The sequence below is a fragment of the Scyliorhinus torazame genome, unplaced genomic scaffold (assembly GCF_047496885.1).
Source record: "Scyliorhinus torazame isolate Kashiwa2021f unplaced genomic scaffold, sScyTor2.1 scaffold_154, whole genome shotgun sequence".
Classification (NCBI taxonomy): Eukaryota; Metazoa; Chordata; class Chondrichthyes; order Carcharhiniformes; family Scyliorhinidae; genus Scyliorhinus; species Scyliorhinus torazame.
The window spans coordinates 207,029-351,207 of record NW_027307881.1 but is presented as its reverse complement, the minus strand read 5'-3'; the positions used below and the strand labels follow the sequence as shown (position 1 = coordinate 351,207).

Genomic DNA, 144,179 nt, shown 5'->3' with positions numbered 1-144,179 from the left:
GCAGACCGGGGCGCTGGAGTCTGCGCTGTCCGGGGCGCAGGAGCCTGCGCAGACCGGGGCTGGAGCCTGCGCAGACCGGGGCGCTGGATCCTGCGCAGACCGGGGCGCTGGATCCTGCGCAGAGCGGGGCTGGAGCCTGCGCAGACCGGGGCTGGAGACTGCGCAGTCCGGGGCGCTGGAGTCTGCGCTGTCCGGGGCGCTGGAGCCTGCGCAGACCGGGGCTGGAGCCTGCGCAGACCGGGGCTGGAGCCTGCGCAGACCGGGGCGCTGGAGTCTGAGCAGACCGGGACGCTGGATCCTGCGCAGACCGGGGCGCTGGAGCCTGCGCAGACCGGGACGCTGGAGCCTGCGCAGACCGGGGCTGGAGCCTGCGCAGACCGGGACGCTGGAGTCTGCGCAGTCCGGGGGCTGGAGCCTGCCAGACCGGGGCGCTGGAGACTGCGCAGACCGGGTCTGGAGACTGCGCAGACCGGGGCGCTGGAGTCTGCGCTGTCCGGGGCGCAGGAGCCTGCGCAGACCGGGGCTGGAGCCTGCGCAGACCGGGGCGCTGGATCCTGCGCAGACCGGGGCGCTGGATCCTGCGCAGAGCGGGGCTGGAGCCTGCGCAGACCGGGGCTGGAGACTGCGCAGTCCGGGGCGCTGGAGTCTGCGCTGTCCGGGGCGCTGGAGCCCGCGCAGACCGGGGCTGGAGCCTGCGCAGACCGGGGCTGGAGCCTGCGCAGACCGGGGCGCTGGAGTCTGAGCAGACCGGGACGCTGGATCCTGCGCAGACCGGGGCGCTGGAGCCTGCGCAGACCGGGACGCTGGAGCCTGCGCAGACCGGGGCTGGAGCCTGCGCAGACCGGGACGCTGGAGTCTGCGCAGTCCGGGGCGCTGGTGCCTGCGCAGATCGGGGCTGGAGCCTGCGCAGACCGGGGCGCTGGAGCCTGCGCATACCGGGGCGCTGGAGCCTGCGCAGACCGGGGCAGGAGCCTGCGCAGACCGGGGCGCTGGAGCCTGCGCAGACCGGGGCGCTGGAGCCTGCGCATACCGGGGCGCTGGAGCCTGCGCAGACCGGGGCTGGAGCCTGCGCAGACCGGGGCAGGAGCCTGCGCAGACCAGGGCGCTGGAGCCTGCGCAGTCCGGGGCGCTGGAGCCTGCGCAGATCGGGGCTGGAGCCTGCGCAGACCGGGGCTGGAGCCTGCGCAGACCGGGGCGCTGGAGCCTGCGCAGACCGGGGCTGGAGCCTGCGCAGACCGGGATGCTGGAGCCTGCGCAGACCGGGGCTGGAGCCTGCGCAGACCGGGATGCTGGAGCCTGCGCAGTCCGGGGCGCTTGAGCCTACGCAGACCGGGGCAGGAGCCTGCGCAGACCAGGGCGCTGGAGCCTGCGCAGTCCGGGGCGCTGGATCCTGCGCAGATCGGGGCTGGAGCCTGCGCAGACCGGGGCTGGAGCCTGCGCAGACCGGGGCAGGAGCCTGCGCAGACCGGGGCGCTGGAGCCTGCGCAGACCGGGGCGCTGGAGCCTGCGCATACCGGGGCGCTGGAGCCTGCGCAGACCGGGGCTGGAGCCTGCGCAGACCGGGGCAGGAGCCTGCGCAGACCGGGGCGCTGGAGCCTGCGCAGAACGGGGCGCTGGAGCCTGCGCAGATCGGGGCGCTGGAGACTGCGCAGACCGGGGCTGGAGCCTGCGCAGACCTTGGCGCTGGAGCCTGCGCAGACCGGGGCGCTGGAGCCTGCGCAGTCCGGGGTGCTGGAGCCTGCGCAGACCGGAGCACTGGAGCCTGCGCAGACCGGGGCTGGAGCCTGCGCAGACCGGGGCGCTGGAGCCTGCGCAGTCCGGGGTGCTGGAGCCTGCGCAGACCGGGGCAGGAGCCTGCGCAGACCGGGGCTGGAGACTGTGCAGACCGGGGTGCTGGAGCCTGCGCAGACCGGGGCTGGAGCCTGCGCAGACCGGGGCGCTGGAGCCTGCGCAGACCGGGGCTGGAGACTGCGTAGACCTGGGGCTGGAGCCTGCGCAGACCGGGGCGCTGGAGACTGTGCAGACCGGGGACGCTGGAGCCTGCGCAGACCGGGGCTGGAGCCTGCGTAGACCGGGGGCTGGAGCCTGCGCATACCGGGGCGCTGGAGACTGCGCAGACCGGGGCTGGAGACTGCGCAGACCGGGGTGCTGGAGCCCGCGCAGACCGGGGCTGGAGCCTGCGCAGACCGGGGCGCTGGAGCCTGCACAGACCGGAGCTGGAGCCTGTGCAGACCGGGGCGCTGGAGACTGCGCAGACCCCGCGGGGCTGGATACTGCGCAGACCGTGGCGCTGGAGCCTGTGCAGACCGGGGCGCTGGAGCCTGCGCAGACCGGGGCTGGAGCCTGCGCAGACCGGGGCTGGAGACTGCGCAGTCCGGGGCGCTGGAGTCTGCGCTGTCCGGGGCGCTGGAGCCTGCGCAGACCGGGGCTGGAGCCTGCGCAGACCGGGGCTGGAGCCTGCGCAGACCGGGGCTGGAGCCTGCGCAGACCGGGGCGCTGGAGTCTGCGCAGACCGGGACGCTGGAGCCTGCGCAGACCGGGGCGCTGGAGCCTGCGCAGACCGGGACGCTGGAGCCTGCGCAGACCGGGGCTGGAGCCTGCGCAGACCGGGACGCTGGAGTCTGCGCAGACCGAGGCTGGAGCCTGCGCAGACCGGGGCGCTGGAGCCTGCGCAGACCGGGGCGCTGGAGCCTGCGCAGACCGGGGCGCTGGAGCCTGCGCAGACCGGGGCGCTGGAGCCTGCGCAGACCGGGGCGCTGGAGCCTGCGCAGACCGGGGCTGGAGCCTGCGCATACCGGGGCAGGAGCCTGCGCAGACCGGGGCGCTGGAGCCTGCGCAGACCGGGGCGCTGGAGCCTGCGCAGACCGGGGCGCTGGAGACTGCGCAGACCGGGGCTGGAGCCTGCGCTGACCGGGGCGCTGGAGCCTGCGCAGACCGGGGCGCTGGAGCCTGCGCAGTCCGGGGTGCTGGAGCCTGCGCAGACCGGAGCACTGGAGCCTGCGCAGACCGGGGCTGGAGCCTGCGCAGACCGGGGCGCTGGAGCCTGCGCAGTCCGGGGTGCTGGAGCCTGCGCAGACCGGGGCAGGAGACTGCGCAGACCGGGGCTGGAGACTGCGCAGACCGGGGTGCTGGAGCCTGCGCAGACCGGGGCTGGAGCCTGCGCAGACCGGGGCGCTGGAGCCTGCGCAGACCGGGGCTGGAGACTGCGTAGACCGGGGGCTGGAGCCTGCGCAGACCGGGGCGCTGGAGACTGTGCAGACCGGGGACGCTGGAGCCTGCGCAGACCAGGGCTGGAGCCTGCGTAGACCGGGGGCTGGAGCCTGCCAGACCGGGGCGCTGGAGACTGCGCAGACCGGGTCTGGAGACTGCGCAGACCGGGGTGCTGGAGCCTGCGCAGACCGGGGCTGGAGCCTGCGCAGACCGGGGCGCTGGAGCCTGCACAGACCGGAGCTGGACCCTGTGCAGACCGGGGCGCTGGAGACTGCGCAGACCCCGCGGGGCTGGAGACTGCGCAGACCGGGGCGCTGGAGCCTGTGCAGACCGAGGCGCTGGAGCCTGCGCACCCGGGGCTGGAGCCTGCGCAGACCGGGGCTGGAGACTGCGCAGTCCGGGGCGCTGGAGTCTGCGCTGTCCGGGGCGCTGGAGCCTGCGCAGACCGGGGCTGGAGCCTGCGCAGACCGGGGCTGGAGCCTGCGCAGACCGGGGCTGGAGCCTGCGCAGACCGGGGCGCTGGAGTCTGCGCAGACCGGGACGCTGGAGCCTGCGCAGACCGGGGCTGGAGCCTGCGCAGACTGGGGCTGGAGTCTGCGCAGACCGGGGCTGGAGCCTGCGCAGACCGGGGCGCTGGAGCCTGAGCAGACCGGGGCGCTGGAGCCTGCGCAGACCGGGGCGCTGGAGCCTGAGCAGACCGGGACGCTGGAGCCTGCGCAGACCGGGGCGCTGGAGCCTGCGCAGACCGAGGCGCTGGAAACTGCGCAGACCGGGGCGCTGGAGCCTGCGCAGACCGGGACGCTGGAGCCTGCGCAGACCGGGACGCTGGAGCCTGTGCAGACCGGTGCTGGAGCCTGCGCAGACCGGGACGCTGGAGCCTGCGCAGACCGTGACGCTGGAACCTGAGCAGACCGGGGCGCTGGAGCCTGCGCAGACCGGGGCTGGAGCCTGCGCAGACCGGGGCTGGAGACTGCGCAGTCCGGGGCGCTGGAGTCTGCGCTGTCCGGGGCGCTGGAGCCTGCGCAGACCGGGGCTGGAGCCTGCGCAGACCGGGGCTGGAGCCTGCGCAGACCGGGGCTGGAGCCTGCGCAGACCGGGGCGCTGGAGTCTGCGCAGACCGGGACGCTGGAGCCTGCGCAGACCGGGGCGCTGGAGCCTGCGCAGACCGGGACGCTGGAGCCTGCGCAGACCGGGGCTGGAGCCTGCGCAGACCGGGACGCTGGAGTCTGCGCAGACCGGGGCTGGAGCCTGCGCAGACTGGGGCTGGAGTCTGCGCAGACCGGGGCTGGAGCCTGCGCAGACCGGGGCGCTGGAGCCTGCGCAGACCGGGGCGCTGGAGCCTGCGCAGACCGGGGCGCTGGAGCCTGCGCAGACCGGGGCGCTGGAGCCTGCGCAGACCGGGGCGCTGGAGCCTGCGCAGACCGGGGCTGGAGCCTGCGCATACCGGGGCAGGAGCCTGCGCAGACCGGGGCGCTGGAGCCTGCGCAGACCGGGGCGCTGGAGCCTGCGCAGACCGGGGCGCTGGAGACTGCGCAGACCGGGGCTGGAGCCTGCGCTGACCGGGGCGCTGGAGCCTGCGCAGACCGGGGCGCTGGAGCCTGCGCAGTCCGGGGTGCTGGAGCCTGCGCAGACCGGAGCACTGGAGCCTGCGTAGACCGGGGGCTGGAGCCTGCCAGACCGGGGCGCTGGAGACTGCGCAGACCGGGGTGCTGGAGCCTGCGCAGACCGGGGCGCTGGAGCCTGCGCGGCATTTCGGCGGCAGCGGTGCGCAGGGGCCTTCTGGGAGGTGAGTAGTTAGTTTAAAAGCACTTACCTTTACAGGAGCAGCCCTTTGGATTTCGGCGGCAGCGGTGCGCAGGGGCCTTCTGGGAGGTGAGTAGTTAGTTTAAAAGCACTTACCTTTACAGGAGCAGCCCTTTGGATTTCGGCGGCAGCGGTGCGCAGGGGCCTTCTTGGAGGTGAGTAGTTAGTTTAAAAGCACTTACCTTTACAGGAGCAGCCCTTTGGATTTCGGCGGCAGCGGTGCGCAGGGGCCTTCTGGGAGGTGAGTAGTTAGTTTAAAAGCACTTACCTTTACAGGAGCAGCCCTTTGGATTTCGGCGGCAGCGGTGCGCAGGGGCCTTCTGGGAGGTGAGTAGTTAGTTTAAAAGCACTTACCTTTACAGGAGCAGCCCTTTGGATTTCGGCGGCAGCGGTGCGCAGGGGCCTTCTGGGAGGTGAGTAGTTAGTTTAAAAGCACTTACCTTTACAGGAGCAGCCCTTTGGATTTCGGCGGGAACCGGAAGTTCGACCTCTGGCAAGCCCCCCCCCCCCCCCAACCAATAAATTCTGGTGGAGAGGAAACCCGAGACACTACACGTGTAGTGTCTCCCACCCACCCTCCTCCTCTAACCTAATAATAAGACCCATTGGTGTAAGGTAAGTGCCATATTTTATTATTATATTATTAGCATTGTGCAGGTCAAGGATTGGAGGTGGAGGAGCAGTCTCTGTCAGCGAGAGAACCTGAGAACATCTCAGAAGGTAAGCAAGTGATTTTTACTTTTATACCTGTTTTTCAAATTGTGTGTGTCGGGGGGAAACTGAAGTGACATCACAGAAAAGCTGTGACCTGAGTGGCTGGTTGGGATTCTAACCTAAATTTTTTTGAGTATTTGGGAACTAATTAAACATAATAACTTAATTATAATTTAGAGGATATCTAAGCCAGAGATCGGAGAATATTATAGTTAGCTATCGCATTTCTATTAGAAATCTAGTGCTAGGAAACAGATAGTTGACAGTAACTTTGAAATTTAAAAAAAGTATTTATAAAAAAAAAAAGACAAATTTTAATTTTAATTAATTGACGCAATGTCAGTTAGAGGGGTGCTGTGCTCTGACTGTGAGATGTGGCAGGTCCGGGAGGCTTCCAGCGTCCCGGATGGCTTCATCTGCAGAAAGTGCACCCAACTGCAGCTCCTCACAGACCGCATGGTTCGGTTGGAGCAGCAATTGGATGCACTTAGGAGCATGCAGGTGGCGGAAAGCGTCATAGATCGCAGTTATGTAAGTGTGGTCACACCCAAGGTGCAGGCAGAGAAATGGGTGACCACCAGAAAGGGCAGGCAGTCAGTGCAGGAATCCCCTGTGGTTGTCCCCCTCTCGAACAGATATACCCCTTTGGATACTGTCGGGGGGGATAGCCTATCAGGGGAAAACAGCAGCAGCCAGAGCAGTGGCACCACGGCTGGCTCTGATGTTCAGAAGGGAGGGTCAAAGCGCAGAAGAGTAATAGTTATAGGGGACTCTATAGTCAGGGGCACAGATAGGCGCTTCTGTGGACGTGAAAGAGACTCCAGGATGGTATGTTGCCTCCCTGGTGCCAGGGTCCAGGATGTCTCCGAACGGGTAGAGGGAATCCTGAAGGGGGAGGGCAAACAGGCAGAGGTCGTTGTACATATTGGTACTAACGACATAGGCAGGAAGGGGCATGAGGTCCTGCAGCAGGAGTTCAGGGAGCTAGGCAGAAAGTTAAAAGACAGGACCTCGAGGGTTGTAATCTCGGGATTACTCCCTGTGCCACGTGCCAGTGAGGCTAGAAATAGGAAGATAGAGCAGACAAACACGTGGCTAAACAGCTGGTGTAGGAGGGAGGGTTTCTGTTATCTGGACCACTGAAAAAGAAAAAGGAGGCATTTGTCAGGGCTAAAAGGCTGGGAACAGACGAAGCCTGTGTGGCATATAAGGAAAGTAGGAAGGAACTTAAGCAAGGAGTCAGGAGGGCTAGAAGGGGTCATGAAAAGTCATTGGCAAATAGGGTTAAGGAAAATCCCAAGGCTTTTTACACTTACATAAAAAGCAAGAGGGTAGCCAGGGAAAGGGTTGGCCCACTGAAGGATAGGCAAGGGAATCTATGTGTGGAGCCAGAGGAAATGGGCGAGGTACTAAATGAATACTTTGCATCAGTATTCACCAAAGAGAAGGAATTGGTAGATGTTGAGTCTGGAGAAGGGGGTGTAGATAGCCTGGGTCACATTGTGATCCAAAAAGACGAGGTGTTGGGTGTCTTAAAAAATATTAAGGTAGATAAGTCCCCAGGGCCGGATGGGATCTACCCCAGAATACTGAAGGAGGCTGGAGAGGAAATTGCTGAGGCCTTGACAGAAATCTTTGGATCCTCGCTGTCTTCAGGGGATGTCCCGGAGGACTGGAGAATAGCCAATGTTGTTCCTCTGTTTAAGAAGGGTGGCAGGGATAATCCCGGGAACTACAGGCCGGTGAGCCTTACTTCAGTGGTAGGGAAATTACTGGAGAGAATTCTTCGAGACAGGATCTACTCCCATTTGGAAGCAAATGGACGTATTAGTGAGAGGCAGCACGGTTTTGTGAAGGGGAGGTCGTGTCTCACTAACTTGATAGAGTTTTTCGAGGAGGTCACTAAGATGATTGATGCAGGTAGGGCAGTAGATGTTGTCTATATGGACTTCAGTAAGGCCTTTGACAAGGTCCCTCATGGTAGACTAGTACAAAAGGTGAAGTCACACGGGATCAGGGGTGAACTGGCAAGGTGGATACAGAACTGGCTAGGCCATAGAAGGCAGAGGGTAGCAATGGAGGGATGCTTTTCTAATTGGAGGGCTGTGACCAGTGGTGTTCCACAGGGATCAGTGCTAGGACCTTTGCTCTTTGTAGTATATATAAATGATTTGGAGGAAAATGTAACTGGTCTGATTAGTAAGTTTGCAGACGACACAAAGGTTGGTGAAATTGCGGATAGCGATGAGGACTGTCTGAGGATACAGCAGGATTTAGATTGTCTGGAGACTGGAGCCTGCGCAGACCGGGGCTGGAGCCTGCGCAGACCGGGGCTGGAGCCTGCGCAGACCGGGGCGCTGGAGTCTGCGCAGACCGGGACGCTGGATCCTGCGCAGACCGGGGCGCTGGAGCCTGCGCAGACCGGGACGCTGGAGCCTGCGCAGACCGGGGCTGGAGCCTGCGCAGACCGGGACGCTGGAGTCTGCGCAGTCCGGGGCGCTGGAGCCTGCGCAGATCGGGGCTGGAGCCTGCGCAGACCGGGGCTGGAGCCTGCGCAGACCGGGGCTGGAGCCTGCGCAGACCGGGGCAGGAGCCTGCGCAGACCGGGGCGCTGGAGCCTGCGCAGACCGGGGCGCTGGAGCCTGCGCATACCGGGGCGCTGGAGCCTGCGCAGACCGGGGCTGGAGCCTGCGCAGACCGGGGCAGGAGCCTGCGCAGACCGGGGCAGGAGCCTGCGCAGACCAGGGCGCTGGAGCCTGCGCAGTCCGGGGCGCTGGAGCCTGCGCAGATCGGGGCTGGAGCCTGCGCAGACCGGGGCTGGAGCCTGCGCAGACCGGGGCAGGAGCCTGCGCAGACCGGGGCGCTTGAGCCTGCGCAGACCGGGGCGCTGGAGCCTGCGCAGACCGGGGCGCTGGAGCCTGCGCAGACCGGGGCTGGAGCCTGCGCAGACCGGGGCAGGAGCCTGCGCAGACCGGGGCTGGAGCCTGCGCAGACCGGGGCGCTGGAGCCTGCGCAGACCGGGGCGCTGGAGCCTGTGCAGACCGGGGCTGGAGCCTGCGCAGACCGGGATGCTGGAGCCTGCGCAGACCGGGGCTGGAGCCTGCGCAGACCGGGATGCTGGAGCCTGCGCAGTCCGGGGCGCTGGAGCCTACGCAGACCGGGGCAGGAGCCTGCGCAGACCAGGGCGCTGGAGCCTGCGCAGTCCGGGGCGCTGGAGCCTGCGCAGATCGGGGCTGGAGCCTGCGCAGACCGGGGCTGGAGCCTGCGCAGACCGGGGCAGGAGCCTGCGCAGACCGGGGCGCTGGAGCCTGCGCAGACCGGGGCGCTGGAGCCTGCGCAGTCCGGGGTGCTGGAGCCTGCGCAGACCGGAGCACTGGAGCCTGCGCAGACCGGGGCTGGAGCCTGCGCAGACCGGGGCTGGAGCCTTCGCAGACCGGGGCGCTGGAGTCTGCGCAGACCGGGGCTGGAACCTGCGCAGACCGGGGCGCAGGAGCCTGCGCAGACCGGAGCTGGAGCCTGCGCAGACCGGGGCGCTGGAGTCTGCGCAGACCGGGGCTGGAGCCTGCGCAGACCGGGACCCTGGAGACTGCGCAGACCGGGGCTGGAGCCTGCGCAGACCGGGACGCTGGAGCCTGCGCAGAGCGTGGCTGGAGCCTGCGCAGAGCGTGGCTGGAGCCTGCGCAGACCGGGGCTGGAGCCTGCGCAGACCGGGGCGCTGGAGACTGCGCAGACCGGGGCGCTGGAGCCTGCGCAGACCGGGGCGCTGGAGACTGCGCAGACCGGGGCAGGAGCCTGCGCAGACCGGGGCGCTGGAGCCTGCACAGACCGGGGCTGGAGCCTGCGCAGACCGGGGCTGGAGCCTGCGCAGACCGGGGCTGGAGTCTGCGCAGACCGGGGCGCTGGAGCCTGCGCAGACCGGGGCTGGAGCCTGCGCAGACCGGGGCTGGAGCCTGCGCAGACCGGGGCTGGAGCCTGCGCAGACCGGGGCTGGAGCCTGCGCAGACCGGGAGGCTGGAGACTGCGCAGACCGGGGCGCTGGAGCCTGCACAGACCGGGGCTGGAGCCTGCGCAGACCGGGGCACTGGAGCCTGCGCAGACCGGGGCGCTGGAGCCTGCGCAGACCGGGGCTGGAGTCTGCGCAGACCGGGGCTGGAGTCTGCGCAGACCGGGGCGCTGGAGTCTGCGCAGACCGGGGCACTGGAGCCTGCGCAGACCGGGGCGCTGGAGCCTGCGCAGACCGGGGCTGGAGCCTGCGCAGACCGGGGCACTGGAGTCTGCGCAGACCGGGGCTGGAGCCTGCGCAGACCGGGGCTGGAGACTGCGCAGACCGGGGCTGGAGACTGCGCAGACCGGGGCGCTGGAGCCTGTGCAGACCGGGGCGCTGGATCCTGCGCAGACCGGGGCTGGAGCCTGCGCAGACCGGGGCTGGAGACTGCGCAGTCCGGGGCGCTGGAGTCTGCGCTGTCCGGGGCGCTGGAGCCTGCGCAGACCGGGGCGCTGGAGCCTGCGCAGACCGGGGCTGGAGCCTGCGCAGACCGGGGCTGGAGCCTGCGCAGACCGGGGCTGGAGCCTGCGCAGACCGGGGCGCTGGACTCTGCGCAGACCGGGACGCTGGATCCTGCGCAGACCGGGGCGCTGGAGCCTGCGCAGACCGGGACGCTGGAGCCTGCGCAGACCGGGGCTGGAGCCTGCGCAGACCGGGACGCTGGAGTCTGCGCAGTCCGGGGCGCTGGAGCCTGCGCAGATCGGGGCTGGAGCCTGCGCAGACCGGGGCTGGAGCCTGCGCAGACCGGGGCAGGAGCCTGCGCAGACCGGGGCGCTGGAGCCTGCGCAGACCGGGGCGCTGGAGCCTGCGCATACCGGGGCGCTGGAGCCTGCGCAGACCGGGGCTGGAGCCTGCGCAGACCGGGGCAGGAGCCTGCGCAGACCGGGGCAGGAGCCTGCGCAGACCAGGGCGCTGGAGCCTGCGCAGTCCGGGGCGCTGGAGCCTGCGCAGATCGGGGCTGGAGCCTGCGCAGACCGGGGCTGGAGCCTGCGCAGACCGGGGCAGGAGCCTGCGCAGACCGGGGCGCTTGAGCCTGCGCAGACCGGGGCGCTGGAGCCTGCGCAGACCGGGGCGCTGGAGCCTGCGCAGACCGGGGCTGGAGCCTGCGCAGACCGGGGCAGGAGCCTGCGCAGACCGGGGCTGGAGCCTGCGCAGACCGGGGCGCTGGAGCCTGCGCAGACCGGGGCGCTGGAGCCTGCGCAGACCGGGGCTGGAGCCTGCGCAGACCGGGGCGCTGGAGCCTGCGCAGACCGGGGCTGGAGCCTGCGCAGACCGGGGCAGGAGCCTGCGCAGACCGGGGCGCTGGAGCCTGCGCAGAACGGGGCGCTGGAGCCTGCGCAGATCGGGGCGCAGGAGACTGCGCAGACCGGGGCTGGAGCCTGCGCAGACCGTGGCGCTGGAGCCTGCGCAGACCGGGGCGCTGGAGCCTGCGCAGTCCGGGGCGCTGGAGCCTGCGCAGACCGGGGCGCTGGAGCCTGAGCAGACCGGGACGCTGGAGCCTGCGCAGACCGGGGCGCTGGAGCCTGCGCAGACCGGGGCGCTGGAGACTGCGCAGACCGGGGCGCTGGAGCCTGCGCAGACCGGGACGCTGGAGCCTGCGCAGACCGGGACGCTGGAGCCTGTGCAGACCGGTGCTGGAGCCTGCGCAGACCGGGACGCTGGAGCCTGCGCAGACCATGACGCTGGAACCTGTGCAGACCGGGACGCTGGCGCCTGTGCAGACCGGGACTGGAGCCTGTGCAGACCGGGACTGGAGCCTGTGCAGACCGGGGCTGGAGCCTGCGCAGACCGGGGCTGGAGCCTGCGCAGACCGGGGCTGGAGCCTGCGCAGACCGGGACGCTGGAGACTGCGCAGACCGGGGCTGGAGCCTGCGCAGACCGGGACGCTGGAGACTGCGCAGACCGGGACGCTGGAGTCTGCGCAGACCGGGGCTGGAGCCTGCGCAGACCGGGGCGCTGGAGCCTGCGCAGACCGGGGCGCTGGAGCCTGCGCAGACCGGGGCGCTGGAGCCTGCGCAGACCGGGGCGCTGGAGCCTGCGCAGACCGGGGCGCTGGAGCCTGCGCAGACCGGGGCTGGAGCCTGCGCAGACCGGGGCAGGAGCCTGCGCAGACCGGGGCGCTGGAGCCTGCGCAGACCGGGGCGCTGGAGCCTGCGCAGACCGGGGCGCTGGAGACTGCGCAGACCGGGGCTGGAGCCTGCGCTGACTGGGGCGCTGGAGCCTGCGCAGACCGGGGCGCTGGAGCCTGCGCAGTCCGGGGTGCTGGAGCCTGCGCAGACCGGAGCACTGGAGCCTGCGCAGAGCGGGGCTGGAGCCTGCACAGACCGGGGCGCTGGAGCCTGCGCAGTCCGGGGTGCTGGAGACTGCGCAGACCGGGGCAGGAGCCTGCGCAGACCGGGGCTGGAGACTGCGCAGACCGGGGTCCTGGAGCCTGCGCAGACCGGGGCTGGAGCCTGCGCAGACCGGGGCGCTGGAGCCTGCGCAGACCGGGGCTGGAGACTGCGTAGACCGGGGGCTGGAGCCTGCGCAGACCGGGGCGCTGGAGACTGTGCAGACCGGGGACGCTGGAGCCTGCGCAGACCAGGGCTGGAGCCTGCGTAGACCGGGGGCTGGAGCCTGCCAGACCGGGGCGCTGGAGACTGCGCAGACCGGGGCTGGAGACTGCGCAGACCGGGGTGCTGGAGCCTGCGCAGACCAGGGCTGGAGCCTGCGCAGACCGGGGCGCTGGAGACTGCGCAGACCCCGCGGGGCTGGAGACTGCGCAGACCGGGGCGCTGGAGCCTGTGCAGACCGGGGCGCTGGAGCCTGCGCACCCGGGGCTGGAGCCTGCGCACCCGGGGCTGGAGCCTGCGCAGACCGGGGCTGGAGACTGCGCAGTCCGGGGCGCTGGAGTCTGCGCTGTCCGGTGCGCTGGAGCCTGCGCAGACCGGGGCTGGAGCCTGCGCAGACCGGGGCTGGAGCCTGCACAGACCGGGGCTGGAGCCTGCGCAGACCGGGGCGCTGGAGTCTGCGCAGACCGGGACGCTGGAGCCTGCGCAGACCGGGGCTGGAGCCTGCGCAGACTGGGGCTGGAGCCTGCGCAGACCGGGACGCTGGAGCCTGCGCAGACCGGGGCGCTGGAGCCTGCGCAGACCGGGACGCTGGAGCCTGTGCAGACCGGGGCGCTGGAGCCTGAGCAGACCGGGACGCTGGAGCCTGCGCAGACCGGGGCGCTGGAGCCTGCGCAGACCGGGGCGCTGGAGACTGCGCAGACCGGGACGCTGGAGCCTGTGCAGACCGGTGCTGGAGCCTGCGCAGACCGGGACGCTGGAGCCTGCGCAGACCGGGACGCTGGAACCTGTGCAGACCGGGACGCTGGCGCCTGTGCAGACCGGGACTGGAGCCTGAGCAGACCGGGGCTGGAGCCTGCGCAGACCGGGGCTGGAGCCTGCGCAGACCGGGGCTGGAGCCTGCGCAGACCGGGACGCTGGAGCCTGCGCAGACCGGGACGCTGGAGCCTGCGCAGACCGGGACGCTGGAGCCTGCGCAGACCGGGGCTGGAGCCTGTGCAGACCGGGGCTGGAGCCTGCGCAGACCGGGGCTGGAGCCTGCGCAGACCGGGACGCTGGAGACTGCGCAGACCGGGGCTGGAGCCTGCGCAGACCGGGACGCTGGAGCCTGCGCAGACCGGGACGCTGGAACCTGCGCAGACCGGGACGCTGGAACCATTTTCCCACTGACGCTGGCTTGAAATCCTGGAACTGAGAACTTAACGATGTTGGTGTATCTGCACCACATGGAACGCAGCGTTTACAAACAGGGCTCATCGCCATCTTCGAACACCAAGGAAAGGGTCATAAAAACCAACCTTGTCGACAACTCCCACATCCCAAGAAGCAATAATAAATACCATGTGACCACAATCTGCAATGACTCAACCAAATATGTTCCTGTTTAAAGTTTTTTTACAGCTTCATTTTCCTGCAGGATTGAGGAGCAATGGAACAATTTCAAATATAAAAATCAGCTCCACCTATTGCTCTGAAATGTGGGCCCTGTAAATGTCCCGATGGACAATTGAAATGAGGTTTCAGATCTGCCTTTGGGTCAGTTTTACTTCAGTGGTCAGTGGGTGCCCCAGATCTCCCGGACATTTCCAATGACCTTGTTATTGAGTGAGGCACTCAGCTGATGTGATGACTTTGCATTGACAGAGCCACACACCATCGCCTGGCCTCTCTTCACAGTAACATTTACATGGTGCTTTGCAACATCTGATGTTGAACTCATGGGAGACGAAGAAAAACATTGTCACAAGCTCAAAGTGACTTCACCTGCACCTGGACAAAGTAAATTGCTGAATTTTCTACCCTGATATTCAAAATGGAGCTGTAATTCTCTCTGACTCTCCCACCGATCTTGGTGCGATCAGCAAATTGAGCTGCCTGACATTTAGTCCCTTCACCCAAATCATTGATCGAGATTGTAAATAGTTGTGTCTCTGACAGTGATTCCATTTCCCGGTCCAAAACAGACCCATTTATCCCTCCTGTTGTCTGAAATGTTCGTCTCTTTGACCAGTTTCTATTGAAACCCGTTTCCCCGGTGACGCTACTCACGAGATGAACAAAGGACAAGAGTGGATTTGTTGTTCAACCCAATGTTATTCCAGAATCTTATTGTCCAAACTCGATTCACAAAAACAACTGGAGTCAAATGTTTCCACAAGGCCCAAAATCAAACCTGATCATCAAACAAACATCGACTAAATGTCTTTCTGTCTCTCAGTGTCCAGAGTAAAATGAGCTGGCACAAACATCGCAGCAAATGCTCTGCCTTTATCTGTCTCTCACTAACTTAACTGCGACAATTGTTCTGCTATCTCTGTAAGGTGGGGAATAAAATATCCCTGTGATCACAGAGCTGTCTTTAAAACTGATGGGGGAAATCTCGGAATAATGTTCCCCCTGTGCTGATCGGGGCTGTGTCCATTCCCTGAAATGTGAATGTTTAAGAAGGTGATTTCTGATTCCAGTATCTGAGTATCCAATAGCAGGGCCGGCCCTCTCACTGACCCTGTATTGTTATAGAGAGAATGTCCCAGGTGTCAGCGTGAAGACCAATCCTTTTCCCGCTGATTGACACAATCGGGTGGGTGTAAAAGGAGCCGCGATTCCCTATATCTCAGATTGTATTACTGCCCAAGGGGAGATTCCAGCCTCTCCTGTGATCTCTGTGAGGGGAAGTTGTCCTGGGATGTGGAACTGAAACATATCTGAACAGGAATGTCCCACCTTTAACCTGCGTCTGTGAGGACGTCTCTAATCTCAACCTGCTGCCAGTTGTGTCAACGATTTATTCCTTGTCTGGGAAAGGGAAAAATTAAAGCAGCAGTGTTCCTGTTCCTGCTGGAATCCACTGACCTCTGCTCTACAAACTCCACACGGGGATTTAATGAGGACAGGATTGGGATCAGCTGTGTCGGTATCTCAGACAACACCCCGACTTTTATCACCTCCTCCAGAACCCTACACCTCCCAACCCACAACGTAGTTACCGGGGGGGGGGGGGGGGGGGGGGGGGGGGGGAATAAGGCCGAAAGAAAAATTTGCTAATGCTCTTCGGGAGGGTTTAAACTAGTTCAGCAGGGGCTTGGGAACCTGAATTGTAGCTCCAGTATACAGGAGGTTGAGAGTAGTGAGGTCATGAGTAAGGTTTCAAAGTTGCAGGAGTGTACGGGCAGGCAGGAAGGTGGTTTAAAGTGCGTCTACGTCAATGCCAGGAGCATCCGGAATAAGGTGGGTGAACTTGCGGCATGGGTTGGTACCTGGGACTTCGATGTTGTGGCCATTTCAGAGACGTGGATAGAGCAGGGACAGGAATGGTTGTTGCAGGTGCCGGGGTTTAGATATTTCAGTAAGCTCAGGGAAGGTGGTAAAAGAGGGGGAGGAGTGGCATTGTTAGTCAAGGACAGTATTACGGTGGCAGAATGGACGTTTGATAAGGACTCATCTACTGAGGTAGTATGGGCTGCGGTTAGAAACAGGAAAGGAGAGGTCACCCTGTTAGGAGTTTCTACAGGCCTCTGAAAAGTTCCAGAGATGTAGAGGAAAGGATTGCAAAGATGATTCTGGATAGGAGCGAAAGTAACAGGGTAGTTGTTATGGGGGACTTTAACTTTCCAAATATTGACTGGAAACGCTATAGTTCGAGTACTTTAGATGGGTCCGTTTTTGTCCAATGTGTGCAGGAGGGTTTCCTGACACAGTATGTAGATAGGCCAATGAGAGGCGAGGCCATATTGGATTTGGTACTGGGTAATGAACCAGACAGGTGTTAGATTTGGAGGTAGGTGAGCACTTTGGTGATAGTGACCACAATTCGATTACGTTTACTTTAGCGATGGAAAGGGATAGGTATATACTGCAGGGCAAGAGTTATAAGTGGGGGAAAGGCAATTATGATGCGATGAGACAAGACTTAGGATGTATCGGATGGGGAGAGAAATTGCAGGGGATGTGCACAATTGAAATCATAGATCATAGAATTTACAGTACAAAAGGAGGCCATTCGGCCCATCGGGTCTGCACCGGCTCATGGAAGGAGCACCCTACCCAAGGTCAACACCTCCACCCTATCCCCATAACCCAACCCAACACTAAGGGCAATTTTGGACACCAAGGCCAATTTATCATGGCCAATCCACCTAACCTGCACATCTTTGGACTGTGGGAGGAAACTGGAGCACCCGGAGGAAACCCACGCACACACGGGGAGGATGTGCAGACTCCGCACAGACAGAGACCCAAGCCGGAATCGAACCTCGGACCCTGGAGCTGTGAAGAAATTATGCTCTCCGCAATGCTACCGTGCTGCCCACAAATGTGGAGCTTGTTCAAGCAACAGCCACTGCGTGTCCTTGATAAGTATGTACCTGTCAGGCAGGGAGGAAGTGGTTGAGAGAGGTAACCGTGGTTCACTAAAGCAGTCGAAACACTTGTCAAGAGGAAGAAGGAGGCTTATGTAAAGATGAGACGTGAAGGTTCCGTTAGGGCGCTCAAGAACATAGAACGATACAGCGCAGTACAGGCCCCTCGGCCCACGATGTTGTACCGAAATTCGATTTCGGTGGCGTGAGAGCAGCTGGTTAGTCAGTTTCAGCGGGAGCATTGCGGAAGGAGGGTGCTGGGAGGTAAGTCAACCTTTAAAAGCACTTCTCTTTGCAGGGGCAGGCCAGTCGATTTCGGTGGCGTGAGAGCAGCTGGTTAGTCAGTTTCAGCGGGAGCATTTCGGAAGGAGGGTGCTGGGAGGTAAGTCAACCTTTAAAAGCACTTCTCTTTGCAGGGGCAGGCCAGTCGATTTCGGCGGCGTGAGAGCAGCTGGTGAGTCAGTTTCAGCGGGAGCTGAGACTTTTTCTCTTTTCTTTAAATTAGTGTTTTAGGCGGGAACAGGAAGTCGACCCGCGGACGTCTGGGAAGACCCTCCCCAATAAATTCTGGTGGAGAGGAAACCCGAGACACTACACGTGTAGTGTCTCCCACCCGCCCTCCTCCTCTAACCTAATAATAAAACCCATTGGTCTGAGGTAAGTACCATATTTTATTATATTATTATTATTTTTTATAAAAATTTAATTTAGTTGTTAGCCAGATCTTGGTAGAAAGTTAGAGGAATGGCAGGGAAGGGAGTGCAATGTTCCTCCTGCAGGATGTTTGAGGTGAGGGATGCAGTTAGTGTCCCTGCTGATTTTACCTGCAGGAAGTGCTGCCATCTCCAGCTCCTCCAAGACCGAGTTAGGGAACTGGAGCTGGAGTTGGAAGAACTTCGGATCATTCGGGAGGCAGAAGGGGTCATAGATAGCAGCTTCAGGGAATTAGTTACACCAAAGATTGGAGATAGGTGGGTAACTGTAAGAGGGACTGGGAAAAAGCAGTCAGTGCAGGGATCCCCTGCGGTCGTTCCCCTGAGAAACAAGTATACCGCTTTGGATACTTGTGGGGGGGACGACTTACCAGGGGTAAGCCATGGGGTACGGGCCTCTGGCACGGAGTCTGTCCCTGTTGCTCAGAAGGGAAGGGGGGAGAGGAGCAGAGCATTAGTAATTGGGGACTCTATAGTCAGGGGCACAGATAGGAGATTTTGTGGGAGCGTGAGAGACTCACGTTTGGTATGTTGCCTCCCAGGTGCAAGGGTACGTGATGTCTCGGATCGTGTTTTCCGGGTCCTTAGGGGGGAGGGGGAGCAGCCCCAAGTCGTGGTCCACATTGGCACCAACGACATAGGTAGGAAAGGGGACAAGGATGTCAGGCAGGCTTTCAGGGAGCTAGGATGGAAGCTCAGAACTAGAACAAACAGAGTTGTTATCTCTGGGTTGTTGCCCGTGCCACGTGATAGTGAGATGAGGAATAGGGAGAGAGAGCATTTAAACACGTGGCTACAGGGATGGTGCAGGCGGGAGGGTTTCAGATTTTTGGATAACTGGGGCTCTTTCTGGGGAAGGTGGGACCTCTACAGACAGGATGGTCTACATCTGAACCTGAGGGGCACAAATATCCTGGGGGGGAGATTTGTTAGTGCTCTTTGGGGGGGTTTAAACTAATGCAGCAGGGGCATGGGAACCTGGATTGTAGTTTTAGGGTAAGGGAGAATGAGAGTATAGAGGTCAGGAGCACAGATTTGACATCGCAGGAGGGGGCCAGCGTTCAGGTAGGTGGTTTGAAGTGTGTCTACTTCAATGCCAGGAGTATACGAAACAAGGTAGGGGAACTGGCAGCATGGGTTGGTACCTGGGACTTCGATGTTGTGGCCATTTCGGAGACATGGATAGAGCAGGGACAGGAATGGATGTTGCAGGTTCCGGGGTTTAGGTGTTTTAGTAAGCTCAGAGAAGGAGGCAAAAGAGGGGGAGGTGTGGCGCTGCTAGTCAAGAGCAGTATTACGGTGGCGGAGAGGATGCTAGATGGGGACTCTTCTTCCGAGGTAGTATTGGCTGAAGTTAGAAACAGGAAAGGAGAGGTCACCCTGTTGGGAGTTTTTTATCGGCCTCCTAATAGTTCTAGGGATGTAGAGGAAAGGATGGCGAAGATGATTCTGGATATGAGCGAAAGTAACAGGGTAGTTATTATGGGAGACTTTAACTTTCCAAATATTGACTGGAAAAGATATAGTTCGAGTACAATAGATGGGTCGTTTTTTGTACAGTGTGTGCAGGAGGGTTTCCTGAAACAATATGTTGACAGGCCAACAAGAGGCGAGGCCACGTTGGATTTGGTTTTGGGTAATGAACCAGGCCAGGTGTTGGATTTGGAGGTAGGAGAGCACTTTGGGGACAGTGACCACAATTCGGTGACGTTTACGTTAATGATGGAAAGGGATAAGTATACACCACAGGGCAAGAGTTATAGCTGGGGCAAGGGCAATTATGATGCCATTAGACGTGACTTGGGGGGGATAAGGTGGAGAAGTAGGCTGCAAGTGTTGGGCACACTGGATAAGTGGGGCTTGTTCAAGGATCAGCTACTGCGTGTTCTTGATAAGTATGTACCGGTCAGACAGGGAGGAAGGCGTCGAGCGAGGGAACCGTGGTTTACCAGGGAAGTGGAATCTCTTGTTAAGAGGAAGAAGGAGGCCTATGTGAAGATGAAGTGTGAAGTTTCGGTTGGGGCGATGGATAGTTACAAGGTAGCGAGGAAGGATCTAAAGAGAGAGCTAAGACGAGCAAGGAGGGGACATGAGAAGTATTTGGCAGGAAGGATCAAGGAAAACCCAAAAGCTTTCTATAGGTATGTCAGGAATAAGCGAATGACTAGGGAAAGAGTAGGACCAGTCAAGGACAGGGATGGGAAATTGTGTGTGGAGTCTGAAGAGATAGGCGAGATACTAAATGAATATTTTTCGTCAGTATTCACTCAGGAAAAAGATAATGTTGTGGAGGAGAATGCTGAGTCCCAGGCTAATAGAATAGATGGCATTGAGGTACGTAGGGAAGAGGTGTTGGCAATTCTGGACAGGCTGAAAATAGATAAGTCCCCGGGACCTGATGGGATTTATCCTAGGATTCTATGGGAGGCCAGGGAAGAGATTGCTGGACCTTTGGCTTTGATTTTTATGTCATCATTGGCTACAGGAATAGTGCCAGAGGACTGGAGGACAGCAAATGTGGTCCCTTTGTTCAAAAAGGGGAGCAGAGACAACCCCGGCAACTATAGACCGGTGAGCCTCACGTCTGTAGTGGGTAAAGTCTTGGAGGGGATTATAAGGGACAAGATTTATAATCATCTAGATAGGAATGTTATGATCAGGGATAGTCAGCATGGCTTTGTGAAGGGTAGGTCATGCCTCACAAACCTTATTGAGTTCTTTGAGAAGGTGACTGAACAGGTAGACGAGGGTAGAGCAGTTGATGTGGTGTATATGGATTTCAGCAAAGCGTTTGATAAGGTTCCCCACGGTAGGCTATTGCAAAAAATACGGAGGCTGGGGATTGAGGGTGATTTAGAGATGTGGATCAGAAATTGGCTAGCTGAAAGAAGACAGAGGGTGGTGGTTGATGGGAAATGTTCAGAATGGAGTACAGTCACAAGTGGAGTACCACAAGGATCTGTTCTGGGGCCGTTGCTGTTTGTCATTTTTATCAATGACCTAGAGGAAGGCACAGAAGGGTGGGTGAGTAAATTTGCAGATGATACTAAAGTCGGTGGTGTTGTCGATAGTGTGGAAGGATGTAGCAGGTTACAGAGGGATATAGATAAGCTGCAGAGCTGGGCTGAGAGGTGGCAAATGGAGTTTAATGTAGAGAAGTGTGAGGTGATTCACTTTGGAAGGAATAACAGGAATGCGGAATATTTGGCTAATGGTAAAGTTCTTGAAAGTGTGGCTGAGCAGAGGGATCTAGGTGTCCATGTACATAGATCCCTGAAAGTTGCCACCCAGGTTGATAGGGTTGTGACGAAGGCCTATGGAGTGTTGGCCTTTATTGGTAGAGGGATTGAGTTCCGGAGTCGGGAGGTCATGTTGCAGCTGTACAGAACTCTGGTACGGCCGCATTTGGAGTATTGCGTACAGTTCTGGTCACCGCATTATAGGAAGGACGTGGAGGCTTTGGAGCGGGTGCAGAGGAGATTTACCAGGATGTTGCCTGGTATGGAGGGAAAATCTTATGAGGAAAGGCTGACGGACTTGAGGTTGTTTTCGTTGGAGAGAAGAAGGTTAAGAGGTGACTTAATAGAGGCATACAAAATGATCAGGGGGTTGGATAGGGTGGACAGTGAGAGCCTTCTCCCGCGGATGGATATGGCTGGCACGAGGGGACATAACTTTAAACTGAGGGGTAATAGATATAGGACAGAGGTCAGAGGTAGGTTCTTTACGCAAAGAGTAGTGAGGCCGTGGAATGCCCTACCTGCTACAGTAGTGAACTCGCCAACATTGAGGGCATTTAAAAGTTTATTGGATAAACATATGGATGATAATGGCATAGTGTAGGTTAGATGGCTTTTGTTTCGGTGCAACATCGTGGGCCGAAGGGCCTGTACTGCGCTGTATTGTTCTATGTTCTATGTTCTATGAAACAAAAGCCATCTAACCTACAGTATGCCATTATCATCCATATGTTTATCCAATAAACTTTTAAATGCCCTCAATGTTGGCGAATTCACTACTGTTGCAGGTAGGGCATTCCACGGCCTCACTACTCTTTGCGTAAAGAACCTACCTCTGACCTCTGTCCTATATCTATTACCCCTCAGAGTCACAAGTTAGCTAGGAAGGACCTAAAGAGAGAGCTAAGAAGAGCCAGGAGGGGACATGAGAAGTCTTTGGCAGGTAGGATCAAGGATAACCCTAAAGCTTTCTATAGATTTGTCAGGAATAAAAGAATGACTAGGGTAAGAGTAGGGCCAGTCAAGGACAGCATTGGGAAGTTGTGCATGGAGTCCGAGGAGATAGGACAGGTGCTAAATGAATATTTATCGTCAGCATTCACACAGGAAAAAGACAATGTTGTTGAGGAGAATACTGAGATTCAGGCTACTAGACAAGAAGGGCTTGAGGTTCATAAAGAGGAGGTGTTAACAATTCTGGAAAGGGTGAAAATAGATAAGTCCCCTGGGCCAGATGGGATTTATCCTAGGATTCTCTGGGAAGCTAGGGAGGAGATTGCTGAGTCTATGGCTTTGATCTTTAAGTCATCTTTGTCTACAGGAATAGTGCCAGAAGACTGGAGGTAAACAAATGTTGTCCCCTTGTTCAAGAAGGGGAGTAGAGACTATCCCGGTAACTATAGACCAGTGAGCCTTACTTCTGTTGTGGGCAAAGTCTTGGAAAGGTTTCTAAGAGATAGGGTGTATAATCATCTGGAAGGGAATAATTTGATTAGAGATAGTCAACACGGTTTTGTGAAGGGTAGGTCGTGCCTCACAAACCTTATTGAGTTCTTTGAGAAGGTGACCAAACAGGTGGACGAGGGTAAAGCAGTTGATGTGGTGTATATGGATTTCAGTAAAGCGTTTGATAAAGTTCCCCACGGTAGGCTATTGCAGAAAATAGGGAGGCATGGGATTCAGGATGATTTAGCAGTTTGGATCAGAAATTGGCTAGCTGTAAGAAGACAAAGGGTGGTGGTTGATGGGAAATGTTCAACCTGGAGTCTAGTTACTAGTGGTGTACCACAAGGATCTGTTTTGGGGCCACTGCTGTTTGTCATTTTTATAAATAACCTGGAGGAGGGCGTAGAACGATGGGTGAGTAAATTTGCAGATGACACTAAAGTCGGTGGAGTTGTGGACAGTGCGGAAGGATGTTACAAGTTACAGAGGGACATAGATAAGCTGCAGCGCTGGGCTGAGAGGTGGCAAATGGAGTTTAATGCAGAAAAGTGTGAGGTGATTCATTTTGGAAGGAATAACAGGAAGACAGAGTACTGGGCTAATGGTAAGATTCTTGGCAGTGTGGATGAGCAGAGAGATCTCGGTGTCCATGTACATAGATCCCTGAAATTTGCCACCCAGGTTGAGTGTTGTTAAGAAGGCGTACGGTGTGTTAGCTTTTATTGGTAGAGGGATTGAGTTTCGGAGCCATGAGGTCATGTTGCAGCTGTACAAAACTCTGGTGCGGCCGCATTTGGAGTATTGCGTGCAATTCTGGTCGCCGCATTATAGGAAGGATGTGGAAGCATTGGAAAGGGTGCAGAGAGATTTACCAGAATGTTGCCTGGTATGGAGGGAAGATCTTATGAGGAAAGGCTGAGGGACTTGAGGCTGTTTTCATTAGAGAGAAGAAGGTTAAGAGGTGACTTAATTGAGGCATACAAGATGATCAGAGGATTGGATAGGGTGGACAGTGAGAGCCTTTTTCCTCGGATGGTGATGTCTAGCACGAGGGGACATAGTTTAAATTGAGGGGAGATAGATATAGGACAGATGTCAGAGGTAGGTTCTTTACTCAGAGAGTAGTAAGGGTGTGGAATGCTCTGCCTGCAACAGTAGTGGACTCGCCAACACTAAGGGCATTTAAATGGTCATTGGATAGACATATGGACGATAAGGGAATAGTGTAGATGGGCTTTAGAGTGGTTTCACAGGTCGGCGCAACATCGAGGGCTGAAGGGCCTGTACTGCGCTGTAATGTTCGATGTGCTGTGTTCTATGAAAGAGAAACTTATTGACTTGCTGTCGATCTATTCCAGGCCAAACTCCACGTTCGCTTCACCAACGATCCGCTGGAGACAGGCAGGGTCCTCTTGAACATTTCAATGCTGGGGTGCAGAGACATCTCTGCTGCTGGTTTAACTGCCGACAGTCACAATGAGGCATTGACACCATTTGTGAGATCAAGAGGCACAAACCCCCTCGAAGTGCCATGGTGGCTGCGAGAAGGACAGGTGTTACATCTTTTTAATGTTGTGAAGGGCTCCTATTGGACAGGGGGGCAGGAACAGATAGTTCAATCCCCGCCGACTGTCTGTCCAATCAGAGTCCCTGGTCTATTTGAGTCACTCCAGGGCACAATCGAAACTCTTGGCCATTCTTTGGTGCAGAATTCTCTTCACCTTTCCCAGCTGCAATAACCCAGATATTTTCCCTGCCCCCTTTCCGGATGCCAGGGATCATTCCCTCCAGTCTCTGCTGTGAGGAATCACACTCACACCCGCCACCCACCTCCTCATTCCTGTCAGCTTCTGGCTTGTGACAATCTGTGTAACTAATCCCGGGAATAAAGAGTCAGAGAGAATTACAGCTCCATTTTGAATATCAGGGTAGAAAATTCAGCAATTTACTTTGTCCAGGTGCAGGTGAAGTCACTTTGAGCTTGTGACAATGTTTTTCTTCGTCTCCCATGAGTTCAACATCAGAAGTTGCAAAGCACCATGTAAATGTTACTGTGAAGAGAGGCCAGGCGATGGTGTGTGGCTCTGTCAATGCAAAGTCATCACATCAGCTGAGTGCCTCACTCAATAACAAGGTCATTGGAAATGTCCGGGAGATCTGGGGCACCCACTGACCACTGAAGTAAAACTGCCCCAAAGGCAGATCTGAAACCTCATTTCAATTGTCCATCGGGACATTTACAGGGCCCACATTTCAGAGCAATAGGTGGAGCTGATTTTTATATTTGAAATTGTTCCATTGCTCCTCAATCCTGCAGGAAAATGAAGCTGTAAAAAAACTTTAACCAGGAACATATTTGGTTGGGCCATTGCAGATTGTGGTCACATGGTATTTATTATTGCTTCTTGGGGTGTGGGAGTTGTCGACAAGGTTGGGCTGCAAGGTAGCACACTGGTTAGCACTGTGGCTTCACAGCGCCAGGGTCCCAGGTTCGATTCCCGACTTGTGTTACTGTCTGTGCGGAGTCTGCACGTTCTCACCGTGTCTGCGTGGGTTTCCTCCGGGTGCTCCGGTTTCCTCCCACAAGTCCCGAAAGACGTGCTGTTGGTGAATTGGACATTCTGAATTCTCCCTCTGTGTACCCGAACAGGTGCCGGAATGTGGTGACTAGGGGCAGGCCAGCTTGGGACCGCCCATTAAGGGCAGGCATTTGAACAGTAGATTTATTCATTTATTTTTTAATTTAGAGTACCCAATTCATTTTTCCCAATTAAGGGGCAATTCAGCGCGTTCAATCCACCTACCCTGCACATCTTTGGGTTGTGGGGGTGAGACCCACGCAGACACTGGGAGAACGTGCAAACTCCACACGGACAGTGACCCAGAGCCGGGATCGAACCCGGGACCTCAGCGCCGTGATGCAGCAGTGCTAACCACTGTGCCACCGTGCTGCCCTAAACAGTAGATTCATATTGAAAAATTCAGGAAACTATTTTAACAAGAGTTTTCAAGGTATGTAGAAATTTTCTTCACAGTTTTTAAAAATCTTTCTTTGAAACAGGCATCACTGTTTCTGTTGATTCTTTTAAAATAATTTTAATTTTTTTATGTTTTAAAGGTGATTATTTATAAGTGAACATAGGTTTTATTATTTGTTTTAAGTCTGTGAAACTATTTAAATCTGGGCTATATTATTATATCACTTTCCGTGCAGTATGCTGAAAAATGTTTGTGTGTTTTAATTTAGATTATTGTCAGAAGATTTTAAAAGCACCGCAGGGCTTTTTGCCGTCACTTTCCTTGTAACATTTGGTTTTTGGGGGGATTTGTGTTTGTAGAATCAGTGCAGAAGGAGGCCATTCGGCCCATCGAGTCTGCACTGACACTGGGAAAGAGCACCTTACCCAGGCCCAAGCTCCCGCCCTGTACCCATAACCCACCTAACCTCTGGACACTAAGGGGCAATTTGTCAAGGCTATTCCACCGAACCTGCTCATCCTTGGATGTGGGAGGAAACCGGAGCACCCGGAGTGTTCGGGGGAGATTGACAAAGATGTCCTGGAGAAATAGACGGAGGGATTGGAAATGGTGGTGACTGATGTGTTGGGTAGGCTGGGTCGATGTGGACGGCACTTGATGCAATGTAGCGAGAGACAGACCTCCAACACTTGATAAGATGCAACACGATTTTATTTAACATCTAAACTATTATATATGTTCAACTGTGGGTTGACACTATCCTGACTTGACTGGAGACCTGATACTAGCCTAACCAGACTAACTAGCTACCACATGGTGTTTGCACTGGCCAGCTCACGGACTCTGAATGTCTCCGAGGCTGGGTCCCGAGAGTGCGGGAAAACTGGTGCCCTCTGGCTTTATAGTGGTTGTGTCCTGTCTGGTGATTGGCTGCTCTGTTCTGTGTGCTTACTGGTCATCCTGTGTGTCAATCACTGCCTGTCTGCACTCCATTATATACATAGATGTGTATTATGACATCTCCCCCCCTTTTTTTAATTGTTTGTGTTTAGATAATAAATATTAAGGTGCTTGTGCGTGTGGCTGTGTATATGTGCGTGACTATATACAGAATGTGCTAAAATGAACTTATGTACATAGGAAGGTGTCGCTAGTGCAGATATAGGGCAGATGAAACGGTAACACGATATTTACAGAGGTCAAAACGATAAGGTAACAAAATTGTGCAAAAGTTCAGTCTATAAGTTTAGTCTTTGCGGCGGGCGATGAATTCTGGGTGACTGAACGAGTACTTGGCTCTGTTGAGTCGGAGGCCATGCTCATGGATTCTGTGGAATACCTGCTTGAGGCGATCGATGTGTTCTTGAGGAGGTGTGGACCAAATTATGACATTGTCAGCGTGTATGTAGGCTGGGTCGATGTGGACGGCACTTGATGCAGTGTAGCGAGAGACAGACCTCCAACACTTCATAAGATGCAACACAATTTTATTTAACATCCAAACTATTATACATGTTCAACTGTGGGTTGACACTATCCTGACTTGACTGGAGACCTGATACTAGCCTAACCAGACTTACTAGCTACCACATGGTGTTTGCACTGGCCAGCTCACAAACTCTGAATGTCTCCGAGGCTGGGTCCCGAGAGTGCAGGAAAACTGGTGCCCTCTGGCTTTATAGTGGTCGTGTCCTGTCTGGTGATTGGCTGCTCTGCTCTGTGTGCTTACTGGTCATCCTGTGTGTCAGTCACTGCCTGTCTGCACTCAATTACATACATAGATGTATATTATGACTGTGACAATGACTCAGAAGGGAGCTGATAGCAGCACATTCAGAGATCAGACTGTGTTTATGGCAGAACAGAGGGAAACAGTGTGTCAACGATGGCCTTAGAGGACCAAATGGTGAGGGAGAAATGGATTGATGGAGGAAATGAAAATAAATTGATAGAAATGAATATGGGGTAAAGGTGCATGAAAGAGTTCACAGTCTGAGTTGTTGAACTCAATGTTACAGCAGGTCAAGGACGGACATGGGGACGTGAGGTCAGGACGGTGAGTTAAAATGGCAGCAACAGGAAGGCCTGGGCCCTGCTTGTGGGCGGACTGGAGGTGTTCTGCAAAGTGGTCACCCAGTCTGGGTGGAGTCTCTCCAATGTAGATTAGGAGGGTGAACAGCCAGTTGTCGTGGTGCATATAGGCACCAATGATATAGGTAAAAAACGGGATGAGGTCCTACAAGCAGAATTTAGGGAGTTAGGAGCCAAGTTAAAAAGTCGGACCTCAGAGGTAGTAATCTCAGGATTGCTACCTGTGCCACGTGGTAGTCAGAGTAGAAATGAAAGAATAGGCAGGATGAATGCGTGGCTTGAGACATGGTGCAGGAGGGAGGGGTCCAGATTTTTGGGACATTGGGACCGGTTCTGGGGGAGGTGGGACTACTACAAATTGGACGGTCTACACCTGGGCCGGGCTGGAACCAATGTCCTTGGGGGTGCTTTTGCTGACGCTGTTGGGGAGGGTTTAAACTAATGTGGCAGGGGGATGGGAACCAAATGAGGAGGTTAGTGGACAGTAAGGAGGTAGTAACTAAAGCCTGTAAGGAACTAGATCATGAAGTCAGCGTGACTAAGGGGAAGAGTAGGCAGGGAGCAGATGATGAACGCAAAGGGACTGGTGGTCTGAAGTGCATTTGTTTTAATGCAAGAAGTGTAGTAGGTAAGGCAGATGAACTTAGGGCTTGGATTAGTACCTGGGAGTATGATGTTATTGCTATTACTGAGACTTGGTTGAGGGAAGGGCATGATTGGCCACTAAATATCCCAGGATATCGATGCTTCAGGCGGGATAGAGAGGGAGGCAAAAGGGGTGGAGGAGATGCATTACTGGTCAGAGAAGATATCACAGCTGTGCTGAAGGAGGGCACTATGGAGGACTCGAGCAGTGAGGCGATATGGGCAGAGCTCAGAAATAGTACGGGTGCGGTAACAATGTTGGGGCTGTACTACAGACCTCCCAACAGCGAGCGTGAGATAGAGGTACAAATATGTAAACAGATTATGGAAAGATGTAGGAGCAACAGGGTGGTGGTGATCGGAGATTTAATTTTCCCAACATTGACTGGGATACACTTAGTGTCAGAGGTCTAGATGGAGCAGAATTTGTAAGGAGCATCCAGGAGGGTTTTGTCGAGCAGTATGTAAATAGTCCAACTCGGGAAGGGGCCATACTGGACCTGGTGTTGAGGAATGAGCCCAGCCAGGTGGTTGAAGTTTCAGTCGGGGATTACTTTGGGAATAGTGATCACAATTCGGAAAGTTTTAGAATACTCATGAACAAAGATGAGAGTGGTCCTAAAGGAAGAGTGCAAAATTGGGGGAAGGCCAACTATGCCAAAATTCGGCGGGAGCTAGGGAATGTGGATTGGGAGCAGCTCTTTGAAGGTAAATCCACATTTGATATGTGGGAGGCTTTTAAAGAGAGGTTAATTAGAGTGCAGGGCAGACATGTCCCTGTGAAAATGAGGGATAGAAATGGCAAGACTAGGGAACCATGGATGACAGGTGAAATTGTGAGACTAGCTAAGAGGAAAAAGGAAGCATACATAAGGTCTAAGCGACTGGAGACAGACGAAGCTTTGGAAGAATATCGGGAATGTAGGACCAATCTGAAACGAGGAATCAAGAGGGCTAACAGGGGTCATGAAATATCTTTAGCAAAAAGGGTTAAGGAAAATCCCAAAGCCTTTTATTCATAGATAAGGAGCAAGAGGGTAACTAGAGAAAGGATTGGCCCACTCAAGGACAAAGGAGGAAAGTTATGCATGGAATCAGAGAAAATGGGTGAGATTTTGAACGAGTACTTTGCATCGGTATTCACCGAGGAGAGGGACATGACAGATGTTGAGGTTAGGGATGGATGTTTGATTACTCTAGGTCAAGTCAGCATAAGGAGGGAGGATGTGTTGGGTATTCTGAAAGGCATTAAGGTGGACAAGTCCCCAGGTCCGGATGGGATCTATCCCAGGTTACTGAGGGAAGTCAGAGAGGAAATAGCTGGGACCTTAACAGATATCTTTGCAGTATCCTTGAACACAGGTGAGGTACCAGAGGACTGGAGAATTGCTAATGGTGTCCCCTTGTTTAAGAAGGGTAGCAGGGATAATCTAGGTAATGATAGACCGGTGAGCCTGACGTCAGTGGTAGGGAAGCTGCTGGAGAAGATACTGAGGGATAGGATCTATTCACATTTGGAAGAAAATGGGCTTATCAGTGATAGGCAACATGGTTTTGTGCAGGGAAGGTCATGTCTTACCAACTTAGTAGAATTCTTTGAGGAAGTGACAAAGTTGATTGATGAGGGAAGGGCTGTAGATGTCATTTACATGGACTTCAGTAAGGCGTTTGATAAGGTTCCCCACGGCAGGCTGATGGAGAAAGTGAAGTCTCATGGGGTCTAGGGTGTACTAGCGAGATGGATAAAGAACTGGTTGGGCAACAGGAGACAGAGAATCGTTGTGGAAGTGAGCTTCTCAAAATGGAGAACTGTGACCAGTGGTGTTCCACAGGGATCCGTGCTGGGACCACTGTTGTTTGTGATATACATAAATGATCTGGAGGAAGGTATAGGTGGTCTGATTAGCAAGTTTGCAGATGACACTAAGATTGGTGGAGTAGCAGATAGTGAAGGGGACTGTCAGAGAATACAGCAGAATATAGATAGATTGGAGAGTTGGGCGGAGAAATGGCAGATGGATTTCAATCCGGGCAAATACGAGGTGATGCATTTTGGAAGATTCAATTCAAGAGCGAACTATATGGTAAATGAAAAAGCCCTGGGGAAAATTGATGTACAGAGAGATCTGGGTGTTCAGGTCCATTGTACCCTGAAGGTGGCTGCGCAGGTCGATAGAGTGGTCAAGAAGGCATACGGCATGCTTTCCTTCATCGGAAGGGGTATTGAGTACAAGAGTTGGCAGGTCATGTTACAGTTGTATAGGACTTTGGTTCGGCCACATTTGGAATACTGCGTGCAGTTCTGGTCGCCACATTACCAGAAGGGTGTGGATGCTTTGGAGAGGGTGCAGAGGAGGTTCACCAGGATGGTGCCTGGTATGGAGGGTGCTAGTTATGAAGAGAGGTTGAGTAGATTAGGAATATTTTCATTAGAAAGACGGAGGTTAAGGGGGGACCTCATTGAGGTCTACAAACTCATGAGAGGTATTGACAGGGTGGATAGCAAGAACAAAGAACAAAGAAATGTACAGCACAGGAACAGGCCCTTCGGCCCTCCAAGCCCGTGCCGACCATGCTGCCCGACTAAACTACAATCTTCTACACTTCCTGGGTCCGTATCCCTCTATTCCCATCCTATTCATGTATTTGTCAAGATGCCCCTTAAATGTCCCTATCGTCCCTGCTTCCACCACCTCCTCCGGTAGTGAGTTCCAGCCACCCACTACCCTCTGCGTAAAAAACTTGCCTCGTACATCTACTCTAAACCTTGCCCCTCTCACCTTAAACCTATGCCCCCTAGTAATTGACCCCTCTACCCTGGGGAAAAGCCTCTGACTATCCACTCTGTCTATGCCCCTCATAATTTTGTATACCTCTATCAGGTCTCCCCTCAACCTCCTTCGTTCCAGTTAGAACAAACCGAGTTTATTCAACCGCTCCTCATAGCCAATGCCCTCCATACCAGGCAACATTCTGGTAAATCTCTTCTGCCCACTCTCTAAAGCCTCCACATCCTTCTGGTAGTGTGGCGACCAGAATTGAACACTATACTCCAAGTGTGGCCTAACTAAGGTTCTATACAGCTGCAACATGACTTGCCAATTCTTATACTCAATGCCCCGGCCAATGAAGGCAAGCATGCCGTATGCCTTCTTGACTACCTTCTCCACCTGTGTTGCCCCTTTCAATGACCTGTGGACCTGTACTCCTAGATCTCTTTGACTTTCAATACTCTTGAGGGTTCTACCATTCACTGTATACACCCTACCTGCATTAGACCTTCCAAAATGCATTACCTCACATTTGTCCGGATTAAACTCCATCTGCCATCTCTCCGCCCAAGTCTCCAGACAATCTAAATCCTGCTGTATCCTCCGACAGTCCTCATCGCTATCCGCAATTCCACCAACCTTTGTGTCGTCTGCAAACTTACTAATCAGACCAGTTACATTTTCCTCCAAATCATTTATATATACCACAAAGAGCAAAGGTCCCAGCACTGATCCCTGTGGAACACCACTGGTCACAGCCCTCCAATGAGAAAAGCAACCCTCCATTGCTACTCTCTGCCTTCTATGGCCTAGCCAGTTCTGTATCCACCTTGCCAGCTCACCCCTGATCCCGTGTGACTTCACCTTTTGTACTAGTCTACCATGAGGGACCTTGTCAAAGGCCTTACTGAAGTCCATATAGATAACATCCACTGCCCTACCTGCATCAATCATCTTAGTGACCTCCTCGAAAAACTCTATCAAGTTAGTGAGACACGACCTCCCCTTCACAAAACCGTGCTGCCTCTCACTAATACGTCCATTTGCTTCCAAATGGGGGTAGATCCTGTCTCGAAGAATTCTCTCCAGTAATTTCCCTACCACTGAAGTAAGGTTCACCGGCCTGTAGTTCCTGGGATTATCCTTGCTACCCTTCTTAAACAGAGGAACAACATTGGCTATTCTCCAGTCCTCCGGGACACCCCCTGAAGACAGCGAGGATCCAAAGATTTCTGTCAAGGCCTCAGCAATTTCCTCTCCAGCCTCCTTCAGTATTCTGGGGTAGATCCCATCAGGCCCTGGGGACTTATCTACCTTAATATTTTTTAAGACACCCAACACCTCGTCTTTTTGGATCACAATGTGACCCAGGCTATCTACACCCCCTTCTCCAGACTCAACATCTACCAATTCCTTCTCTTTGGTGAATACTGATGCAAAGTATTCATTTAGTACCTCGCCCATTTCCTCTGGCTCCACACATAGATTCCCTTGCCTATCCTTCAGTGGGCCAACCCTTTCCCTGGCTACCCTCTTGCTTTTTATGTACGTGTAAAAAGCCTTGGGATTTTCCTTAACCCTATTTGCCAATGACTTTTCGTGACCCCTTCTAGCCCTCCTGACTCCTTGCTTAAGTTCCTTCCTACTTTCCTTATATTCCACGCAGGCTTCGTCTGTTCCCAGCCTTTTAGCCCTGACAAATGCCTCCTTTTTCTTTTTGATGAGGCCTACTCGTCATCCAAGGTTCCCGAAAATTGCCGTATTTATCCTTCTTCCTCACAGGAACATGCCGGTCCTGTATTCCTTTCAACTGCCACTTGAAAGCCTCCCACATGTCAGATGTTGATTTGCCCTCAAACATCCGCCCTCAATCTATGTTCTTCAGTTCCCGCCTAATATTGTTATAATTAGCCTTCCCCCAATTTAGCACATTCATCCTCGGACCACTCTTATTCTTGTCCACCAGTACTTTAAAACTTACTGAATTGTGGTCACTGTTACCGAAATGCTCCCCTACTGAAACACCTACCACCTGGCCGGGCTCATTCCCCAATACCAGGTCCAGTACCGCCCCTTCCCTAGTTGGACTGTCTACATATTGTTTTAAGAAGCCCTCCTGGATGCTCCTTACAAACTCTGCCCCGTCTAAGCCCCTGGCACTAAGTGAGTCCCAGTCAATATTGGGAAGTTGAAGTCTCCCATCACCACAACCCTGTTGTTTTTACTCTTTTCCAAAATCCGTCTACCTATCTGCTCCTCTATCTCCCGCTGGCTGTTGGGAGGCCTGTAGTATACCCCCAACATTGTGACTGCACCCTTCTTATTCCTGATCTCTACCCATATAGCCTCACTGCCCTCTGAGGTGTCCTCTCGCAGTACAGCTGTGATATTCTCCCGTACAAGTGGCGCAACTCCACCTCCCCTTTTACATCCCCCTCTATCCCGCCTGAAACATCTAAATCCGGGAACGTTTAGCTGCCAATCCTGCCCTTCCCTCAACCAGGTCTCTGTAATGGCAACAACATCATAGTTCCAAGTACTAATCCAAGCTCTAAGTTCATCTGCCTTACCCGTAATGCTCCTTGCATTAAAACATATGCACTTCAGGCCACCAGACCCGCTGTGTTCAGCAACTTCTCCCTGTCTGCTCTGCCTCAGAGCCACACTGTCCCTATTCCCTAGTTCTCCCTCAATGCTCTCACCTTCTGACCTATTGCTCCCGTGCTTCTTCCCAGAGTGGGGGACTCAATTACCAGGGGTCACGAGTTCAAGGTGAGAGGGGGAAAGTTTAAGGGAGATATGCGTGGAAAGTTCTTTACGCAGAGGGTGGTGGGTGCCTGGAACGCATTGCCGGCGAAGGTGGTAGAGGCGGGCACGATAGCGTCATTTAAGATGTACCGAGACAGATACATGAAATGAAATGAAAATCGCTTCGCACAAGTAGGCTTCAAATGAAAAGCCCCTAGTCGCCACATTCCGGCGCCTGTTCAGGGAGGCTGGTACGGAAATTGAACCATGCTGCTGGCCTGCCTTGGTCTGCTAAAGCCAGCGATTTAGCCCTGTGCTAAACCAGCCCCGAGAATGGGAAGGGTGCAGAGGGATACAGATCCTTAGAAAATAGGCGACAGTTTTAGGTAGAGGATCTGCATCGGCGAAGGCTTGGAGGGCCGAAGGGCCTGTTCCTGTGCTGTAATTTTTCTTTGTTCTTTGTCCTTTGAACCCATTTCAGCATCTGGAGCATCCTTTAGTTAAGACTGCACCAATTAGCAGCCGGTGTTATCCGAAGCAGCATAACACAACAGAGAGAGAGAGAGAGAAGCTTCTACATTCTGCCAACTTTGCAAGAACCGAACAGGTTTGTGCACAACCCGGGAAGTATTACTGGGAAGGTCCCGGGAAGTATTACTGGGAAGGTCCCGGGAAGTATTACTGGGAAGGTCTCGGGAAGTATTACAGGGAAGGTCCTGGGAAGTATTACTGGGAAGGTCCCGGGAAGTATTACTGGGAAGGTCTTGTGAAGCATTACTGGGAAGGTCCCGGGAAGTATTACTGGGAAGGTCCCGGGAAGTATTACTGGGAAGGTCTGGGTAAGTATTACTGGGAAGGTCCCGGAAAGTATTACTGGGCAGGTCTCGGGAAGCATTACTGGGAAGGTCCCGGGAAGTATTACTGGGAAGGTCCCGGGAAGTATTACAGGGAAGGTCTCGGGAAGTATTACCGGGAAGGTCTCGGGAAGTATTACTGGGAGGTTCCCGGGAAGTATTACAGGGAAGGTCCTGGGAAGTATTACTGGGAAGGTCTCAGGAAGTGTTACTGGGAAGGTCCCGGGAAGTATTACTGGGAAGGTCTCAGGAAGTATTACTGGGAAGGTCCCGGGAAGTATTACTGGGAAGGCCTGGGGAAGTATTTCGGGGAAGGTCTGGGGAAGTATTACTGGGAAGGTCCCGGGAAGTATTACTGGGAAGGTCCCGGGAAGTATTACTGGGGAGGTCCCGGGAAGTATTACTGGGAAGGTCTGGGGAAGTATTACTGGGAAGGTCCCGGGAAGTATTACTGGGAAGGTCCCGGGAAGTATTACTGGGAAGGTCTGGGGAAGTATTACTGGGAAGGTCTCGGGAAGTATTACTGGGAAGGTCCCGGGAAGTACTACTGGGAAGGTCCCGGGAAGTATTACTGGGAAGGTCTCGGGAAGTATTACTGGGAAGGTCCAGGGAAGTATTACGGGGGAGGTCCCTGGAAGTATTACTGGGGAGGTCCTGGGAAGTATTACCGGGAAGGTCTCGGGAAGTATTACTGGGAAGGTCCCCGGAAGTATGACTGGGAAGGTCTGGGGACGTATGACTGGGAAGGTCTGGGGAAGTATTACTGGGAAGGTCTGTGGAAGTATTACTGGGAAGGTCACGAGAAGTATGAGTGGGAAGGCCCCAGGAAGTAGTACTGGGAAGGTCTCGGGAAGTATTACTGGGAAGGTCTGGGGAAGTATTACTGGGAAGGTCCCAGCAAGTATTACTGGGAAGGTCTGGGCAAGTATTACTGGGAAGGTCCTGAGAAGTATTACTGGGAAGGTCTGGGCAAGTATTACTGGTACGGTCTGGGAAAGTATTACTGGGAAGGTCTGCAGAAGTATTACTGGGAAGGTCCCGAGAAGTATTACTGGGAAAGTCCCAGGAAGTATTACTGGGAAGGTTTCGGGAAGTATTACTGGGAAGGTCTGGGGAAGTATTACTGGGAAGGTCTGGGGAAGTATTAGTTGGAAGGTCCTGGGAAGGATTACTGGGAAGGTCCCGGGAAGTATTACTGGGAAGGTCTGGGGAAGTATTGCTGGGAAGGTCTGGGGAAGTATTCGTTGGAAGGTCCCGGGAAGGATTACTGGGAAGGTCCTGGGAAGGATTACTGGGAAGGTCTGGGGAAGTATGACTGGGAAGGTCTGGGGAAGTATTACTGGGAAGGTCTGTGGAAGTATTACTGGGAAGGTCCCGAGAAGTATTAGTGGGAAGGCCCCAGGAAGTATTACTGGGAAGGTCCCGAGAAGTATTACTGGGAAAGTCCCAGGAAGTATTACTGGGAAGGTCTCGGGAAGTATTCCTGGGAAGGTCTGGGGAAGTATTACTCGGAAGGTCTGGGGAAGTATTTGATGGAAGGTCTTGGGAAGCATTACTGGGAAGTTCCCGGGAAGTATTACTGGGAAGGTCCCGGGAAGTATTACTGGGAAGGTCTGGGTAAGTATTACTGGGAAGGTCCCGGAAAGTATTACTGGGCAGGTCTCGGGAAGCATTACTGGGAAGGTCCCGGGAAGAGTTACTGGGAAGGTCCCGGGAAGTATTACAGGGAAGGTCTCGGGAAGAATTACTGGGAAGGTCTCGGGAAGTATTACTGGGAGGTTCCCGGGAAGTATTACAGGGAAGGTCCTGGGAAGTATTACTGGGAAGGTCTCAGGAAGTGTTACTGGGAAGGTCCCGGGAAGTATTACTGGGAAGGTCTCGGGAAGTATTACTGGGAATGTCCCGGGAAGTATTACTGGGAAGGCCTGGGGAAGTATTACTGGGAAGGTCTCGGTTAGTATTACTGGGAAGGTCCCGGGAAGTATTACGGGGGAGGTCCTTGGAAGCATTACTGGGGAGGTCCCGGGAAGTATTACTGGGAAGGTCTGGGGAAGTATTACTCGGAAGGTCTGGGGAAGTATTACTGGGAAGGTCCCGGGAAGTATTACTGGGAAGGTCTGGGGAAGTATTACTGGGAAGGTCTCGGGAAGTATTACTGGGAAGGTCCCGGGAAGTATTACGGGGGAGGTCCTGGGAAGTATTACCGGGAAGGTCTCGGGAAGTATTACTGGGAAGGTCCCGGGAAGTATGACTGGGAAGGTCTGGGGAAGTATTACTGGGAAGGTCTGTGGAAGTATTACTGGGAAGGTCACGAGAAGTATGAGTGGGAAGGCACCAGGAAGTAGTACTGGGAAGGTCTCGGGAAGTATTACTGGGAAGGTCTGGGGAAGTATTACTGGGAAGTTCCCAAGGAATATTACTGGGAAGGTCTGGGGAAGTATTGCTGGGAAGGTCCCAGAAAGTATTACTGGGAAGGTCTGGGCAAGTATTACTGGGAAGGTCCCGAGAAGTATTACTGGGAAAGTCCCAGGAAGTATTACTGGGAAAGTTTCGAGAAGTATTACTGGGAAGGTCTGGGGAAGTATTACTGGGAAGGTCTGGGGAAGTATTAGTTGGATGGTCCTGGGAAGGATTACTGGGAAGGTCCTGGGAAGTATTACTGGGAAGGTCTGGGGAAGTATTGCTGGGAAGGTCTGGGGAAGTATTCGTTGGAAGGTCCCGGGAAGGATTACTGGGACGGTCTGGGGAAGTATTACTGGGAATGTCCCGGGAAGGATTACTGGGAAGGTCCTGGGAAGGATTACTGGGAAGGTCCTGGGAAGGATTACTAGGAAGGTCTCGGGAAGGATTACTGGGAAGGTCTGGGGAAGTATGACTGGGAAGGTCTGTGGAAGTATTACTGGGAAGGTCCCGAGAAGTATTAGTGAGAAGGCCCCAGGAAGTATTACTGGGAAGGTCTGGGGAAGTATTACTGGGAAGGTCTGGGGAAGTATTAGTTGGAAGGTCCAGGGAAGGAATACTGGGAAGGTCCCGGGAAGAATTACTGGGACGGTCTGGGCAAGTATTACTGGGAAGGTCTGGGGAAGTATTCATTGGAAGGTCCCGGGAAGGATTACTGGGACGGTCTGGGGAAGTATTACTGGGAATGTCCCGGGAAGGATTACTGGGAAGGTCCTGGGAAGTATTACTGGGAATGTCTGGGGAAGTATTACTGGGAAGATCTGGGGAGGTATTACTGGTAAGGTCTGAAGAAGTATTAATGGGAACGTCTGGGGAAGTATTACTGGGAAGGTCCCGGGAAGTATTACTGGGAAGGTCTGGGCAAGTATTACTGGGAAGGTCCCGGGAAGTATTACTGAAACGGTCTGGGGAAGTATTACTGGGAAGGTCTCGGGAAGTATAACTGGGAGGTTCCCGGGAAGTATTACAGGGAAGGTCCTGGGAAGTATTACTCGGAAGGTCTCAGGAAGTGTTACTGGGAAGGTCTGGGGAAGTATTACTGGGAAGGTCTCGGGAAGTATTACTGGGAAGGTCTCGGGAAGTATTACTGGGAAGGTCCCGGGAAGTATTACGGGGGAGGTCCCTGGAAGTATTACTGGGGAGGTCCCGGGAAGAATTACTGGGAAGGTCTGGGGAAGTATTACTGGGAAGGTCTCGGGAAGTATGACTGGGAAAGTCTGGGGAAGTATTACTGGAAAAGTCTGTGAAAGTATTACTGGGAAGGTCACGACAAGTATTAGTGGGAAGGCCCCAGGAAGTAGTACTGGGAAGGTCTCGGGAAGTATTACTGGGAAGGTCTCGGGAAGTATTACTGGGAAGGTCTCGGGAAGTATTACTGGGAAGGTCTGGGGAAGTATTACTGGGAAGGTCGCAAGGAGTATTACTGGGAAGGTCTGGGGAAGTATTACTGGGAATGTCTGCAGAAGTATTACTGGGAAGGTCTGGGGAAGTATTACTGGGGAGGTCTCGGGAAGTATTACTGGGAAGGTCTCGGGATGTATTACTGGGAAGGTCTGGGGAAGTATTACTGGGAAGGTCTGGGGAAGTATTTGTTGGAAGGTCCTGGGAAGGATTACTGGGAAGGTCCCGGGAAGTATTACTGGGAAGATCTGGGGAAGTATTACTGGGAAGGTCTGGGGAAGTATTCGTTGGAAGGTCCCGGGAAGGATTACTGGGACGGTCTGGGGATGTATTACTGGGAATGTCCCGGGAAGGATTACTGGGAAGGACCTGGGAAGTATTACTGAGAAGGTCTCGGCGAGTATTACTAGGAAGGTCTGGGGAAGTATGACTGGGAAGGTCTGGGGAAGTATTACTGGGAAGGTCTGTGGAAGTATTACTGGGAAGGTCCCGAGAAGTATTAGTGGGAAGGCCCCAGGAAGTATTACTGGGAAGGTCCCGAGAAGTATTACTGGGAAAGTCCCAGCAAGTATTACTGGGAAGGTCTCGGGAAGTATTACTGGGAAGGTCTGGGGAAGTATTACTGGGAAGGTCTGGGGAAGTATTAGTTGGAAGCTCCTGGGAAGGATTACTGGGAAGGTCTCGGGAAGGATTACTGGGAATGTCCCGGGAAGTATTACTGGGAAGGTCTGGGGAAGTATTCCTGGGAAGGTCTGGGGAAGTATTCGTTGGAAGGTCTCGGGAAGGATTACTGGGATGGTCTGGGGAAGTATTACTGGGAGTGTCCTGGGAAGGATTACTGGGAAGGTCCTGGGAAGTATTACTGAGAGGGTCCCAGGAGGTATTACTGGGAAGATCCCTGGAACAATTACTGGGAAGTTCTGGGGAAGTATTACTGGGAACGTCTGGGGAAGTATTACTGGGAAGGTCTGGGGAGGTATTACTGGGAAGGTCCCAGGAAGTATTACTGGGAAGGTCTGGGCAAGTATTACTGGGAAAGTCTGGGGAAGTATTACTGGGAAGGTCTCGGGAAGTATTACTGGGAGGTTCCCGGGAAGTATTACAGGGAAGGTCCTGGGAAGTATTACTTGGAAGGTCTCAGGAAGTGTTACTGGGAAGGTCTCGGGAAGTATTACTGGGAAGGTCTCGGGAAGTATTACTGGGAAGGTCCCGGGAAGTATTACGGGGGAGGTCCATGGTAGCATTACTGGGGAGTTCCCGGGAAGTATTACTGGGAAGGTCTGGGGAAGTATTACTGGGAAGGTTTGGGGAAGTATTTCTGGGAAGGTCTGGGGAAGTATTACTGGGAAGGTCCCGGGAAGTATAACTGGGAAGGTCTGGGGAAGTATTACTGGGAAGGACTCGGGAAGTATTACTGGGAAGGTCCCGGGAAGTATAACTGGGAAGGTATGGGGACGTATTACTGGGAAGGTCTCGGGAAGTATTACTGGGAAGGTCTGGGGAAGTATTACTGGGAAGGTCTGGGGAAGTATTACTGGGGAGGTCCCGGGAAGTATTATTGGGAAGGTCTGGGGAAGTATTACTGGGAAGGTCCCGGGAAGTATTCTGGGAAGGTCTGGGGAAGTATTATTGGGAAGGTCTCGGGAAGTATTACTGGGAAGGTCCCGGGAAGTATTACGGGGGAGGTCCCTGGAAGTATTACTGGGGAGGTCCTGGGAAGTATTACCGGGTTGGTCTCGTGAAGTATTACTGGGAAGGTCCCGGGAAGTATGACTGGGAAAGTCTGGGGAAGTATTACTGGGAAGGTCTGTGAAAGTATTACTGGGAAGGTCACGAGAAGTATTAGTGGGAAGGCCCCAGGAAGTAGTACTGGGAAGGTCTCGGGAAGTATTACTGGGAAGGTCTGGGGAAGTATTACTGGGAAGGTCGCAAGGAGTATTACTGGGAAGGTCTGGGGAAGTATTACTGGGAATGTCTGCAGAAGTATAACTGGGAAGGTCTGGGGAAGTATTACTGGGAAGGTCTCGGGAAGTATTTCTGGGAAGGTCTCGGGATGTATTACTGGGAAGGTCTGGGGAAGTATTACTGGGAAGTTCTGGGGAAGTATTTGTTGGAAGGTCCTGGGAAGGATTACTGGGAAGGTCCCGGGAAGTATTACTGGGAAGATCTGGGGAAGTATTACTGGGGAGGTCTGGGGAAGTATTCGTTGGAAGGTCCCGGGAAGGATTACTGGGACGGTCTGGGGATGTATTACTGGGAATGTCCCGGGAAGGATTACTGGGAAGGACCTGGGAAGTATTACTGAGAAGGTCTCGGCGAGTATTACGAGGAAGGTCTGGGGAAGTATGACTGGGAAGGTCTGGGGAAGTATTACTGGGAAGGTCTGCGAAGTATTACTGGAAAGGTCCCGAGAAGTATTAGTGGGAAGGCCCCAGGAAGTATTACTGGGAAGGTCCCGAGAAGTATTACTGGGAAAGTCCCAGGAAGTATTACTGGGAAGGTCTCGGGAAGTATTACTGGGAAGGTCTGGGGAAGTATTACTGGGAAGGTCTGGGGAAGTATTAGTTGGAAGCTCCTGGGAAGGATTACTGGGAAGGTCTCGGGAAGGATTACTGGGAATGTCCCGGGAAGTATTACTGGGAAGGTCTGGGGAAGTATTCCTGGGATGGTCTGGGGAGGTATTACTGGGAAGGTCCCAGGAAGTATTACTGGGAAGGTCTGGGCAAATATTACTGGGAAAGTCTGGGGAAGTATTACTGGGAATGTCCCGAGAAGTATTAATGGGAAAGTCTTAGGAATTATTACTGGGAAGGTCTCGGGAAATATTACTGGGATGGTCCCGGGAAGTATTACTGGGAAGGACTGGGGAAGTATTACTGGGCATGTCTGGGGAAGTATTGCTGGGAAGGTCTGGGGAATTATTAGTTGGAAGGTCCCGGGAAGGATTATGGGAAGGTCTGGGGAAGTATTACTGGGAAGGTCCCGGGAAGGATTACTGGGAAGGTCCCGGGAAGTTTTACTGAGAAGGGCCCAGGAGGTATTACTGGGAATGTCCCGGGAACGATTACTGGGATGGTCTGGGGAAGTATTACATGAAAGGTCTCGGCGAGTATTACTGGGAACGTCTGGGGCAGTCTTACTGGGATGGTCTGGGGAAGTATGACTGGGAAGGTCTGGGGAAGTATTACTGGGAATGTCCCGAGAAGTATTAATGGGAAAGTCCTAGGAATTATTACTGGGAAGGTCTCGGGAAATATTACTGGGATGGTCCCGGGAAGTATTACTGGGAAGGTCAGGGGTAGTATTACTGGGAATGTCTGAGCAAGTATTACTGGGAAGGACTGGGGAAGTATTACTGGGCATGTCTGGGGAAGTATTGCTGGGAAGGTCTGGGGAATTATTAGTTGGAAGGTCCCGGGAAGGATTACGGGAAGGTCTGGGCAAATATTACTGGGAAGGTCCCGGGAAGGATTACTGGGAAGGTCCCGGGAAGTTTTACTGAGATGGGCCCAGGAGGTATTATTGGGAATGTCCCGGGAACGATTACTGGGAAGGTCTGGGGAAGTATTACATGAAAGGTCTCGGCGAGCATTACTGGGAACGTCTGGGGAAGTCTTACTGGGAAGGTCTGGGGAAGTTTGACTGGGAAGGTCTGGGTAAGTATTACTGGAAAGGTCTCGGCGAGTATTACTGGGAAGGTCTGGGGAAGTATGACTGGGAAGGTCTGGGGAAGTATTACTGGGAAGGTCCCGAGAAGTATTAGTGGGAAGGACCCAGGAGGTATTACTGGGCAGGGCTGGGGAAGTATTACTGGGAAGGTCTGCGGAAGTATTACTGAGAATGTCTGGGGAAGTATTACTGGGAAGATCTCGGCGAGTATTACTGGGAAGGTCTGGGGGTGTATGACTGGGAAGGTCTGGGGAAGTATTACTGGGAAGGTCTGTGGAAGTATTACTGGGAAGGTCCCGAGAAGTATTAGTGGGAAGGCCCCAGGAAGTAATAATGGGACGGTCTCGGGAAGTATTACTGGGAAGGTATGGGGAAGTATTACTGGGAAGGTCTGGGGAAGTATTACTGGGAAGGTCCCAAGAAGTATTACTGGGAAGGTCTGGGGAAGTATTACTGGGAAGCTCCCGGCAAGTATTACTGGGAAGGTCTGGGCAAGTATTACTGCGAAGGTCTGAGGAAATATTACTGGGAAAGTCCCAAGAAGTATTACTGGGACAGTCTGGGGAAGTATTACTTGGATGTTCTCGGGAAGTATGACTGGGAAGGTCTGGGGAAGTATTACTGGGAAGGTCTGTGGAAGTATTACTGGGAAGGTCCCGAGAAGTATTAGTGGGAAGGCCCCAGGAAGTATTACTGGGAAGGTCTGTGGAAGTATTACTGGGAAAGTCCCAGGAAGTATTACTGGGAAGGTCTCGAGAAGTATTACTGGGAAGGTCTGGGGAAGTATTACTGGGAAGGTCTGGGGAAGTATTAGTTGGAAGGTCCTGGGAAGGATTACTGGGAAGGTCTCGGGAAGGATTACTGGGAATGTCCCGGGAAGTATTACTGGGAAGGTCTCGGGAAGGATTACTGGGAATGTCCCGGGAAGTATTACTGGGAAGGTCTGGGGAAGTATTCCTGGGAATGTCTGGGGAAGTATTCGTTGGAAGGTCTCGGGAAGGATTACTGGGATGGTCTGGGGAAGTATTACTGGGAGTGTCCTGGGAAGGATTACTGGGAAGGTCCTGGGAAGTATTACTGAGAAGTTCCCAGGAGGTATTACTGGGAAGGTCCCGGGAACAATTACTGGGAAGGTCTGGGGAGGTATTACTGGGAAGGTCTGGGGAAGTATTACTGGGAACGTCTGGGGAAGTATTACTGGGAAGGTCTGGGGAGGTATTACTGGGAAGGTCTGGGGAAGTATTACTGTGAATGTCCCGAGAAGTATTAATGGGAAAGTCCTAGGAATTATTACTGGGAAGGTCTCGGGAAATATTACTGGGATGGTCCCGGGAAGTATTACTGGGAAGGTCAGGGGTAGTATTACTGGGAATGTCTGAGCAAGTCTACTGGGAAGGACTGGGGAAGTATTACTGGGCATGTCTGGGGAAGTATTGCTGGGAAGGTCTGGGGAATTATTAGTTGGAAAGTCCCGGGAAGGATTACGGGAAGGTCTGGGGAAGTATTACTGGGAAGGTCCCGGGAAGAATTACTGGGAAGGTCCCGGAAAGTTTTACTGAGAAGGGCCCAGGAGGTATTACTGGGAATGTCCCGGGAACGATTACTGGGAAGGTCTGGGGAAGTTTGACTGGGAAGGTCTGTGGAATTATTACTGGAAAGGTCTCGGCGAGTATTACTGGGAAGGTCTGGGGAAGTATTACTGGGAAGGTCTCGGGAAGTATTACTGGGAAGGTCTCGGGATGTATTACTGGGAAGGTCTGGGGAAGTATTACTGGGAAGGTCTGGGGAAGTATTTGTTGGAAGGTCCTGGGAAGGATTACTGCGAAGGTCCCGGGAAGTATTACTGGGAAGATCTGGGGAAGTATTACTGGGAAGGTCTGGGGAAGTATTCGTTGGAAGGTCCCGGGAAGGATTACTGGGACGGTCTGGGGATGTATTACTGGGAATGTCCCGGGAAGGATTACTGGGAAGGACCTGGGAAGTATTACTGAGAAGGTCTCGGCGAGTATTACTAGGAAGGTCTGGGGAAGTATGACTGGGAAGGTCTGGGGAAGTATTACTGGGAAGGTCTGTGGAAGTATTACTGGGAAGGTCCCGAGAAGTATTAGTGGGAAGGCCCCAGGAAGTATTACTGGGAAGGTCCCGAGAAGTATTACTGGGAAAGTCCCAGGAAGTATTACTGGGAAGGTCTCGGGAAGTATTACTGGGAAGGTCTGGGGAAGTATTACTGGGAAGGTCTGGGGAAGTATTAGTTGGAAGCTCCTGGGAAGGATTACTGGGAAGGTCTCGGGAAGGATTACTGGGAATGTCCCGGGAAGTATTACTGGGAAGGTCTGGGGAAGTATTCCTGGGAAGGTCTGGGGAAGTATTCGTTGGAAGGTCTCGGGAAGGATTACTGGGATGGTCTGGGGAAGTATTACTGGGAGTGTCCTGGGAAGGATTACTGGGAAGGTCCTGGGAAGTATTACTGAGAAGGTCCCAGGAGGTATTACTGGGAAGATCCCGGGAACAATTACTGGGAAGGTCTGGGGAAGTATTACTGGGAACGTCTGGGGAAGTATTACTGGGAAGGTCTGGGGAGGTATTACTGGGAAGGTCCCAGGAAGTATTACTGGGAAGGTCTGGGCAAGTATTACTGGGAAAGTCTGGGGAAGTATTACTAGGAAGGTCTCGGGAAGTATTACTGGGAGGTTCCCGGGAATTTTTACAGGGAAGGTCCTGGGAAGTATTACTCGGAAGGTCTCAGGAAGTGTTACTGGGAAGGTCTCGGGAAGTATTACTGGGAAGGTCTCGGGAAGTATTACTGGGAATGTCCCGGGAAGTATTACGGGGGAGGTCCATGGAAGCATTACTGGGGAGTTCCCGGGAAGTATTACTGGGAAGGTCTGGGGAAGTATTACTGGGAAGGTTTGGGGAAGTATTTCTGGGAAGGTCTGGGGAAGTATTACTGGGAAGGTCCCGGGAAGTATAACTGGGAAGGTCTGGGGAAGTATTACTGAGAAGGTCTCGGGAAGTATTACTGGGAAGGTCCCGGGAAGTATAACTGGGAAGGTATGGGGAAGTATTACTGGGAAGGTCTCGGGAAGTATTACTGGGAAGGTCCCGGGAAGTATTACTGGGAAGGTCCATGGAAGCATTACTGGGGAGGTCCCGGGAAGGATTACTGGGGCGGTCTGGGGAAGTATTACTGGGAAGCTCCCGGGAAGTATTCTGGGAAGGTCTGGGGAAGTATTATTGGGAAGGTCTCGGGAAGTATTACTGGGAAGGTCCCGGGAAGTATTACGGGGGAGGTCCCTGGAAGTATTACTGGGGAGGTCCTGGGAAGTATTACCGGGTTGGTCTCGTGAAGTATTACTGGGAAGGTCCTGGGAAGTATTACGGGGGAGGTCCCTGGAAGTATGACTGGGAAAGTCTGGGGAAGTATTACTGGGAAGGTCTGTGAAAGTATTACTGGGAAGGTCACGAGAAGTATTAGTGGGAAGGCCCCAGGAAGTAGTACTGGGAAGGTCTCGGGAAGTATTACTGGGAAGGTCTGGGGAAGTATTACTGGGAAGGTCGCAAGGAGTATTACTGGGAAGGTCTGGGGAAGTATTACTGGGAATGTCTGCAGAAGTATTACTGGGAAGGTCTGGGAAAGTATTACTGTGAAGGTCTCGGGAAGTATTACTGGGAAGGTCTCGGGATGTATTACTGGGAAGGTCTGGGGAAGTATTACTGGGAAGGTCTGGGGAAGTATTTGTTGGAAGGTCCTGGGAAGGATTACTGGGAAGGTCCCGGGAAGTATTACTGGGAAGATCTGGGGAAGTATTACTGGGAAGGTCTGGGGAAGTATTCGGTGGAAGGTCCCGGGAAGGATTACTGGGACGGTCTGGGGATGTATTACTGGGAATGTCCCGGGAAGGATTACTGGGAAGGACCTGGGAAGTATTACTGAGAAGGTCTCGGCGAGTATTACTAGGAAGGTCTGGGGAAGTATGACTGGGAAGGCCTGGGGAAGTATTACTGGGAAGGTCTGCAAATATTACTGGGAAGGTCCCGAGAAGTATTAGTGGGAAGGCCCCAGGAAGTATTACTGGGAAGGTCCCGAGAAGTATTACTGGGAAAGTCCCAGGAAGTATTACTGGGAAGGTCTCGGGAAGTATTACTGGGAAGGTCTGGGGAAGTATTACTGGGAAGGTCAGGGAAGTATTAGTTGGAAGCTCCTGGGAAGGATTACTGGGAAGGTCTCGGGAAGGATTACTGGGAACGTCCCGGGAAGTTTTACTGGGAAGGTCTGGGGAAGTATTCCTGGGAAGGTCTGGGGAAGTATTCGTTGGAAGGTCTCGGGAAGGATTACTGGGATGGTCTGGGGAAGTATTACTGGGAGTGTCCTGGGAAGGATTACTGGGTAGGTCCTGGGAAGTATTACTGAGAAGGTCCCAGGAGGTATTACTGGGAAGATCCCGGGAACAATTACTGGGAAGGTCTGGGGAAGTATTACTGGGAACGTCTGGGGAAGTATTACTGGGAAGGTCTGGGGAGGTATTACTGGGAAGGTCCCAGGAAGTATTACTGGGAAGGTCTGGGCAAGTATTACTGGGAAAGTCTGGGGAAGTATTACTGGGAATGTCCCGAGAAGTATTAATGGGAAAGTCCTAGGAATTATTACTGGGAAGGTCTCGGGAAATATTACTGGGATGGTCCCGGGAAGTATTACTGGGAAGGACTGGGGAAGTATTACTGGGAATGTCTGGGGAAGTATTGCTGGGAAGGTCTGGGGAATTATTAGTTGGAAGGTCCTGGGAAGGATTACTGGGAAGGTCCCGGGAAGTATTACTGGGAAGATCTGGGGAAGTATTACTGGGAAGGTCTGGGGAAGTATTCGTTGGAAGGTCCCGGGAAGGATTACTGGGACGGTCTGGGGATGTATTACTGGGAATGTCCCGGGAAGGATTACTGGGAAGGACCTGGGAAGTATTACTGAGAAGGTCTCGGCGAGTATTACTAGGAAGGTCTGGGGAAGTATGACTGGGAAGGTCTGGGGAAGTATTACTGGGAAGGTCTGCAAATATTACTGGGAAGGTCCCGAGAAGTATTAGTGGGAAGGCCCCAGGAAGTATTACTGGGAAGGTCCCGAGAAGTATTACTGGGAAAGTCCCAGGAAGTATTACTGGGAAGGTCTCGGGAAGTATTACTGGGAAGGTCTGGGGAAGTATTACTGGGAAGGTCTGGGGAAGTATTATTTGGAAGCTCCTGGGAAGGATTACTGGGAAGGTCTCGGGAAGGATTACTGGGAATGTCCCGGGAAGTATTACTGGGAAGGTCTGGGGAAGTATTCCTGGGAAGGTCTGGGGAAGTATTCGTTGGAAGGTCTCGGGAAGGATTACTGGGATGGTCTGGGGAAGTATTACTGGGAGTGTCCTGGGAAGGAGTACTGGGAAGGTCCTGGGAAGTATTACTGAGAAGGTCCCAGGAGGTATTACTGGGAAGATCCCGGGAACAATTACTGGGAAGGTCTGGGGAAGTATTACTGGGAACGTCTGGGGAAGTATTACTGGGAAGGTCTGGGGAGGTATTACTGGGAAGGTCCCAGGAAGTATTACTGGGAAGGTCTGGGCAAGTATTACTGGGAAAGTCTGGGGAAGTATTACTGGGAATGTCCCGAGAAGTATTAATGGGAAAGTCCTTGGAATTATTACTGGGAAGGCCTCGGGAAATATTACTGGGATGGTCCCGGGAAGTATTACTGGGAAGGACTGGGGAAGTATTACTGGGCATGTCTGGGGAAGTATTGCTGGGAAGGTCTGGGGAATTATTAGTTGGAAGGTCCCGGGAAGGATTACGGGAAGGTCTGGGGAAGTATTACTGGGAAGGTCCCGGGAAGGATTACTGGGAAGGCCCCGGGAAGTTTTACTGAGAAGGGCCCAGGAGGTATTACTGGGAATGTCCCGGGAACGATTACTGGGAAGGTCTGGGGAAGTATTACATGAAAGGTCTCGGCGAGTATTACTGGGAACGTCTGGGGAAGTCTTACTGGGAAGGTCTGGTCAAGTATTACTGGGAAGGTCTGGGGAAGTATTACTGGGAATGTCCCGAGAAGTATTAATGGGAAAGTCCTAGGAATTATTACTGGGAAGGTCTCGGGAAATATTACTGGGATGGTCCCGGGAAGTATTACTGGGAAGGACTGGGGAAGTATTACTGGGCATGTCTGGGGAAGTATTGCTGGGAAGGTCTGGGGAATTATTAGTTGGAAGGTCCCGGGAAGGATTACGGGAAGGTCTGGGGAAGTATTACTGGGAAGGTCCCGGGAAGGATTACTGGGAAGGCCCCGGGAAGTTTTACTGAGAAGGGCCCAGGAGGTATTACTGGGAATGTCCCGGGAACGATTACTGGGAAGGTCTGGGGAAGTATTACATGAAAGGTCTCGGCGAGTATTACTGGGAACGTCTGGGGAAGTCTTACTGGGAAGGTCTGGGGAAGTATGACTGGGAAGGTCTGGTCAAGTATTACTGGGAAGGTCTGGGGAAGTATTACTGGGAATGTCCCGAGAAGTATTAATGGGAAAGTCCTAGGAATTATTACTGGGAAGGTCTCGGGAAATATTACTGGGATGGTCCCGGGAAGTATTACTGGGAAGGTCAGGGGTAGTATTACTGGGAATGTCTGAGCAAGTATTACTGGGAAGGACTGGGGAAGTATTACTGGGCATGTCTGGGGAAGTATTGCTGGGAAGGTCTGGGGAATTATTAGTTGGAAGGTCCCGGGAAGGATTACGGGAAGGTCTGGTGAAGTATTACTGGGAAGGTCCCGGGAAGGATTACTGGGAAGGTCCCGGGAAGTTTTACTGAGAAGGGCCCAGGAGGTATTACTGGGAATGTCCCGGGAACGATTACTGGGAAGGTCTGGGGAAGTATTACATGAAAGGTCTCGGCGAGTATTACTGGGAATGTCTGGGGAAGTCTTACTGGAAAGGTCTCGGCGAGTATTACTGGGAAGGTCTGGGGAAGTATGACTGGGAAGGTCTGGGGAAGTATTACTGGGAAGGTCCCGAGAAGTATTAGTGGGAAGGACCCAGGAGGTATTACTGGGCAGGGCTGGGGAAGTATTACTGGGAAGGTCTGGGGAAGTTTGACTGGGAAGGTCTGGGGAAGTATTACTGGAAAGGTCTCGGCGAGTATTACTGGGAAGGTCTGGGGAAGTATTACTGGGAAGATCTCGGCGAGTATTACTGGGAAGGTCTGGGGGTGTATGACTGGGAAGGTCCCAGGAAGTATTACTGGGAAGGTCCCGAGAAGTATTAGTGGGAAGGCCCCAGGAAGTATTACTGGGAAGGTCTCGGGAGGTATTACTGGGAAGGTGTGGGGAAGTATTACTGGGAAGGCCTGGGGAAGGATGACTGGGAAAGTCTGGGGAAGTATTACTGGGAAGGTCTGTGGAAGTATTACTGGGAATGTCCCTAGAAGTATTAGTGGGAAGGCCCCAGGAAGTAATAATGGGACGGTCTCGGGAAGTATTACTGGGAAGGTCTGGGGAAGTATTACTGGGAAGGTCTGGGGAAGTATTACTGGGAAGGTCCCAAGAAGTATTACTGGGAAGGTCTGGGGAAGTATTACTGGGAAGCTCCCGGCAAGTATTACTGGGAAGGTCTGGGCAAGTATTACTGCGAAGGTCTGAGGAAATATTACTGGGAAAGTCCCAAGAAGTATTACTGGGACAGTCTGGGGAAGTATTACTGGGATGTTCTCGGGAAGTATGACTGGGAAGGTCTGGGGAAGTATTACTGGGAAGGTCTGTGGAAGTATTACTGGGAAAGTCCCAGGAAGTATTACTGGGAAGGTCACGGGAAGTATTACTGGGAAGGTCTGGGGAAGTATTACTGGGAAGGTCTGGGGAAGTATTAGTTGGAAGGTCCTGGGAAGGATTACTGGGAAGGTCTCGGGAAGGATTACTGGGAATGTCCCGGGAAGTATTACTGGGAAGGTCTGGGGAAGTATTCCTGGGAATGTCTGGGGAAGTATTCGTTGGAAGGTCTCGGGAAGGATTACTGGGATGGTCTGGGGAAGTTTTACTGGGAGTGTCCTGGGAAGGATTACTGGGAAGGTCCTGGGAAGTATTACTGAGAAGGTCCCAGGAGGTATTACTGGGAAGGTCCCGGGAACAATTACTGGGAAGGTCTGGGGAGGTATTACTGGGAAGGTCTGGGGAAGTATTACTGGGAACGTCTGGGGAAGTATTACTGGGAAGGTCTGGGGAGGTATTACTGGGAAGGTCCCAAGAAGTATTACTGGGAAGGTCTGGGGAAGTATTACTGGGAATGTCCCGAGAAGTATTAATGGGAAAGTCCTAGGAATTATTACTGGGAAGGTCTCGGGAAATATTACTGGGATGGTCCCGGGAAGTATTACTGGGAAGGTCAGGGGTAGTATTACTGGGAATGTCTGAGCAAGTATTACTGGGAAGGACTGGGGAAGTATTACTGGGCATGTCTGGGGAAGTATTGCTGGGAAGTTCTGGGGAATTATTAGTTGGAAGGTCCCGGGAAGGATTACAGGAAGGTCTGGGGAAGTATTACTGGGAAGGTCCCGGGAAGGATTACTGGGAAGGTCCCGGGAAGTTTTACTGAGAAGGGCCCAGGAGGTATTACTGGGAATGTCCCGGGAACGATTACTGGGAAGGTCTGGGGAAGTTTGACTGGGAAGGTCTGGGGAAGTATTACTGGAAAGGTCTCGGCGAGTATTACTGGGAAGGTCTGGGGAAGTATGACTGAGAAGGTCTGGGGAAGTATTACTGGGAAGGTCCCGAGAAGTATTAGTGGGAAGGACCCAGGAGGTATTACTGGGAAGGGCTGGGGAAGTATTACTGGGAAGGTCTGGGGAAGTATTACTGGGAAGATCTCGGCGAGTATTACTGGGAAGGTCTGGGGGTGTGTGACTGGGAAGGTCTGGGGAAGTATTACTGGGAAGGTCTGTGGAAGTATTACTGGGAAGGTCCCGAGAAGTATTAGTGGGAAGGCCCCAGGAAGTATTACTGGGAAGGTCTCGGGAGGTATTACTGGGAAGGTGTGGGGAAGTATTACTGGGAAGGTCTGGGGAAGGATGACTGGGAAAGTCTGGGGAAGTATTACTGGGAAGGTCTGTGGAAGTATTACTGGGAAGGTCTGGGGAAGTATTACTGGGAAGGTCTGGGGAAATATTACTGGGAAGGTCCCAAGAAGTATTACTGGGAAGGTCTGGGGAAGTATTACTGGGAAGCTCCCGGCAAGTATTACTGGGAAGGTCTGGGCAAGTATTACTGCGAAGGTCTGAGGAAATATTACTGGGAAAGTCCCAAGACGTATTACTGGGGCTGTCTGGGGAAGTATTACTGGGATGTTCTCGGGAAGTATTACTGGGAAGGTCTGGTGAAGTATTACTGGGAAGTATTACTGGGATGTATTAGTGGGAAGGCCCCAGGAAGTATTACTGGGAAGGTCTCGGGAGGTATTACTGGGAAGGTGTGGGGAAGTATTACTGGGAAGGTCTGGGGAAGGATGACTGGGAAAGTCTGAGGAAGTATTACTGGGAAGGACCCGGGAAGTATTACTGGGAATGTCTCGGGAAGTATTACTGGGAAGGTCTGTGGAAGTATTACTGGGAAGGTCTGGGGAAGTATTACTGGGAAGGTCTGGGGAAATATTACTGGGAAGGTCCCAAGAAGTATTACAGGGAAGGTCTGGGGAAGTATTACTGGGAAGCTCCCGGCAAGTATTACTGGGAAGGTCTGGGCAAGTATTACTGCGAAGGTCTGAGGAAATATTACTGGGAAAGTCCCAAGAAGTATTACTGGGGCTGTCTGGGGAAGTATTACTGGGATGTTCTCGGGAAGTATTACTGGGAAGGTCTGGGGAAGTATTACTGGGAAGGTCTGGGGAAGTATTAGTTGGAAGGTCCTGGGAAGGATTAGTGGGAAGGTCTGTGGAAGTATTACTGTTAAGCTCTCGGGAAGTATTACTGGGAAGGTCCCGGGAAGTATTACTGAGAAGGTCCCAGGAGGTATTACTGGGAAGGTCCCGGGAACGATTACTGGGAAGGTCTGGGGAAGTATGACTGGAAGGTCTGGGGAAGTATTACTGGGAAGGCCCCAAGAAGTATTACTGAGAACGTCTGGGGAAGTATTACTGGGAAGGTTGCGGGTAGTATTACTGGGAAGGTCTGGGGAAGTATTATTGGGAAGGTCCCAGGAACTATTACTGGGAAGGTCCTGGGAAGTATTACTGGGAAGGTCTCAGGAAGTATTACAGGGAAGATCTTGGGAAATATTACTGGGAAGGCCTGGGGACCTATTACTGTGAATGTCTCAGGAAGTATTTCTGGGAAGGTCCTGGGAAGTATTACTGCGAAGGTCCCAGGAAGTATTACAGGGAAGATCTTGGGAAGTATTACTGGGAAGGCCTGGGGACCTATTACTGGGAAGGTCTGGGGAAGTATTACTAGGAAGGTCTGGGGAAGCATTACTAAGAAGGTCTGGGGAAGTATGACTTGGAAGGTCTGGGGAAGTATTACTGTGAAGCTCTCAGGAAGTATTACTGGGAATGTCCCGGGAAGTATTACTGAGAAGGTCCCAGGAGGAATTACTGGGAAGGTCCCGGGAATGATTACTGGGAAGGTCTGGGGAAGTATTACTCGGAACGTCTGGGGAAGTATGACAGGGAGGTCTGGGGAAGTATTACTGGGAAGGTCTGGGGAAGTATTACTGGGAAGGTCCCAAGAAGTATTACTGGGAACGTCTGGGGAAGTATTACTGGGAACGTCACGGGAAGTATTACTGGGAAGGTCTGGGCAAGTATTACTGGGAAGGTCGGGGGAAGTATTACTGGGAAGGTCTCGGGAAGTATTACTGGGATGGTCCCGGGAAGTATTACTGGGAATGTCTGGGGAAGTATTACTGGGAAGGACTGTGGAAGTATTACTGGTATGGTCTGGGGAAGTATTAGTTGGAAGGTCTCGGGAAGGATTACGGGGAAGGTCTGGGGAAGTATTACTGGGAAGGTCCCGGGAAGGATTACTGGGAAGGTCCCGGGAAGTATTACTGAGAAGGTCCCTGGCGGTGTTACTGGGAAGGTCCCGGGAACGATTACTGGGAAGGTCTGGGGAAGTATTACTGGAAAGGTCTCGGCGAGTATTACTGGGAAGGTCTGGGGAAGTATGACTGGGAAGGTCTGGGGAAGAATTACTGGGAAGGTCTGGGGAAGTATTACTGGGAAGGTCCCGAGAAGTATTACTGGGAAGGTCCCAGGAAGTATTACTGGGAAGGTCTGGGGAAGTATTACTGGGAAGGTCCCAGGAAGTATTACAGTGAAGATCTTGGGAAGTACTACTGGGAAGGCCCCGGGAAGTATTATTGGGAATGTCTGGGGAAGTATGACTGGGAAGGCCTGGGGAAGTATTACTGGGGAGTTCTGGGGAAGTATTACTAGGAAAGTCTGGGGAAGTATTACTGGGAAGGTCTGGGCAAGTATTACTGGGAAGGTGTGGGTAAGTATTACTGGGAAGGTCTTGGGTAGTATTACTGGAAAGGTCCCAGGAAGTAATACTGGGAAGGTCCTGGGAAGTATTACTGGGAAGGTCCCAGGAAGTATTACTGGGAAAGTCTGGGCAAGTATTTCTGGGAAGGTCTCAGGAAGTATTTCTGGGATGGTCCCGGGAAGTATTACTGGGAAGGTCTGGGGAAGTATTACTGGGAAGGTCTCAGGAAGCATTACTGAGAAGGCCCCAGGAGGAATTACTGGGAAGGTCCCGGAAATGATTACTGGGAAGGTCTGGAGACGTATTACTGGGAAGGTCTTTGCGAGTATTACTGGGATGGGCTGGGGAAGTATTACTGGGAAGGTCTTTGCGAGTATTACTCGGATGGGCTGGGTAAGTGTTACTGGGAAGGTCTTTGCGAGTATTACTGGGATGGGCTGGGTAAGTATGACTGGGAAGGTCTGGGGAAGTATTATTGGGAAAGTCTGGGGAAGTATGACTGGGAAGATCCTGAGAAGTATTACTGGGAAGGTCCCAGGAAGCATTACTGGGAAGGTCTCTGGAAGTATTACTGGGAAGGTCCCGGGAAGTATTACTGGGAAGGTCTGGGGAAGTATTACTGGGATGGCCTGGGGAAGCAATACTGGGAAGGACTGGGGAAGTATTATTGGGATGGTCCCAGGAAGTATTACTGGGAAGGTCCTAGGTAGTATTACTGGGAAGGTCCCAGGAAGTATTACTGGGAAGGTCTGGGGATGTATTAATGTGATGGTCTGGGGAGGTATTACTGTGAATGTCTCAGGAAGTATTTCTGGGAAGGTCCTGGGAAGTATTACTGCTAAGGTCCCAGGAAGTATTACAGGGAAGATCTTGGGAAGTATTACTGGGAAGGCCTGGAGACGTATTACTGGGAAAGTCTGGGGAAGTATTACAAAGAAGGTCTGAGGAAGTATGACTTGGAAGGTCTGGGGAATTATTACTGGGAATGTCTGGGGAAGTATAACTGGGAAGGTCTCGGGAAGTATTACTGGGAAGGTCTGCGAATGTATTACTAGGAAGTCATAGAACATAGAACAATACAGCGCAGTACAGGCCCTTCGGCCCACGATGTTGCACCGAAACAAAAGCCATCTAACCTACACTTTGCCATTATCATCCATATGTTTATCCAATAAACTTTTAAATGTCCTCAATGTTGGCGAGTTCACCACTGTAGCAGGTAGGGCATTCCACGGCCTCACTACTCTTTGCGTAAAGAACCTACCTCTGACCTCTGTCCTATATCTATTACCCCTCAGTTTAAAGCTATGTCCCCTCGTGCTAGCCATTTCCATCCGCGGGAGAAGGCTCTCACTGTCCACCCTATCCAACCCCCTGATCATTTTGTATGCCTCTATTAAGTCTGCTCTTAACCTTCTTCTCTCCAACGAAAACAACCTCAAGTCCATCAGCCTTTCCTCATAAGATTTTCCCTCCATACCAGGCAACATCCTGGTAAATCTCCTCTGCACCCGCTCCAAAGCCTCCACGTCCTTCCTATAATGCGGTGACCAGAACTGTACGCAATACTCCAAATGCGGCCGTACCAGAGTTCTGTACAGCTGCAACATGACCTCCCGACTCCGGAACTCAATCCCTCTACCAATAAAGGCCAACACTCCATAGGCCTTCTTCACAACCCTATCAACCTGGGTGGCAACTTTCAGGGATCTATGTACATGGACACCTAGATCCCTCTGCTCATCCACACTTTCAAGAACTTTACCATTCGCCAAATATTCCGCATTCCTGTTATCCCTTCCAAAGTGAATCACCTCACACTTCTCTACATTAAACTCCATTTGCCACCTCTCAGCCCAGCTCTGCAGCTTACCTATATCCCTCTGTAACCTGCTACATCCTTCCACACTATCGACAACACCACCGACTTTAGTATCGTCTGCAAATTTACTCACCCACCCTTCTGCGCCTTCCTCTAGGTCATTGATAAAAATGACAAACAGCAACGGCCCCAGAACAGATCCTTGTGGTACTCCACTTGTGACTGTACTCCATTCTGAACATATCCCATCAACCACCACCCTCTGTCTTCTTTCAGCGAGCCAATCTCTGATCCACATCTCTAAATCACCCTCAATCCCCAGCCTCCGTATTTTTTGCAATAGCCTACCGTGGGGAACCTTATCAAACGCTTTGCTGAAATCCATATACACCACATCAACTGCTCTACCCTCGTCTACCTGTTCAGTCACCTTCTCAAAGAACTCGATAAGGTTTGTGAGGCATGACCTACCCTTCACAAAGCCATGCTGACTATCCCTGATCATATTATTCCTATCTAGATGATTATAAATCTTGTCTCTTATAATCCCCTCCAAGACTTTACCCACTACAGACGTGAGGCTCACCGGTCTATAGTTGCCGGGGTTGTCTCTGCTCCCCTTTTTGAACAAAGGGACCACATTTGCTGTCCTCCAGTCCTCTGGCACTATTCCTGTAGCCAATGATGACATAAAAATCAAAGCCAAAGGTCCAGCAATCTCTTCCCTGGCCTCCCAGAGAATCCTAGGATAAATCCCATCAGGTCCCGGGGTCTTATCTATTTTCAGCCTGTCCAGAATTGCCAACACCTCTTCCCTACGTACCTCAATGCCATCTATTCTATTAGCCTGGGGCTCAGCATTCTCCTCCACAACATTATCTTTCTCCTGAGTGAATACTGACAAAAAATATTCATTTAGTATCTCGCCTATCTCTTCAGACTCCACACACAATTTCCCATCCCTGTCCTTGACTGGTCCTACTCTTTCCCTAGTCATTCGCTTATTCCTGACATACCTATAGAAAGCTTTTGGGTTTTCCTTGATCCTTCCTGCCAAATACTTCTCATGTCCCCTCCTTGCTCGTCTTAGCTCTCTCTTTAGATCCTTCCTCGCTACCTTGTAACTATCCATCGCCCCAACCGAAACTTCACACTTCATCTTCACATAGGCCTCCTTCTTCCTCTTAACAAGAGATTCCACTTCCTTGGTAAACCACGGTTCCCTCGCTCGACGCCTTCCTCCCTGTCTGACCGGTACATACTTATCAAGAACACGCAGTAGCTGATCCTTGAACAAGCCCCACTTATCCAGTGTGCCCAACACTTGCAGCCTACTTCTCCACCTTATCCCCCCCAAGTCACGTCTAATGGCATCATAATTGCCCTTCCCCCAGCTATAACTCTTGCCCTGCGGTGTATACTTATCCCTTTCCATCATTAACGTAAACGTCACCGAATTGTGGTCACTGTCCCCAAAGTGCTCTCCTACCTCCAAATCCAACACCTGGCCTGGTTCATTACCCAAAACCAAATCCAACGTGGCCTCGCCTCTTGTTGGCCTGTCAACATATTGTTTCAGGAAACCCTCCTGCACACACTGTACAAAAAACGACCCATCTATTGTACTCGAACTATATCTTTTCCAGTCAATATTTGGAAAGTTAAAGTCTCCCATAATAACTACCCTGTTACTTTCACTCATATCCAGAATCATCTTCGCCATCCTTTCCTCTACATCCCTAGAACTATTAGGAGGCCTATAAAAAACTCCCAACAGGGTGACCTCTCCTTTCCTGTTTCTAACTTCAGCCCATACTACCTCGGAAGAAGAGTCCCCATCTAGCATCCTCTCCGCCACCGTAATACTGCTCTTGACTAGCAGCGCCACACCTCCCCCTCTTTTGCCTCCTTCTCTGAGCTTACTAAAACACCTAAACCCCGGAACCTGCAACATCCATTCCTGTCCCTGCTTTTTCCATGTCTCCGAAATGGCCACAACATCGAAGTCCCAGGTACCAACCCATGCTGCCAGTTCCCCTAGCTTGTTTCGTATACTCCTGGCATTGAAGTAGACACACTTCAAACCACCTACCTGAACACTGGCCCCCTCCTGCGACGTCAAATCTGTGCTCCTGACCTCTATACTCTCATTCTCCCTTACCCTAAAACTACAATCCAGGTTCCCATGCCCCTGCTGCATTAGTTTAAACCCCCCCAAAGAGCACTAACAAATCTCCCCCCCAGGATATTTGTGCCCCTCAGGTTCAGATGTAGACCATCCTGTCTGTAGAGGTCCCACCTTCCCCAGAAAGAGCCCGGGCGGTTCTCATTTCCTGTGTAACTCAGGCAGGGGGGTCAATGCAGAGTGTGTGAACTGGAATCAATAGTGAAATATCTGCCCCGGGCGGTTCACATTTCCTGTCTAACTCAGGCAGCGGGGGTCAATGCTGAGTGTGTGATCTGCAATCAATAGTGAAATATCTGCCCCGGGCAATTCACATTTCCAGTCTAACTCAGGCAAGGGGATCAATGCTGAGTGTGTGAACTGGAATCAATAGTGAAATATCTGCCCCGGGCGGTTCACATTTCCTGTCTAACTCAGGCAGGGGGATCAATGCTGAGTGTGTGAACTGGAATCAATAGTGAAATATCTGCCCCGGGCGGTTCACATTTCCTGTCTAACTCAGGCAGGGGGGTCAATGCTGAGTGTGTGAACTGGAATCAATAGTGAAATATCTGCCCCGGGCGCTTCACATTTCCTGTCTAACTCAGGCAGGACGATCAATGCTGAGTGTGTGAACTGGAATCAATAGTGAAATATCTGCCCCGGGCGGTTCACATTTCCTGTCTAACTCAGGCAGGGGGATCAATGCTGAGTGTGTGAACTGGAATCAATAGTGAAATATCTGCCCCGGGCGCTTCACATTTCCAGTCTAACTCAGGCAGGACGATCAATGCTGAGTGTGTGAACTGGAATCAATAGTGAAATATCTACCCCGGGCGGTTCACATTTCCTGTCTAACTCAGGCAGGGGGGTCAATGCTGAGTGTGTGAACTGGAATCAATAGTGAAATATCTGCCCCGGGCGGTTCACATTTCCTGTCTAACTCAGGCAGGGGGACAATGCTGAGTGTGTGAACTGGAATCAATAGTGAAATATCTGCCCCGGGCGGTTCACATTTCGTGTCTAACTCAGGCATGTGGGTCAATTCTGAGTGTGTGAACTGGAATCAATAGTGAAATATCTGCCCCTGGCGGTTCACATTTCCTGTCTAACTCAGGCAGGGGGATCAATGCTGAGTGTGTGAACTGGAATCAATAGTGAAATATCTGCCCCGGGCGGTTCACATTTCCTGTCTAACTCAGGCAGGGGGATCAATGCTGAGTGTGTGAACTGGAATCAATAGTGAAATACCTGCCCCGGGCGGTTCACATTTCCTGTCTAACTCAGGCAGGGGGATCAATGCTGAGTGTGTGAACTGGAATCAATAGTGAAATATCTGCCCCGTGCGGTTCACATTTCCTGTCTAACTCAGGCAGGGGGGTCAATGCTGAGTGTGTGAACTGGAATCAATAGTGAAATATCTGCCCCGGGCGGTTCACATTTCCTGTCTAACTCAGGCAGGGGGGTCAATGCTGAGTGTGTGAACTGGAATCAATAGTGAAATATCTACCCCGGGCGGTTCACATTTCCTGTCTAACTCAGGCAGGGGGATCAATGCTGAGTGTGTGAACTGGAATCAATAGTGAAATATCTGCCCCGGGCGGTTCACATTTCCTGTCTAACTCAGGCAGGGGGATCAATGCTGAGTGTGTGAACTGGAATCAATAGTGAAATACCTGCCCCGGGCGGTTCACATTTCCTGTCTAACTCAGGCAGGGGGGTCAATGCTGAGTGTGTGAACTGGAATCAATAGTGAAATATTGGATCCTCGCTGTCTTCAGGGGATGTCCCGGAGGACTGGAGAATAGCCAATGTTGTTCCTCTGTTTAAGAAGGGTGGCAGGGATAATCCCGGGAACTACAGGCCGGTGAGCCTTACTTCAGTGGTAGGGAAATTACTGGAGAGAATTCTTCGAGACAGGATCTACTCCCATTTGGAAGCAAATGGACGTATTAGTGAGAGGCAGCACGGTTTTGTGAAGGGGAGGTCGTGTCTCACTAACTTGATAGAGTTTTTCGAGGAGGTCACTAAGATGATTGATGCAGGTAGGGCAGTAGATGTTGTCTATATGGACTTCAGTAAGGCCTTTGACAAGGTCCCTCATGGTAGACTAGTACAAAAGGTGAAGTCACACGGGATCAGGGGTGAACTGGCAAGGTGGATACAGAACTGGCTAGGCCATAGAAGGCAGAGGGTAGCAATGGAGGGATGCTTTTCTAATTGGAGGGCTGTGACCAGTGGTGTTCCACAGGGATCAGTGCTGGGACCTTTGCTCTTTGTAGTATATATAAATGATTTGGAGGAAAATGTAACTGGTCTGATTAGTAAGTTTGCAGACGACACAAAGGTTGGTGGAATTGCGGATAGCGATGAGGACTGTCTGAGGATACAGCAGGATTTAGATTGTCTGGAGACTTGGGCGGAGAGATGGCAGATGGAGTTTAACCTGGACAAATGTGAGGTAATGCATTTTGGAAGGGCTAATGCAGGTAGGGAATATACGGTGAATGGTAGAACCCTCAAGAGTATTGAAAGTCAAAGAGATCTAGGAGTACAGGTCCACAGATCACTGAAAGGGGCTACACAGGTGGAGAAGGTAGTCAAGAAGGCATACGGCATGCTTGCCTTCATTGGCCGGGGCATTGAGTATAAGAATTGGCAAGTCATGTTGCAGCTGTATAGAACCTTAGTTAGGCCACACTTGGAGTATAGTGTTCAATTCTGGTCGCCACACTACCAGAAGGATGTGGAGGCTTTAGAGAGGGTGCAGAAGAGATTTACCAGAATGTTGCCTGGTATGGAGGGCATAAGCTATGAGGAGCGATTGAATAAACTCGGTTTGTTCTCACTGGAACGAAGGAGGTTGAGGGGCGACCTGATAGAGGTATACAAAATTATGAGGGGCATAGACAGAGTGGATAGTCAGAGGCTTTTCCCCAGGGTAGAGGGGTCAATTACTAGGGGGCATAGGTTTAAGGTGAGAGGGGCAAAGTTTAGAGTAGATGTACGAGGCAAGTTTTTTACGCAGAGGGTAGTGGGTGCCTGGAACTCACTACCGGAGGAGGTAGTGGAGGCAGGGACGATAGGGACATTTAAGGGGCATCTTGACAAATATATGAATAGGATGGGAATAGAAGGATACGGACCCAGGAAGTGTAGAAGATTGTAGTTTAGTCGGGCAGTATGGTCGGCACGGGCTTGGAGGGCCGAAGGGCCTGTTCCTGTGCTGTACATTTCTTTGTTCTTTGTTCTTTATCTGTCCCGGGCGGTTCACATTTCCTGTCTAACTCAGGCAGGGGGGTCAATGCTGAGTGTGTGAACTGGAATCAACAGTGAAATATCTGCCCCGGGCGGTTCACATTTCCTGTCTAACTCAGGCAGGGGGGTCAATGCTGAGTGTATGAACTGGAATCAATAATGAAATATCTGCCCCGGGCGGTTCACATTTCCTGTGTAACTCAGGCAGGGGGATCGATGCTGAGTGTGTGAACTGGAATCAATAGTGAAATATCTGCCCCGGGCGGTTCACATTTCCTGTCTAACTCAGGCAGGGGGGTCAATGCTGAGTGTGTGAACTGGAATCAATAGTGAAATATCTGCCCCGGGCGGTTCACATTTCCTGTCTAACTCAGGCAGGGTGATCAATGCTGAGTGTGTGAACTGGAATCAATAGTGAAATAACTGCCCCGGGCGGTTCACATTTCCTGTCTAACTCAGGCAGGGGGGTCAATGCTGAGTGTGTGAACTGGAATCAATAGTGAAATATCTACCCCGGGCGGTCCACATTTCCTGTCTAACTCAGGCAGGACGATCAATGCTGAGTGTGTGAACTGGAATCAATAGTGAAATATCTGCCCCGGGCGGTTCACATTTCCTGTCTAACTCAGGCAGGGGGGTCAATACTGAGTGTGTGAACTGGAATCAATAGTGAAATATCTGCCCCGGGCGGTTCACATTTCCTGTCTAACTCAGGCAGGGGGATCAATGCTGAGTGTGTGAACTGGAATCAATAGTGAAATATCTGCCCCGGGCGGTTCACATTTCCTGTCTAACTCAGGCAGGGGGGTCAATGCTGAGTGTGTGAACTGGAATCAATAGTGAAATATCTGCCCCGGGCAGTTCACATTTCCTGGCAACCGAGGAATACACAGAGAGAATAATAATAATCTTTATTATTATCACAAGCAGGTTTACACTAACACTGCAATGAGGTTACTGTGAAAGGCCCCTAGTCGCCACATTCCGGCGCCTGTTCGGGTCAAAGAGGGAGAATTCAGAATGTCCAATTCACCAACAGCACGTTTTTCGGGACTTGTGGGAGGAAACCGGAGCACCCGGAGGAAACCCACGCAGACACGGGGAGAACGTGCAGACTCCGCACAGACAGTGACCCAAGTCGGGAATCGAACCATGGACACTGGAGCAGTGAAGTAACAGTGCTAACCACTGTGATACCGTGCCGCAAGTAATTTCTAAATGGTTTCTAAATTCCAGGCTGTGGTCAAAACACCAAAAAACATTTCCATAGTTAATCAGCTGGGGCGTTTCTTCAACGTCTGATGTTCCCGTAGCTAAACTTTATTCAAAATCATCCACTAAAAACTGTATAAAAATCCCTGAGCTCTCTGCTCAAACTGCAGATCGAGCTGAAGGTGCTGAGGGTCATTCAGTGAATTCACCAGTGACCTGTACCGACACCAAGATGCTGAGAATCGTCTTAACCGTGTGTGTCCTCTTCTGGAACCAACTCGCTGCACAGGATGCGGTAGACAAGGTGATCGAACTCTGTGAACAAAATGACTGTCTTGGACCCGCTGTCATCATTGAGGAAAAGGTAAGTATAATTAGAACAATAATAATGTTTATTATTTGACAAGCAGGCTTACATTAACACTGCAATGAAGTTGCTGTGAAAATCCCCTGGTCGCCACATTCTGGCGCCTGTTCGGGTCACACAGGGAGAATTCAGAATGTCCAATTCACCTAACAGCACGTTTTTCGGGACTTGTGGGAGGAAACCGGAGCACCCGGAGGAAACCCACGCAGACACGGGGAGAACGTGCAGACTCCACACAGACAGTGACCCAATCCGGGAATCGAACCAGGGACACTGGAGCAGTGAAGTAACAGTGCTAACCACTGTGCTACCGTGCCACCCTTCAGAGTTTACTGCATTCTGTAACGTTCGTACCAGTGGAAATTATTTAATGCCTGTGTTTTTGGGTCGAGTCCCCTTGACTCTCTTTACTGTCAAACATCTGTCTGACTCAGGCAGGGAGGGTTGTCAATGCTGAGTGTGTGAACTGGAATAAACAGTGAAATATCTGCCCCGGGCGGTTCACATTTCCTGTCTAACTCAGGCAGGGGGGTCAATGCTGAGTGTGTGAACTGGAATAAACAGTGAAATATCTGCCCCGGGCGGTTCACATTTCCTGTCTAACTCAGGCAGGGGGATCGATGCTGAGTGTGTGAACTGGAATCAATAGTGAAATATCTGCCCCGGGCGGTCCACATTTCCTGTCTAACTCAGGCAGGGGGGTCAATGCTGAGTGTGTGAACTGGAATCAATAGTGAAATATCTGCCCCGGGCGGTTCACATTTCCTGTCTAACTCAGGCAGGGGGATCAATGCTGAGTGTGTGAACTGGAATCAATAGTGAAATATCTGCCCCGGGCGGTTCACATTTCCTGTCTAACTCAGGCAGGGGGGTCAATGCTGAGTGTGTGAACTGGAATCAATAGTGAAATATCTGCCCCGGGCGGTTCACATTTCCTGTCTAACTCAGGCAGGGGGGTCGATGCTGAGTGTGTGAACTGGAATCAATAGTGAAATATCTGCCCCGGGCGGTTCACATTTCCTGTCTAACTCAGGCAGGGGGGTCGATGCTGAGTGTGTGAACTGGAATCAATAGTGAAATATCTGCCCCGGGCGGTTCACATTTCCTGTCTAACTCAGGCAGGGGGGTCAATGCTGAGTGTGTGAACGGGAATCAATAGTGAAATATCTGCCCCGGGCGGTTCACATTTCCTGTCTAACTCAGGCAGGGGGGTCAATGCTGAGTGTGTGAACTGGAATCAATAGTGAAATATCTGCCCCGGGCGGTTCACATTTCCTGTCTCACTCAGGCAGGGGGGGTCAATGCTGAGTGTGTGAACTGGAATCAATAGTGAAATATCTGCCCCGGGCGGTTCACATTTCCTGTCTAACTCAGGCAGGGGGATCAATGCTGAGTGTGTGAACTGGAATCAATAGTGAAATATCTGCCCCGGGCGGTTCACATTTCCTGTCTAACTCAGGCAGGGGGATCAATGCTGAGTGTGTGAACTGGAATCAATAGTGAAATATCTGCCCCGGGCGGTTCACATTTCCTGTCTAACTCAGGCAGGGGGGTCAATGCTGAGTGTGTGAACTGGAATAAACAGTGAAATATCTGCCCCGGGCGGTTCACATTTCCTGTCTAACTCAGGCAGGGGGATCGATGCTGAGTGTGTGAACTGGAATCAATAGTGAAATATCTGCCCCGGGCGGTCCACATTTCCTGTCTAACTCAGGCAGGGGGGTCAATGCTGAGTGTGTGAACTGGAATCAATAGTGAAATATCTGCCCCGGGCGGTTCACATTTCCTGTCTAACTCAGGCAGGGGGATCAATGCTGAGTGTGTGAACTGGAATCAATAGTGAAATATCTGCCCCGGGCGGTTCACATTTCCTGTCTAACTCAGGCAGGGGGGTCAATGCTGAGTGTGTGAACTGGAATCAATAGTGAAATATCTGCCCCGGGCGGTTCACATTTCCTGTCTAACTCAGGCAGGGGGGTCGATGCTGAGTGTGTGAACTGGAATCAATAGTGAAATATCTGCCCCGGGCGGTTCACATTTCCTGTCTAACTCAGGCAGGGGGGTCGATGCTGAGTGTGTGAACTGGAATCAATAGTGAAATATCTGCCCCGGGCGGTTCACATTTCCTGTCTAACTCAGGCAGGGGGGTCAATGCTGAGTGTGTGAACGGGAATCAATAGTGAAATATCTGCCCCGGGCGGTTCACATTTCCTGTCTAACTCAGGCAGGGGGGTCAATGCTGAGTGTGTGAACTGGAATCAATAGTGAAATATCTGCCCCGGGCGGTTCACATTTCCTGTCTCACTCAGGCAGGGGGGGTCAATGCTGAGTGTGTGAACTGGAATCAATAGTGAAATATCTGCCCCGGGCGGTTCACATTTCCTGTCTAACTCAGGCAGGGGGATCAATGCTGAGTGTGTGAACTGGAATCAATAGTGAAATATCTGCCCCGGGCGGTTCACATTTCCTGTCTAACTCAGGCAGGGGGGTCAATGCTGAGTGTGTGAACTGGAATCAATAGTGAAATATCTGCCCCGACAGTGACTCCTGTGATAGGGAGACCATCCACACCCACACCGACCCCTCCCCCAGCCACACCCACACCGACCCCTCCCCATACACACCGACCCCTCCCCCATCCACACCGACCCCTCCCCCAGCCACACCCACACCGACCCCTCCCCCATAAACACCGACCCCTCCCCCATCCACACCGACCCCTCCCCCATACACACCGACCCCTCCCCCATCCACACCGACCCCTCCCCCAGCCACACCCACACCGACCCCTCCCCCATACACACCGACCCCTCCCCCATACACACCGACCCCTCCCCCACCCACACCGACCCCTCCCCCATCCACACCCACACCGACCCCTCCCCCATCCACACCCACACCGACCCCTCCCCCACCCACACCGACCCCTCCCCCATCCACATCGACCCCTCCCCCATCCACAGCGACCCCTCCCCCACCCAGACTCAATCCGACCCCTCCCCCAACCAAACCGAGCCCTCCCCATCCACACCGACCCCTCCCCCAGCCACACCCACACCGACCCCTCCCCCACCCACACCGACCCCTCCCCATCCACACCGACCCCTCCCCCATCCACACCGACCCCTCCCCCACCCACACCGACCCCTCCCCCATCCACACCGACCCCTCCCCCATCCACACCGACCCCTCCCCCACCCACATTGACCCCTCCCCCATCCACACCGACCCCTCCCCCATCCACACCGACCCCTCCCCCATCCACACCGACCCCTCCCCCACCCACATTGACCCCTCCCCCATACACACCGACCCCTCCCCCATACACACCGACCCCTCCCCCACCCACACCGACCCCTCCCCCATCCACACCCACACCGACCCCTCCCCCATCCACACCCACACCGACCCCTCCCCCACCCACACCGACCCCTCCCCCATCCACATCGACCCCTCCCCCATCCACAGCGACCCCTCCCCCACCCAGACTCAATCCGACCCCTCCCCCAACCAAACCGAGCCCTCCCCATCCACACCGACCCCTCCCCCAGCCACACCCACACCGACCCCTCCCCCACCCACACCGACCCCTCCCCATCCACACCGACCCCTCCCCCATCCACACCGACCCCTCCCCCACCCACACCGACCCCTCCCCCATCCACACCGACCCCTCCCCCATCCACACCGACCCCTCCCCCACCCACATTGACCCCTCCCCCATCCACACCGACCCCTCCCCCATCCACCCCCACCGACCCCTCCCCCATCCACCCCCACCGACCCCTCCCCCAACCACACCGACCCCTCCCCCATCCACACCGACCCCTCACCCACCCACACCGACCCCTCCCCCATCCACACCGACCCCTCCCCCATCCACACCGACCCCTCCCCCACCCACATTGACCCCTCCCCCATCCACACCGACCCCTCCCCCATCCACACCCACACCGACCCCTCCCCCATCCACACCCACACCGACCCCTCCCCCATCCACACCGACCCCTCCCCCATCCACACCCACACCGACCCCGCCCCCATCCACACCCACACCGACCCCTCCCCATCCACACCCACACCGACCCCTCCCCATCCACACCCACACCGACCCCTCCCGCACCAACACACACACCGACCCCTCCCCCACCCACACCGACCCCTCCCCCATCCACACCGACCCCTCACCCACCCACACCGACCCCTCCCCCATCCACACCGACCCCTCCCCCATCCACACCGACCCCTCCCCCACCCACATTGACCCCTCCCCCATCCACACCGACCCCTCCCCCATCCACCCCCACCGACCCCTCCCCCATCCACTCCCACACCGACCCCGCCCCCATCCACACCCACACCGACCCCACCCCCATCCACACCCACACCAACCCCTCCCCCTTCCACACCCCCACCGACCCCTCCCCCATCCACACCCACACCGACCCCGCCCCCATCCACACCCACACCGACCCCTCCCCATCCACACCGAGCCCTCCCCCATCCACACCCACACCGACCCCTCCCCCATCCACACCGACCCCTCCCCCACCCACACCCGCACCGACCCCTCCCCCATCCACACCCACACCGACCCCTCCCCCATCCACACCCACACTGACCCCTCCCCCATCCACACCGACCCCTCACCATCCACACCCACACCGACCCCTCCCCCATCCACACCGACCCCTCCCCCATCCACACCCACACCGACCCCTCCCCCATCCACACCCACACCGACCCCTCCCCCATCCACACCGACCCCTCCCCCATCCACACCCACACCGACCCCTCCCCCATCCACACCCACACCGACCCCTCCCCCATCCACACCCACACTGACCCCTCCCCCATCCACACCGACCCCTCACCATCCACACCCACACCGACCCCTCCCCCATCCACACCGACCCCTCCCCCATCCACACCCACACCGACCCCTCCCCCATCCACACCCACACCGACCCCTCCCCCATCCACACCGACCCCTCCCCCATCCACACCCACACCGACCCCTCCCCCATCCACACCCACACCGACCCCTCCCCCATCCACACCGACCCCTCCCCCATCCACACCCACACTGACCCCTCCCCCATCCACACCCACACCGACCCCTCCCCCATCCACACCCACACCGACCCCTCCCCATCCACACCGACCCCTCCCCCACCCACACCGACCCCTCCCCCATCCACACCGACCCCTCCCCCATCCACAGCGACCCCTCCCCCACCCAGACTCAATCCGACCCCTCCCCCATCCACACCGACCCCTCCCCCACCCACAGCGACCCCTCCCCCACCCACACCGACCCCTCCCCCATCCACACCGACCCCTCCCCATCCACACCCACACCGACCCCTCCCCCATCCACACCGACCCCTCACCCAACCAAACCGACCCCTCCCCATCCACACCCACACCGACCCCTCCCCCATCCACACCGACCCCTCCCCCATCCACACCGACCCCTCCCCATCCACACCCACACCGACCCCTCCCCCATCCACACCGACCCCTCCCCCATCCACACCCACACCGACCCCTCCCCCATCCACACCGACCCCTCCCCCATCCACACCCACACCGACCCCTCCCCCATCCACACCCACACCGACCCCTCCCCCACCCACACCCACACCGACCCCTGCCCATCCACACCGACCCCTCCCCCATCCACACCGACCCCTCCCCATCCACACCCACACCGACCCCTCCCCCATCCACACCGTCCCCTCCCCCACCCACACCGACCCCTCCCCCACCCACACCGACCCCTCCCCATCCACACCGACCCCTCCCCCATCCACACCGACCCCTCCCCCACCCACACCGACCCCTCCCCCAACCACACCGACCCCTCCCCCATCCACACCGACCCCTCACCCACCCACACCAACCCCTCCCCCATCCACACCGACCCCTCCCCCATCCACACCGACCCCTCCCCCACCCACATTGACCCCTCCCCCATCCACACCGACCCCTCCCCCATCCACACCGACCCCTCCCCCACCCATACCGACCCCTCCCCCATCCACACCGACCCCTCCCCCATCCACACCCACACCGACCCCTCCCCCATCCACACCCACACCGACCCCTCCCCCATCCACACCGACCCCTCCCCCATCCACACCGACCCCTCCCCCACCCACACCGACCCCTCCCCCACCCATACCGACCCCTCCCCCATCCACACCGACCCCTCCCCCATCCACACCCACACCGACCCCTCCCCCATCCACACCCACACCGACCCCTCCCCCATCCACACCGACCCCTCCCCCATCCACACCCACACTGACCCCTCCCCCATCCACACCCACACCGACCCCTCCCCCATCCACACCGACCCCTCCCCCACCCACACTGACCCCTCCCCCATCCACACCAACCCCTCCCCATCCACACCCACACCGACCCCTCCCCCATCCACACCGACCCCTCCCCCACCCACACTGACCCCTCCCACACCCACACTCAATCCGACCCCTCCCCCATCCACACCCACACCGACCCCTCCCCATCCAGACCCACACCAACCCCTCCCCCATCCACACCCACACCGACCCCTCCCCCACCCACACCTCCCCCTCCCCACCCACATCGACCCCTCCCCTTCCACACCCACACCGACCCCTCCCCATCCACACCGACCCCTTCCCCACCCACACCGACCCCTCCCCCATCCACATCCACAACGACCCCTCCCCATCCACACCCACACCGACCCCTCCCCATCCACACCCACACCGACCCCTCCCCATCCACACCCACACCGACCCCTCCCCCATCCACAGCGACCCCTCCCACACCCACACTCAATCCGACCCCTCCCCCATCCACACCCACACCGACCCCTCCCCATCCAGACCCACACCAACCCCTCCCCCATCCACACCCACACCGACCCCTCCCCCACCCACACCTCCCCCTCCCCACCCACATCGACCCCTCCCCTTCCACACCCACACCGACCCCTCCCCATCCACACCGACCCCTTCCCCACCCACACCGACCCCTCCCCCATCCACATCCACAACGACCCCTCCCCATCCACACCCACACCGACCCCTCCCCATCCACACCCACACCGACCCCTCCCCATCCACACCCACACCGACCCCTTCCCCACCCACACCGACCCCTCCCCATCCACACCCACAACGACCCCTCCCCCATCCACACCCACACCGACCCCTCCCCCACCCACACCGACCCCCCCCCCATCCACACCGACCCCTCCCCCATCCACAGCGACCCCTCCCCCACCCAGACTCAATCCGACCCCTCCCCCATCCACACCGACCCCTCCCCACCCACAGCGACCCCTCCCCCACCCACACCGACCGCACCCCCTTCCACACCGACACTTCCCCCATCCACACCGAGCCCTCACCCATTCACACCCACACCGACCCATCCCCCATCCACACCCACACCGACCCCTCCCCATCCACACCCACACCGACCCCTCCCCCACCCACACCCACACCGACCCCTCCCCCACCAACACCCACACCGACCCCTCCCCCATCCACACCGACCCCTCCCCATCCACACCCACACCGACCCCTCCCCCACCCACACCGACCCCTCCCCCATCCACACCGACCCCTCCCCCACCCACACCGACCCCTCCCCCACCCACACCCACACCGACCCCTCCCCCACCCACACCCACACCGACCCCTCCCCCGTCCACACCGACCCCTCCCCATCCACACCCACACCGACCCCTCCCCCATCCACACCGACCCCTCCCCCACCCACACCGACCCCTCCCCCACCCACACCGACCCCTCCCCCACCCACACCGACCCCTCCCCAATCCACACCAACCCCTCCCCCATCCACACCGACCCCTCCCCCACCCACACCGACCCCTCCCCCATCCACACCCACACCGACCCCATCCACACCGACCCCTCCCCCACCCACACAGACCCCTCCCCCATCCACACCGACCCCTCCCCCATCCACCCCCACCGACCCCACCCCATCCACACCCACACCGACCCCTTCCCCACCCACACCGACCCCTCATCATCCACATCCACACCGACCCCTCCCCCATCCACACCGACCCCTCCCCCATCCACACCGACCCCTCCCCCATCCACACCGACCCCTCCCCCATCCACACCGACCCCTCCCCCACCCACACCGACCCCTCCCCCATCCACACCGACCCCTCCCCCATCCACACCCACACCGACCCCTCCCCCATCCACACCCACACCGACCCCTCCCCATCCACACAGACCCCTCCCCCATCCACACCCACACCGACCCCTCCCCATCCACACCCACACCGACCCCTCCCCCATCCACACCGACCCCTCCCCCATCCACATCGACCCCTCCCCCATCCACACCCACACCGACCCCTCCCCCATCCACACCGACCCCTCCCCATCCACACCCATACCGACCCCACACCCACCCACACCCACACCGACCCCTCCCCCATCCACACCGACCCCTCCCCCACCCACACCTCCCCCTCCCCACCAACATCGACCCCTCCCCCATCCACACCCACACCGACCCCTCCCCCATCCACACCAACCCCTCCCCCACCCACACTGACCCCTCCCCATCCACAGCCACACCTCCCCCTCCCCCATCCGCTCCCACACCGACCCCTCCCCATCCACACCGACCCCTCCCCATCCACACCCACACCGACCCCTCCCCCATTCACACTGACCCCTCCCCCTTCCACACGCACACCGACCCCTCCCCACCCACACTGACCCCACCCCCATCCACACCGACCCCTCCCCCATCCACACTGACCCCTCCCCCTTCCACACCCACACCGACCCCTCCCCCATCCACACCGACCCCTCCCCCATCCACACCCACACCGACCCCTCCCCCATCCACATCGACCCCTCCCCCATCCACACCCACACCGACCCCTCCCCCATCCACACCCACACCGACCCCTCCCCATCCACACCCACACTGACCCCTCCCCCTTCCACACGCACACCGACCCCTCCCCACCCACACTGACCCCTCCCCCATCCACAACGACCCCTCCCCATCCACACCCACACCGACCCCTCCCCCATCCACATCGACCACTCCCCCATCCACACCCACACTGACCCCTCCCCCATCCACACCGACCCCGCCCCGATCCACACCCACACCGACACCTCCCCCATCCACACCCACACCGACCCCTCCCCCACCCACACCCACACCGACCCCTCCCCCACCCACACCGACACCGACCCCTCCCCACCCACACTGACCCCTCCCCCATCCACAACGACCCCTCCCCATCCACACCCACACCGACCCCTCCCACCTTCCACATCGACCACTCCCCCATCCACACCCACACCGACACCTCCCCCATCCACACCCACACCGACCCCTCCCCCACCCACTCCCACACCGACCCCTCCCCCACCCACACCCACACCGACGCCTCCCCCATCCACATCGACCACTCCCCCATCCACACCCACACCGACACCTCCCCCATCCACACCCACACCGACCCCTCCCCCATCCACATCCACACCGACCCCTCCCCCATCCACACACACACCGACCCCTCCCCCACCCACACCGACCCCTCCCCCATCCACAGCCACACCGACCCCTCACCATCCACACCCACACCGACCCCTCCCCCATCCACACCGACCCCTCCCCCATCCACACCGACCCCTCCCCCATCCACACCGACCCCTCCCCACCTTCACCGACCCCTCCCCCATCCGCTCCCACACCGACCCCTCACCCATCCACACCCACACCGACCCCTCCCCCATCCACACCGTCCCCTCCCCCATCCGCTCCCACACCGACCCCTCACCCATCCACACCCACACCGACCCCTCCCCATCCACACCAACCCCTCCCCCACCCACACCGACCCCTCCCCCATCCACACCGACCCCTCCCCATCCACACCCTCACCGACCCCTCCCCCATCCACACTGACCCCTCCCCCTTCCACACGCACACCGACCCCTCCCCACCCACACTGACCCCACCCCCATCCACACCGACCCCTCCCCCATCCACACTGACCCCTCCCCCTTCCACACCCACACCGACCCCGCCCCCATCCACACCGACCCCTCCCCCATCCACACCCACACCGATCCCTCCCCCATCCACACTGACCCCTCCCCCTTCCACACCCACACCGACCCCTCCCCCATCCACACCGACCCCTCCCCCATCCACACCCACACCGACCCCTCCCCCATCCACACCCACACTGACCCCTCCCCCATCCACACCCACACCGACCCCTCCCCATCCACACCCACACCGACCCCTCCCCATCCACACCCACACCGACCCCTCCCCATCCACACCAACACCGACCCCTCCCCCATCCACATCGACCCCTCCCCCATCCACACCCACACCGACCCCTCCCCCATCCACACCCACACCGACCCCTCCCCCATCCACACCGACCCTCCCCCATCCACACCCACACCCACCCACACCCACACCGACCCCTCCCCCATCCACACCGACCCCTCCCCCATCCACACGACCCCTCCCCCATCCACACCCACACCGACCCCTCCCCTATCCGCTCCCACACCGACCCCTCCCCATCCACACCGACCCCTCCCCCATCCACACCAACACTGACCCCTCCCCCACCCACACCCACACCGACCGCTCCTCCACCCACACCACCCCCTCCCCACCCACACCGACCCCTCCCCCATCCACACCCACACCGACCCCTCCCCCATCCGCTCCCACACTGACCCCTCCCCATCCACACCCACACCAACCCCTCCCCATCCACACCCACACCGACCCCTCCCCCATCCACACCCACACCGACCCCTCCCCCATCCGCTCCCGCACCGACCCCTCCCCATCCACACCCACACCAACCCCTCCCCATCCACAATCACACCGACCCCTCCCCCATCCACACCCACACCAACCCCTCCCCCATCCACACCCACACCGACCCCTCCCCCATCCACACCCACACCGACCCCTCCCCCATCCACACCGACCCCTCCCCCATCCACACCGACCCCTCCCCCATCCACACCCACACCGACACCTCCCCCATCCACACCCACACCGACCCCACACCCACCCACACCGGCCCCTCCCGCACCAACACACACACCGACCCCTCCCCCACCCACACCTCCCCCTACCCACCCACATCGACCCCTCCCCCATCCACACCCACACCGACCCCTCCCCCACCCACACAGACCCCTCCCCACCAACACTGACCCGTCCCCCATCCAAAACGACCCCTCCCCCATCCACACCCACACCAACCCCTCCCCCACCCACACCGACCCCTCCCCCACCCACACCGACCCCTCCCCCATCCACATCGACCACATCCACACCCACATCAACCCCTCCCCCACCCACACCGACCCCTCCCCCACCAACACACACATCGACCCCTCCCCCACCCACCCTCACACTGACCCCTCTGCCACCCACACGCACACCTCCCCCTCCCCACCCCCATCCACAGCCACACTGACCCCACCCCATCCACACCGACCCCTCCCCCATCCACACCCACCCCCACCCCACCCCCATCCACACCCACACCGACCCCTCCCCATCCACACCGACCCCTCCCCCATCCACACCGACCCCTCCCCCATCCACACCAACACTGACCCCTTCCCCATCCACACCCAAACCGACCCCTCCCCCATCCACACCCACACCGACCCCTCCCCATCCAGACCGACCCCTCCCCCACCACACCGACCCCTCCCCATCTACACCCACACCTACTGCTCCCCCATCCACACCCACACCGACCCCTCCCCCAACCACACCCACACCGCCCCCTCCCCCACCCACACCGACCCCTCCCCCTTCCACACCGACCCTCCCCCACCCTCACCGACCCATCCCCCACCCACACAGACCCCTCCCCCATCCACAACGACCCCTCCCCATCCACACCCACACCGACCCCTCCCCACCCACACTGAACCCTCCCCCATCCACAACGACCCCTCCCCATCCACACCCACACCGACCCCTCCCCCATCCACATCGACCCCTCCCCCATCCACACTGACCCCTCCCCCATCCACACCCACACCGACCCCTCCCCATCCACACCCACACCGACCCCTCCCCATCCACACCCACACCGACCCCTCCCCATCCACACCAACACCGACCCCTCCCCCATCCACATCGACCCCTCCCCCATCCACACCCACACCGACCCCTCCCCCATCCACACCCACACCGACCCCTCCCCCATCCACACCGACCCTCCCCCATCCACACCCACACCCACCCACACCCACACCGACCCCTCCCCCATCCACACCGACCCCTCCCCCATCCACACGACCCCTCCCCCATCCACACCCACACCGACCCCTCCCCTATCCGCTCCCACACCGACCCCTCCCCATCCACACCGACCCCTCCCCCATCCACACCAACACTGACCCCTCCCCCACCCACACCCACACCGACCGCTCCTCCACCCACACCACCCCCTCCCCACCCACACCGACCCCTCCCCCATCCACACCCACACCGACCCCTCCCCCATCCGCTCCCGCACCGACCCCTCCCCATCCACACCCACACCAACCCCTCCCCATCCACAATCACACCGACCCCTCCCCCATCCACACCCACACCAACCCCTCCCCCATCCACACCCACACCGACCCCTCCCCCATCCACACCCACACCGACCCCTCCCCCATCCACACCGACCCCTCCCCCATCCACACCGACCCCTCCCCCATCCACACCCACACCGACACCTCCCCCATCCACACCCACACCGACCCCACACCCACCCACACCGGCCCCTCCCGCACCAACACACACACCGACCCCTCCCCCACCCACACCTCCCCCTACCCACCCACATCGACCCCTCCCCCATCCACACCCACACCGACCCCTCCCCCACCCACACAGACCCCTCCCCACCAACACTGACCCGTCCCCCATCCAAAACGACCCCTCCCCCATCCACACCCACACCAACCCCTCCCCCACCCACACCGACCCCTCCCCCACCCACACCGACCCCTCCCCCATCCACATCGACCACATCCACACCCACATCAACCCCTCCCCCACCCACACCGACCCCTCCCCCACCAACACACACATCGACCCCTCCCCCACCCACCCTCACACTGACCCCTCTGCCACCCACACGCACACCTCCCCCTCCCCACCCCCATCCACAGCCACACTGACCCCACCCCATCCACACCGACCCCTCCCCCATCCACACCCACCCCCACCCCACCCCCATCCACACCCACACCGACCCCTCCCCATCCACACCGACCCCTCCCCCATCCACACCGACCCCTCCCCCATCCACACCAACACTGACCCCTTCCCCATCCACACCCAAACCGACCCCTCCCCCATCCACACCCACACCGACCCCTCCCCATCCAGACCGACCCCTCCCCCACCACACCGACCCCTCCCCATCTACACCCACACCTACTGCTCCCCCATCCACACCCACACCGACCCCTCCCCCAACCACACCCACACCGCCCCCTCCCCCACCCACACCGACCCCTCCCCCTTCCACACCGACCCTCCCCCACCCTCACCGACCCATCCCCCACCCACACAGACCCCTCCCCCATCCACAACGACCCCTCCCCATCCACACCCACACCGACCCCTCCCCACCCACACTGAACCCTCCCCCATCCACAACGACCCCTCCCCATCCACACCCACACCGACCCCTCCCCCATCCACATCGACCCCTCCCCCATCCACACCGACCCCTCCCCCAACCACACCCACACCGGCCCCTCCCCCATCCACACCAACCCCTCCCCCACCCACACTGACCCCTCCCCATCCACACCCACACCGACCCCTCCCCCATCCACATCCACACCGACCCCTCCCCATCCACACCCACACCGGCCCCTCCCGCACCAACACACACACCGACCCCTCCCCCACCCACACCTCCCCCTCCCCACCCACATCGACCCCTCCCCATCCACACACACACCGACCCCTCCCCCACCAACACCACCCCACCCCCATCCACAGCCACACCTCCCCCTCCCCCATCCACTCCCACACCGACCCCTCCCCATCCACACCGACCCCTCCCCATTCACACCCACACCGACCCCTCCCCCATTCACACTGACCCCTCCCCCTTCCACACGCACACCGACCCCTCCCCACCCACACTGACCCCACCCCCATCCACACCGACCCCTCCCCCATCCACACTGACCCCTCCCCCTTCCACACCCACACCGACCCCTCCCCCATCCACACCGACCCCTCCCCCATCCACACCCACACCGACCCCTCCCCATCCACACCCACACCGACCCGTCCCCCATCCATATCGACCCCTCCCCCATCCACACCCACACCGACCCCTCCCCCATCCACACCGACCCCTCCCCATCCACACCCACACCGACCCCACACCCACCCACACCCACACCGACCCCTCCCCCATCCACACCGACCCCTCCCCCATCCACACGACCCCTGCCCCATCCACACCCACACCGACCCCTCCCCTATCCGCTCCCACACCGACCCCTCCCCATCCACACCGACCCCTCCCCCATCCACATCGACCCCTCCCCCATCCACACCAACACTGACCCCTCCCCCACCCACACCCACACCTCCCCCTCCCCGATCCACACCTCCCCCATCCACACCCAAACCGACCCCTCCCCCACCCACACCGACCCCTCCCCATCCACACTGACCCCTCCCCCAACCACACCGACCCCACACCCACCCACACCGGCCCCTCCCGCACCACCACACACACCGACCCCTCCCCCACCCACACCCCCCCCTCCCCACCAACATCGACCCCTCCCCCATCCACACCCACACCGACCCCTCCCCCATCCACACCGACCCCTCCCCCACACCCATCCACACCGATCCCACCCCCATCCACACCCTCACCGACCCCTCCCCCATCCACACCCACACCGACCCCTCCCCCATCCACACCGACCCCTCCCCACCCACACCCACACCGACCCCTCCCCCATCCACACCGTCCCCTCCCCCATCCACACGACCCCTCCCCCATCCACACCCACACCGACCCCTCCCCTATCCGCTCCCACACCGACCCCTCCCCATCCACACCGACCCCTCCCCCATCCTCACCGACCCCTCCCCCATCCACACCCACACCAACCCCTCCCCCATCCACACCGACCCCTCCCCCATCCACACCCACACCGACCCCTCCCCCATCCACACCCACACCGACCACTCCCCCATCCACACCCACACCGACCCCTCCCCCATCCACACCCACACCAACCCCTCCCCATCCACACCGATCCCTCACCCATCCACAACGACCCCTCCCCCATCCACACCCAAACCGACCCCTCCCCCACCCACACCGACCCCTCCCCATCCACACCGACCCCTCCCCCATCCACACCCACACCTACCCCTCCCCCATCCACACCCACACTGAACCCTCCCCCATCCACACCCACACCGAACACTCCCCATCCACACCGACCCCTCCCCATCCACACCCACACCGACCCCTCCCCATCCACACCGACCCCTCCCCCATCCACACCGACCCCTCCCCCATCCACACCGACCCCTCCCCCATCCACACCGACCCCTCCCCCATCCACACCCACACTGACCCCTCCCCCACCCATACCCACACCGACCCCTCCCCATCCACACCCACACCGACCCCTCCCCCATCCACACCCACACTGACCCCTCCCCCATCCACACCGACCCCTCCCCCATCCACACCCACACCGACCCCTCCCCATCCACACCCAAACCGACCCCTCCCCCACCCACACCGACCCCTCCCCCATCCACACCGATCCCTCCCCTAACCACACCCACACCGACCCCTCCCCCATCCACACCAACCCCTCCCCCACCAACACTGACCCCTCCCCCATCCACAACGACCCCTCCCCATCCACACCCACACCGACCCCTCCCCCATCCACATCGACCCCTCCCCCATCCATACCGACCCCTCCCCCATCCACATCCACACCGACCCCTCTCCCATCCACACCCACACCGGCCCCTCCCGCACCAACACACACACCGACCCCTCCCCCACCCACACCTCCCCCTCCCCACCCACATCGACCCCTCCCCCATCCACACCCACACCGACCCCTCCCCATCCACACCAACCCCTCCCCCATCCACACCCACACCGACCCCTCCCCAATCCACACCGACCCCTCCCCCACCCACACCCACACCGACCCCTCCCCCACCCACACCCACACCTCCCCACCCACACCGAGCCCTCCCCCATCCACACCCACACCGACCCCTCCCCCATCCACACCCACACCGACCCCTCCCCCATCCACACCCACACCGACCCCTCCCCCATCCACACCGACCCCTCCCCCATCCACACCCACACCGACCCCTCCCCCATCCAAACTGACCCCTCCCCCATCCACACCCACACCGACCCCTCCCCATCCACACCCACACTGACCCCTCCCCCATCCACACCCACACCGACCCCTCCCCATCCACACCGTCCCCTCCCCCATCCACACCCACACCGACCCCTCCCCCATCCACTCCCACACCGACCCCTCCCCCATCCACACCGACCCCTCCCCCATCCACACCGACCCCTCCCCCATCCACACCCACACCGACCCCTCCCCCATCCACACCGACCCCTCCCCATCCACACACACACCGACCCCTCCCCCATCCACACCGACCCCTCCCCATCCACACCCACACCGACCCCTCCCCCATCCACACCCACACCGACCCCTCCCCATCCACACCCACCCCTCCCCATCCACACCGACCCCTCCCCCATCCACAACGACCCCTCCCCATCCACACCGACACCGACCCCATCCACACCGACCCCGCCCCCATCCACACCCACACCGACCCCTCCCCCATCCACACCGACCCCTCCCCCATCCACACCCACACCGACCCCTCCCCCATCCACACCGACCCCTCCCCATCCACACCCACCCCTCCCCATCCACACCGACCCCTCCCCCATCCACAACGACCCCTCCCCATCCACACCGACCCCGCCCCCATCCACACCCACACCGACCCCTCCCCATCCACACCGACCCCTCCCCATCCACACCCACACCGACCCCTCCCCCATCCACACCGACCCCTCCCCATCCACACCGACACCGACCCCATCCACACCGACCCCTCCCCCATCCACACTCACACCGACCCCTCCCCCATCCACACCGACCCCTCCCCATCCACACCGACCCCTCCCCATCCACACCGACACCGACCCCATCCACACCGACCCCTCCCCCATCCACACCCACACCGACCCCTCCCCATCCACAACCACACCGACCCCTCCCCATCCACACACACACCGACCCCTCCCCCACCCACACAGACCCCTCCCCCATCCACTCCCACACCGACCCCTCCCCCATCCACACCGACCCCTCCCCCATCCACACCCACACCGACCCCTCCCCATCCACACCCACACCGACACCTCCCCCATCCACACCCACACGGACCCCTCCCCCATCCACACCCACACCGACCCCTCCACCATTCACACCCACACCGACCCCTCCCCCATCCACTCCCACACCGACCCCTCCCCCATCCACACCCACACCGACCCCTTCCCCATCCACACCCACACCGACCCCTCCCCCACCCACACAGGCCCCTCCCCCATCCACACCCACACCGACCCCTCCCCCATCCACACCCACACCGACCCCTCCCCCATCCACACCCACACCGAACCCTCCCCCATCCACATCGACCTCTCCCCCATCCACACCCACACCGACCCCTCCCCCATCCACACCCACACCGAACCCTCCCCCATCCACATCGACCTCTCCCCCTTCCACACCCACACCGACCCCTCCCCCATCCACACCCGCACCCACCCCTCCCCCATCCACACCTCCCCTCCCCACCCCCATCCACAGCCACACTGACCCCTCCACCACCCACACCGACCCCACACCCACCCACACCGGCCCCTCCCCCACCAACACCCACACCGACCCCACCCGCACCAAACACCCACACCGACCCCTCCCCCATCCACACCGACCCCTCCCCCATCCACACGACCCCTCCCCATCCACACCCACACCGACCCCTCCCCATCCACACCCACACCGACCCCTCCCCCATCCACACAGACCCCTCCCCCTTCCACACACACACCGACCCCTACCCACTCACAATGACCCCTCCCCCATCCACAATGACCCCTCCCCATCCACACCCACACCGACCCCTCCCCACCCACAATGACCCCTCCCCCATCCACAACGACCCCTCCCCATCCACACTCACACCGACCCCTCCCCCATCCACATCGACCACTCCCACATCCACACCGACCCCTCCCCCATCCACACCCACACCGACACCTCACCCATCCACACCCACACCGACCCCTCCCCCATCCACACCGACCCCTCCCCCATCCACACCCACACCGACCCCTCCCCCATCCACACCGACCCCTCCCCCACCCACACCCGCACCGACCCCTCCCCCATCCACACTGACCCCTCCCCCATCCACACCGACCCCTCCCCACCCACAATGACCCCTCCCCCATCCACACCGACCCCTCCCCCATCCACACCCGCACGCACCCCTCCCCATCCACACCCACACCGACCCCTCCCCCATCCACACCGACCCCTCCCCCAGCCACACTCACACCGACCCCTCCCCCATCCACACCCACACCGACACCTCCCCCATCCACACCCACACCGACCCCTCCCCCATCCACATCCACACCGACCCCTCCCCATCCACAGCCACACTGACCCCACCCCCATCCACACCGACCCCTCCCCCATCCACACCCACACCGACCCCTCCCCCATCCACACCCACACCGACCCCTCCCCATCCACACCCACACCGACCCCTCCCCCATCCACATCGACCCCTCCCCCATCCACACCGACCCCTCCCCCATCCAGAACCACACCGACCCCTCCCCCATCCACACCCACACCGACCCCTCCCCCATCCACACCCACACCGACCCCTCCCCCATCCACACCGACCCCTCCCCATCCACACCCACACCGACCCCTCCCCATCCACACCCACACCGACCCCTCCCCCATCCACACCGACCCCTCCCCCATCCACACGATCCCTCCCCCATCCACACCCACACCGACCCCTCCCCTATCCGCTCCCACACCGACCCCTCCCCATCCACACCGACCTCTCTCCCATCCACACCGACCCCTCCCCCATCCACACCAACACTGACCCCTCCCCCACCCACACCACCCCCTCCCCACCCACACCGACCCCTCCCCCATCCGCCCCCGCACCGACCCCTCCCCATCCACACCGACCCCTCCCCCATCCACAGCCACACCGACCCCTCCCCCATCCACACCCACACTGAACCCTCCCCCACCCACACCTAACCCTCCCCATCCACACCGACCCCTCCCCCATCCACACCCACACCGACCCCTCCCCATCCACACCGACCCCTCCCCCATCCACACCCACACCGACCCCTCCCCCATCCACACCGACCCCTCCCCCATCCACACCCACACTGACCCCTCCCCCACCCATACCCACACCGACCCCTCCCCATCCACACCCACACCGACCCCTCCCCCATTCACACCCACACTGACCCCTCCCCCATCCAGACCGACCCCTCCCCCATCCACACCCACACCGACCCCTCCCCCATCCACACCCAAACCGACCCCTCCCCCACCCACACCGACCCCTCCCCCATCCACACCGACCCCTCCCCCATCCACACCGACCCCTCCCCCAACCATACCCACACCGACCCCTCCCCCATCCACACCAACCCCTCCCCCACCCACACTGACCCCTCCCCATCCACACCCACACCGACCCCTCCCCCATCCACATCCACACCGACCCCTCCCCATCCACACCCACACCGGCCCCTCCCCCATCCACACTGACCCCTTCCCCATCCACACCCACACCGACCCCTCCCGCACCAACACACACACCGACCCCTCCCCCACCCACACCTCCCCCTCCCCACCCACATCGACCCCTCCCCATCCACACACACACCGACCCCTCCCCCACCAACACCGACCCCACCCCCATCCACAGCCACACCTCCCCCTCCCCCATCCGCTCCCACACCGACCCCTCCCCATCCACACCGACCCCTCCCCATCCACACCCACACCGACCCCTCCCCCATTCACACTGACCCCTCCCCCTTCCACACGCACACCGACCCCTCCCCACCCACACTGACCCCACCCCCATCCACACCGACCCCTCCCCCATCCACACTGACCCCTCCCCCTTCCACACCCACACCGACCCCTCCCCCATCCACACCGACCCCTCCCCCATCCACACCCACACCGACCCCTCCCCATCCACACCCACACCGACCCCTCCCCCATCCACATCGACCCCTCCCCCATCCACACCCACACCGACCCCTCCCCCATCCACACCGACCCCTCCCCATCCACACCCATACCGACCCCACACCCACCCACACCCACACCGACCCCTCCCCCATCCACACCGACCCCTCCCCCATCCACGCGACCCCTCCCCATCCACACCCACACCGACCCCTCCCCTATCCGCTCCCACACCGACCCCTCCCCATCCACACCGACCCCTCCCCCATCCACACCGACCCCTCCCCCATCCACACCAACACTGACCCCTCCCCCACCCACACCCACACCTCCCCCTCCCCGATCCACATCTCCCCATCCACACCCAAACCGACCCCTCCCCCACCCACACCGACCCCTCCCCATCCACACTGACCCCTCCCCCAACCACACCGACCCCACACCCACCCACACCGGCCCCTCCCGCACCACCACACACAACGACCCCTCCCCCACCCACACCTCCCCCTCCCCACCAACATCGACCCCTCCCCCATCCACACCCACACCGACCCCTCCCCCATCCACACCAACCCCTCCCCCACCCACACTGACCCCTCCCCATCCACAGCCACACCTCCCCCTCCCCCATCCGCTCCCACACCGACCCCTCCCCATCCACACCGACCCCTCCCCATCCACACCCACACCGACCCCTCCCCCATTCACACTGACCCCTCCCCCTTCCACACGCACACCGACCCCTCCCCACCCACACTGACCCCACCCCCATCCACACCGACCCCTCCCCCATCCACACTGACCCCTCCCCCTTCCACACCCACACCGACCCCTCCCCCATCCACACCGACCCCTCCCCCATCCACACCCACACCGACCCCTCCCCATCCACACCCACACCGACCCCTCCCCCATCCACATCGACCCCTCCCCCATCCACACCCACACCGACCCCTCCCCCATCCACACCGACCCCTCCCCATCCACACCCACACCGACCCCTCCCCCACCCACACCCACACCGACCACTCCCCCACCCACACCGACACCGACCCCTCCCCACCCACACTGACCCCTCCCCCATCCACAACGACCCCTCCCCATCCACACCCACACCGACCCCTCCCCCATCCACATCGACCACTCCCCCATCCACACCCACACCGACACCTCCCCCATCCACACCCACACCGACCCGTCCCCCACCCACTCCCACACCGACCCCTCCCCCACCCACACCCACACCGACGCCTCCCCCATCCACATCGACCACTCCCCCATCCACACCCACACCGACACCTCCCCCATCCACACCCACACCGACCCCTCCCCCACCCACACCCACACCGACGCCTCCCCCATCCACATCGACCACTCCCCCATCCACACCCACACCGACACCTCCCCCATCCACTCCCACACCGACCCCTCCCCCACCCACACCCACACCGACGCCTCCCCCATCCACATCGACCACTCCCCCATCCACATCCACACCGACCCCTCCCCCATCCACACACACACCGACCCCTCCCCCACCCACACCGACCCCTCCCCCATCCACAGCCACACCGACCCCTCACCATCCACACCCACACCGACCCCTCCCCCATCCACACCGACCCCTCCCCCATCCACACCGACCCCTCCCCCATCCACACCGACCCCTCCACACCCACACCGACCCCTCCCCCATCCGCTCCCACACCGACCCCTCACCCATCCACACCCACACCGACCCCTCCCCCATCCACACCGTCCCCTCCCCCATCCGCTCCCACACCGACCCCTCACCCATCCACACCCACACCGACCCCTCCCCATCCACACCAACCCCTCCCCCACCCACACCGACCCCTCCCCCATCCACACCCTCACCGACCCCTCCCCCATCCACACTGACCCCTCCCCCTTCCACACGCACACCGACCCCTCCCCACCCACACTGACCCCACCCCCATCCACACCGACCCCTCCCCCATCCACACTGACACCTCCCCCTTCCACACCCACACCGACCCCGCCCCCATCCACACCGACCCCTCCCCCATCCACACCCACACCGATCCCTCCCCCATCCACACTGACCCCTCCCCCTTCCACACCCACACCGACCCCTCCCCCATCCACACCGACCCCTCCCCCATCCACACCCACACCGACCCCTCCCCCATCCACACTGACCCCTCCCCCTTCCACACCCACACCGACCCCTCCCCCATCCACACCGACCCCTCCCCCATCCACACCCACACCGACCCCTCCCCCATCCACACCCACACTGACCCCTCCCCCATCCACACCCACACCGACCCCTCCCCATCCACACCCACACCGACCCCTCCCCATCCACACCCACACCGACCCCTCCCCATCCACACCCACACCGACCCCTCCCCCATCCACATCGACCCCTCCCCCATCCACACCCACACCGACCCCTCCCCCATCCACACCCACACCGACCCCTCCCCCATCCACACCCACACCCACCCACACCCACACCGACCCCTCCCCCATCCACACCGACCCCTCCCCCATCCACACGACCCCTCCCCCATCCACACCCACACCGACCCCTCCCCTATCCGCTCCCACACCGACCCCTCCCCATCCACACCGACCCCTCCCCCATCCACACCAACACTGACCCCTCCCCCACCAACACCCACACCGACCGCTCCTCCACCCACACCACCCCCTCCCCACCCACACCGACCCCTCCCCCATCCACACCCACACCGACCCCTCCCCCATCCGCTCCCGCACCGACCCCTCCCCATGCACACCCACACCAACCCCTCCCCATCCACAATCACACCGACCCCTCCCCCATCCACACCCACACCAACCCCTCCCCCATCCACACCCACACCGACCCCTCCCCCATCCACACCCACACCGACCCCTCCCCCATCCACACCGACCCCTCCCCCATCCACACCGACCCCTCCCCCATCCACACCCACACCGACACCTCCCCCATCCACACCCACACCGACCCCACACCCACCCACACCGGCCCCTCCCGCACCAACACACACACCGACCCCTCCCCCACCCACACCTCCCCCTACCCACCCACATCGACCCCTCCCCCATCCACACCCACACCGACCCCTCCCCCACCCACACAGACCCCTCCCCACCAACACTGACCCGTCCCCCATCCAAAACGACCCCTCCCCCATCCACACCCACACCAACCCCTCCCCCACCCACACCGACCCCTCCCCCACCCACACCGACCCCTCCCCCATCCACATCGACCACATCCACACCCACATCAACCCCTCCCCCACCCACACCGACCCCTCCCCCACCAACACACACATCGACCCCTCCCCCACCCACCCTCACACTGACCCCTCTGCCACCCACACGCACACCTCCCCTCCCCACCCCCATCCACAGCCACACTGACCCCACCCCATCCACACCGACCCCTCCCCCATCCACACCCACCCCCACCCCACCCCCATCCACACCCACACCGACCCCTCCCCATCCACACCGACCCCTCCCCCATCCACACCGACCCCTCCCCCATCCACACCAACACTGACCCCTTCCCCATCCACACCCAAACCGACCCCTCCCCCATCCACACCCACACCGACCCCTCCCCATCCAGACCGACCCCTCCCCCACCACACCGACCCCTCCCCATCTACACCCACACCTACTGCTCCCCCATCCACACCCACACCGACCCCTCCCCCAACCACACCCACACCGCCCCCTCCCCCACCCACACCGACCCCTCCCCCTTCCACACCGACCCCTCCCCCACCCTCACCGACCCATCCCCCACCCACACAGACCCCTCCCCCATCCACAACGACCCCTCCCCATCCACACCCACACCGACCCCTCCCCACCCACACTGACCCCTCCCCCATCCACAACGACCCCTCCCCATCCACACCCACACCGACCCCTCCCCCATCCACATCGACCCCTCCCCCATCCACGCCCACCCCACCCCCATCCACAGCCACACTGACTCCTCCCCCATCCACACCGACCCCAGACCCACCCACACCGGCACCTCCCCCACCCACACCTCCCCCTCCCCACCCACATTGACCCCTCCTCCATCCACACCCACACCGACCCCTCCCCCACCCACACAGACCCCTCCCCCTTCCATACCCACACCGACCCCTCCCCACCCACACCGGCCCCTCCCCCACCAACACACGCATCGACCCCTCCCCCACCCACCCTCACACTGACCCCTCTGCCACCCACACGCACACCTCCCCCTCCCCACCCCCATCCACAGCAACTCTGACCCCACCCCATCCACACCGACCCCTCCCCCATCCACACCGACCCCTCCCCATCCACACCCACACCGACCCCTCCCCCATCCACACCCACACCAACCCCTCCCCCACCCACACCGACCCCTCCCCCATCCACACCCACACCGACCCCTCCCCCATCCGCTCCCACACCGACCCCTCCCCATCCACACCCACACCGACCCCTCCCCCATCCACACCCACACCGACCCCTCCCCCATCCACTCCCACACCGACCCCTCCCCCATCCACACCGACCCCTCCCCGATCCACACCCGCACCGACCCCTCCCCGATCCACACCCGCACCCACCCCACCCCCATCCACACCCACACCGTCCCCTCCCCCATCCACACCCACACCGACCCCTCCCCTATCCACACCCAAACCGACCCCTCCCCCATCCACACCCACAATGACCGCTCCCCCACCCACACCCACACAGACCCCTCCCCCATCTACACCGACCCCTCCCCCATCCACACCCACACCGTCCCCTCCCCCATCCACACCGACCCCTCCCCCACCCACACCCAATCCGACCCCTCCCCCACCCACACCTCCCCCTCCCCCATCCACACCCACACCGACCCCTCCCCCATCCACACCGACCCCTCCCCCATCCACACCCACACTGACCCCTCCCCATCCACACCCACACCGACCCCTCCCCATCCACACCCACACCGACCCGTCCCCCATCCACACCGACCCCTCCCCCATCCACACTGTCCCCTCCCACACCGTCCCCTCCCCCATCCACACCGACCCCTCCCCCACCCACACCGTCCCCTCCCCATCCACACCCACACCGTCCCCTCCCCATCCACACCGACCCCTCCCCCACCCACACCGTCCCCTCCCCATCCACACCCACACCGTCCCCTCCCCATCCACACCAACCACTCCCCATCCACACCCACACCGACCCCTCCCACATCCACACCGACCCCTCCCCCATCCACACCCACACCGACCCCTCCCACACTACACACTTCCTAACCATGGCTACATTTGCCACCCAACAATAATTCATCAAGTTTGGGTGAGCTGACCCCCACCCTCCCCCGCCCCACCCGCAACCCCCCCACCCCGGACCCCGCTCCAGCAGCACCTTCCTCACCCGCGGGGCCTTACCCGCCCAACAAATCTCCAAATCAGCGCATTCACCCTCCTACAAAGCCTCAGGAATGAGGATCGGGAGATTCTGGAACACAAACAAGAACCTCGGGAGAACCGTCACCTTCACCGATTACACCCGTCCTGCCAGCGACAGCGGGGGCACATCCCACCTCCTAAAACCCCCCTTCATCTGTTCCCCAACACGGCCAGATTCAGCTTGTGCAGCCGCTCCCACCCCCAGGCCAGCTGAATGCCCAAATACCGAAACCCCCCCCCCCCCCCACCACCCGAAACGGCAACTCCCCCAACCTCCTCTCCTGCCCCCTCGCCGGAATCGGAAAATCCTCGCTCTTCCCCACATTCACTTTCTATCCCGAAAACCCACCAAACTCCTCCAATGTACCCAGAATCCCCCAATACCTCCCAAAGGGTTTGAAATGTCGAGAAGCAGGTCGTCCGCGTACAGCGAGGCCCTTTGTTCCCCCCCCCCCACCGTACTATCCCCCGCCAGTCCCTTGATGCTCTCAGCGCCATCGCCAATTGCCAAGGCAACGAGCAGTGGGGAGAGTGGACACCCCTCCTCGTGCCCCGGTGTGGCCCGGAATATTCCAAACTCACCCGGTTCACACTCGCTGCGGGCGCCCGGTACAACAGCCGGACCCAATCCACAAACCCCTGTCCCAAACCCAAACCATCCCAGCACCTCCCACAGGTAGTCCCACTCCACCCAGCCGAAGGCCTTCTCCGCATCCATGGCAACCACCACTTTCCCACGTCGCCCCTCCGGGGGCGTCATGATCACTTTCAACAACCGCCTGATGCCTCCCCTTAACAAACCCCGCCTGGTCCTCCCCTATCACCCCCGGCTCACAGTCCTCAATCCTTGAAGCCAAGATCTTGGCCAGTAAATTGGAGCCCACATTTAACCGTGAAATTGGCCGGCAGGGCCCTCACTGCTCCGGATCCTTGGCCCTTTTTAGAATTAAGGAGGTGGAGGCCTGTGATAACGTTGGGGGGAGCACCCCCTGCTCCCTCACCTCATTGAACGCCCTCACCAGCAGGGACCCCAGGTCCCAGGAAACCTTTTGTCAACTTCACCGGGGCCTCCCCTGTCTGCATTGCCCCCACACCCACCACCACCTCCACCAGCCCAATGGAGGCTCCCGATCCCTCCACCAGGTCCTCCCCACCCTCGGGAACTCCAACCCCTCCGGGATGAAAATCGCTTATTGTCACGAGTAGGTTTCAATGAAGTTACTGTGAAAAGCCCCTAGTCGCCACATTCCGGCGCCTGTTCGGGGAGGCTGGTACGGGAATCGAACCGTGCTGCTGGCCTGCCTTGGTCTGCTTTCAAAGCCAGCGATTTAGCCCAGTGTGCTAAACCAACCCCTCCCAGATGGTGCAGGGTGTAGGTGAATGCAGGGCCGAGGGGATAGCTTCTGGGATGGTGTAGGTGAATGCGGAGGCCGTCCCCGGACTGGTCATCCAGGGGGGTGCTGGGATTGTGGCTGCGGGCGAGATACCCCAGACAGGTGGGTATGGTCTGTTGCTGATCCTGCAAGACAAAACACAAGACACACGGTGAGATGTTGGGAAGGAGTGGTCTGGGGGAGAGGGTGGCTCACTCGCTATTGGGACATCTTTGCGCATTCGGGGCTCACTTGCACACCCTGGGGAAGAGGGTGTCCCGCCTTTCCTCTATAATATCCAACGTTCGATCAAGCTCCGCAGCTGCGAAGGGTGGTGCTGATCTTCATGGAGCCGCCATCTTGGTTGGAATGAGAGTGTGCGGGGAGTGGGTCGTTTATCAGCGACTCCAGCTTGTCAAGCTCTCCAGCGCCAATTTCGGATCCAGTGAATCCGACGTGGGCTGGATTGGGAATTGCTCTGGATTCACCTGGACAGAGTCCTGACCCATTAGCGTATCCTGACTCACATTCTGAATAGCGCCCCCAACGGGAACGTAAATCACTCACAATTCAGCCCCAGCCTCAACATTACTCTCCCAAACGGAGAATTTCAAAAAATGAAATGAAAATCGCTTATTGTCACAAGTCGGCTTCAAATGAAGTTACTGTGAAAAGCCCCTAGTCGCCACATTCCGGCACCTGTTCGGGGAGGCTGGTATGGGAACCCCTGATCGAAAAAAGAACAAAGAACAATAGAGCACAGGAACAGGCCCTTCGGCCCTCCAAGCCCGTGCTATCCATGGTACCTGCCTAAACAAAACCCGCCTGAACTTACAGAGTCCATATCCTTCCATTCCCACCCTATTCATATATTTGTCTAGATGTCCCTTAACTGTCGCTATCGTACCTGCTCCCACCCCCTCCCCAGGCAGCGCGGTCCATACACACCACCCTCTGTGTAAAGAACGTGCCTCGCACATCTGTTCTAAACTTTTCCCCACGCATTTTAAACCTATGTCCCCCAGTACTTGACTCTCTTGCCCCAGGAAAAAGCCTCTGACCATCCACTCTGTCCATGCCCCTCATAATCTTGTAGACCTCTATCAGGCCGCCTCTCAACCTCCGTCGTTCCAGTGAGAACAGACCGGGTTTATCTAACCTCTCCTCACAGCTAATCGCCTCCATACCAGGCAACATCCTCGTAAACCGCTTCTGTACCCTCGCCAAAGCCTCCACATCCTTCTGGTAGTGTGGCGACCAGAATTGCACACAATATTCCAAATGAGGCCTAACTAAGGTCCTGTACAGCAGCAGCATGACTTGCCAATTTACAAAATGGATGTGCATTCCTTGGAGATGATGCAGAGAAGATTCACTGGGTTGATTCCTGGGTCACAGAGTTGTCCAATACTGAAAGGAATCATATTGTCGGGAACTCTCTGGAATTTAGGAGAATGAGAGCGATCTCATTGAAACAGACAAGATGATAAGGTAGGAAGGTTGTTTCCCCCTGGCTGGGACATCGAGAACTGGGCAGCACAGATTCAGGAGAGAGAGTTCATCAAATAGGACTGAGATAGGGAGAAATATCTTCACTCAAAGGGCTGTGAATCTCTGGAATTATCCAGTCTATAATGGATGTTTCATCATTGAGAATATTCAAGGCCAAGACAGCTAGAATTTAGGATTCTAGGTTCCTCGCGGGTGTACTTTAAGACCATAAGACACAGGAACAGAATTAGGCCACTCGGCCCATCGAGTCTGCTCCGCCATTCTATCGTGGCTGATATTTTCTCATCTCCATTCTCCTGCCTTCGCCCCATAACCCCTGATCCCCTTATTGATCAAGAACCTGTCTATCTCTGTCTTAAAGACACTCAGTGATTTGGCCTCCACAGCCTTCTGCGGCAAAGAGTTCCACAGATTCACCGCCCTCTGGCTGAAGACATTCCTCCTCATCTCTATTTTAAAGGATCGTCCCTTTAGTCTGAGATTCTGTCCTCTTATGGGCGGCTCATAGCACAGTGGTTAGCACTGTGGCTTCACAGCTCCAGGGTCCGAGGTTCGATTCCCGGCTTGGGTCACTGTCTGTGCGGAGTCTGCACGTTCTCCCCGTGTCTGCGTGGGTTTCCTCCGGGTGCTCCGGTTTCCTCCCACAGTCCAAAGACGTGCAGGTTAGGTGGATTGGCCACGCTAAATTGCCCTTAGTGTCAAGTGGGGTTGCTGGGATACGGGTATGGGGCGGAGTTCTGGGTTTAAATGGGGTGCTCTTTCCAAGGGCCGGTGCAGGCTCGATGGGCTGAATGGCCTCCTTCTGCACTGTAAATTCTATGTAATCAATCAAATGGTTCTGGGTTTTCCCACAGGTGGAAAGATCCTCTCCACGTCCACTCTATCCAGGCCTCACAGTATCCTATAAGTTTCAATAAGATCCCCTCTCATCCTCCAAAGAGTACAGACCCAGAGTCCTCAACCGTTCCTCATACGACAAGTTCTTCATTCCAGGGATCATTCTTGTGAACCTCCCCTGGACCCTTTCCAAGGCCAGCACGTCCTTCCTTAGATACGGGGCCCAAAACTGCTCACAATGCTCCAAATGGGGTCTAACCAGAGCCTTATACAGCCTCAGAAGTACATCCCTGGTCTTGTATTCTAGCCCTCTCGACATGAATGCTAACATTGCATTTGCCTTCCTCACTGCCGACTGAACCTGCACGTTAACCTTTCGAGAATCGTGAACAAGGACTCACAAGCCCCTTTGTGCTTCTGATTTCCGAAGCATCTCCCCATTTAGAAAACAGTCTATTCCTCCATTCCTCCTTCCAAAGTGCACAACCTCACACTTTTCCACATTGTATTTCATCTGCCACTTCTTTGCCCGCTCTCCTAGCCTGTCCAAGTCCTTCTGCAGCACTCTTGCTTCCTCAATACTACTACAAATAAAGTTGGGGTTAAAGGTGAGGCATGATCTTGTTGATCGGTGGAACAGGCTTGAGGAGTTATTGGGCCTATTCCAGCTCCTATTTCTTATGGTCCAATGACATTGTTTTATTTTCATCCTGGATTAGTGCCTGGATACGAGGACCAATTCCTAACCCATTGAAACCTTTCTGTTTCAGTAATGTGGTAAAACAGCCAAAGGGAAACACAATTACTGGACATGATTCAGTGTCGATGGCCTTCCAGAACATTCTCTATATTTGTTTCATTGAAAGCCCAAGGGGAAGGTGTGAGGCCCAATGGGCAGGATAACTCTAAAGTTGAAAGAGTGCATGAGGGGGTCAGGAAAATCAATCTGGAAGTGGTGATGCCAAGACTCCCATCAAAAATTCCAAACCCTTTTACCAGGTCAGTCCATGCAGGACATGAATACTGCTCCCACACCTGGGAACGAGGACAGTCCCCTCAACACTGATGTGTTTTGGTGCGAGTTCAGCTGTGTCACATGGGCCCCACACCTCAGGAAGGACATACTGGCACTGGAGCGGGTCCAGTGGAGATTCACACGGATGATCCCAGGAATGGTAGGCCTAACATACGATGAACGTCTGAGGATCCTGGGATTATATTCATTGGAGTTTAGGAGGTTGAGGGGAGATCTAATAGAAACTTACAAGATAATGAATGGCTTAGATAGGGTGGATGTAGGGAAGTTGTTTCCATTAGCAGGGGAGACTAGGACCCGGGGGCACAGCCTTAGAATAAAAGGGAGTCACTTTAGAACAGAGATGAGGAGAAATTTCTTCAGCCAGAGAGTGGTGGGTCTGTGGAATTCATTGCCGCAGAGGGCGGTGGAGGCCGGGACGTTGAGTTTTAAGACAGAAGTTGATAAATTATTGATTTCTCGAGGAATTAAGGGCTATGGAGAGAGAGCGGGTAAATGGAGTTGAAATCAGCCATGATTGAATGGTGGAGTGGACTCGATGGGCCGAATGGCCTGTCTTCCGCACCTATGTCTTATGGTCTTATGGTCTTATGGTGATAGGTTTTATTTTCTTGTTTTAGAATTATGTTGAGATGGAATTCAAAGTTCGCCAGAAGGTTCAAACTGAAGTTGATGCTGTGGATATTGAAAGTGCAGTGGCGATCGGTCTGGAGAAACTATTCAGTTATGCACGTTGTGGGAATGTTGCAGGTATGTCAGATGTTCCTTCAAAGTAACAACAGATTCTAAAACAGCCACTCACTCTTTAACCTGTCACGTTTGAAACTTTCTGTACAGACTGACACACTGAGCAAAGAATTGTCAATCCCAGAGCGTTCCGCGGTCACATGTGACCAGTGGGTTGAGGCGCTATTTGGGCTACTTACACACATAGAAACAAACCGAGAAAATAGAAGCAGGAGGAGGCCATTCGGCCCCTCGAGCCTGCTCCGCCATTCATTCTGATCATGGCTGATCATCAAGTTCCCGCCTTCCCCCCATATCCCATGATCCCCTGAGCCCTACTTCTTTGATACCTTCAGGCTTTATGTTTCCAGAATCCGGGAAGGTTTCCCACCTGTGCTGGGAGTGAGATTCCAGCTGTGGTTGCTGAATTTCCCGAGTGTAATAAAGGCTCCTTGTCAGGCATGAACCCGCTCTTGGAGTCGACATGAACCCTTGTGGAAGCTGAGAAACTGCATCTCTCTCAGCTCAGTGGATGCTGCGGGAATGCTGGCTCCTGTCTGAGACTCAGTGACAGGAAATTCTACCTTGTTAAAGAGAAATCCTGTGTAACTAGCTGCGTCCAGTTATTTAATGGTTAATGGTGGTTGAGGGTGAATGTTTAATGGTTAATGGTGGTTGAGGGTGAATGTTTAATGGTTTATGGTGGTTGAGGGTGAATGTTTAATGGTTAATGGTGATTGAGGGTGAATATTTAATGGTTAATGGTGGTTGAGGGTGAATGTTTAATGGTTAATGGTGGTTGAGGGTGAATGTTTAATGGTTAATGGTGGTTGAGGGTGAATGTTTAATGGTTAATGGTGATTGAGGGTGAATATTTAATGGTTAATGGTGGTTGAGGGTGAATGTTTAATGGTTAATGGTGATTGAGGGTGAATGTTTAATGGTTAATGGTGGTTGAGGGTGAATGTTTAATGGTTAATGGTGGTTGAGGGTGAATGTTTATTGGTTAATGGTGGTTGAGGGTGAATGTTTCATGGTTAATGGTGGTTGAGGGTGAATGTTTAATGGTTAATGGTGGTTGAGGGTGACTGTTTAATGGTTAATGGTGGTTGAGGGTGAATGTTTAATGGTCTATGGTGGTTGAGGGTGAATGTTTAATGGTTAATGGTGGTTGAGGGTGAATGGTTAATGGTCAATGGTGGTTGAGGGTGAATGTTTAATGGTTAATGGTTGTTGAGGGTAAATGTTTAATGGTTAATGGTGGTTGAGGGTGAATGTTTAATGGTTAATGGTGATTGAGGGTGAATGTTTAATGGTTAATGGTGATTGAGGGTGAATATTTAATGGTTAATGGTGGTTGAGGGTGAATGTTTAATGGTTAATGGTGGTTGAGGGTGAATGTTTAATGTTTAATGGTGGTTGAGGGTGAATGTTTCATGGTTAATGGTGGTTGAGGGTGAATGTTTAATGGTTAATGGTGGTTGAGGGTGAATGTTTATTGGTTAATGGTGGTTGAGGGTGAATGTTTCATGGTTAATGGTGGTTGAGGGTGAATGTTTAATGGTTAATGGTGGTTGAGGGTGACTGTTTAATGGTTAATGGTGGTTGAGGGTGAATGTTTAATGGTTAATGGTGGTTGAGGGTGAATGTTTAATGGTTAATGATGGTTGAGGGTGAATGGTTAATGGTTAATGGATGTTGAGGGTGAATGTTTAATGGTTTATGATGGTTGAGGGTGAATGTTTAATGGTGATTAAGGGTGAATGTTTAATGGTTTATGGTGGTTGAGGGTGAATGTTTAATGGTTAATGGTGGTTGAGGGTGAATGTTTAATGGTTAATGGTGGTTGAGGGTGAATGTTTAATGGTTAATGGTGGTTGAGGGTGAATGTTTAATGGTTAATGGTGCTTGAGGGTGAATGTTTAATGGTTTATGGTGGTTGAGGGTGAACGTTTAATGGTTAATCGTGGTTGAGGGTGAATGTTTCATGGTTAATGATGGTTGAGGGTGAATGTTTAATGGTTAATGGTGGTTGAGGGTGAATGTTTAATGGTTAATGGATGTTGAGGGTGAATGTTTAATGGTTAATGGTGATTGAGGGTGAATTTTTAATTGTTAATGGTGGTTGAGGGTGAATGTTTAATGGTTAATGGTGATTGAGGGTGAATGTTTAATGGTTAATGGTGGTTGAGGGTGAATGTTTAATGGTTAATGGTGGTTGAGGGTGAATGTTTAATGGTTAATGGTGGTTGAGGGTGAATGTTTAATGGTTAATGGTGATTGAGGCTGAATGTTTATTGGTTTATGGTGGTTGAGGGTGAATGTTTAATGGTTAATGGTGGTTGAGGGTGAATGTTTATTGGTTAATGGTGGTTGAGGGTGAATGTTTAATGGTTAATGGTGGTTGAGGGTGAATGTTTAATGGTTAATGGTGGTTGAGGGTGAATGTTTAATGGTTAATGGTGGTTGAGGGTGAATGTTTAATGGTTAATGGTGGTTGAGGGTGAATGTTTATTGGTTAATGGTGGTTGAGGGTGAATGTTTAATGGTTAATGGTGGCTGAGGGTGAATGTTTAATGGTTAATGGTGGTTACGGGTGAATGTTTAATGGTTTATGGTGGTTACGGGTGAATGTTTAATGGTTAATGGTGGTTGAGGGTGAATGTTTAATGGTTAATGGTGGTTGAGGGTGAATGTTTAAAGGTTTATGGTGGTTGAGGGTGAATGTTTAATGGTTAATGGTGGTTGAGGGTGAATGTTTATTAGTTAATGGTGGTTGAGGGTGATGTTTAATGGTTAATGGTGGTTGAGGGTGAATGTTTAATGGTTAATGGTGGTTGAGGGTGATGTTTAATGGTTAATGGTGGTTGAGGGTGCTTGTTTAAAGGTTTATGGTGGTTGAGGGTGAATGTTTAATGGTTAATGGTGGTTGAGGGTGAATGTTTAATGGTTAATGGTGATTGAGGGTGAATGTTTAATGGTTAATGGTGATTGAGGGTGAATGTTTAATGGTTAATTGTGGTTGAGGGTGAATGTTTAATGGTTTATGGTGGTTGTGGGTGAATGTTTAATGGTTAATTGTGGTTGTGGGTGAATGTTTAATGGTTAATGGTGGTTGAGGGTGAATGTTTAATGGTTAATGATGGTTGAGGGTGAATGTTTAATGGTTTATGGTGGTTGAGGGTGAATGTTTAATGGTTAATTGTGGTTGTGGGTGAATGTTTAATGGTTAATGGTGGTTGAGGGTGAATGTTTAATGGTTAATGATGGTTGAGGGTGAATGTTTAATGGTTAATGATGGTTGAGGGTGAATGTTTAATGGTTAATGGTGATTGAGGGTGAATGTTTAATGGTTAATGGTGGTTGAGGGTGAATGTTTAATGGTTAATGGTGGTTGAGGGTGAATGTTTAATGGTTTATGGTGGTTGAGGGTGAATGTTTAATGGTTAATGGTGGTTGAGGGTGAATGTTTCATGGTTAATGGTGGTTGAGGGTGAATGTTTAATGGTTAATGGTGGTTGAGGGTGAATGTTTCATGGTTAATGGTGGTTGAGGGTGAATGTTTCATGGTTAATGGTGGTTGAGGGTGAATGTTTAATGGTTAATGGTGGTTGAGGGTGAATGTTTCATGGTTAATGGTGGTTGAGGGTGATGTTTAATGGTTAATGGTGGTTGAGGGTGAATGTTTAATGGTTAATGGTGATTGAGGGTGAATGTTTAATGGTTAATGGTGATTGAGGGTGAATGTTTAATGGTTAATTGTGGTTGAGGGTGAATGTTTAATGGTTTATGGTGGTTGTGGGTGAATGTTTAATGGTTAATTGTGGTTGTGGGTGAATGTTTAATGGTTAATGGTGGTTGAGGGTGAATGTTTAATGGTTAATGATGGTTGAGGGTGAATGTTTAATGGTTTATGGTGATTGAGGGTGAATGTTTAATGGTTAATGATGGTTGAGGGTGAATGTTTAATGGTTAATGGTGGTTGAGGGTGAATGTTTAATGGTTTATGGTGGTTGAGGGTGAATGTTTAATGGTTAATGGTGGTTGAGGGTGAATGTTTCATGGTTAATGGTGGTTGAGGGTGAATGTTTAATGGTTAATGGTGGTTGAGGGTGAATGTTTCATGGTTAATGGTGGTTGAGGGTGAATGTTTCATGGTTAATGGTGGTTGAGGGTGAATGTTTAATGGTTAATGGTGGTTGAGGGTGAATGTTTCATGGTTAATGGTGGTTGAGGGTGATGTTTAATGGTTAATGATGGTTGAGGGTGAATGTTTAATGGTTAATGGTGGTTGAGGGTGAATGTTTAATGGTTAATGGTGGTTGAGGGTGAATGTTTAATGGTTAATGGTGGTTGAGGGTGAATGTTTAATGATTAATGGTGGTTGAATTACAGTTCCATAGTTGACAGTAGGTCTCAAAACGATTTCTGCTTGTTAAACTCAAAGCTAAACATCCCTTTTAGGCAAGAGTCCTCATAGATTTCCTCAATACAAACACCAGTAAAGGTACCACAAATATCTCCAGCAGCTGCTGGGTCTGTGAGGGCGGCTGCAAGCTGCATTCTTCACAGGTCGGGTTTCTGCACGCGTGCTCTTCAAGATCACAAGATAGCACCACAGACACAGAACCAGAGAAATGATACAGCCCATAAATGGGGCCATTCGAACTGTCTTGTCCATGCTAACCCAAATACATCCAGGTGTCCTTTCTCATCCCATTGTACTTCACACGGTCAAGCTTCACATCACCAAATCCAGAATTGCCTGTTCCCTAGTAGTAGTATAATGGAGTTTACAACTCCAGTATATGGAGTTTACAACACTTAAATCCAGGTGCTTTTTAAAAACGTATACGGTCTCTGCCTCCACCACCAATTCAGGCATGAATTCCACACACCCAACACTCTGTGCAAGACAGGATTTTCCTCATGTCCCTTCTAATCCTCCAGCCACTGAGCTTGAATCGATCATCCATGGGTTTTGAACTCACAGACAATGGAAAAAGGTTCCTTCTGTCTACTCTCTCTATCCCTCACAATTTGAGACACCTAAATCCTTCTCTGTTCAAAGGATAATAACCCCAACCTCTCCAATATCTCCTTGTAGCTACAATTCTCCAGCCCTGGCACCTTTCTAGTCTCTCCAGAGAAATCCACCCTTTCTGTGATGTGGTGACCAGAACTGCACACAATATTCCAGTTCTGCACTCACCACTGTCTTATCCGGTCCCAACATTAGATCCCTACTTGCATTTTCAAGTAAAGTTGCCATAGTCCCAGATGACCTTAGGCTGCTGTCCCCTTTGAGGGGGAGAGCTGGCTGGAGGTGGTTTAACCTGAGGGTCACCACACCTCAGGCGAGGGGCGAGGTTGAGAAGGCGAGCTTGATGAATTACCTCAGCCAGTGCAGGAATTGAACCCACGCTGCATGGCCTCGTTCTGCATCACGAACCAGCTGTCCAGCCGAGTGAGCTAAACAGACCCCACGGTGTTCTATACCTCTGCCAATGAAGGAGAGCTTTGCTTCTTTACAACCTAATCTACCGGGACTATTTTTAGGGACCTGTGAACTTGCACGCCAACATCTCTCAATTCAGCTACCCCTCTCAGTATATTCCCGTTTATTGTATATTTCCTTTTACTGTTTGACCCCTCCCAATGTATTACCTCACACTTATCGGCGTTCAATTCCATCTGCCACTTTCCTGCTCGCTCCACTCCATCCGAATCATTTTGGAGTTTTTAACCAAATTTGCATGTGACACACAAATAGATGTTGCAATGAGGAAATAAGAACGTTACAAATGGAGAGATAGATTAGGAGAGTGGGCCAAGATGTGGCAGATGGAGTTTAACATGGATAAGAGTGAGCTCGCCCATTTTGGTCGAAATAATGGGAAGGCAACTTATTAGCTAAATGGGAGAGACTTTGGGGTGCTCCGATGCAGAGGGACCTGGGTGTCTTCGTGCATGAGTAAGGAGTTGGAAACGGCATGTAAAAAAGGCATTATTACAATAATCATGGGGGACTTCAATATGCAGGTGGACTGGGAAAATCAGGTTGGTCGTGGATCCCAAGAAAAGGAATTTGTTGAATGTCTAAGAGATGGTTTTTTGGAGCAGCTTGTGACAGAGTCCACTAGGGAACAGGCAATTCTGGATTTGGTGATGTGTAATGAGGCAGACTTGATTAGGGAACTTAACGTGAAGGAACCCTTAGGAGCAGTGACCACAATATGATAGAATTTACCCTGCAGTTTGAGAGGGAGAAGCTGCAATCAGATGTAACGGGATTACAATTAAATAAGGGTAACTACACAAAGACATGAGGGAGGAGCTGGCCAGAGTTGATTGGAGAAGGAGCCTAGCAGGGAAGACAGTGGAACAGCAATGGCAGGAGATTTTGGTGGTTATTCAGGAGGCACAAGAGAAATTCATCCCAAGGAGGAGGAAACATGCTGAGGGGAGGACACGGCATCCATGGCTGACGAGGGAGCAGACAAAGTGGCGAGGATTAGTGGGAAACCAGAGGATTGGGAAGCCTTTAAAAGGGAGCAGAGGACAACTAAAAACGCAATAAGGGGGGAGAAGCTGAAATATGAGTGCAAGCTAGCTAGTATTATCAAAGAAGATAGCAAGAGTTTTTTCAATATATAAAAGATAAGAGCGAGGGAAGAATAGATATTGAAATGAAAAAATGAAATGAAAATCGTTTATTGTCACAAGTAGGCTTCAAATGAAGTTACTGTGAAAAGCCCCTAGTCGCCACATTCCGGCGCCTGTTCGGGGAGGCTGGTATTGGACCATGGAAAATGAGGCTGGAGAAGTAATAACAGAAACAAAGAAATGGCAGAGGAACTGAATAGTTACTTTGCATCAGTCTTCACGGTGGAAGACACCAGTGGGATGCCAGAGCTCCAGAACCAGGGGGCAGAGGTGATGCAGTGACCATTACTAAGGAGAAGGTTCTGGGGAAACTGAAAGGTCTGAAGGTGGATAAGTCACCTGGATCGGATGGACTACGCCCCAGGGTTCTAAAAGAGATAGCTAAGGAGATTGTGGAGGCAGGAAGGGTCCCAGAGGACTGGAAAGTGGCTAATGTAACACCGTGTTTAAGAAGGGAGGGAGACAGAAGACGGGAAATTTTAGGCCGGTTAGCCTGACTTCGGTCATTGGTAAGATTTTAGAGTCCATTATTAAAGATGAGTCGCGGAGTACTTGGAAGTGCACGGTAAAATAGGACTGAGTCAGCACGGCTTCGTCAAAGGGAGGTCATGTCTGTCAAATCTGTTAGAGTTCTTTGAGGAGGTAGTAAGACAGTTAGACAAAGGAGAACCTGTGGACGTGATTTATTTAGATTTCCAGAAGGCCTTTGACAAGGTGCCACACAGGAGACTATTAAATAAGTTAAGAGCCCGTGGTGTTAAGGGTAAGATTGTGAGCACTTTTGTGCCCGCATCTAAGGAATGATGTGCTGGCCTTGGAAAGGGTCCAAAGGAGATTCACAAGAATGATCCCTGGAATGAAGAGCTTGTTGAATGAGGAACGGTTGAGGACTCCTTGAAGGCAACATTTACTCTGTTACCCCCATCGATCCCCCTTGTCACTTCCTCAAAGAATTCAATCAAATTTGTAAGGCAAAACCTTCCCTTAACAAAGCCACGTTGACTATCTCTGACTAGTCCACGCCTTTCCAAGTGAGTTTAGCTGATCTTTCAGGATTGATTCTCACAATTTTCCCACCACCGAAATAAGACTAACCATCCTATAATTGTTTCACATTTCCTTTGTCACCTTTTTAAACAATGGAATCGTGTTTGAATTCCACCAGGCCCTGGAACCTTCCCCATTTCCAGTAAATATTGGACAATAACCCTCAGAACATCTGCTGTTTCCTCCCTGGCTTCTTTCAATATCCTAGGAAACAATCCATCGCACCCTGGCGACTTATCCACTTGCAAGGATTCCAAGTCCTCTAACACTTCCTCTCTCATTACGAATATTTTACGCACTATTTCACACAGCACCTCTTGGATTACTACAGCCACATCATCTCTTTCCTTTGTAAATATGGAGACAGAAATCATTTAACACTCTTCGCAAATCCTCTGCACCTTCACACAAGTTTCCTTCTTCATCTCTGATAGGTTCCATTTTTCCATAACTATCCTTTTGCTCTTTATATACTGGTAAAACATCTTTGGGTTTTCCTTAAACTTGCTTGCGAATATTTATTCCTGCCTTCTCTTTCATTTCCTTATTTCTTTTTTTCTTGATCCCTGTACTTTCTATATTCCTGTGTTGAGTTTTTTTGTGACGATCATAAGCTTTCATTTTCTGTTGAATCCTCCCCTGTATTTTTCTCGATAACCAGGGGTCGAGATTTGACAGATCCATTCTTATTTTTGGAGGCGACATGCCTGCTTTGAACCCGAAGCATCTCACTTATCAATGCTTTCCAGGCCTTGACTTCTCTCTAGATTAGGCCAGTTACGCCCTTTGATAGAATTTAATCAAGCTGGGAGCTTCTTTCATTTCAAAACACTTCTATCATAATCAAAAGTCCCTCCCTTTATTTGAGCGAATATATTACATTTAAAAACAGTAAGAAAATACTCTGTACGTCTCACTTACCAATCAGCTGTTTCCTTTGGGACCATGTCACTTTCTGAACTGTAAGATCACCTCCAAAAGTTGATGTTGGTGGTCCCAATGGCCCCCAATGCAAGTCCGCCGTCATTCGCCGTTCTGGGGAAAGGGGCACCCTCTCCCTCCTCACTGAACTCGTTGTCACTAAACTCCAACTTAAGCACTCTACCCCAGCCCAATATAGCACTCCAGTGCAAACAAGGGCTATACAGCTTTATTTACAGGGGCTGTTTAGCAAAGGGCTAAAGAGCTGGCTTTGAAAGCAGACCAAGGCAGGCCAGCAGCACGGTTCAATTCCCGTACCAGCCTCCCTGAACAGGCGCCGGAATGTGGCGGCTAGGGGCTTTTCACAGTAACTTCATTTGAAGCCTACTTGTAACAACAAGCAATTTTCATTTCATTTTCATTTGTTTTTCTCCTTTCATCTTTCATTCTATTGTTTTCATCTCTTTCCCAGAACTCCCATGTGGTTCTGTGTGAGGTTCTGCACTTTAGAAGGAGGAATGGAGGCACAGACTATTTTCTAAATGGGGAAATGCTCAGGAAATCAGAAGCACAAAGGGACTTGGGAGTCCTTGTTCACGATTCTCGAAAGGTTAACGTGCAGGTTCAGTCGGCAGTTAAGAAGGCAAATGCAATGTTAGCATTCATGTCGAGAGGGCTAGAATACAAGACCAGGGATGTACTTCCGAGGCTGTATAAGGCTCTGGTTAGACCCCATTTGGAGCATTGTGAGCAGTTTTGGGCCCCTTGTCGAAGGAAGGATGTGCTGGACCTGGAAAGGGTCCAGGGGAGTTCAGAAATAAAAGGCAGTAAGGGGGAAAGTGTAAGGCAGAGAAGCCATAGTCAAAAATCAAAAAGGGCGACAGTACAAGGTACAGTGACTGAGGGGAGCTCAGTGAATAGGCCCAGGAATACTAGAAGGAATAAAACGGGAAGTAAAAACATAAATGGAATGTGTCGTGGCAGGTTGTTACATGAAGATATGGATTCAACGACAAGGAAAATTAGGAGAAAAGTTAAAAGGAAAAATAACTTAGCAGAGGTTTCTGATCGAGGTGCTAAGATTCAAAACAGAAGTATAAAAGCCAACATAAGTGTACTTTACCTGAATGCTCGTAGTATTCGGAATAAGGTAAATGAGTTGATGGCGCAAATCATCGTGAATGACTATGATTTAATGGCCATTACTGAAACATGGTTAAAGGATGGTCACGACTGGGAGTTAAATATCCGAGGGTATCAAACCTTTCGGAAGGACAGAGTGGATGGTAAGGGAGGTGGTGTAGCTCTGTTATTTAAGGATGACATCCGGGCAATAGTAAGGGATGACATCGGTGCTATGGAGGATAAGGTTGAATCCATTTGGGTGGAAATCAGGAATAGTAAGGTGAAAAAGTCACTGATAGGAGTAGTCTATAGGCCACCAAATAGTAACATTATGGTGGGGCAGGCAATAAACAAAGAAATAACAGATGCATGTAGAAATGGTACAGCAGTTAACATGGGAATTTTAATCTCCATGCCAATTGGTTTAACCAGGTTGGTCAAGGCAGCCTTGAGGAAGAATTTATAGAATGTATCCGCGATAGTTTCCTAGAACAGTATGTAATGGAACCTACGAGGGAACAAGCGGTCCTAGATCTGGTCCTGTGTAATGAGACAGGATTGATTCATGATCTCACAGTTAGGGATCCTCTCGGAAGGAGCGATCACAATATGGTGGAATTTAAAATACAGATGGAGGGTGAGAAGGTAAAATCAAACACTAGTGTTTTGTGCTTAAACAAAGGAGATTACAATGGGATGAGAGAAGAACTAGCTAAGGTAGACTGGGAGCAAAGACTTTAGGGTGAAACAGTTGAGGAACAGTGGAGAACCTTCCAAGTGATTTATCACAGTGCTCAGCAAAGGTTTATACCAACAAAAAGGGAAGGACGGTAGAAAGAGGGAAAATCAGCTGTGAATATTGAATAATAATAATAATTGCTTATTGTCACAAGTCGGCTTCAGTGAAGTTACTGTGAAAAGCCCCTCGTCGCCACATTCCTTTTCTTCAGAATTTACCCCCACCAACAAACAGTAAACGGTAACGAATACAATGTCAATCCCCTTATTAACAACAACGATCCCATCCTCCCACCAACCTCCAAACAACGGCCCGCATGACAACATAAGCATCAAATAAAACTAAACCTCCCAAGGGGATAAAAAAGAAAAAAGAAAAAGTAATGGCCTATGGCCACCATTAACCATATATAATCTACCGCCCACAAACCCCCCACCCCCCTAATATTCAACGGCATCCAATCCCTGAAAGAGCCATGAATGACACCCATGTAGACCCCCCACTCCCCCTCCCAGACCCCTCCCCTCCACTTCCTCTTGTAAACTCCTCCCCCCAACCTCGCTTCCTACCCCCACAGTTACTACTCATGGCGGCTCACTCCCCTTTGGTATAGGCCTCCACGACCAATGAGCCCGATTCAGTTCGTACCGAGAGGGATCGTCCCTCTCCCCCAATAGCTCCGCCAACGTCGTGGCAAAATACTCCGTCGGCCTCGGGCCTTCCACCCCTTCGGGCAGACCCACAATCCTGTTTTGCAAGTTCCACAACCATCACTTTGGTCATTTCTTCTGCTGTGAGCGATGTGGCCTCCCCTGGTGCTCCAGCCTCCGCTTTCCTTACAGTTCCTGCGCTGACTTTTCCACTCACCGGCGGACTTCATTAACCTCCTTTATCACGGCCGATTTTTCCCCAAACTTGGCCATTTCTCCTCACTGTGCCATCCTACAACGTTATCAGCATCCGTTGCCCCCGGCACCCAGAAGACCATAAGACATAGGAGCAGAATTAGGCCACTCGGCCCATCGGGTCTGCTCCGTCATTCAATCATGGCTGATATTTTCTCATCCCCATTCTCCTGCCTTCTCCCCATAACCCCTGATCCCCTTATCCCCGAGCGCTCCAGAGTACGGCGGCCTCCGTCCCGCCATCGCCGGAAGTCCACATCTCCAACTTTAGCCAGTATTTTTCAATCGCTTGCGATGACATATTGCCTGTTGAGCCAGTCGATTGTTATGCCCATATTTGGGTAGAGACTCAGTGTTGGCCACTTTCCAGTAGGATGTAACTCGGTCTGGCTATAATATCTCAGTAGCCAGAAGATCTGAGGTCACATGGGTAAAACTTCAAAACAAAAAGGGAGCAATCACTTTACTGGGAGAGCACTTCAGAACCCAGCTGTCAGGGAAAGATCCAACAGCAGGTATGTAAAAATAAAAGTGGAATATGAGCAGGGGATTTCAACTTCCCCAATATTAATTGGCAGAATAAAAGTGTAAATGGCCCAGAGAGGACAGAATTCTTAAAGTAGTTTTTTTATTCATTTACGGGGTGTGGGTACATAGATACATAGAGACATAGAAGATAGGAGCATGAGGAGGCCTTTTGGCCCTTCGAGCCTGCTCCGCCATTCATCACCATCATGGCTGATCATCCAACTCAATAGCCTAATCCTGCTTTCTCCCCATAGCCTTCGGTCCCATTCTCCCCAAGGGCTATATCCAGCCGCCTCTTGAATATATTCAAAGTTTTAGCATCAACTACTTCCTGTGGTAATGAATTCCACAGGCTCACCACTCTCTGTGTGAAGAAATGTCTCCTCATCTCTGTCCCAAATGGTTTACCCTGAATCCTCAGACTGTGACCCCTGGTTCTGGACACACCCATCGCTGGGTGCTTTAGTTAAGCCAGCATTTATTTACCATCCCTAGTTGTCCTTCAGGAGGTGGTGGTGAGCTGCCTTCTTGAACCACTGCAGTCCCTGAGGTGTAGGTGCACCCACTGTGCTGTTAGGGAGGGAGTCCCGGGATGTTGCCCCAGCGACAGTGAAGGAACGGCGATATATTTCCCAGTCAGGGTGGTGAGTGACTGGGAGGGGAACCTCCAGGGGGTGGGGTTCCCAGGTATCTGCTGCTCTTGTCCTGCGAGATGGCAGTGATCGTGGGGTGGAAGGTGCTGTCTAAGGAACCTTGGTGAGGTACTGCAGTGCATCCTGTAGATGGTACACACGGCTGTCACTGTGTGTCGGTGGTGGAGGGTTTGAATGTTTGTGGAAGGGGAGCAATCAAGCGGGGCTGCTTTGTCCTGGATGGTGTCGAGCTTCTTGAGTGTTGTTGGAGCTGCGCTCATCCAGGCAAGTGGAGAGTATCCCATCGCACTCCTGATTTGAGTCCAAAAGTCGAAAGCCCGCTGGTGTAAAATTCCGTTGCAAGTGTCCCAATGGCGGGTTAATGGTGATGAAGGCTGGCGTGAACAGGCGGGCTCTCGGTTCACCCGAGATTTGAGGTGAATGCAACACTGCCACAGTGCTGCGCCGCTCCTGATGTATCGTTCGCCACACGTCCTGCCCTCCGTCTCCATGCCCAGCTAGGCTTCATGGGCAGCCCCGTGCTGCTGGACCCATGGACACGCCTGTGCCACCGTTTCCCGTTCAGTATTGTGCCAGGGCTGCGAGTACAGGAGTCTCCTTCTCCCCCTCCAGCAGCGACACACACCAGTGTCTATCTGGACAGCTCTGTGCTGTCTGTCCCTTCCAGCAGTGACACACACCAGTGCCTATCTGGACAGCTCTGTGCTGTCTGTCCCTTCCAGCAGTGACACACACCAGTGTCTATCTGGACAGCTCTGTGCTGTCTCCCACTTCCAGCAGTGACACACACCAGTGTCTATCTGGACAGCTCTGTGCTGTCTGTCCCTTCCAGCAGTGACACACACCAGTGTCTATCTGGACAGCTCTGTGCTGTCTGTCCCTTCCAGCAGTGACACACACCAGTGTCTATCTGGACAGCTCTGTGCTGTCTCCCCCTTCCAGCAGTGACACACACCAGTGTCTATCTGGACAGCTCTGTGCTGTCCGTCCCTTCCAGCAGTGACACACACCAGTGTCTATCTGGACAGCTCTGTGCTGTCTGTCCCTTCCAGCAGTGACACACACCAGTGTCTATCTGGACAGTTCTGTGCTGTCTGTCCCTTCCAGCAGTGACACACACCAGTGTCTATCTGGACAGCTCTGTGCTGTCTGTCCCTTCCAGCAGTGACACACACCAGTGTCTATCTGGACAGCTCTGTGCTGTCTGTCCCTTCCAGCAGTGACACATACCAGTGTCTATCTGGACAGCTCTGTGCTGTCTGTCCCTTCCAGCAGCGACACACACCAGTGTCTATCTGGACAGCTCTGTGCTGTCTGTCCCTTCCAGCAGTGACACACACCAGTGTCTATCTGGACAGCTCTGTGCTGTCTGTCCCTTCCAGCAGTGACACACACCAGTGTCTATCTGGACAGCTCTGTGCTGTCTCCCCCTTCCAGCAGTGACACACACCAGTGTCTATCTGGACAGCTCTGTGCTGTCTGTCCCTTCCAGCACTGACACACACCAGTGTCTATCTGGACAGCTCTGTGCTGCCTGTCCCTTCCAGCAGCGACACACACCAGTGTCTATCTGGACAGATCTGTGCTGTCTGTCCCTTCCAGCAGTGACACACACCTGTGTCTATCTGGACAGCTCTGTGCTGTCTGTCCCTTCCAGCAGTGACACACACCAGTGTCTCTCTGGACCGCTCTGTGCTGTCTGTCCCTTCCAGCAGTGACACACACCAGTGTCTATCTGGACAGCTCTGTGCTGTCTGTCCCTTCCAGCAGTGACACACACCAGTGTCTATCTGGACAGCTCTGTGCTGTCTGTCCCTTCCAGCAGCGACACACACCAGTGTCTCTCTGGACCGCTCTGTGCTGTCTGTCCCTTCCAGCAGTGACACACACCAGTGTCTATCTGGACAGCTCTGTGCTGTCTGTCCCTTCCAGCAGTGACACACACCAGTCTCTATCTGGACAGCTCTGTGCTGTCTCCCCCTTCCAGCAGTGACACACACCAGTCTCTATCTGGACAGCTCTGTGCTGTCTGTCACTTCCAGCAGTGACACACACCAGTGTCTCTCTGGACCGCTCTGTGCTGTCTGTCCCTTCCAGCAGTGACACACACCAGTGTCTATCTGGACAGCTCTGTGCTGTCTGTCCCTTCCAGCAGTGACACACACCAGTCTCTATCTGGACAGCTCTGTGCTGTCTCCCCCTTCCAGCAGTGACACACACCAGTCTCTATCTGGACAGCTCTGTGCTGTCTCCCCCTTCCAGCAGTGACACACACCAGTCTCTATCTGGACAGCTCTGTGCTGTCTCCCCCTTCCAGCAGTGACACACACCAGTCTCTATCTGGACAGCTCTGTGCTGTCTGTCCCTTCCAGCAGTGACACACACCAGTGTCTATCTGGACAGCTCTGTGCTGTCTCCCCCTTCCAGCAGTGACACACACCAGTGTCTATCTGAACAGCTCTGTGCTGTCTCCCCCTTCCAGCAGTGACACACACCAGTGTCTATCTGGACAGCTCTGTGCTGTCTGTCCCTTCCAGCAGCGACACACACCAGTGTCTATCTGGACAGCTCTTGTGCTGTCTGTCCCTTCCAGCAGCGACACACACCAGTGTCTATCTGAACAGCTCTGTGCTGTCTCCCCCTTCCAGCAGTGACACACACCAGTGTCTATCTAGACAGCTCTGTGCTGTCTCCCCCTTCCAGCAGTGACACACACCAGTGTCTATCTGGACAGCTCTGTGCTGTCTCCCCCTTCCAGCAGTGACACACACCAGTGTCTATCTGGGAAGCTCTGTGCTGTCTGTCCCTTCCAGCAGTGACACACACCAGTGTCTATCTGGACAGCTCTGTGCTGTCTGTCCCTTCCAGCAGTGACACACACCAGTGTCTATCTGGACAGCTCTGTGCTGTCTGTCCCTTCCAGCAGTGACACACACCAGTGTCTATCTGGACAGCTCTGTGCTGTCTGTCCCTTCCAGCAGTGACACACACCAGTGTCTATCTGGACAGCTCTGTGCTGTCTGTCCCTTCCAGCAGTGACACACACCAGTGTCTATCTGGAAAGCTCTGTGCTGTCTGTCCCTTCCAGCAGTGACACACACCAGTGTCTATCTGGACAGCTCTGTGCTGTCTGTCCCTTCCAGCAGTGACACACACCAGTGTCTATCTGGACAGCTCTGTGCTGTCTCCCCCTTCCAGCAGTGACACACACCAGTGTCTATCTGGACAGCTCTGTGCTGTCTGTCCCTTCCAGCAGTGACACACACCAGTGTCTATCTGGACAGCTCTGTGCTGTCTGTCCCTTCCAGCAGTGACACACACCAGTGTCTATCTGGAAAGCTCTGTGCTGTCTGTCCCTTCCAGCAGTGACACACACCAGTGTCTATCTGGACAGCTCTGTGCTGTCTGTCCCTTCCAGCAGTGACACACACCTGTGTCTATCTGGACAGCTCTGTGCTGTCTGTCCCTTCCAGCAGTGACACACACCAGTGTCTATCTGGACAGCTCTGTGCTGTCTCCCCCTTCCAGCAGTGACACACACCAGTCTCTATCTGGACAGCTCTGTGCTGTCTGTCCCTTCCAGCAGTGACACACACCAGTGTCTATCTGGACAGCTCTGTGCTGTCTGTCCCTTCCAGCAGTGACACACACCAGTCTCTATCTGGACAGCTCTGTGCTGTCTCCCCCTTCCAGCAGTGACACACACCAGTCTCTATCTGGACAGCTCTGTGCTGTCTGTCCCTTCCAGCAGTGACACACACCAGTCTCTATCTGGACAGCTCTGTGCTGTCTCCCCCTTCCAGCAGCGACACACACCAGTGTCTATCTGGACAGCTCTGTGCTGTCTGTCCCTTCCAGGAGTGACACACACCAGTGTCTATCTGGACAGCTCTGTGCTGTCTGTCCCTTCCAGCAGTGACACACACCAGTGTCTATCTGGACAGCTCTGTGCTGTCTCCCCCTTCCAGCAGTGACACACACCAGTGTCTATCTGGACAGCTCTGTGCTGTCCCCCCCTTCCAGCAGTGACACACACCAGTGTCTATCTGGACAGCTCTGTGCTGTCTGTCCCTTCCAGCAGTGACACACACCAGTGTCTATCAGGACAGCTCTGTGCTGTCTGTCCCTTCCAGGAGTGACACACACCAGTGTCTATCAGGACAGCTCTGTGCTGTCTGTCCCTTCCAGCAGCAACACACACCAGTGTCTATCAGGACAGCTCTGTGCTGTTCCCCCCTTCCAGCAGTGACACACTCCAGTGTCTATCTGGACAGCTCTGTGCTGTCTCCCCCTTCCAGCAGTGACACACACCAGTGTCTATCTGGACAGCTCTGTGCTGTCTGTCCCTTCCAGCAGTGACACACACCAGTGTCTATCTGGACAGCTCTGTGCTGTCTGTCCCTTCCAGCAGTGACACACACCAGTGTCTATCTGGACAGCTCTGTGCTGTCTGTCCCTTCCAGCAGTGACACACACCAGTGTCTATCTGGACAGCTCTGTGCTGCCTGTCCCTTCCAGCAGTGACACACACCAGTGTCTATTTGGACAGCTCTGTGCTGTCTCCCCCTTCCAGCAGTGACATACACCAGTGTCTATCTGAACAGCTCTGTGCTGTCTGTCCCTTCCAGCAGTGACACACACCAGTGTCTATCTGGACAGCTCTGTGCTGTTTGTCCCTTCCAGCAGTGACACACACCAGTGTCTATCTGGACAGCTCTGTGCTGTCTGTCCCTTCCAGCAGTGACACACACCAGTGTCTATCTGGACAGCTCTGTGCTGTCTCCCACTTCCAGCAGTGACACACACCAGTGTCTATCTGAACAGCTCTGTGCTGTCTGTCCCTTCCAGCAGTGACACACACCAGTGTCTATCTGGACAGCTCTGTGCTGTCTGTCCTTTCCAGCAGTGACATAGAACATAGAACATAGAACATAGAACAATACAGCGCAGTACAGGCCCTTCGGCCCACGATGTTGCACCGAAACAAAAGCCATCTAACCTACACTATGCCATTATCATCCATATGTTTATCCAATAAACTTTTAAATGCCCTCAATGTTGGCAAGTTCACTACTGTAGCAGGTAGGGCATTCCACGGCCTCACCACTCTTTGCGTAAAGAACCTACCTCTGACCTCTGTCCTATATCTATTACCCCTCAGTTTAAAGCTATGTCCCCTCGTGCCAGCCATTTCCATCCGCGGGAGAAGGCTCTCACTGTCCACCCTATCTAACCCCCTGATCAATTTGTATGCCTCTATTAAGTCTCCTCTTAACCTTCTTCTCTCTAACGAAAACAACCTCAAGTCCATCAGCCTTTCCTCATAAGATTTTCCCTCAATACCAGGCAACATACTGGTAAATCTCCTCTGCACCCGTTCCAAAGCCTCCACGTCCTTCCTATAATGCGGTGACAAGAACTGTACGCAATACTCCAAATGCGGCCGTACCAGAGTTCTGTACAGCTGCAACATGACCTCCTGACTCCGGAACTCAATCCCTCTACCAATAAAGGCCAACACTCCATAGGCCTTCTTCCCCACCCTATCAACCTGGGTGGCAACTTTCAGGGATCTATGTACATGGACACCTAGATCCCTCTGCTCATCCACACTTTCAATAACTTTTCCATTCGCCAAATATTCCACATTCCTGTTATTCCTTCCAAAGTGAATCACCTCACACTTCTCTCCATTAAACTCCATTTGCCACCTCTCAGCCCAGCTCTGCAGCTTATCTATATCCCTCTGTAACCTGCTACATCCTTCCACACTATCGACAACACCACCGACTTTAGTATCGTCTGCAAATTTACTCACCCACCCTTCTGCGCCTTCCTCTAGGTCATTGATAAAAATGACAGGTCACACACCAGTGTCTATCTGGACAGCTCTGTGCTGTCTCCCCCTCCAGCAGTGACACACACCAGTGTCTATCTGGACAGCTCTGTGCTGTCTGTCACTTCCAACAGTGACACACACCAGTGTCTATCTGGACAGCTCTGTGCTGTCTGTCCCTTCCAGCAGTGACACACACCAGTGACTATCTGGACAGCTCTGTGCTGTCTCCCCCTTCCAGCAGTGACACACACCAGTGTCTATCTGGACAGCTCTGAGCTGTCACCCCCTTCCAGCAGTGACACACACCAGTGTCTATCTGGACAGCTCTGTGCTGTCTGTCCCTTCCAGCAGTGACACACACCAGTGTCTATCTGGACAGCTCTGTGCTGTCTGTCCCTTCCAGCAGTGACACACACCAGTGTCTATCTGGACAGCTCTGTGCTGTCTGTCCCTTCCAGCAGTGACACACACCAGTGTCTATCTGGACAGCTCTGTGCTGTCTCCCCCTTCCAGCAGTGACACACACCAGTGTCTATCTGGACAGCTCTGTGCTGTCTGTCCCTTCCAGCAGTGACACACACCAGTGTCTATCTGGACAGCTCTGTGCTGTCTGTCCCTTCCAGCACTGACACACACCAGTGTCTATCTGGACAGCTCTGTGCTGTCTCCCCCTTCCAGCAGTGACACACACCAGTGTCTATCTGGACAGCTCTGTGCTGTCTGTCCCTTCCAGCAGTGACATACACCAGTGTCTATCTGGACAGCTCTGTGCTGTCTGTCCCTTCCAGCAGTGACACACACCAGTGTCTATCTGGACAGCTCTGTGTTGTCTCCCCCTTCCAGCAGTGACACACACCAGTGTCTATCTGGACAGCTCTGTGCTGTCTCCCCCTTCCAGCAGTGACACACACCAGTGTCTATCTGGACAGCTCTGTGCTGTCTGTCCCTTCCAGCAGTGACATACACCAGTGTCTATCTGGACAGCTCTGTGCTGTCTCCCCCTTCCAGCAGTGACACACACCAGTGTCTATCTGGACAGCTCTGTGCTGTCTGTCCCTTCCAGCAGTGACATACACCAGTGTCTATCTGGACAGCTCTGTGCTGTCTGTCCCTTCCAGCAGTGACACACACCAGTGTCTATCTGGACAGCTCTGTGCTGTCTGTCCCTTCCAGCAGTGACACACATCAGTGTCTATTGGACAGCTCTGTGCTGTCTGTCCCTTCCAGCAGTGACACACACCAGTGTCTATCTGGACAGCTCTGTGCTGTCTGTCCCTTCCAACAGTGACACACACCAGTGTCTATCTGGACAGCTCTGTGCTGTCTCCCCCTTCCAGCAGTGACACACACCAGTGTCGATCTGGACAGCTCTGTGCTGTCTGTCCCTTCCAGCAGTGACACACACCAGTGTCTATCTGGACAGCTCTGTGCTGTCTGTCCCTTCCAGCAGTGACACACACCAGTGTCTATCTGGACAGCTCTGTGCTGTCTGTCCCTTCCAGCAGTGACACACACCAGTGTCTATCTGGACAGCTCTGTGCTGTCTGTCCCTTCCAGCAGTGACACACACCAGTGTCTATCTGGACAGCTCTGTGCTGTCTCCCCCTTCCAGCAGTGACACACACCAGTGTCGATCTGGACAGCTCTGTGCTGTCTGTCCCTTCCAGCAGTGACACACACCACTGTCTATCTGGACAGCTCTGTGCTGTCTGTCCCTTCCAGCAGTGACACACACCAGTGTCTATCTGGACAGCTCTGTGCTGTCTGTCCCTTCCAACAGTGACACACACCAGTGTCTATCTGGACAGCTCTGTGCTGTCTGTCCCTTCCAGCAGTGACACACACCAGTGTCTATCTGGACAGCTCTGTGCTGTCTGTCCCTTCCAACAGTGACACACACCAGTGTCTATCTGGACAGCTCTGTGCTGTCTCCCCCTTCCAGCAGTGACACACACCAGTGTCGATCTGGACAGCTCTGTGCTGTCTGTCCCTTCCAGCAGTGACACACACCAGTGTCTATCTGGACAGCTCTGTGCTGTCTGTCCCTTCCAGCAGTGACACACACCAGTGTCTATCTGGACAGCTCTGTGCTGTCTGTCCCTTCCAGCAGTGACACACACCAGTGTCTATCTGGACAGCTCTGTGCTGTCTGTCCCTTCCAGCAGTGACACACACCAGTGTCTATCTGGACAGCTCTGTGCTGTCTCCCCCTTCCAGCAGTGACACACACCAGTGTCGATCTGGACAGCTCTGTGCTGTCTGTCCCTTCCAGCAGTGACACACACCAGTGTCTATCTGGACAGCTCTGTGCTGTCTGTCCCTTCCAGCAGTGACACACACCAGTGTCTATCTGGACAGCTCTGTGCTGTCTGTCCCTTCCAGCAGTGACACACACCAGTGTCTATCTGGACAGCTCTGTGCTGTCTGTCCCTTCCAGCAGTGACACACACCAGTGTCTATCTGGACAGCTCTGTGCTGTCTGTCCCTTCCAGCAGTGACACACACCAGTGTCTATCTGGACAGCTCTGTGCTGTCTGTCCCTTCCAGCAGTGACACACACCAGTGTCTATCTGGACAGCTCTGTGCTGTCTGTCCCTTCCAGCAGTGACACACACCAGTGTCTATCTGGACAGCTCTGTGCTGTCTGTCCCTTCCAGCAGTGACACACACCAGTGTCTATCTGGACAGCTCTGTGCTGTCTGTCCCTTCCAGCAGTGACACACACCAGTGTCTATCTGGACAGCTCTGTGCTGTCTGTCCCTTCCAGCAGTGACACACACCAGTGTCTATCTGGACAGCTCTGTGCTGTCTGTCCCTTCCAGCAGTGACACACACCAGTGTCTATCTGGACAGCTCTGTGCTGTCTGTCCCTTCCAACAGTGACACACACCAGTGTCTATCTGGACAGCTCTGTGCTGTCCCCCCCTTCCAGCAGTGACACACACCAGTGTCGATCTGGACAGCTCTGTGCTGTCTGTCCCTTCCAGCAGTGACACACACCAGTGTCTATCTGGACAGCTCTGTGCTGTCTGTCCCTTCCAGCAGTGACACACACCAGTGTCTATCTGGACAGCTCTGTGCTGTCTCCCCCTTCCAGCAGTGACACGCACCAGTGTCTATCTGGACAGCTCTGTGCTGTCTGTCCCTTCCAGCAGTGACACACACCAGTGTCTATCTGGACAGCTCTGTGCTGTCTGTCCCTTCCAGCAGTGACACACACCAGTGTCTATCTGGACAGCTCCGTGCTGTCTGTCCCTTCCAGCAGTGACACACACCAGTGTCTATCTGGACAGCTCTGTGCTGTCTCCCCCTTCCAGCAGTGACACACACCAGTGTCGATCTGGACAGCTCTGTGCTGTCTGTCCCTTCCAGCACTGACACACACCAGTGTCTATCTGGACAGCTCTGTGCTGTCTGTCCCTTCCAGCAGTGACACACACCAGTGTCTATCTGGACAGCTCTGTGCTGTCTGTCCCTTCCAGCAGTGACACACACCAGTGTCTATCTGGACAGCTCTGTGCTGTCTCCCCCTTCCAGCAGTGACACACACCAGTGTATATCTGGACAGCTCTGTGCTGTCTGTCCCTTCCAGCAGTGACACACACCAGTGTCTATCTGGACAGCTCTGTGCTGTCTGTCCCTTCCAGCAGTGACACACACCACTGTCTATCTGGACAGCTCTGTGCTGCCTGTCCCTTCCAGCAGTGACACACACCACTGTCTATCTGGACAGCTCTGTGCTGTCTGTCCCTTCCAGCAGTGACACACACCAGTGTCTATCTGGACAGCTCTGTGCTGTCTGTCCCTTCCAGCAGTGACACACACCAGTGTCGATCTGGACAGCTCTGTGCTGTCTCCCCCTTCCAGCAGTGACACTCACCAGTGTCTATCTGGACAGCTCTGTGCTGTCTCCCCCTTCCAGCAGTGACACACACCAGTGTCTATCTGGACAGCTCTGTGCTGTCTGTCCCTTCCAGCAGTGACACACACCAGTGTCTATCTGGACAGCTCTGTGCTGTCTGTCCCTTCCAGCAGTGACACACACCAGTGTCTATCTGGACAGCTCTGTGCTGTCTCCCCCTTCCAGCAGTGACACACACCAGTGTCTATCTGGACAGCTCTGTGCTGTCTCCCCCTTCCAGCAGCGACACACACCAGTGTCTATCTGGACAGCTCTGTGCTGTCTGTCCCTTCCAGCACTGACACACACCATTGTCTATCTGGACAGCTCTGTGCTGTCTGTCCCTTCCAGCAGTGACACACACCAGTGTCTATCTGGACAGCTCTGTGCTGTCTGTCCCTTCCAGCAGTGACACACACCAGTGTCTATCTGGACAGCTCTGTGCTGTCTCCCCCTTCCAGCAGCGACACACACCAGTGTCTATCTGGACAGCTCTGTGCTGTCTCCCCCTTCCAGCAGTGACACACACCAGTGTCTATCTGGACAGCTCTGTGCTGTCTGTCCCTTCCAGCAGTGACACACACCAGTGTCTATCTGGACAGCTCTGTGCTGTCTGTCCCTTCCAGCAGTGACACACACCAGTGTCTATCTGGACAGCTCTGTGCTGTCTCCCCCTTCCAGCAGTGACACACACCAGTGTCTATCTGGACAGCTCTGTGCTGTCTCCCCCTTCCAGCAGTGACACACACCAGTGTCTATCTGGACAGCTCTGTGCTGTCTCCCCCTTCCAGCAGTGACACACACCAGTGTCTATCTGGACAGCTCTGTGCTGTCTGTCCCTTCCAGCAGTGACACACACCAGTGTCTATCTGGACAGCTCTGTGCTGTCTGTCCCTTCCAGCAGTGACACACACCAGCGTCTATCTGGACAGCTCTGTGCTGTCTCCGCCTTCCAGCAGTGACACACACCAGTGTCTATCTGGACAGCTCTGTGCTGTCTGTCCCTTCCAGCAGTGACACACACCAGTGTATATCTGGACAGCTCTGTGCTGTGTCCCCCTTCCAGCAGTGACACACACCAGTGTCTATCTGGACAGCTCTGTGCTGTCTGTCCCTTCCAGCAGTGACACACACCAGTGTCTATCTGGACAGCTCTGTGCTGTCTGTCCCTTCCAGCAGTGACACACACCAGTGTCTATCTGGGCAGCTCTGTGCTGTCTGGCCCTTCCAGCAGTGACACACCAGTGTCTTTCTGGACAGCTCTGTGCTGTCTGTCCCTTCCAGCAGTGACACACACCAGTGTCTATCTGGACAGCTCTGTGCTGTCTGTCCCTTCCAGCAGTGACACACACCACTGTCTATCTGGACAGCTCTGTGCTGTCTGTCCCTTCCAGCAGTGACACACACCAGTGTCTATCTGGACAGCTCTGTGCTGTCTGTCCCTTCCAGCAGTGACACACACCAGTGTCTATCTGGACAGATCTGTGCTGTCTGTCCCTTCCAGCAGTGACACACACCAGTGTCTATCTGGACAGCTCTGTGCTGTCTGTCCCTTCCAGCAGTGACACACACCAGTGTCTATCTGGACAGCTCTGTGTTGTCTGTCCCTTCCAGCAGTGACACACACCAGTGTCTATCTGGACAGCTCTGTGCTGTCTGTCCCTTCCAGCAGCGACACACACCAGTGTCTATCTGGACAGCTCTGTGTTGTCTGTCCCTTCCAGCAGTGACACACACCAGTGTCTATCTGGACAGCTCTGTGCTGTCTCCCTCTTCCAGCAGTGACACACACCAGTGTCTATCTGGACAGCTCTGTGCTGTCTGTCCCTTCCAGCAGTGACACACACCAGTGTCTATCTGGACAGCTCTGTGCTGTCTGTCCCTTCCAGCAGTGACACACACCAGTGTCTATCTGGACAGCTCTGTGCTGTCTGTCCCTTCCAGCAGTGACACACACCAGTGTCTATCTGGACAGCTCTGTGCTGTCTCCCCCTTCCAGCAGCGACACACACCAGTGTCTATCTGGACAGCTCTGTGCTGTCTCCCCCTTCCAGCAGTGACACACACCAGTGTCTATCTGGACAGCTCTGTGCTGTCTCCCCCTTCCAGCAGTGACACACACCAGTGTCTATCTGGACAGCTCTGTGCTGTCTGTCCCTTCCAGCAGTGACACACACCAGTGTATATCTGGACAGCTCTGTGCTGTGTCCCCCTTCCAGCAGTGACACACACCAGTGTCTATCTGGACAGCTCTGTGCTGTCTGTCCCTTCCAGCAGTGACACACACCAGTGTCTATCTGGACAGCTCTGTGCTGTCTGTCCCTTCCAGCAGTGACACACACCAGTGTCTATCTGGGCAGCTCTGTGCTGTCTGGCCCTTCCAGCAGTGACACACCAGTGTCTTTCTGGACAGCTCTGTGCTGTCTGTCCCTTCCAGCAGTGACACACACCAGTGTCTATCTGGACAGCTCTGTGCTGTCTGTCCCTTCCAGCAGTGACACACACCACTGTCTATCTGGACAGCTCTGTGCTGTCTGTCCCTTCCAGCAGTGACACACACCAGTGTCTATCTGGACAGCTCTGTGCTGTCTGTCCCTTCCAGCAGTGACACACACCAGTGTCTATCTGGACAGATCTGTGCTGTCTGTCCCTTCCAGCAGTGACACACACCAGTGTCTATCTGGACAGCTCTGTGCTGTCTGTCCCTTCCAGCAGTGACACACACCAGTGTCTATCTGGACAGCTCTGTGCTTCCTGTCCCTTCCAGCAGTGACACACACCAGTGTCTATCTGGACAGCTCTGTGTTGTCTGTCCCTTCCAGCAGTGACACACACCAGTGTCTATCTGGACAGCTCTGTGCTGTCTCCCTCTTCCAGCAGTGACACACACCAGTGTCTATCTGGACAGCTCTGTGCTGTCTGTCCCTTCCAGCAGTGACACACACCAGTGTCTATCTGGACAGCTCTGTGCTGTCTGTCCCTTCCAGCAGTGACACACACCAGTGTCTATCTGGACAGCTCTGTGCTGTCTGTCCCTTCCAGCAGTGACACACACCAGTGTCTATCTGGACAGCTCTGTGCTGTCTCCCCCTTCCAGCAGCGACACACACCAGTGTCTATCTGGACAGCTCTGTGCTGTCTCCCCCTTCCAGCAGTGACACACACCAGTGTCTATCTGGACAGCTCTGTGCTGTCTCCCCCTTCCAGCAGTGACACACACCAGTGTCTATCTGGACAGCTCTGTGCTGTCTCCCCCTTCCAGCAGCGACACACACCAGTGTCTATCTGGACAGCTCTGTGCTGTCTCCCCCTTCCAGCAGTGACACACACCAGTGTCTATCTGGACAGCTCTGTGCTGTCTCCCCCTTCCAGCAGTGACACACACCAGTGTCTATCTGGACAGCTCTGTGCTGTCTGTCCCTTCCAGCAGTGACATACACCAGTGTCTATCTGGACAGCTCTGTGCTGTCTGTCCCTTCCAGCAGTGACACACACCTGTGTCTATCTGGACAGCTATGTGCTGTCTGTCCCTTCCAGCAGTGACACACACCAGTGTCTATCTGGACAGCTATGTGCTGTCTGTCCCTTCCAGCAGTGACACACCAGTGTCTATCTGGACAGCTCTGTGCTGTCTGTCCCTTCCAGCAGTGACACACACCAGTGTCTATCTGGACAGCTCTGTGCTGTCTGTCCCTTCCAACAGTGACACACACCAGTGTCTATCTGGACAGCTCTGTGCTGTCTGTCCCTTCCAGCAGTGACATACACCAGTGTCTATCTGGACAGCTCTGTGCTGTCTGTCCCTTCCAGCAGTGACACACACCTGTGTCTATCTGGACAGCTATGTGCTGTCTGTCCCTTCCAGCAGTGACACACACCAGTGTCTATCTGGACAGCTCTGTGCTGTCAGTCCCTTCCAGCAGTGACACACACCAGTGTCGATCTGGACAGCTCTGTGCTGTCTGTCCCTTCCAGCAGTGACACACACCAGTGTCTATCTGGACAGCTCTGTGCTGTCTGTCCCTTCCAGCAGTGACACACACCAGTGTCGATCTGGACAGCTCTGTGCTGTCTGTCCCTTCCAGCAGTGACACACACCAGTCTCTATCTGGACAGCTCTGTGCTGTCTGTCCCTTCCAGCAGTGACACACACCAGTGTCTATCTGGACAGCTCTGTGCTGTCTGTCCCTTCCAGCAGTGACACACACCAGTGTCTATCTGGACAGCTCTGTGCTGTCTGTACCTTCCAGCAGTGACACACACCAGTGTCTATCTGGACAGCTCTGTGCTGTCTGTCCCTTCCAGCAGTGACACACACCAGTGTCTATCTGGACAGCTCTGTGCTGTCTCCCCCTTCCAGCAGTGACACACACCAGTGTCGATCTGGACAGCTCTGTGCTGTCTGTCCCTTCCAGCAGTGACACACACCAGTGTCTATCTGGACAGCTCTGTGCTGTCTGTCCCTTCCAGCAGTGACACACCAGTGTCTATCTGGACAGCTATGTGCTGTCTGTCCCTTCCAGCAGTGACACACACCAGTGTCTATCTGGACAGCTATGTGCTGTCTGTCCCTTCCAGCAGTGACACACCAGTTTCTATCTGGACAGCTCTGTGCTGTCTGTCCCTTCCAGCAGTGACACACACCAGTGTCTATCTGGACAGCTCTGTGCTGTCTGTCCCTTCCAACAGTGACACACACCAGTGTCTATCTGGACAGCTCTGTGCTGTCTGTCCCTTCCAGCAGTGACACACACCAGTGTCTATCTGGACAGCTCTGTGCTGTCTGTCCCTTCCAGCAGTGACACACACCAGTGTCTATCTGGACAGCTCTGTGCTGTCTGTCCCTTCCAGCAGTGACACACACCAGTGTCTATCTGGACAGCTCTGTGCTGTCTGTCCCTTCCAGCAGTGACACACACCAGTGTCTATCTGGACAGCTCTGTGCTGTCTGTCCCTTCCAGCAGTGACACACACCAGTGTCTATCTGGACAGCTCTGTGCTGTCTGTCCCTTCCAGCAGTGACACACACCAGTGTCTATCTGGACAGCTCTGTGCTGTCTGTCCCTTCCAGCAGTGACACACACCAGTGTCTATCTGGACAGCTCTGTGCTGTCTGTCCCTTCCAGCAGTGACACACACCAGTGTCTATCTGGACAGCTCTGTGCTGTCTGTCCCTTCCAGCAGTGACACACACCAGTGTCTATCTGGACAGCTCTGTGCTGTCTGTCCCTTCCAGCAGTGACACACACCAGTGTCTATCTGGACAGCTCTGTGCTGTCTGTCCCTTCCAGCAGTGACACACACCAGTGTCTATCTGGACAGCTCTGTGCTGTCTGTCCCTTCCAGCAGTGACACACACCAGTGTCTATCTGGACAGCTCTGTGCTGTCTGTCCCTTCCAGCAGTGACACACACCAGTGTCTATCTGGACAGCTGTGTGCTGTCTGTCCCTTCCAGCAGTGACACACACCAGTGTCTATCTGGACAGCTCTGTGCTGTCTGTCCCTTCCAGCAGTGACACACACCAGTGTCTATCTGGACAGCTCTGTGCTGTCTCCCCCTTCCAGCAGTGACACACACCAGTGTCGATCTGGACAGCTCTGTGCTGTCTGTCCCTTCCAGCAGTGACACACACCAGTGTCTATCTGGACAGCTCTGTGCTGTCTCCCCCTTCCAGCAGTGACACACACCAGTGTCTATCTGGATAGCTCTGTGCTGTCTGTCCCTTCCAGCAGTGACACACACCAGTGTCTATCTGGACAGCTCTGTGCTGTCTGTCCCTTCCAGCAGTGACACACACCAGTGTCTATCTGGACAGCTCTGTGCTGTCTGTCCCTTCCAGCAGTGACACACACCAGTGTCTATCTGGACAGCTCTGTGCTGTCTCCCCCTTCCAGCAGTGACACACACCAGTGTCTATCTGGACAGCTCTGTGCTGTCTATCCCTTCCAGCAGCGACACACACCAGTGTCTATCTGGACAGCTCTGTGCTGTCTATCCCTTCCAGCAGTGACACACACCAGTGACTATCTGGACAGCTCTGTGCTGTCTGTCCCTTCCAGCAGTGACACACACCAGTGTCTATCTGGACAGCTCTGTGCTGTCTCCCCCTCCAGCAGTGACACACACCAGTGTCTATCTGGACAGCTCTGTGCTGTCTGTCCCTTCCAGCAGTGACACACACCAGTGTCTATCTGGACAGCTCTGTGCTGTCTATCCCTTCCAGCAGTGACACACACCAGTGTCTATCTGGACAGCTCTGTGCTGTCTCCCCCTTCCAGCAGTGACACACACCAGTGTCTATCTGGACAGCTCTGTGCTGTCTCCCCCTTCCAGCAGTGACACACACCAGTGTCTATCTGGACAGCTCTGTGCTGTCTGTCCCTTCCAGCAGTGACACACACCAGTGTCTATCTGGACAGCTCTGTGCTGTTTGTCCCTTCCAGCAGTGACACACACCAGTGTCTATCTGGACAGCTCTGTGCTGTCTGTCCCTTCCAGCAGTGACACACACCAGCGTCTATCTGGACAGCTCTGTGCTGTCTCCGCCTTCCAGCAGCGACACACACCAGTGTCTATCTGGACAGCTCTGTGCTGTCTGTCCCTTCCAGCAGTGACACACACCAGTGTATATCTGGACAGCTCTGTGCTGTGTCCCCCTTCCAGCAGTGACACACACCAGTGTCTATCTGGACAGCTCTGTGCTGTCTGTCCCTTCCAGCAGTGACACACACCAGTGTCTATCTGGACAGCTCTGTGCTGTCTGTCCCTTCCAGCAGTGACACACACCAGTGTCTATCTGGACAGGTCTGTGCTGTCTCCCCCTTCCAGCAGTGACACACACCAGTGTCTATCTGGACAGCTCTGTGCTGTCTCCCCCTTCCAGCAGTGACACACACCAGTGTCTATCTGGACAGCTCTGTGCTGTCTGTCCCTTCCAGCAGTGACACACACCAGTGTCTATCTGGGCAGCTCTGTGCTGTCTGTCCCTTCCAGCAGTGACACACACCACTGTCTATCTGGACAGCTCTGTGCTGTCTGTCCCTTCCAGCAGTGACACACACCACTGTCTATCTGGACAGCTCTGTGCTGTCTGTCCCTTCCAGCAGTGACACACACCAGTGTCTATCTGGACAGATCTGTGCTGTCTGTCCCTTCCAGCAGTGACACACACCAGTGTCTATCTGGACAGCTCTGTGCTGTCTGTCCCTTCCAGCAGTGACACACACCAGTGTCTATCTGGACAGCTCTGTGCTTCCTGTCCCTTCCAGCAGTGACACACACCAGTGTCTATCTGGACAGCTCTGTGTTGTCTGTCCCTTCCAGCAGTGACACACACCAGTGTCTATCTGGACAGCTCTGTGCTGTCTCCCTCTTCCAGCAGTGACACACACCAGTGTCTATCTGGACAGCTCTGTGCTGTCTGTCCCTTCCAGCAGTGACACACACCAGTGTCTATCTGGACAGCTCTGTGCTGTCTGTCCCTTCCAGCAGTGACACACACCAGTGTCTATCTGGACAGCTCTGTGCTGTCTGTCCCTTCCAGCAGTGACACACACCAGTGTCTATCTGGACAGCTCTGTGCTGTCTCCCCCTTCCAGCAGTGACACACACCAGTGTCTATCTGGACAGCTCTGTGCTGTCTCCCCCTTCCAGCAGTGACACACACCAGTGTCTATCTGGACAGCTCTGTGCTGTCTGTCCCTTCCAGCAGTGACATACACCAGTGTCTATCTGGACAGCTCTGTGCTGTCTGTCCCTTCCAGCAGTGACACACACCAGTGTCTATCTGGACAGCTCTGTGCTGTCTGTCCCTTCCAGCAGTGACACACCAGTGTCTATCTGGACAGCTATGTGCTGTCTGTCCCTTCCAGCAGTGACACACCAGTGTCTATCTGGACAGCTCTGTGCTGTCTGTCCCTTCCAGCAGTGACACACACCAGTGTCTATCTGGACAGCTCTGTGCTGTCTGTCCCTTCCAGCAGTGACACACACCAGTGTCTATCTGGACAGCTCTGTGCTGTCTGTCCCTTCCAACAGTGACACACACCAGTGTCTATCTGGACAGCTCTGTGCTGTCTCCCCCTTCCAGCAGTGACACACACCAGTGTCTATCTGGACAGCTCTGTGCTGTCTGTACCTTCCAGCAGTGACACACTCCAGTGTCTATCTGGACAGCTCTGTGCTGTCTGTCCCTTCCAGCAGTGACACACACCAGTATCTATCTGGACAGCTCTGTGCTGTCTGTACCTTCCAGCAGTGACACACACCAGTGTCTATCTGGACAGCTCTGTGCTGTCTGTCCCTTCCAGCAGTGACACACACCAGTGTCTATCTGGACAGCTCTGTGCTGTCTCCCCCTTCCAGCAGTGACACACACCAGTGTCGATCTGGACAGCTCTGTGCTGTCTGTCCCTTCCAGCAGTGACACACACCAGTGTCTATCTGGACAGCTCTGTGCTGTCTGTCCCTTCCAGCAGTGACACACACCAGTGTCTATCTGGACAGCTCTGTGCTGTCTCCCCCTTCCAGCAGTGACACACACCAGTGTCTATCTGGACAGCTCTGTGCTGTCTGTCCCTTCCAGCAGTGACACACACCAGTGTCTATCTGGACAGCTATGTGCTGTCTGTCCCTTCCAGCAGTGACACACCAGTGTCTATCTGGACAGCTATGTGCTGTCTGTCCCTTCCAGCAGTGACACACACCAGTGTCTATCTGGACAGCTATGTGCTGTCTGTCCCTTCCAGCAGTGACACACCAGTTTCTATCTGGACAGCTCTGTGCTGTCTGTCCCTTCCAGCAGTGACACACACCAGTGTCTATCTGGACAGCTCTGTGCTGTCTGTCCCTTCCAGCAGTGACACACACCAGTGTCTATCTGGACAGCTCTGTGCTGTCTGTCCCTTCCAGCAGTGACACACACCAGTGTCTATCTGGACAGCTCTGTGCTGTCTGTCCCTTCCAACAGTGACACACACCAGTGTCTATCTGGACAGCTCTGTGCTGTCTGTCCCTTCCAGCAGTGACACACACCAGTGTCTATCTGGACAGCTCTGTGCTGTCTCCCCCTTCCAGCAGTGACACACACCAGTGTCTATCTGGACAGCTCTGTGCTGTCTGTCCCTTCCAGCAGTGACACACACCAGTGTCTATCTGGACAGCTCTGTGCTGTCTGTCCCTTCCAGCAGTGACACACACCAGTGTCTATCTGGACAGCTCTGTGCTGTCTGTCCCTTCCAGCAGTGACACACACCAGTGTCTATCTGGACAGCTCTGTGCTGTCTGTCCCTTCCAGCAGTGACACACACCAGTGTCTATCTGGACAGCTCTGTGCTGTCTCCCCCTTCCAGCAGTGACACACACCAGTGTCTATCTGGATAGCTCTGTGCTGTCTGTCCCTTCCAGCAGTGACACACACCAGTGTCTATCTGGACAGCTCTGTGCTGTCTGTCCCTTCCAGCAGTGACACACACCAGTGTCTATCTGGACAGCTCTGTGCTGTCTGTCCCTTCCAGCAGTGACACACACCAGTGTCTATCTGGACAGCTCTGTGCTGTCTCCCCCTTCCAGCAGTGACACACACCAGTGTCTATCTGGACAGCTCTGTGCTGTCTCCCCCTTCCAGCAGTGACACACACCAGTGTCTATCTGGACAGCTCTGTGCTGTCTCCCCCTTCCAGCAGTGACACACACCAGTGTCTATCTGGACAGCTCTGTGCTGTCTGTCCCTTCCAGCAGTGACACACACCAGTGTCTATCTGGACAGCTCTGTGCTGTCTGTCCCTTCCAGCAGTGACACACACCAGTGTCTATCTGGACAGCTCTGTGCTGTCTGTCCCTTCCAGCAGTGACACACACCAGTGTCTATCTGGACAGCTCTGTGCTGTCTCCCCCTTCCAGCAGCGACACACACCAGTGTCTATCTGGACAGCTCTGTGCTGTCTGTCCCTTCCAGCAGTGACACACACCAGTGTCTATCTGGACAGCTCTGTGCTGTCTGTCCCTTCCAGCAGTGACACACACCAGTGTCTATCTGGACAGCTCTGTGCTGTCTGTCCCTTCCAGCAGTGACACACACCAGTGTCTATCTGGACAGCTCTGTGCTGCCTGTCCCTTCCAGCACTGACACACACCAGTGTCTATCTGGACAGCTCTGTGCTGTCTCCCCCTTCCAGCAGTGACACACACCAGTGTCGATCTGGACAGCTCTGTGCTGTCTGTCCCTTCCAGCAGTGACACACACCAGTGTCTATCTGGACAGCTCTGTGCTGTCTGTCCCTTCCAGCAGTGACACACACCAGTGTCTATCTGGACAGCTCTGTGCTGTCTGTCCCTTCCAGCAGTGACACACACCAGTGTCTATCTGGACAGCTCTGTGCTGTCTGTCCCTTCCAGCAGTGACACACACCAGTGTCTATCTGGACAGTTCTGTGCTGTCTGTACCTTCCAGCAGTGACACACACCAGTGTCGATCTGGACAGCTCTGTGCTGTCTGTCCCTTCCAGCAGTGACACACACCAGTGTCTATCTGGACAGCTCTGTGCTGTCTCCCCCTTCCAGCAGTGACACACACCAGTGTCTATCTGGACAGCTCTGTGCTGTCTGTCCCTTCCAGCAGTGACACACACCAGTGTCTATCTGGACAGCTCTGTGCTGTCTGTCCCTTCCAGCAGTGACACACACCAGTGTCTATCTGGACAGCTCTGTGCTGTCTCCCCCTTCCAGCAGTGACACACACCAGTGTCTATCTGGACAGCTCTGTGCTGTCTGTCCCTTCCAGCAGTGACACACACCAGTGTCTATCTGGACAGCTCTGTGCTGTCTGTCCCTTCCAGCAGTGACACACACCAGTGTCTATCCGGGCAGCTCTGTGCTGTCTGTCCCTTCCAGCAGTGACACACACCAGTGTCTATCTGGACAGCTATGTGCTGTCTGTCCCTTCCAGCAGTGACACACCAGTGTCTATCTGGACAGCTATGTGCTGTCTGTCCCTTCCAGCAGTGACACACACCAGTGTCTATCTGGACAGCTCTGTGCTGTCTGTCCCTTCCAGCAGTGACACACACCAGTGTCTATCTGGACAGCTCTGTGCTGTCTGTCCCTTCCAACAGTGACACACACCAGTGTCTATCTGGACAGCTCTGTGCTGTCTGTCCCTTCCAGCAGTGACACACACCAGTGTCTATCTGGACAGCTCCGTGCTGTCTGTCCCTTCCAGCAGCGACACACACCAGTGTCTATCTGGGCAGCCCTGTGCTGTCTGTCCCTTCCAGCAGTGACACACACCAGTGTCTATCTGGACAGCTCTGTGCTGTCTCCCCCTTCCAGCAGCGACACACACCAGTGTCTATCTGGACAGCTCTGTGCTGTCTGTCCCTTCCAGCAGTGACACACACCAGTGTCTATCTGGACAGCTCTGTGCTGTCTCCCCCTTCCAGCAGTGACACACACCAGTGTCTATCTGGACAGCTCTGTGCTGTCTGTCCCTTCCAGCAGTGACACACACCAGTATCTATCTGGACAGCTCTGTGCTATCTGTCCCTTCCAGCAGTGACACACACCAGTGTCTATCTGGACAGCTCTGTGCTGTCTGTCCCTTCCAGCAGTGACACACACCAGTGTCTATCTGGACAGCTCCGTGCTGTCTGTCCCTTCCAGCAGCGACACACACCAGTGTCTATCTGGGCAGCCCTGTGCTGTCTGTCCCTTCCAGCAGTGACACACACCAGTGTCTATCTGGACAGCTCTGTGCTGTCTCCCCCTTCCAGCAGCGACACACACCAGTGTCTATCTGGACAGCTCTGTGCTGTCTGTCCCTTCCAGCAGTGACACACACCAGTGTCTATCTGGACAGCTCTGTGCTGTCTCCCCCTTCCAGCAGTGACACACACCAGTGTCTATCTGGACAGCTCTGTGCTGTCTGTCCCTTCCAGCAGTGACACACACCAGTATCTATCTGGACAGCTCTGTGCTATCTGTCCCTTCCAGCAGTGACACACATCAGTGTCTATCTGGACAGCTCTGTGCTGTCTGTCCCTTCCAGCAGTGACACACACCAGTGTCTATCTGGACAGCTCTGTGTTGTCTGTCCCTTCCAGCAGTGACACACACCAGTGTCTATCTGGACAGCTCTGTGCTGTCTCCCCTTCCAGCAGTGACACACACCAGTGACTATCTGGACAGCTCTGTGCTGTCTCCCCTTCCAGCAGTGACACACACCAGTGTCTATCTGGACAGCTCTGTGCTGTCTGTCCCTTCCAGCAGTGACACACACCAGTGTCTATCTGGACAGCTCTGTGCTGTCTGTCCCTTCCAGCAGTGACACACACCAGTGTCTATCTGGACAGCTCTGTGCTGTCTCCCCCTTCCAGCAGCGACACACACCAGTGTCTATCTGGACAGCTCTGTGCTGTCTGTCCCTTCCAGCAGTGACACACACCAGTGTCTATCTGGACAGCTCTGTGCTGTCTGTCCCTTCCAGCAGTGACACACACCAGTGTCTATCTGGACAGCTCTGTGCTGTCTGTCCCTTCCAGCAGTGACACACACCAGTGTCTATCTGGACAGCTCTGTGCTGTCTCCCCCTTCCAGCAGTGACACACACCAGTGTCTATCTGGACAGCTCTGTGCTGTCTCCCCCTTCCAGCAGTGACACACACCAGTGTCTATCTGGACAGCTCTGTGCTGTCTCCCCCTTCCAGCAGTGACACACACCAGTGTCTATCTGGACAGCTCTGTGCTGTCTGTCCCTTCCAGCAGTGACACACACCAGTGTCTATCTGGACAGCTCTGTGCTGTCTGTCCCTTCCAGCAGTGACACACACCAGTGTCTATCTGGACAGCTCTGTGCTGTCTGTCCCTTCCAGCAGTGACACACACCAGTGTCTATCTGGACAGCTCTGTGCTGTCTCCCCCTTCCAGCAGCGACACACACCAGTGTCTATCTGGACAGCTCTGTGCTGTCTGTCCCTTCCAGCAGTGACACACACCAGTGTCTATCTGGACAGCTCTGTGCTGTCTGTCCCTTCCAGCAGTGACACACACCAGTGTCTATCTGGACAGCTCTGTGCTGTCTGTCCCTTCCAGCAGTGACACACACCAGTGTCTATCTGGACAGCTCTGTGCTGTCTGTCCCTTCCAGCAGTGACACACACCAGTGTCTATCTGGACAGCTCTGTGCTGTCTGTCCCTTCCAGCAGTGACACACACCAGTGTCTATCTGGACAGCTCTGTGCTGCCTGTCCCTTCCAGCACTGACACACACCAGTGTCTATCTGGACAGCTCTGTGCTGTCTGTCCCTTCCAGCAGTGACACACACCAGTCTCTATCTGGACAGCTCTGTGCTGTCTGTCCCTTCCAGCAGTGACACACACCAGTGTCTATCTGGACAGCTCTGTGCTGTCTGTCCCTTCCAGCAGTGACACACTCTAGTGTCTATATGGACAGCTCTGTGCTGCCTGTCCCTTCCAGCAGTGACACACACCAGTGTCTATCTGGACAGCTCTGTGCTGTCTGTCCCTTCCAGCAGTGACACACACCAGTGTCTATCTGGACAGCTCTGTGCTGTCTCCCCCTTCCAGCAGTGACACACACCAGTGTCTATCTGGACAGCTCTGTGCTGTCTGTCCCTTCCAGCAGTGACACACACCAGTGTCTATCTGGACAGCTCTGTGCTGTCTCCCCCTTCCAGCAGTGACACACACCAGTGTCTATCTGGACAGCTCTGTGCTGTCTGTCCCTTCCAGCAGTGACACACACCAGTGTCTATCTGGACAGCTCTGTGCTGTCTGTCCCTTCCAGCAGTGACACACACCAGTGTCTATCTGGACAGCTCTGTGCTGTCTGTCCCTTCCAGCAGTGACACACACCAGTGTCTATCTGGACAGCTCTGTGCTGTCTCCCCCTTCCAGCAGTGACACACACCAGTGTCTATCTGGACAGCTCTGTGCTGTCTGTCCCTTCCAGCAGTGACACACACCAGTGTCTATCTGGACAGCTCTGTGCTGTCTGTCCCTTCCAGCAGTGGCACACACCAGTGTCTGTCTGGACAGCTCGGGGAGGGAAGGGGATGTTGGGGGGTAGGGCTCGGGGGTAGGAGGAGGGGTGGCGTGTTTGGGCTCGGGAGTCAGGGAGGGGGGGATGTGGGGTTAGTGCTCGTGGTGCAGGTAGGGCGATGTGGGGGGGCAGGGCTCGGGGTGTCAGGGAGGGGGGTGTGGGGGGTGTAGGGCTTGGGGGGCAGGGAGGAGGGTGTGGTGGGGTAGTGCTCGGGGGGCAGGGAGGGGGGTATGGGGGGGTAGGGCTCGGGGGGTTCATGGAGGGGGGTTTGTAGTAGTAGGCCTCGGGGGGCAGGGAGTGTCATAATATACACCAGTATATCATGGTGCAGACACACACTGATGGACACACAGAGGGACCAATCAACATACACAACACCGCAGCCAATCACCAGTGAGAGCACACGCACTATAAAGACAGGGGACAGGAGAGTTCCCGCTCATTCTAGTAGCAGCCAGCTCGGAGCACAGAGCTCACAGCCTGCAACACAGACATTCACCATGTGCTGAGTGCCTCACCTGGTTAGGAATAGGCAAGGGTCAACAGTTAAAGCTGGTATTGCATTTACCCAGTTCAAGTATGTTTAAATAGTTAACCTTTTAATAAAATAGTGTTGCACTACTTCCAGTGTTGGTGACCTGTATGTGATCCCGAACACCCAACACATCTTGGAGGGGGTAGATTGAGGAACAGACTGTCCCTCGAGGCTGTGACACTTTCCCAGCTGGGTGTTAACATGCTGCACAGTCTGGTGAAGGGAGGGGGCTGCACAGAGTGATATGAGTGAGCGGGACGGACATTTCAATATGGTGTCGGTGTGGTGATGTGCATCACTGTAAATACACAAGGGGTTAATGTAAACACACTGCAACTAAATAAACACTAGAGGGAGAACCAGAGGCATCATGACACACAGACACTCAACCGATAGGTCAGTAAGATAGGACACGACCAATGGGCAGTCAAGACACCCAGAGGTGGCACTACCACAAGGGGGCTACCCATATAAAAGGACAGGGCACACAGGCTCTCTCTCTTTCCACAGGCGACACTCAGAGAGACAGGGGCAGATCAGGAAGCATCACACTCACCGCATGGCTGAGAGCAGACTGGTTAGTTAGACTGAGTTACTACAGCAAGATCAGCAGGAGAGTCGAACTCAAGTAGGAGAATTGTTAACTGTTCAATGAATGTGTTAAACCATCTACAAGTCTGAACCTTCCTTTGTCGGAGCAGACATCAAGGGGGCAGCTTATGCTACATGAAGAAGCAGAACACAACAGTCGGCACTCACACTGCGAGTGGGACCATGCTGGTCACATGCTGCTCTCCATCCTGGCAACTTGGTCATTTGCATATTCCCTTAAAGTGATATCACAACATTTTCCACATCTCACCAAAGTGACCCTGCCCCCTGACCTGTAACCTCTGACTATCTATCAGCTGATCACCCAGTTAATTGCTGTAACAGTGTCTCTGTCCACAGGTACTATTGTTCCTGTCTCTGCACCTTGGGGAGTTTTTGGATACTTGAAAAATGGCGAAATACAGCAGAGATTCCTAGTATTTCTTACGATAGTTCCCGAAGTCACCAACCCGCCTCAACCAACAGATCCAACAGTTGAAACAGTGACAGTACCTGCTGTTTGGTACTATGGCAGGTGAGTTTAGCGACTGATATATTGTGATTGGTGTTTCTTTCTGTCAGCTCTTGTATCAACATCAGCCCGGGGAGCAATTCTCCCATTTTGAGACTAAGTGTTATGGTGTGGGCAGGAACGTGGGCAGGAGCGTGGGCAGGAGCGTGGGCAGGAGCATGGGCAGGAAAGGGGGCAGGAACGTGGGCAGGAACGTGGGCAGGAGCGTGGGCAGGAGCGTGGGCAGGAACGTGGACAGGAGCGAGGGCAGGAACGTGGGCAGGAACGTGGACAGGAGCGTGGGCAGGAACGTGGGCAGGAACGTGGACAGGAGCGTGGGCAGGAAGGTGGGCAGGAACGTGGGCAGGAGCGTGGGCAGGAACGTGGGCAGGAACGTGGCCGCTTGCCGGAAAACACTCCGAATCTTGACACCCATCAGTAATTATTCCCCTGGGTGTTTTCCGCTGTTTTCAGCAGTGGGTCAGGCCTGGATGGTGTGTAGTCCGCCCTCCTGCCCGGGTGTCATATTGAAAAGATGTCCAACAACACTGAGCCATGTTGACAAAAGAAGGTGGACCTCCTGAAAATGCAGATCGATTTCCAGCAACATTGGTCACCCAGAAACAGGCCAGCAGGAGGACCCCCTCCAGAACACATAATACGGAAGATCCAAGAGCCCAATCTCCCCCAACCCACTGTTGTGGTGCTCCAGGGTCCAGGGTTGTGGGCGCTCTCCACCCACAACTCTGTGGGCAGCGCCACGCATCCTGACTTTGGCACACTACATTGTGAAGAATGTTTCTCACACTGGCGTTTTTCCCGCCGGAATGGCAGGGAATCTATCCTGGGGGGGGGGGGGGGGGGCACCCCGATTTCCCTCTGCTACTGCACTCTCCTTAGAACTGAGCCATTAAGTCTGGATAGACTCTCTCCACCCTTTCTGTAAAATGCATCACCTCACATTTCTCTGTGTTAAACTCTATCTGCCACTTGTCTGCCCATTTGGCCAGCTTCTCGATGCTCTTACTCCAGCTGTGGACTAACTGACTGGCGGAGGCGACTCAATGGGCTGAATAGTCAACTCCTGTCCCTGTTGTCCCGGCAACCGACTACCCAAACAGGATTTGTCAGGAGTATAAAAATTAAATCCTCTGTTCTTAATTCTGTTGCAGGATTTTTGACAAGAAAGTTGATGAACAGCAAATTGAAGAACATGTGAGTCAATTACTGAAGGATTTGGAACATGACAACCAGCCCTTCAATAGCACATTTTTTGGCATCGCTTATTTGAGCACACATGGGTTAATGGAAATGGGATTTATGAAGACAGGAGAATGAAGGTTTTCTGGAAGGTTCTGTACCTTTCATGGCATCAAACAGTGAGATGTGCTTAATTCTATTCTAAAACTGTTTAACTTTCCATTGGGTTTAATCTGGAATACTGAGCATAGTTTTAATCTCCTTACCTCAAGAAGGACCTTTTGAGGGAACGCAATGCCTGTTGTGAAAATTAAATAAAAACAGAGACTCTTCAATCCGCTCCACCATTCAGGAAGATCATGGCTGATCTTCGACCTGAACTCCACCTTCCCACACTGTCCCTCGAGTGTGTAATCTGTCTGATAAACAGGGAATGCACTCCCACTAAACTCACTTCACCCACCCTTAACTAAGGAGCCCAAACATCACCACATCATATTCTACCTGCCATGTTCTTAACCACTCACTTAACCAACCAAATGTGGAGCAAACACATGATCGTCCACCCACACGTTAACCGTACATGTGACTCCAGCCCTGATATATTTGACTGTCTCTGAGTCCCGCCTGCTCTATTTCCCGTTAATATTATTGATAATTCGGTTTCCCTTCAACCTCTCAAATTCATTGCTGAACACGTCTCCACACTGCACAGATACAGGGCAAAACTCAATTGTACCGGGTGGTGGGCCCTCTATTGGGGAACGGAGATTAATCACTGCACTAATTTGCTTTTTCTGTAATCTTGCTTTGAATGAATTGTGAGACTGAGACTGAGATGGTCCTAGTGTCAGATATAGTTCCAGAATTTTCTATCTTCACACAGCCATGGAATATATTCATATTTATCCATCATACTGCCCAGAATGTTTCAAGTTGATGTGAAAAGAGTTGGGATTTGTTACAGAGCACAGAGTATTGAAGCTGTTAAATGTGAAATCATGGAGTGATCAGATGTGGGACTGTTCCTGGGCTCTCTCACTCGGAGTTAGTTCCAGATGGAATTATTTAATTACAAGGGAATGTTTAAACTGTAAAGAGACAGTGTGTTCACCATTTGTAAAATAATGAGATTTTCATCACATCATCGGGAAGATTTTGCTTCAATGTTTGAATAGTTCTGTGTCCTGTGCTCTGAAATATAATGGGAATGGAACAGAGAACAGACTGTGTGGAATAGACACTGGACACTGTAGGAAGAACACGTCACTCACTGGAGAAACCTGCTAATGGAGACCACACCCTGTGTGGGCAGTAAAATATTCCCTTTTCCTGCCAGTCCTGAGAATCAAACACTGGACATTGTGGTGGGGATGATTAAAAAGGTTGTTTCTCAATCCGGTTTGGTCTGACTCAGATCAGTCCAAGTTCAGGAAACAGATGGGCCCAGGTCAGGAAAGTGAAAGTGGGAGTTTTGTGACCCAGGTGTGAAGCAGCTTAAAACTGGTCCTTAAACCGGAGAAAGAATCCCAGTTTAAAATTAGAATCCAGAGACTGAAGGTGGAATAAAGTTTCCATTCCGATCTCCTCAAACCCACACTGGGAGCTGACTTTGGGAATATCGACAGACTGAATCTGTGATTGAGAAAATGATCGATTCAGATCTGACTCCCGTTAACAGGTGACCCATTCACAGGTTTGTCTGGTGCAGTAAATAATCCATCGTCTTCTAGTCTTTGTTTGTCTTTTGTTTTTCAAACTGCTGGGAATGGATTCTCACTGTGAAATAAAGAGGGTGATGCATTTACACATTTGGTCTCGTGTTAGATTCTTCCTCACAAATAAATCTGGGTCAATGATCACATCACTACTTTCATACCAGATAAACTCTGCACATTTCAGTGAAATGATTCTGTTAAGATGTTGAGGTGTAAAGTTAAAGAATGAGAAAGAATGAAGAGACGGAGAGTAATTTATTGGGAGATGTGACACTTGGAGAGCGAGCTCCATATTGGTCAGGTAACAGCTCACAGCGCGTGCAGTCCGACACTTCAATCTGTCACACTCCACTCTGAGCAGTCTTTCTAACTCTGTCAATGGGATATCACTGGAGAGATAGAGGCCAACACACAACAATTCATGGATCAGTCATTGAGCTGGTGTTGGGAATTTCTTCCCTGTTTGGAAAATCTCCCCAATCTGGGTGGGGCGGGGAGGAATTTAATTTGGGATCTGGTTCATAGAATCAAAGAACAAAGAACAAAGAAATGTACAGCACAGGAACAGGCCCTTCGGCCCTCCAAGCCCGTGCCGACCATACTGCCCGACTAAACTACAATCTTCTACACTTCCTGGGTCCGTATCCCTCTATTCCCATCCTATTCATGTATTTGTCAAGATGCCCCTTAAATGTCCCTATCATTCCTGCTTCCACCACCTCCTCCGGTAGCGAGTTCCAGCCACCCACTACCCTCTGCGTAAAAAACTTGCCTCGTACATCTACTCTAAACCTTGCCCCTCTCACCTTAAACCTATGCCCCCTAGTAATTGACCCCTCTACCCTGGGGAAAAGCCTCTGACTATCCACTCTGTCTATGCCCCTCATAATTTTGTATACCTCTATCAGGTCTCCCCTCAACCTCCTTCGTTCCAGTGAGAACAAACCGAGTTTATTCAATCGCTCCTCATAGCTTATGCCCTCCATACCAGGCAACATTCTGGTAAATCTCTTCTGCACCCTCTCTAAAGCCTCCACATCCTTCTGGTAGTATGGCGACCAGAATTGAACACTATACTCCAAGTGTGGCCTAACTAAGGTTCTATACAACTGCAACATGACTTGCCAATTCTTATACTCAATGCCCCGGCCAATGAAGGCAAGCATGCCGTATGCCTTCTTGACTACCTTCTCCACCTGTGTTGCCCCTTTCAATGACCTGTGGATCTGTACTCCTAGATCTCTTTGACTTTCAATACTCTTGAGGGTTCTACCATTCACTGTATATTCCCTACCTGCATTAGCCTTTCCAAAATGCATTACCTCACATTTGTCCGGATTAAACTCCATCTGCCATCTCTCCGCCCAAGTCTCCAGACAATCTAAATCCTGCTGTATCCTCCGACAGTCCTCATCGCTATCCGCAATTCCACCAACCTTTGTGTCGTCTGCAAACTTACTAATCAGACCAGTTACATTTTCCTCCAAATCATTTATATATACTACAAAGAGCAAAGGTCCCAGCACTGATCCCTGTGGAACACTACTGGTCACAGCCCTCCAATTAGAAAAGCATCCCTCCATTGCTACCCTCTGCCTTCTACGGCCCAGCCAGTTCTGTATCCACCTTGCCAGTTCACCCCTGATCCCGTGTGACTTCACCTTTTGTACTAGTCTACCATGAGGGACCTTGTCAAAGGCCTTACTGAAGTCCATATAGACAACATCTACTGCCCTACCTGCATCAATCATCTTAGTGACCTCCTCGAAAAACTCTATCAAGTTAGTGAGACACGACCTCCCCTTCACAAAACCGTGCTGCCTCTCACTAATACGTCCATTTGCTTCCAAATGGGAGTAGATCCTGTCTCGAAGAATTCTCTCCAGTAATTTCCCTACCACTGAAGTAAGGCTCACCGGCCTGTAGTTCCCGGGATTATCCTTGCTACCCTTCTTAAACAGAGGAACAACATTGGCTATTCTCCAGTCCTCCGGGACATCCCCTGAAGACAGCGAGGATCCAAAGATTTCTGTCAAGGCCTCAGCAATTTCCTCTCCAGCCTCCTTCAGTATTCTGGGGTAGATCCCATCAGGCCCTGGGGACTTATCTACCTTAATATTTTTTAAGACACCCAACACCTCGTCTTTTTGGATGACAATGTGACCCAGGCTATCTACACCCCCTTCTCCAGACTCAACATCTACCAATTCCTTCTCTTTGGTGAATACTGATGCAAAGTATTCATTTAGTACCTCGCCCATTTCCTCTGGCTCCACACATAGATTCCCTTGCCTATCCTTCAGTGGGCCAACCCTTTCCCTGGCTACCCTCTTGCTTTTTATGTACGTGTAAAAAGCCTTGGGATTTTCCTTAACCCTATTTGCCAATGACTTTTCATGACCCCTTCTAGCCCTCCTGACTCCTTGTTTAAGTTCCTTCCTACTTTCCTTATATGCCACACAGGCTTCGTCTGTTCCCAGCCTTTTAGCCCTGACAAATGCCACCTTTTTCTTTTTGACGAGGCCTACAATATCACTCGTCATCCAAGGTTCCCGAAAATTGCCGTATTTATCTTTCTTCCTCACAGGAACATGCCTGTCCTGTATTCCTTTCAACTGACACTTGAAAGCCTCCCACATGTCAGATGTTGATTTGCCCTCAAACATCCGCCCCCAATCTATGTTCTTCAGTTCCCGCCTAATATTGTCATAATTAGCCTTCCCCCAATTTAGCACATTCATCCTCGGACCACTCTTATCCTTGTCCACCAGTACTTTAAAACTTACTGAATTGTGGTCACTGTTACCGAAATGCTCCCCTACTGAAACATCTACCACCTGGCCGGGCTCATTCCCCAATACCAGGTCCAGTACTGCCCCTTCCCTAGTTGGACTGTTTACATATTGTTTTAAGAAGCCCTCCTGGATGCTCCTTACAAACTCCGCCCCGTCTAAGCCCCTGGCACTAAGTGAGTCCCAGTCAATATTGGGGAAGTTGAAGTCTCCCATCACCACAACCCTGTTGTTTTTACTCTTTTCCAAAATCTGTCTACCTATCTGCTCCTCTATCTCCCGCTGGCTGTTGGGAGGCCTGTAGTATACCCCCAACATTGTGACTGCACCCTTCTTATTCCTGATCTCTACCCATATAGCCTCACTGCCCTCTGAGGTGTCCTCTCGCAGTAGAACCCTGCATAGAAACAGACAGAGATACAGGAGAAGGCCATTCGGCCCTTCGAGCCTGCTCCGCTAATCATTGTGATCATGGCTGATCATCAAGTTCAATACCCTGATCCCGCCTTCCCCCATATCCCTTGATCCCTTTAGCCCCAAGAGCAAATATAATTCCTTCTTCAAATTCCACAGATTCACCGCTCTCTGGGTGGAGAAAGTTCCCCTCACCTCAGTCCTAAAAGGTTTACCCTTATCCTCAAACTATGACCCCTCGTTCTGGACTCCCCCACCACCGGGAACGTTCTTTCTGAATCTGTCTAATCCTGGTAGAATTGTGTAAGTTTCTATGAGACCCCCTCATTCTCTAAACTCCAATGAATATAATCCTAACCGACTCAGTCTCTCCTCATATGACAGTCCCGCCATCCCAGGAATCAGCCTGGTTAACCTTCGCTGCTCTCCCGCCACAGCAAGAACATCCTCCCTCAGATCAGGTCACCAAAACTGGGCACAATACTCCCGGTGTGGCCTCACCAATGCCCGATACAATTGCAGTGAAACATCCCTATTCCTAGACTCCAATCTTCTCGCTATGAAGGCCAACATACCATTTGCCTTCTTTCCTGCCTGCTGTACCTGCGAGCTTACTTTCAGCGACTGAACACAGAACATAGAACATTACAGCGCAGTACAGGCCCTTCGGCCCTCGATGTTGCGCCGACCTGTGAAAGCACTCCAAAGCCCAACTACACTATTCCCTTATCGTCCATATGTCGATCTAATGACCATCTAAATGCCCTTAGTGTTGGCGAGTCCACTACTGTTGCAGGCAGGGCATTCCACGCCCTTACTACTCTCTGAGTAAAGAACCTACCTCTGACATCTGTCCTATATCTATCTCCTCTCAATTTAAACTATGTCCCCTCGTGCTAGACATCACCATCCGAGGAAAAAGGCTCTCACTGTCCACCCTATCCAATCCTCTGATCATCTTGTATGCCTCAATTAAGTCACCTCTTAACCTTCTTCGCTCTAACGAAAACAGCCTCAAGTCCCTCAGCCTTTCCTCATAAGATCTTCCCTCCATACCAGGCAACATTCTGGTAAATCTCCTCTGCACCCTTTCCAATGCTTCCACATCCTTCCTACAATGCGGCGACCAGAATTGCACGCAATACTCCAAATGCGGCCGCACCAGAGTTTTGTACAGCTGCAACATGACCTCATGGCTCCGAGACTCAATCCCTCTACCAATAAAAGCTAACACACTGTACGCCTTCTTAACAACCCTCTCAACCTGGGTGGCAACTTTCAGGCATCTATGTACATGGACACCGAGATCTCTCTGCTCATCCACACTGCCAAGAATCTTACCATTAGCCCAGTACTCTGTCTTCCTGTTATTCCTCCCAAAATGAATCACCTCACACTTTTCTGCATTAAACTCCATTTGCTACCTCTCAGCCCAGCGCTGCAGCTTATATCTGTCCCTCTGTAACTTGTAACATCCTTCCGCACTGTCCACTGGCTTGTCTTAGCAAACCACTCAGTTCCCGGGCAATTAGGGACGGGCAACAGATGCCGGCCCCGCCCAGCAACACCCACATCCCAAGAATAAATAAAAACAGATTGGAGCTGGAGTAGATCAATCAGCCCCTCCAACCTGCACCATCGTTCCATTAGATCATGTCTGATCAAACTGTGGCCTTAACTCCACTTTGCTGCCTGTCCCCATAACCCTCGACTTCCTTTCCCACCAGAAACCTGTCTAACTCAGGCAGTGGGATCAATGCTGAGTGTGTGAACTGAAATCAATAGTGAAATATCTGCCCCGGGCGGTTCACATTTCCTGTCTAACTCAGGCAGTGGGATCAATGCTGAGTGTGTGAACTGGAATCAATAGTGAAATATCTGCCCCGGGCGGTTCACATTTCCTGTCTAACTCAGGCAGTGGGATCAATGCTGAGTGTGTGAACTGGAATCAATAGTGAAATATCTGCCCCGGGCGGTTCACATTTTTAACTCAGGCAGGGGGGTCAATGCTGAGTGTGTGAACTGGAATCAACAGTGAAATATCTGCCCCGGGCGGTTCACATTTCCTGCCTAACTCAGGCAGGGGGGTCAATGCTGAGTGTGTGAACTGGAATCAATAGTGAAATATCTGCCCCGGGCGGTTCACATTTCCTGCCTAACTCAGGCACGGGGGTCAGTGCTGAGTGTGTGAACTGGAATCAATAGTGAAATATCTGCCCCGGGCGGTTCACATTTCCTGTCTAACTCAGGCAGGGGGATCAATGTTGAGTGTGTGAACTGGAATCAATAGTGAAATATCTGCCCCGGGCGGTTCACATTTCCTGTCTAACTCAGGCAGGGGGATCAATGCTGAGTGTGTGAACTGGAATCAATAGTGAAATATCTGTCCCGGGCGGTTCACATTTCCTGCCTAACTCAGGCAGGGGGGTCAATGCTGAGTGTGTGAACTGGAATCAATAGTGAAATATCTGCCCCGGGCGGTTCACATTTCCTGTCTAACTCAGGCAGGGAGATCAATGCTGAGTGTGTGAACTGGAATCAATAGTGAAATATCTGCCCCGGGCGGTTCACATTTCCTGTCTAACTCAGGCAGGGGGGTCAATGCTGAGTGTGTGAACTGGAATCAATAGTGAAATATCTGCCCCGGGAGGTTCACATTTCCTGTCTAACTCAGGCAGGGGGGTCGATGCTGAGTGTGTGAACTGGAATCAATAGTGAAATATCTGCCCCGGGCGGTTCACATTTCCTGTCTAACTGAGGCAGGGGGATCAATGCTGAGTGTGTGAACTGGAATCAATAGTGAAATATCTGCCCCGGGCGGTTCACATTTCCTGTCTAACTCAGGCAGGGGGATCAATGCTGAGTGTGTGAACTGGAATCATGAGTGAAATATCTGCCCCGGGCGGTTCACATTTCCTGTCTAACTCAGGCAGGGGGGTCAATGCTGAGTGTGTGAACTGGAATCAAGAGTAAAATATCTGCCCCGGGCGGTTCACATTTCCTGTCTAACTCAGGCAGGGGGATCAATGCTGAGTGTGTGAACTGGAATCAATAGTGAAATATCTGCCCCGGGCGGTTCACATTTCCTGCCTAACTCAGGCACGGGGGTCAATGCTGAGTGTGTGAACTGGAATCAATAGTGAAATATCTGCCCCGGGCGGTTCACATTTCCTGTCTAACTCAGGCAGGGGGATCAATGCTGAGTGTGTGAACTGGAATCAATAGTGAAATATCTGCCCCGGGCGGTTCACATTTCCAGTCTAACTCAGGCAGGGGGGTCAATGCTGAGTGTGTGAACTGGAATCAATAGTGAAATATCTGCCATGGGCGGTTCACATTTCCTGTCTAACTCAGGCAGGGGGGTCAATGCTGAGTGTGTGAACTGGAATCAATAGTGAAATATCTGCCCCAGGCGGTTCACATTTCCTGTATAACTCAGGCAGGGGGATCAATGCTGAGTGTGTGAACTGGAATCAATAGTGAAATATCTGCCCCGGGCGGTTCACATTTCCTGTCTAACTCAGGCAGGGGGATCGATGCTGAGTGTGTGAACTGGAATCAATAGTGAAATATCTGCCCGGGCGGTTCACATTTCCTGTCTAACTCAGGCAGGGGGGTCAATGCTGAGTGTGTGAACGGGAATCAATAGTGAAATATCTGACCCGGGCGGTTCACATTTCCTGTCTAACTCAGCAGGGGGGTCAATGCTGAGCGTGTGAACTGGAATCAATAGTGAAATATCTGCCCCGGGCGGTTCACATTTCCTGTCTAACTCAGCAGGGGGGTCAATGCTGAGCGTGTGAACTGGAATCAATAGTGAAATATCTGCCCCGGGCGGTTCACATTTCCTGTCTAACTCAGGCAGGGGGGTCAATGCTGAGTGTGTGAACTGGAATCAATAGTGAAATATCTGCCCCGGGCGGTTCACATTTCCTGTCTAACTCAGGCAGGGGGGTCAATGCTGAGTGTGTGAACTGGAATCAATAGTGAAATATCTGCCCCGGGCGGTTCACATTTCCTGTCTAACTCAGGCAGGGGGATCAATGCTGAGTGTGTGAACTGGAATCAATAGTGAAATATCTGCCCCGGGCGGTTCACATTTCCTGTCTAACTCAGGCAGGGGGGTCAATGCTGAGTGTGTGAACTGGAATCAATAGTGAAATATCTGCCCCGGGCGGTTCACATTTCCTGTCTAACTCAGGCAGGGGGGTCAATGCTGAGTGTGTGAACTGGAATCAATAGTGAAATATCTGCCCCGGGCGGTTCACATTTCCTGTCTAACTCAGGCAGGGGGGTCAATGCTGAGTGTGTGAACTGGAATCAAGAGTGAAATATCTGCCCCGGGCGGTTCACATTTCCTGTCTAACTCAGGCAGGGGGATCAATGCTGAGTGTGTGAACTGGAATCAATAGTGAAATATCTGCCCCGGGCGGTTCACATTTCCTGTCTAACTCAGGCAGGGGGGTCAATGCTGAGTGTGTGAACTGGAATCAATAGTGAAATATCTGCCCCGGGCGGTTCACATTTCCTGTAAAACTCAGGCAGGGGGGTCAATGCTGAGTGTGTGAACTGGAATCAATAGTGAAATATCTGCCCCGGGAGGTTCACATTTCCTGTCTAACTCAGGCAGAGGGGTCGATGCTGAGTGTGTGAACTGGAATCAATAGTGAAATATCTGCCCCGGGCGGTTCACATTTCCTGTCTAACTCAGGCAGGGGGGTCAATGCTGAGTGTGTGAACTGGAATCAATAGTGAAATATCTGCCCCGGGCGGTTCACATTTCCTGTCTAATCAGGCAGGGGGGTCAATGCTGAGTGTGTGAACTGGAATCAATAGTGAAATATCTGCCCCGGGCGGTTCACATTTCCTGTCTAACTCAGGCAGCGGGGTCAATGCTGAGTGTGTGAACTGGAATCAATAGTGAAATATCTGCCCCGGGCGGTTCACATTTCCTGTCTAACTCAGGCAGGGGGGTCAATGCTGAGTGTGTGAACTGGAATCAATAGTGAAATATCTGCCCCGGGCGGTTCACATTTCCTGTCTAACTCAGGCAGGGGGGTCAATGCTGAGTGTGTGAACTGGAATCAATAGTGAAATATCTGCCCCGGGCGGTTCACATTTCCTGTCTAACTCAGGCAGGGGGGTCAATGCTGAGTGTGTGAACTGGAATCAATAGTGAAATATCTGCCCTGGGCGGTTCACATTTCCTGTCTAACTCAGGCAGGGGGGTCAATGCTGAGTGTGTGAACTGGAATCAATAGTGAAATATCTGCCCCGGGCGGTTCACATTTCCTGTCTAACTCAGGCAGGGGGGTCAATGCTGAGTGTGTGAACTGGAATCAATAGTGAAATATCTGCCCCGGGCGGTTCACATTTCCTGTCTAACTCAGGCAGGGGGGTCAATGCTGAGTGTGTGAACTGGAATCAATAGTGAAATATCTGCCCCGGGCGGTTCACATTTCCTGCCTAACTCAGGCAGGGGGATCAATGCTGAGTGTGTGAACTGGAATCAATAGTGAAATATCTGCCCCGGGCGGTTCACATTTCCTGTCTAACTCAGGCAGGGGGGTAAATGCTGAGTGTGTGAACTGGAATCAATAGTGAAATATCTGCCCCGGGCGGTTCACATTTCCTGTCTAACTCAGGCAGGGGGGTCAATGCTGAGTGTGTGAACTGGAATCATTAGTGAAATATCTGCCCCGGGCGGTTCACATTTCCTGTCTAACTCAGGCAGGGGGATCAATGCTGAGTGTGTGAACTGGAATCAATAGTGAAATATCTGCCCCGGGCGGTTCACATTTCCAGTCTAACTCAGGCAGGGGGGTCAATGCTGAGTGTGTGAACTGGAATCAATAGTGAAATATCTGCCATGGGCGGTTCACATTTCCTGTCTAACTCAGGCAGGGGGGTCAATGCTGAGTGTGTGAACTGGAATCAATAGTGAAATATCTGCCCCGGGCGGTTCACATTTCCTGTCTAACTCAGGCAGGGGGATCAATGCTGAGTGTGTGAACTGGAATCAATAGTGAAATATCTGCCCCGGGCGGTTCACATTTCCTGTCTAACTCAGGCAGGGGGATCGATGCTGAGTGTGTGAACTGGAATCAAGAGTGAAATATCTGCCCGGGCGGTTCACATTTCCTGTCTAACTCAGGCAGGGGGGTCAATGCTGAGTGTGTGAACGGGAATCAATAGTGAAATATCTGACCAGGGCGGTTCACATTTCCTGTCTAACTCAGCAGGGGGGTCAATGCTGAGCGTGTGAACTGGAATCAATAGTGAAATATCTGCCCCGGGCGGTTCACATTTCCTGTCTAACTCAGCAGGGGGGTCAATGCTGAGCGTGTGAACTGGAATCAATAGTGAAATATCTGCCCCGGGCGGTTCACATTTCCTGTCTAACTCAGGCAGGGGGGTCAATGCTGAGTGTGTGAACTGGAATCAACAGTGAAATATCTGCCCCGGGCGGTTCACATTTCCTGTCTAACTCAGGCAGGGGGGTCAATGCTGAGTGTGTGAACTGGAATCAATAGTGAAATATCTGCCCCGGGCGGTTCACATTTCCTGTCTAACTCAGGCAGGGGGATCAATGCTGAGTGTGTGAACGGGAATCAATCGTGAAATATC

At 54.7% G+C, this 144,179-nt stretch overlaps 1 protein-coding gene across 1 annotated transcript; it reads left to right on the top strand.

The window, feature by feature from the left end:
- The first annotated feature begins 61,769 nt into the window (after positions 1–61,769).
- On the top strand, positions 61,770–132,766 carry LOC140405629 (uncharacterized). Its single transcript, XM_072494169.1, has 4 exons — positions 61,770–62,001; positions 93,304–93,433; positions 131,278–131,452; positions 132,601–132,766. The coding sequence occupies exons 1-4, from the start codon at positions 61,870–61,872 to the stop codon at positions 132,764–132,766; spliced, it is 603 nt and encodes a 200-aa protein (XP_072350270.1). The 5' UTR covers positions 61,770–61,869.
- Positions 132,767–144,179: the final 11,413 nt, after the last annotated feature.

Excerpts from the sequence above, each read along its gene's own strand:
- LOC140405629 (XM_072494169.1), top strand. The coding sequence starts at position 61,870 with ATGCTGAGAATCGTCTTAACCGTGTGTGTCCTCTTCTGGAACCAACTC. Across the intron at positions 62,002-93,303 it reads CTGTCATCATTGAGGAAAAG|AATTATGTTGAGATGGAATT; the intron begins GTAAGTATAATT and ends TTCTTGTTTTAG. Across the intron at positions 131,453-132,600 it reads GCTGTTTGGTACTATGGCAG|GATTTTTGACAAGAAAGTTG; the intron begins GTGAGTTTAGCG and ends ATTCTGTTGCAG.